Genomic DNA, 144,179 nt, shown 5'->3' on the forward strand with positions numbered 1-144,179 from the left:
GAGGTATGATCAATTTACATGTTTGTCTATTATTAGGTAAGATTACAAATAAATCTAATTGTCATTGCATTAGAAGATAAAGATAATGAGATTACTATTAGGGTTCTAGAGAAGTTAAAGATGTGAAGCCTAGCCGAAACCGGTCTGGCTCAGTGGATAGAGCGTCGGCCTGCGGACTGAAAGGTCCCGGGTTCGATTCCGGTCAAGGGCATGTACATTGGTTGCAGGCACATCCCCGGTGGGGGGTGTGCAGGAGGCAGCTTGTCGATGTTTCTCTCTCATCGATGTTTCTGGCTCTCTGTCCCTCGCCCTTCCTCTCTGTAAGAAATCAATAAAATATATTTAAAAAAAAGAAAAAAAAAGATGTGAAGCCTGAGAAACCAGTGCGTTAAAAAAAAAAAATCCGTCCTCTTCAGGGAATTATTTTTTGTGTATTCCTTCCTCTTGAAAGCATGGGAGTAAAAGAGCATTTTAGATAGCGATTTGTAGGATAATAACATGCTTGTGTATTGCTGCTGGGATTTCATGTCCCCAAATTTATTTTTTAAAATTATCTCTAGCATAGGATTATTACAATTACTCTTGGAAGATAAACAGATATAAAAGACACTGCACAAGGGGCATTTTTGACACTAGAGGGCACTGGTATTTTTCCTAGGAGAAAATGAAGACATGGCACTATGCTTGATTTTTGAGGCAGATTAACGGGAAGTAGCTGTCACCTCCATTTATTCCTGTAGAAATGATCATAGAGGTGTCTGAGTATGTATTTCATCTCCAATATGAGACCCAAAGTCACCTGAGATTGTAGCTTTACTCCATATTATATTGGGTTCACATTTTAATTACCGTTTGGCCACTACTACAAGTATTTGCAGAGAGGATTTAGGGCTGCCTTCAAGATACATACAATATCCTATATAATAAAAGCCTAATATGCAAATTGACCAAACAGTGGACCGACCGGTGGAACAACCGGTCGCTATGATGTACACTGACCACCAGGGGGCAGATGTTCAATGCAGGAGCTGCCCCAGCCCGCAGGCCCCAGCCCAGCCAAGGCAGGTGTCAGTGGGGCCCCCCACTCTGATTTCCCTGCTGGTTGCCCCACAGATCTGCCCTGATTGCTGGCCAGGCCTAGGGACCTTACCCATGCACGAATTTTGTGCACTGGGCCTCTAGTAGCATGATAAAAGCCATTGAATATAGGTGAGGAAAATGAAGAAAAGAGAGAATACAGTAAATAACCTATGTTTGAATTTAAACACAAAAAGTATCACAAGGCAAATTTAATCACAAAATGTATTCCATCAAATTCTACACACTGCTGAAAATGGGCTGCAAATTTGGCTCTAAGCCAGTGTGGGAACAAAGGTAACACTTATGGGAGTGTGAGCATCTAAAATAGCGTTTCCTAAGCCAGTAATATAGGAACTCTGTTATCATTGAAAACATTTTTTGTAGATCCCTAGAATTGACTTATAATATTACTGTATATGCATAAAACTAGATATATGCTCCTTATGCTGTTACCTCTTATACAACTATAAAATAACAAATTTATAGACAAAATTACTAGAAACAAAACTATAAAAAATACATTACCTGGCAACAATAAATAAATGTAATAAATGATGTTTGGCTGAAATTAAAGTACTGTTTGAAATGTGAATATGAAACCATGGATAAGTGGGGGACTACTGGACAGAGTAAGAAAAAATGTCTATCTCAGCAAGAACTCCATGAAATACTTAACATATTTAAGAGCCAGGTCAAGGAAAAGGAGCCCCCAAAAGAGAATGAGGCCCGGCCAGCATGGCTCAGTGGTTGAATGTTGACCTATGAATCTGGAGGTCATGGTTCAATTTCCAGTCAGGGCACATGCCACGGTTGTGGGCTTGGCCCCCAGTAAGGGGCATGCAGGAGGCAGCCAATTAATGATTCTCTCTCATCATTGATGTTTCTATCTCTCTCTCCCTCTGCCTTCCTCTCTGAAATCAATAAAAAATATATATATTAAAAAAGAGAGAGAATGAGAAGGACTCTCTGGCAATAGTAGAAGAATCAGCAAAGTCTGATGGGAGCCAAAGCAAGAGAAAGTTTCCAAAAAGGAGGGGGGTACTACAAAGAGGGCAAGAAAGACAAAGCCTGAACATAATTTTGGCGAGTAAGAGGACCTCAGGAAAGCACTTTAAGAATAATAATCCTATCAGAATGATGCTGATAGAAGCCAAACTAAAGGGGATTGAAGTGTGAATGGGAGGTGGGGAATTTTGAAGACAAGAAAACTGTTTTCAGAAGGTTGACTGTGAAGTGAAGAATTCTATATAATTACAGGCTAATATGAAAATTGACTGCATGGTGGAACTACCGGTCGCTATGACACACTATGACCAATAGCTCAATGCAAGAGCTGCCCCTGGTGGTCAGTGCACTCCCCACAGGGGGAGCGCCGCTCAGCCAGAAGCCCGGCTCATGGCTGGCGAACACAGCAGTGGTGGTGGGAGCGCTAAGGATGTCCGACTGATAGAATAGGCCTGGGGAGCGGGCCTAAGCCATCAGTGGAACATCCCCTGAGGGCTCCCAGACTACAAGAGGGCGAATCCAGGCTAAGGGACCATCCCCTCCCTGCCCTGTGCACGAATGTTGTGCACTGGGCCTGTAGTCCTATATAAAATCTTAGCCAACATAATTTTTGATGACTGCATAATTGTTCATCATTTGATTGTATTACTTTCATATGGTTTATGTTGATTAAAAATTTGTTTCCTTTTTACTTATTTTTACAGTTTTAAATAACTGTCACAAACATATTTAGATATACTTTAATTTTACACTTGAATCAGTTTCTTTGGCTAGATGACTAGAGTTGGAATTGTTGGATCAAGGAGTGTAAACGCTTTTAAAGTGCTTAACAGATCCATCAAATCATTTTCTCAGAGGGATACACTTATTTATGTTTTCCCATGAAACACAAGAGAGTGCCAATTTCATTGCATCCTAGACAGAACTGAGTTTCATGATTTTTAAAAACATCTTTGCATTCTTTATTAAAGGGAACTAGGACTCCTTTGAGAACTGATTGATTCTAGGCCTGGGGCAAAGACAGTTCAAGAAGAGCTGGTATAGTTTACGGTCAGTAAGTAAGGAAGTGGCCTGGCCTGCATGGCTCAGTGGTTGAGCATTGACCTATGAACCAGGAGTTCATGGTTCAATTCCCATTCATTGCATATGCCGGGTTGCAGGCTGGATCCCTAATGTAGGGTGTGCAAGAGGCAGCTGATAAATGATTCTCTCTCATCATTGATGTTTCTATCTCTCTCTCCCTCTCCCTTCCCCTCTGACATAAAAAATATATTGAAAAAGAAAGGAAGTGCTCAAAAGGTGATGGAGGCATGTGAAATGGATGCAAAAAAAGTAAAATGAAGCCACACATACTTCTTTTACATTGATGGGTACAGGATAGTTAATAAGCAATATTTCCAGCATGTAGAGGGGACATGATAATGAAGGGTTCTGTGGTCTGGTGCTGCAGTTGTGTGCTGAGGAGTCTGAAAAAGGAGAATACGCTGACATTTCAAAATGTGTGTTATTTTAGATGCAGAGAGACAAGATAGGCTCACTGAAGGTAAAGATTAACTGGAATCAAGGAAGCTACAGCCCTAGGAGTGAGTACCCACCATGACTTGCTTTTAGTTAGGCATTTTTTATGGTTACTTTTGGTCTCTGAGTTTGTAAGACCCGTCCTACTGGCCTCCCCTGAGCTTGTCAGGTTTCTTATGTTGGCCCCTTTTCCCTCCCTGCGTTAGACACTGTGCCAAATGCTTTATGTGCAATTTTCAGTTAATCCTCAAAAAAAAAAAAGTCTATTAAGTGGGTACTATTATATCGGCCCTATTTTACGGATAAGAGGTCTGGGGCCTGAAGAAATGAATCATTTGTTTAAGGTCACATGGCTAGGTATTGGCAGAGTCACCCAAGCATAACAGTCCCGCTATAGACATAATGGACATAAGTGCTCTCCATTGCACGGGTCAACGTCAGTCCGGGAGAGCACCGGGCGCAGTTACATGTTACGAGCGCCCGCATCGTCGCACACTGACGACAGCCGCCGTCCAGCCCGCACCCAACTGGTGACCTGGCGCGCCTGACGCTCACGCGCGCAGTCGCCCCGGCTGCTTCCAGGAAGGCGGAGGCCGCCCGATCTTCGCCAAACTGTCCGGAACGACTCTATCTGGGCTGGACTCCCTCCGCCTGAACAGCTGATCCCAGCGCCGCGAAGACCGGGCGGAGGGGGGCGGAGCCGGCGGCCGGGGCAGCTGCGGATTGGAGGGGAGGAGAGACAGGGGGCGGGGCCTCGGGGGGAAGCGAGGAGCCGCATCAATCATGTAAGCAGCTCTGCTTCCTGCCGCAACTGCCCGCGGCCGGAGTCCAGCGGCCCTGCGCCCCTGCGCCCCGAAGCCGGCTTCCTGCGCTCGAACGGGGTGAAGCGGCGCTGGGGTGGAGGGCTCGGCGGCCCGGGCGGGAGGTGCAGGTAAGGGCGGGCGTCTGGGCGCGCCGCCTGCTGGGGCTGGGGATGGGGAGGAAGGCCGGTTTGGGGCGCTCCGGGGTCCGAGCGGAGGGGAAGGCGAGAGCTGGGGTTCCTCGACCGCGGCTGGAGGCCGGGCTGCGCCCGCGGCTGGGCGGGGGCGGGCAGAGGACCCGTGCCCGCTGGTAGCCGGCTCCCCCGATTCCCGGGCCGCCCCTGGTCATGTGAGGATGCCGGGGAGCCGGGTGGGGCTGTTCGGGGAGAGGTTGCCTCGGAAACATTGGAAGTTCCCCCGTCCTGCGCCCCTCAGCCTGTTGTGGAGGTGCACAGCCCAGGTTCCCCTCCCGCCGGTGCATGGGCTCCGAATTTGTGTGTGAGGGGTGCACCCGCAGACTCGGAAAGAAAGTTCCTGAGCTACAGACCGAAAGGACAGCAGCAGGGGGTTTCAGTGTGTGGACGCCCCCTCCCGTGCTTGCCTCTGCGCGTTGAGGCTGTTCCCTCCCTGCCCGCGTTTCAGTCTAAGAGGAGGAGACTTCATTTCCCAACTACTGGTTCCCATCAAGAGGGTGAGACTGGAGCGTGAGGGACATTTTTAAGGAGTGAAGGTTCTTTTGCCTAATATAGAGACTATCCTTTTTTTAAATTTAATAAATCTTTATTGTTCAGATTATTACAATTGTTTCTCCTTTTGCCCCCCCACCCCCATATCTCCCCTCTACCTGGTTCCCACCCTCCCTTCTGCCCATCCCTCCCCCTTCCCCCCCCGCTGTCCTTATCCATAGGTGTATGATTTTTGTCCAGTCTCTTCCCGAACCCCCCACACAGACACCCCTTTCCCCCCTGAGAATTATCAGTCCACTCCGATTCTATGCCCCTGATTCTATGATGTTCACCAGTTTATTCTGTTCCTCAGATTTTTAATTCACTTGACTTTTAGAGTCACTTGTTGATAGATATGTGTTTGTTGTCCATGAGACTATTCTTAAGACATTCCAGAAATATGAGAAGTGCTGGACTTCTGTGTAAAGCAAGTTATTTATCTGATGCCTGTATATGTTCAGTGATCATGAATTGATTCAGTGCGTCCTCTGTTGTAAAATTAGTACGCCATGGACAGTACAGGTAGTTGCTTGGTTTATTGCACTGTCTTATTTCTGATTTATTTGCATCTTATTTGAATCTTATTTCTGACTTACTTGAATCTCATTTTCTGCCACTCCAAAAAATTCCCCCTCCATCAGGATTCTTGGAAAAAAATATTCTTGGTTTCTTGCCCTTGGGTTTGGGTTTGTGGCAAAGGTTGAGCCGGTTAAGTCTCTTCTGTAGAGCCAGACTGCTTTCCTGAATGCTCCCCTTTTCCTTTAGGGAAGAGTAACATGGATCACGTTGTGGTTTTCCTTTGGTGTCTCTGTTGGCATGGCGATCGAAAGTTGAACAACAACAACAATCTTTGTTAACGAAGACTAACGTGTCTGATATTCATTTGTCTTACATTATTAGATATGTTTTGAAAAAAACTACTTAGAAGCCCTGGCCGGATTGCTCAGTTGGTTAGAGCAGTGGTCGGCAAACTCATTAGTCAACAGAGCCAAATATCAACAGTACAACGATTGAAATTTCTTTTGAGAGCCAAATTTTTTAAACTTAAACTTCTTCTAACGCCAATTCTTCAAAATAGACTCGCCCAGGCCGTGGTATTGTGTGGAAGAGCCGCATTCAAGGGGCCAAAGAGCCGCAGTTTGCCGACCACTGGGTTAGAGCGATGTCCTGGTACTTCAGGGTTTCGGATTCCATCCCTGGTCAGGGCACATACAAGAATCAACCAATGAAAGCATAAATAAGTGGAACAACAAATCTCTCTCTCTCTAATCAATTTTTAAAAAAATACTTAGAAATGACTTGACTGATATTTGGATCTTTTTTATCAGCAGAAATTTTGATAGTGGCTGGCAGATTGGGTTTATTTTCTACATTGTAATACCTGATTAGCTTTCAGGTTGGCTTAAGCAACAAGAGAGTGTGAAGTGAGTGGGTCTGTAAGTAATCAATAGCAGCCTTCAAATGAGACGAGGCAAAGCAAGTACTGCTGATATATGGATGAATAGGTTAATATTTTTAATTTCCTATCAGTCAGGAAAGAGTCCCAGTGTATTTCAGAGACAGTTGTTAAGCTACCAGAGAATAAGAGTTGTAAGGTAGGTGTTTTTGTTTTTTGTGTGTGTGTGTTTTTTTTTTGTTTTTTTTTTTTTAGAATCCTTATGCCATTATGTGGTTTTTAAATTAACTCTATATGGTTGTATTTATATTTCAGATACTACGTTTGATGAATGCTTTCATGGTAATTTTTATCCTCACACTTCTATAGCCTATTAAAGAGTGGGTGACTCTTTTTAAAAAAAATATTTTTATTGATTTCATAGAGGAAGGGAGAGGGAGAGAGAGAGATAGAAACATCAATGATGAGAGAGAATCATTGATTAGCTGCCTCCTGGAGGCCCCCTACTGGGGATGGAGCCTACAACCCGGGCATGTGCCCCTGACTGGAATCGAACCTGGGACCTTTTCAGTCAGGCCGACACTCTATCTACTGAGCCAAACTAGCTAGGGCAAGAGTGGGTGATTCTTAAAAGTAATGCTAGGATTCTGGGCAGATTGCTAACTCTGCTTCTGATGTTACTTTTGTCAAAGTAGAATGAATGCAGGCTGATTTCAGAGGCCTGAGTCTTATTGCCATTACATTATTCTTTTTTTCAAGTACTTCCACCTCCCTGTTTTTTGAAATTTACATTTGATCAGTCTCCAGCTTATTTACTAACCCTTTATGGGAAAATATGGATTGTCACGACACTTTAGAAGGATTGCTGACTGGGCTCCCCAATAGAAGATGATGATAGAGAGGTTCCTTCCCTCTCTCCTTCCCCCTCTTCTCTCCCTCCTCTTCTTCCTCTGCTCCTTCCTCTTCCTCCTTTCCTTTTCCGCTCCCTCCATTCCAATAAACATTTACTGCCAAAATTCCGTTCAAGTCAGTGGTTTCAGTTCTGTTTTGTTTAATTTATTAAGTAAATTATTAATCAGGCAACATTTTGAGTAATTAGAATTCAGATAGGCTAGATTTGGAAGTCTGTGTGGAGCTACACAAGTCATTTTGCTCTAAAGAAGTACTCTGGGCTGAAACCTGGGCTTTAGTTACAGCTCTTCCACTGACTAGTTGTGTGACTCTCAAGAAAGTTGTTTTAGGCTCAGTGTACATCAGTTCCCTCAAAGGTAAAATACAGTAATAAGGCCAGTTCTGTGCAACTTTCAGGATTTTTGTAACAATTAAATGAGATTGTAAATATGATTTTGAAAGTGAAAACATTTTATCCTATCCTATATAATAAAGAGGTAATATGCAAATTGACTGTCATGCCCTCACACAAGATGGCCACCCCTCTTGTGGTCACAAGATGGCTACCCCCATGTGATCACAAGATGGCTGCCACAAGATGGCTGGCAGGGGAGGGCAGTTGTGGGTGATCAGGCCAGCAGGGGAGGGCAGTTGTGGGCGATCAGGCCAGCAGAGGAGGGCAGTTAGGGGCGACCAGACCAGCAGGGAAGGGCAGTTGGGGACAATCGGGCTGGCAGGGGAGGGCAGTTAGGGGTGACCAGGCTGGCAGGGGAGGGCAGTTAGGGGCGACCAGGCCAGCAGGGAAGGGCAGTTGGGGGCAATCGGGCTGGCAGGGGAGGGCAGTTAGGGGTGACCAGGCTGGCAGGGGAGGGCAGTTAGGGGTGACCAGGCCTGCAGGGGAGGGCAGTTGGGGGCACTCGGGCTGGCGGGGGAGCAGTTAGGCGTTGATCAGGCTGGCAGGGGATTGGTTAGGGGGTGATCAGGCTGGCAGGCAGAAGCAGTTAGGGGCAATCAGGCAGGCAGGCAGGCGAGCGGTTGGGAGCCAGCAGTCCTGGATTGTGAGAGATGTTTGACTGCCGGTTTAGGTCCGACTGCCCGGGCCTAAACGGGCAGTTGGACATCCCCCGAGGGATCCCAGATTGGAGAGGGTGCAGGCTGGGCTGAGGAACACCCCCCAACCCCCCGCCCAGTGTACGAATCTTGTGCACCAGGCCTCTAGTAAGCGTATAATGTCCTCTTTGTAAAGTTTAAATTAGATGACAAAACTACAGCACTTTATGACTAGAGTTATGCATAGTTCATGGTTCTCTTTTATGTGAAGTATTAATCATATGGCAGAAGATAGACACCAGTGCTTTTCTGTAACTTCCATCTGGTGATGTGGTCACCTTTACTGCTTTGGTTTAACTAGGAATTTTGGTTAGTGCCTGGGAGGAAGATGATGGGGAACAGTTTGTTGATTTGGTTAGTTCCAAGGTGTGGAGGCATAGCTTGAGGTAATTTTTGAGTTGTTTTCTTTTAAAAAATATTTTTATTGACTTCAGAGAGGAAGGGAGAGGGAGAAACATCAATGATGAAAGAGAATCATTGATTGGCTGCCTCCTGCATGCCCCCTACTGGGGATCGAGCCCGCAACCTGGGCATGTGCCCTTGATGGGACCCTGTAGTCCGCAGGCCGACACTCTCCACTGAGCCAAACCTAGGGCTGAGGTTTTTTGAAGTGTCATTATGGGATGATTATTTCATTTTCTTGGAAATATTTACCCTTTATAGTTTTTATTTATTTACTTTAAATATAATTCTTTATTGATTTCAGAGAGGAAGGGAGAAGGGAGAGAGAGAGAGAAACATCAATGATGAGAGAGAATCACCAATCGGCTGCCTCCTGCATGCCCCCTACTGGGGATCGAGCCCGCAACCCAGGCATGTGCCCTTGGCCAGAATCAAACCTGGGACCCTGCAGTCCGCAGGCTGACGCTCTATCCACTGAGCCAAGCCGGCTAGGGCTACCCTTTATAGTTCTTAAAAGAAAAAAATTGAAGTGAGTCAAATAAAGCTTTGAGGAATTTATATGCTTGTGTAAAACGGTTTCCCCCCCATAACTTAAAAAAGCTATCAAATATCTCTCTTTCCAAAAAATTTAAAAATGAAAAAGATAAACTATATAAAAATGCATTTTATTTCTTTTTACCTGTTCACATTTATGTCCTACTTCTAATTTTTAAGTACTTTTGATAATTTCTGTAATTTGAATAGCAATGTTGAAATTAGATTGGCTATATAATCATGATTTTAGGTGATTGAGACTTATTTATTATCCAGATCATAGAGTTTTCAAGCTTTAACTTGTAGTTTGTGCTAAGCTATGTGATTTATTTATTCTTTGGTTTTTATAGTATGAATTTTCAAATATTTAGGGATGCTGTCTGTAATTAATGCTTGGGCTTCCTGAGGAACCTTATATCTTGGTGTTTCTTTCTTTCATTTTTTAGACTCATGAAATGGCCACAGATGATAAGACTTCCCCAACATTGGACTCTGCCAATGACCTGCCTCGATCTCCGACTAGTCCCTCGCATCTCACACACTTTAAACCTTTGACTCCTGATCAGGACGAACCTCCTTTTAAATCAGCGTATAGTTCTTTTGTAAATCTCTTTCGATTTAACAAAGGTAAGACTTATTCTTAAAGATTAGAGAACCTACAGTTTTGGTTCTCTGAAATTCTCTTGTTCAGGTTTCATCTTGTGTCTTTGCAAGAGGGTAAATTATTAACAAGGAGAGAGCTTTAATCATAGGTCACAGATTTACTGCCTAAGAGAAAGCTAGAATTTTCACTGTAATATTATTATTTACTAGGGGCCCAGTGCACGAATTCATGCACCTTGAAAAGAACTGTGGGCCTCGAGGCTGGGGTGGGCACAGGGGTGGGTCTCGGCCCATCCTCCACGCCCCCACCAGGCCCCTCCCGCCACGACCCCCAGTCCCCTGTCTGCTGGCAGCCTCACTCCTGCCACCATTGCTCCCATGCGCTGATCGTGCTTCTCCTGCTTACACTCACTGACGGCGCAGAGCGATTGGGGCTGGCGCCAGCAGCTAATGTGAGCGGGGCCAGCGCTGTCAGCAGGTGCGAGCAGCGACTGCTGTACTGATCGCCCCTCAGGAGCTGGGGGAGGTGGAGAAGCCCTCGGGCGATTGGGGCCGGCAACTGCAGCTCACACCCACTGACAGCGCCAAGCAATTGGGGCCAGTGCCGGGTGCCAGCAGCGGGTGCAAGCGGGGCCATCACCAGCAGCGGGTGTGAGTGGTGGCTGCTGGCCCCGATCGCCCCTCAGGAGCAGGGGGAGGTAGAGAAGCCCTGAGGGGTGATCGGGGCTGGCAGCTGCCACTTGCACCTGCTGACGGCACCAAATGATTGGGGCTGGCACTGGGTGCCGGCAGTGGTGCAAGAGGAGCTGGCACTGGCAGCAGGTACAAGCACCAGGCAGGACCGCAGCTTGTGGAGCAAAGAATTTTCAGTAACCACCAGAGGCTCGCCCAGATCTACCTGCTCTACCATCCTGCCACAGCCGATACCTGCTATGTTCCGTGCTTTGCTGCATGCTGCTGATGCCCGCCATGTTCCGCGCCTGGCCCCTTGTGGTCAGCGCATGTCATAGCGACTGGTTGTTCGGTTGTTCCACTGTTCTATTTGCATATTAGGGTTTTATACACTGAGTGGCCAGATTATTATGATCTCTGAATGCATAATAATCTGGCCACTCAGTGTGTGTGTGTGTGTGTGTGTGTGTGTGTATGTGTGTGTGTGTGTGTGTATTAGAGGCCCGGGTGCATGAATTCGTGCATTGGTGGGGTCCGGCCAGCCTGGCCAGGGGGAGGGGACATGGGTGGTTGGCCGGCCGGCCTGCTGGTCGAACTCCTGGTCGAGGGGACAATTTGCATATTAGCTTTTATTATATAGGATATACACTCAGTGGCCAGATTATTATGCGTTCAGAGATCATAATAATCTGGCCACTCAGTGTATATATAGATTGGTAAGTGAATATCTGAATAAATGTTAAAAGAAGGTCCCTTTTTAAAGTGTTCCCTCCCCCCCCCTTTTTTAAAATTATGTTTCAACTTCTTAAGTTCACAGAATGGACTTCGTTCTTTTAGGGATTAATAGCCAAAATATTTTTAATTAAAGCAATGAAACTAAAAGAATCAGCACTTGGGAAAAAAGGTTTTTTTTTTTTCCAAAAATGGAAACCATCTTGCCCTAACTGGTTTGGCTCAGTGGATAGAGCATCAGCCTGTGGACTCAAGGGTCCCAGGTTCGATTCCGGTCAAAGCATGTACCTTGGTTGCGGGCACATACCCAGTGGGGAGTGTGCAGGAGGCAGCTGATCGATATTTCTGTCTCATCGATGTTTCTAACTCTCTATCCCTAGCCCTTCCTCTCTGTAAAAAATCAATAAAATATATTAAAAAAAAAAAAAAAAAAGGAAACCATCTTCAGGCCCGTTGTTGACTTAAACCCATTAGGTAAGGTGAAAATGTAATGCTATCAAACTAAAAGATACTTTTAAAGCAAACTCTTTTTATATATTATTTACCTGAAAGAAAAGTTAAGAAAACATGACCTACATTTTTTGCTTTATATTTGGCTATATTATTTAAAGTGGATTAGGAAATAAACCCTTTTATTGTAAGGAATTTGGGGGGTTAATAGTTTAAGTAGAAATGTTAATAGTATTAACTGACTTTTATTAGTAGTCATGTTTAAAGCTCTGTAAAACATGCTAGCCCATTTTTAATTTTTATTTTTTTAAAACCTACAGATTTATTTATTTATTGTTAATCTTCTCTAACAGATAAATGGATACTTTTCCATTTATCTGTTAGAGAGAGTGGAAGAGAGTGAAAGACAGAGAAACATTGATGTGAAAGAAACTCATCAGTTGGTTGCCTCCTGCACGTGCCCTGACCGGGCCGGGCTGGGGAGGAGCCTGCAACCAAGGTACATGCCCTTGACCAGAATCGAACCAGGGACCCTTCGGTCTGCAGGCCGACACTCTATCCACAGCCAAATTGGCTAGGGCCTAGCCCATTTTTTAGACAGTTTAGAAAAATAAACTATTGTTTAGAATAGTTTTAGATTTACAGAAAAATTGGGAAAATAGTATAGAGAGTTCTCATATACCTCACTCCCAGTTTCTCTTATTATTAACATCTTACGTTAGTGATACATTATTAAAATTAGTAAATGAACAATTATTGATACATTATTAATTAAAGTATGTATTTTACTCATATTTCTTCAGTTTTTGCCTAATGTCCTTTTTTTGTTCCCAGATTCCTTTCAGGAGATCACATTATATTTAGTCATAATAAGACAACAATTTTTTTAGTTAGCAAATGTTTATTGATCACCTACTATCCACTGGGTACTGTTTTAATAGCACAAGGGATCTGCTCTATCCCATAAACAAAACAGACCCCCTCAAAAATCTATGCCTTTGTGTGAAGCTTGCATTCCATTTTCTTTAATACTAGAGGCCCAGTGCATGATTGAATCATGCACGTGTAGGGTCCCCTACATGCTTTCGCTTTCAATCACGGGGGAGCTGGGTGCCTGTCCGCTGGTGCACCAGGCCTTTCAGAAGCCTCTGGCGCGGCGGAGGCCTCTGAAAGGCCTGGTGCCTGAGCGGACAGGCACCCAGCTCCCACACTTTTGCTTTCGATTGCGGGGGAGCTGGGTGCCTGTCCGCTGGTGCACCAGGCCTTTCAGAAGCCTCCGGCGCGGCGGAGGCCTCTGAAAGGCCTGGTGCCTGAGCGGACAGGCACCCAGCTCCCATGCTTTTGCTTTTGATCGCTGGTGCACCAGGCCTTTCAGAAGCCTCCAGCGCGGTGGAGGCTTCTGAAAGGCCTGGTGCCTGAACGGACAGGCACCCAGCTCCCTCACTTTTGATGGTCCGCGGTGGGATGTGAGCTCGCTGCCCCAGAGGCCCCTTCTGTGCCGCAGCACAGCCATGGCGCAGACGCTGAGCTCGAGCCGCCGCTGGAGACGCGAGCTCAGGGTCCCGCCGGCCCAATCGGCCCCCCCGCCCCCTCGAGTCCCGCCCCCCACGCCTCCTGGCCAATCACGGGCATAGCGAAGGTACGGTCAATTTGCATATTTGTCTATTATTAGGTAGGATGTTCAAGATATTTCTAATGAAAAGTGAAATAAACTGAAGATCACATATACCCGGGATGTGAATATTACCCTGTAATTTTGCCACTTCTTTGGATTTTTTTAAAATCCTACTTTTTAATTATGCATGTAATACATATATACATTCCTTCCTGAAAGATTTCACCTATTTCCTTCTCTTTGCTGAACTCTGACGTTAGTTTTTCAAAATAACGCCAAGCTTTCCTTTGCTACAGAGAGAGCCGAAGGGGGCCAGAGCGAGCAGCAGTCTCTAAGTGGAAGTTGGACCAGCCCTCAGCTCCCTTCAAGAGCACAGTCTGTGAGGTCACCTACACCTTATAAAAAACAGCTTAATGAGGAACTCCAGCGGCGATCTTCAACAGTATTAGGTAAGACAGCGTTCTTACTTCCTCTCTGTGCATTAGATTTTTCCAGTCATTGTTTCCCAGGTTGTTTTTGACTTAACTTCTCTGCTGTTTGCAATAGTCTGGTACACTTCAGAATTAATGAAACTGTTGCCTAGATAGTGAAAGAATTTGTAGATACCTAAAATAATTTCTTAAACATTTTATTAAACTTTAACTTAGACTGGGCAGAAACCTCATGACTGTTTTTTGATTAATTACTTGCTTGGGTTTCAGCAGAGAACAGTTTGCCACATCCCCAGGAGAACACAGGTTAGTTTCAGCTTTGTGAATGAGCACTGCATCTGTTCGTGGGATGGCTAGTGTCATGTGATGTGCATGCCTCGGCTGCAGAACTCTGCAACTCCATTAATGGGCTGCCATGGGCTCTTGGCCTTCTGTCTTTGGGGTGCAAACTGTCAGTGTGGCTGGATAAGCTGAGCTCCTCTTGCCTGTATGTTGTCCATCCTGGTCTACTCCATAGTCATCTCATTCATTTTCATGCTTTTCTGATGAGTATAGGCTGGGAATCAGTGCCTGAATTGAGAGGCTATAGATAAAGTGAGTTGTTTTATGCTTTATTTTTGTTGGATTATTAAACTCAAGGTGACAGAAGAAAGGCAGTGAGAAGTGGCATAATAGAGGAGAAGGGGTGCAGCATTGGAAATCAAGTGTCTTTGAATGTCAGATCCTCGTCTTGTCTGCCAGCCTCCTCCATGAGATCCTCGAGTGAAATATAGGCAGGTGCAGATAACGGTGGTTGTCAGGAGGATGTTTTATTGCTAATTGGGACTTGGTTTAGAATCTTCAGGTGGGACAGGAGGAGGAGGAGAAACCAAGCAGAAGAGTTTCTCTCCAAGGACTGGAACAGAGCTGGCTGCATCACCCCGAATATTTTCCAGGCCAGAGAGCCTCAGCCTGGGTTACGGCAGCCATTTGGAAGGAAGAATCAAGGTGGGAAGGGGGAGAGGGAGAATGGAGCTCTCCTTTTACCTCAAGGAATGGAAGGGAAGTGACTATCCCCACTTTAACCTCTAACTCAGTAGACTCCCCTTAGCTCTTGAAGCTGACCACGGCAACACTCCTGTTCTAGTTGAGGTAGCACTTTTGACTAAAGCCTATGCTGAATCAAGCATAGGATATCTTCATTTGTAAAATTGAGGAGTCGGACTAGAATCTAATCTTTTAGGGGTTACAAACTGACAGCCTACCAAATCTTGCTTTGGTGTTTTGATAAACTTGAATTTAAATACCAGTAGGTAGAGCCTGTAATGTCTGGTTTGCTGCAGTCCCCACCATTGTTTATTGTTTTGTACCAGGTGCACTTGATTCTTTTATTCTACCTTACCTGCTAGAGCAGCGGTCGCCAACCTTTCGGACCTCACGGACCACCTGTTGGCGACCGCTGTGCTAGAGGCTCAGAAACCTGGGACTGTCTGACCAACCAAGTTCCTTTTCCTGTTAAAAGGCTGTCGTTCCACAATATACCAGCTCTATGACCAAGGAAAACCATTTATTTTCTAATACTGGCTTTACAAAGGTGCAGCTAAGATTGTTTACCTAATGGCAGAGTGCTGGACCAGGTTTTCCCTCAGGGCTCTTTCGTCTTCATCTGAGATCTCTGATTCTCTTGGTTTCAGGAACAGACCCGCTGTTCCTTTTCTAGTGGCCGATGCCTTTAGTACTCTCTTACATGCCTAACTGGCTAAATGCAAGGGACTTCACAATTGTTCGTTGCTTGTGCATGAGAGCATAACTGTTACGATTCTAACAACTTCATCCGTCTCTTTTTCAACTAATACATCATGGAGAGTTGCTTTATATTGTGATACTCAAAAAAAGTGATCATTCTAATACTCATACTTTTTTCTCCCCAAGAATCTTTTTTTAAAAAAATTATTTATTGATTTAAAGAAAGAGGAAGAGAGAGAAACATTGGTTTGCTATTCCATTTCTGCATTCATTGGTTGATTCTTGTATGTGCCCTGACTGAGAATTGAACCCGCAACCTTAGCATATCGGGATAGCACTCTAATCAACTGAGCACCCAGGCCGGGTTCAGACTCATACATTTTTATTGTAGTAACAACACAGGTATCTGCTGAAATTAGGACATTATTATTTATAGAAAGAACAAGTTTTCTAACATAGGTGCTGTTTAGCTAATTATTTCTGTATTTAAATTACCTAGGAAAATTCTTTGTCAATTTGGATTTATATATGGACCTTTCATTTATTGTAATCCTTTTTTTCCTACTAACTCAAAGCACACTTAAAACAAATCAAGCAAATAAGTGAGTTAAAGAAAAATGTAGCATGGGTATTTTCCATCTTACTTTGTCAAGATTATTAGGTTAATAAGTTTAAATTAATAGGCATGCTCATTCTTTTTGTCAAGCCACCTCCATTTCATCCTTAGGTTTTATAGCTGCCAGAGCCAGGACTAGTGATCTTGCTCTAAAATAAAAAGGAATAATATGACAGCTTTAGCGAGCACACCCATCCTGGCCACAGAACTGGAATTTGGACTTTGGTCATTGATAGGCCTGGCTCTAGTAGTGCTATTTTAAGTGTAAGTGGTGCCCTCCAGTTTGGAGCTGTAGAGGCAGGGAGGTAGCAGAAAGGTTGGCATCAGCATTCCAGTAATCCTTTGGCAGTTTTAATCTGCTTGGACACTGGTGAAGGAAAGTCTATGTGTAAGTGACCATCCTGGATGTTCTGAAGTCTGTCAGGCTCTTTGGGATTGGGCTATTCGAGTCCTTTCTGAGCATCTGCTGTGAGACTTTGGATACGTGGTCTGCAGACTGAACTGAACTGTACAACCCTGTTGCTGTGTTGTTGTTTTAAATAATTAAAAAAATATTTTTATTGATTTCAGAGAGGAAGGGAGAGGGAAAAGAGAGATAGAAACATCAATGATGAGAAAGAATCATTGATCGGCTGCCTCTTGCACACACCTCACTGGGGATTCAGCCCGCAACCTGGGCATGTGCCCTGACCAGGAATCGAACCCTGACCTCCAGGTTCATAGGTCAACATTCAACCACTGAGCCGTGCTGGCTGGGCTGTTGCTGTTTAACTGTAGAGACTAAGCTAAGTTAACTCACTGGGATTGCTTTTTCTTCTGCTAAATTTCTAGCTGGTGTTTACTATGGCTTGGGACCAAAGGGCCCAAGAAATCACTAATGAATTTTGGGCCATGTAAGCAAGTTTCCCATCCCAGGCCTCAAAACCACCAGTGGTCTCAGACAGTGCTTATCTTAGGTAGCCTTACTTGCTTGTGAAGTGGTGTTTTATATAGCAATATAAAAACACCCTTGAAAGAAACACTTTGAATGCCTCTTACCTTTCTTTATAAAGACTAGTTTTAACTCAATCCATATCACTGGCTGTGAGAACATAAGTATATACTAACTAGAGGCCTGATGCATGAAATTCATGCAAGAGTAGTCCTTCCTTCCCCTGGCTGTGGCAACAGCTTCCCTCTGGCACCCGGGACCTGGGCTTCCCTCCAGCTGCCAGCAGGCACCAGGGACCCGGGCTTCCCTCGCAGCCCCGGCTTCATCTGGAAGGTCATCCGGAAGGATGTCCAGTCTAATTAGCATATTACGCTTTTATTATTATAGATAATATGAGGCACTGCGCATCACATATATACCTTGTTTTGCATAGATACTGAAGACTATTTACAAGGTTCTTTTTATTTTTTTGGTTAATCTGACTCAGAAACAAGAAGGAAAGCAGAACCTACCTTTGGAGGTCATGACCCTCGTACAGCCGTTCAGCTTCGAAGCCTCAGCACAGTATTAAAACGCCTCAAGGAAATCATGGAGGGGAAAAGCCAGGTACAGTCTAAGGGCTTGAGAAGATTACTTATTAAGCCCCTAGATGGGTTCATGCCATACTCACTGAAAATGACACAATGTCCTTGAAATCAAGTTCAGTTAGTACTTAATTTTAATTGATCACTTTCCCCTCTTTATAGTTAGATGTTCTTTTGTGTTCTGTTCAAAACACAAAAACAGCTTTATTATTTGTGTGAAGTTTAGGGGTCAAGTTCCTTTTATTTCCTCATTGCTGTCCAGTGGGACCCAGCATCATGTTTGAAAAGACCATCCTTCACTGAATGCATTATAAATCTTGTCAAGTCCATGTATATATATGTGTGAGGATGTGCTAGGCTCTCTTTTCTGCTCCATAGTTTCATTTTTTTCTATTCTTGAACTAATACTCTAAAATCATGTAGCTTTAGAAAAAGTCTTGCTGGCTGGTCATGTAAGTCCCCCAGTTTTGTTCAGAGTGTCATGGTCAGTTTGGCTCTTTCCATTCCCATATGAATTCTAGGAATAGCTTTTCAATTTCTGCAAAAGAAGCTGTATAAAATTTTGATTAGCATTGCATTTGCTATTGAGTCTTCATCAGTATTTTCAAGAAGCCTTCACCTATTTGGTTACAGGATAGTGACCTGAAGCAATACTGGATGCCGGATAGCCAGTGTAAGGAGTGCTATGACTGCAGTGAGAAGTTTACAACCTTTAGGCGCAGACACCATTGCCGGCTGTGTGGGCAGATATTCTGCAGTCGTTGCTGTAATCAAGAAATCCCGGGAAAATTTATGGGCTATACAGGTAAATGCATTTTATTGACAGTTTTACAACTTTTAAACATTCATTAGTATAAAATAGTTATAATACAGTCTGATATTAAGCTAATTTTTACTTTAATGTTTGAGCCATGGAGAACACAGAGGTCAGAGACACAGCTTTGCTTTTAAAGGCTTCACAGTTGAACAACAAAGTTAGATGGTGATGTTTATAAATAAGTAGAGTAACAGACGGTATCATAGATGCTATCAAAAAACCCTAGGGGCATTAACATTTATTACACAAGCTGGTTAGAGAAGGTTACTTACGAGTTTATATTACTATGAGAGTTTTCATTTTACAAAATACAGATTTTCTTTGAGTATATGACTGTGCTTCAGTAAATTGCATCTCTCATTCTTTCATAGTTTTAGCAATGTAGAAGTTTTAATTATTTGTTGAAGCAGAAAAAACTAAACAATGGTGTGTGGATTTATACAGTGGTTTTTGAAAGTGGAAAGTGGGCAGATGGTACCCAAATGAAAACACTCTAAGCATCTCATGTTATTTTTATTATCATGCAGATTTTCCTTTTGGCTTTATTTACTTCTTTGTTCACCTAAACTGCTACAGAGTTTTAGACCTGAATTATCTTTCATCCAGATTATGCCTATAGCCTTTAAAAAGATTTTTTTACCATTAGTTTTTTTCTACCTGTAATTCACTTTCCATACTCTAGCTGGTATTCTTAATTAAATTAAGTTAAATGCTAATTTGAGCATGTCAGGGTATTCCCCTGCCTAAAACCCTGTCAGAAATCCCATTACCCTTAGGATAAAATCCTGTCATCTTAATATGGTTTGTGTGTTAATTTTCTAGGACTGTCATAACAAAATATTACAAACTAAGCAAAATGTTTTTTTGCTTAAAATACATGCATAATTCAATAAAACTGAGTATTATATTAGTAGCCTTAAAATGAAAAAAATAAAATGAAACAAATTATACTTGGTAGTAATTATGGTAAAAGTTGACTGTAAGAAATCTTTTTGTTCTATCGTAGCACTTTTTTAATGTTAATGCTAAAAAATTTAAGGTTGAATTATTAAATGACATGTTACTTGTAAAGTTTAATTATCTCACCTCCTTTTTTAGTGTACTAAAATGTAGAATAACACAAATAATTGAAAAACTGTAGAAATGAAAACTTACATTTGGGCAGAACTGTACCCTAAATGAAATTACAACATTTAAAAGTATTAAATACCCTAGTTGTTTGTCCTCCCAAGAATATTTTATTTCCATTCTAACTTTCACTATAAGAATTTTCTTAACAGTTCCCCTTCCCTATATTTCCTTTTATTTGTTTTAAAACAATGCCCCCTTGTGGAGGCTGCTCTTCAGGGCTTCACAATAGAGACCCAAGTAGCATTTGTTTCTTCCTTACTTTTTGCCTATGGAAAATACGTTGTTTCCATTTGTGTTGGTTTATTTACTTTATTGACATTTTCTTTTCTTGAACCTTCTGTCCCTCATTTTACTTTTTGAACCTTGAAAAGTACTTTTAATCAGAGTTTTCTATCCACTATTATTGAGTGATATTTTCTTAACTTGTTACAAATACTTGAGGTAATTTGTATACTTGAATGAATTTATCATGGTGATGGTTTTTAAAGTATATAACTGAGCTAACAGAATTATTTTACTTTGTTAAAAATATTTTTTGGTCCTTACTTGAAGACATTTCCCTTTTATTAGATTAACTATTGACCCCAAGATTTAATACATCTGTTAAGTAATACATTGTTGTTACGTTTTACTTGATTTTTTCTTTTTCCTTTCTAGGGGACCTCCGAGCTTGCACATACTGTAGAAAAATAGCCTTAAGTTATGCGCACTCCACGGACAGTAATTCCATTGGGGAAGACCTGAGTGCTCTTTCAGATTCTGCTTCCTCATTGTCTGTACTTGATCCTGGTGAGCCCCGAACACCTGTTGGGAGTAGAAAAGCCAGTCGCAACATATTTTTAGAGGATGATTTTGCCTGGCAAAGGTACTGTCACTTAAATATAATTTTATATTTGAGAAATACTGATAGTCTTGTGCCCTGTGGTGCTTTTAGTTAACATTCACCTTCTCTGAATTGTTAACTAAAAGCACTTTGGATTGTTTCCTGCATATTACCCATTTCATCCTTTTTGTTTGGCTTGTCTCCAGAAGGATCACAGAGGCTGTTTATGGTCAGTGATTATAATGACTAATTAAAATGTCAAGAGGAGAGATTTTATATTTTACTCATTCACTGTTATGTTCCTGACACCAGGAACAGTATGAGACCTATGTATGATCTAGATAATATTTGTTGAATAGACAATCGAAGTTTAGATAAATAATTTCTATTGTAGTCTTCTAATGAGAATGTTCATAAGATTAATAGTCATAATATTTCAAATGAAATTAGATTATTTTCTTTCCTAGGGAACAGTTCATGTTTTTCCATCTGTCTAAATATGCTATACTGCCTGGTAGTGGAGGAAGTTACCAACTCTTTTTTGGAAGTTATCTGGAATTGTTTGAATTAGAATGCTAGATTCATCAGTTTCTGATTGTTTTCTTTAGTTAAATTGTTTTCTTGTGCATAATACCAATGTGGCCATGTTAAAGAGCTTAGAGTTTTAACTAATATCTTTCTGATTAGTGATTATTATGTTGATTGCCCCTTAACGCAATGAGGAATTAGTATGTAACCAATGAATTTAAACAGTGGTCAAAATGAGTAAATTATAGCTACATTCCACATATATGTACCTCAGGGACATAATGTAGAGTAGAAAAGAAAGTCACATTTATATCCAGTAATTATTCTATTTACATAATGTTAAAAAATATACAGAATAAGCACACTGTCTAGGGATACCAACATGGGTTAACTTAAAGAAAAGGAAGAGACTGATAAATAGAAAATTTACAGTGGTAGTTTCATTGAAGGCAGGGAGGGGGGCGGCATTGGGTAGGAAAACACAAGCACTTGAAAGTCAGTGGTAACGTTCTCTTAAATTGCTCCATGGTGCATTGGTGTTTGTGGCATCGTGATTTTTTTTTAATACATATATAATATTTGTTGATTTCAGAGAGGAAGGGAGAGGGAGAGAGAAATAGAAACATCAATAATGAGAGAGAATCATTGATTGGCTGCCTCCTGCACACCCCACCCTGGGGATCTAGCCTGCAACCCAGGCATGTGCCCTGACCGGGAATCGAACTGTGACCTCCGGGTTCATAGGTTAATGCCCAGCCACTGAGTCACGCTAGCTGGGCCATCATGATTCTTTATATGTTTCATGTACTTTATAAATTTTAAAGATCGATTCTACATTTAATAAAACAAAGCATAGGAATTCTTTAGTTCTTGCTTACTTCAATTATAATGTCTTTTAGTTGTACCTGGCCCTGTTGTGTGAACCCAGAATTAGCAATGCAATTTAATAAACCAGGTTTGAAAGCATCCTGAGAGATGTAGGATAGATGTTAAAGGTGGGATGATTTTAGGTTTTGTGCTCATTGTTAATGTTCACTCTTTTTTAGTCATCATATCTCTGCAGTAGACACTACTTTCTCCTCTTGACAGATGTAGATGCTGAGGTTCAGAGAGATGACGCAGTGTGCCCAAGGTCACACAGCTAGTAAGAGGTAGAGCCTGCACTTGGACCTAAGTTTGTCTGGCTCTGGAGTGCTATTCCAGTGGGTAGTGGCGACTGAGAATAAAATATTTGAGCTCAGGATTTCCCCGTAAGTCACTTCAGTATTGTATTATTCATGTGAGAAGGAGTTTTCTAAGTAGCTATCCAACCAATTTATTATTTTAATGGCATTCCATATACTTAATACATTCTATTATCAGTCTTTTGGCATTTGATATACTTATTATAAAAACCATTCTCTTCCCACTTTAATTAAAGGAAGGAAACAAAAAATGGCCCATAATCTCATTATTGCAGTGGAAAACAATCTGTTTTTCAGTGCTGAAGCATTTCATAGAAATTGGGTTAGTTTGTTACTGTCCCAAATCATCTCAAGTTTTTCCTTTTTTATTTATAGTTTGATTCATCCAGACTCCTCAAATACTTCTCTTTCAACAAGACTTGTATCTGTGCAAGAGGATGCTGGGAAATCTCCTGCTCGAAATAGGTAAGCTGCCAAGTGAAAACGCTGTGTTCTGTGTCTGGTTTTCCTTCTTTTCATAGGAATGAGAAGAACAAACAAAAAAATGGGCAGAGTTGATTGCTGCACACTTTCTTAGCTCTAAAATCTGAATTAAACTATCATTTCCTTTTTGCTAGTTTTCTCTCACTGTCTGAGTGGTTATTTCTACCGTTTTCCACTGGCTTCAGATCTTGGAACCAGGACCCTCCTCTTCTAGCTGATGCAGTAATCCAGATAAGAGAACAGGAGTAGTAGGTGTGGCTGGTCATAGTCTAGATATACTTTGATTGTAGTGCTAACAGGACTTACTAAACAATTGGAGGTAAAAGATGACTCGGGTTTTTGGCCTGAGTGGTTGGGATGATGGGATTGTCATTTATTGAGACGGGGAAGACTTGGAGGAACAGTTTGGTTTTAGACATGCCGAATTTGAGATACCTTCTAGACATCCATGTGATGTCAAGTAGTTCAGAAGAGAGCTGCAAGCTGGAGATATAAACTTGGTATTTAAAGCAATGAACCAGGATGGAGATCATCGAAAGAGTGAGTGTGGAAAGGGAGGAAATACGGGCCAAAGACTGAGGTTGGGGAAGTAAAGAGGAACCAGAAAAGGAGCCTGAGAAGGAGAGAGCAGCGACGATGTGAGGAAACCCTGGAAGTGTGTTGTCTTAGTAGCGAAGTGAAGACAGTTTTTCAAGGTGGGGGTTATCCTGCTATTATGTCTGGTGAGACGAGGAGTGAAATATGCCCATTGGATTTAACAATAATGTGCTGACCTTGATTGGCAATTTCAGTGGGTCCTCTGGGCTTCAAGAGAGATTGGAAGGAGGATTGGAGATAGGAGTTTTGATATAGCGAAGGAGGAAAATGCAGAGAGATTTGGAGTAGAGACAGTTTTATAAAAGATGGGACAAATTAGTGTTCCTGTTGGCATGTGCACAAATAGTGGTAGCTGTGCTAATTTACATTATGTCTCCATGTGTTTTGAATTAATACTAAGATTGATGTAAGTCTTTAGGAAAGATGTAATTTAGTCAGTGAGTACTACGTCTAAGTAAAATTTTAGTCAGCATTCTTACTATTAGGCTACTTATTAGAATATTTGACAACAAAATTGACTGATTTTCAAAGTTATTTTTGTTGTCACTATATCAGAATATGTGTAGGGATGGTTAGAATGTTAGAGAAGCAGAATGCATGGGTAATGCACACATTGGAAAAGAGATTTTAATTAGTTGAATAAGGCAGTGGCCAATTTTCACTTAAAAAATATTAGAAATGAATAACTGATTATTTTTAAAATCTTGCTTATAGCCCTAGCCAGTTTGGCTCAGTGGATAAAGTGTCAGCCTGAGGACTGAAGGGTCCCTGGTTTGATTCCAGTCAAGGGCCCATACCTCAGTTGCAGGCTCAATCCCCAAGCCCTGGTCCATGTGGGAGGCAACCAATCAATGTTTTCTCTCTCTGTCTCCCCCCTCCCCCCCAACGATTCCACTATCTCTAAAAATCTGGAAAAATATCCTCAGGTGAGGATTTAAAAAAAAAATCTTGCTTATATTTTCTTATTTGACATCAGTGGTTTCTTTTCTTTTTGTTTTTTTCAAAATATATTTTGATTGATTTCAGAGAAAAAGGGAGAGGAAGAAAGATAGAAACATCAATGATGAGAAAGAACCATTGATCGGCTGCCTCAAGCCTGCAGCCCAGGCATGTGCCCTGACCAGGAATTGAACAGTGACCTTCTGGTTCATAGTTTGATGCTCAGCCAGGCTCAGTGGTTTCTTTTCTTATTAACCATTAAGAATGACTTTTTACTAAAGCTGTTACAAACCTGTGCATAATTTTAAAAATTATTTTAAAAGTATCTTTATCTTCATGCTGGTTCAAGTGAGACCTAGTTTTGAATGGTAGCCCTGTTATTTATTAGCTGAGTTACCCTAGATAAATGACTTACTGTCTGATTCTTCAATTTTTAAATCTGTAGAGTGAATCTAGTAGTATTTACTCCAGAGAGTGCTGTGAGGATTAACCCTTTGCACTCGCTTGCTTTTTTCTCAAGCTGCTACCGATGCTAACCGTGTCGAGTCACACTCGACATCCGAGTGCAAAAGGTTAAATGAGAGAAGATACATATTCAGTAGACACTGCTGAATGAGTATATAATGTCTACTATACCATAGAAGCTTCTGCTTTTTATTCTTTATATGGAAGCTAAAATTGGGTTTCATTTTTTTCTAGGTAAAAGCTAACTAAATTTCTAGCTAAAATTTTTTTATAAAAACTTGCTTAGTGCTATTGATACTCCACTTACAAGTCATTTATTTGGTAACTTTGCCAAAAAGCAAAATTAAGGATATTATGTAAGTAGTCATACAAAAAGAGAGGAAACAAATTTTCACTATTTTTTTAATTGATTAAATTAAAAATGTAATAATTGAGGACAATATTTTTAATATAGGTCTACTAATGAGAAGGAAGGAATTCTTTCTGGGGGGATAACATTTTGCTTAGTTATGGTTCAAAGTTAGTGTTCCCTGTCATCATAACATTAGAGATGGTTAACTAAAAACATTCTTATTTCACTTAAAAAGTTTTTATGCAAAAACTATTTGGCCTGTGGACATGTTTTCCTGTCCTTGATCTGCAAGATTACTTCTGCATTTAGACTGTGATTCTTTATATTTCTCAGTTAAATAAAAATACTAATTTTCAGTATTTTAACAAGAAGAGTTTATATCTATTTCCTTTCAAATGTTACTGATGTATGAACTACATCTATAATTATTTTCCTGTAATCTTTCCATAATGGCTCTCTTTTAAATTTATCTTGTAGTAATGTTAGACTAACATAGAAGTTGGAAATATAGTATAGAGAATTTCTGGATGCTCTTCTCCCAGCTTTCTCCAATGATAACAGCATACATAGCCATCAGAACTACTTTTACAAGTACTCTTAACATTGGCAAATAAGCATTTATCTAAAAATGAATGTATTGATGACAAATTTATAACTGTGTTTTCACTTTGTGTTTTTATTTCCAGATCAGCCAGCATTACTAACCTGTCACTGGATCGATCTGGTTCTCCCATGGTACCTTCATATGAGACATCTGTCAGTCCCCAGGCTAACCGACCATATGCGAGGACAGAGACCAATGAGGACGAACGCAAAATTCTTCTGGTACTGGTTCAGTATCTTTGGCCCATAGCTAGTTTTGATCATAAAGAATGTTTATCTCTCTGATTTTTCTTTTTTCAAAAAACATACAACGACATAGCCAGTTAGCATATAAATTACATAGGGTAAATAATTAGCTAAAGTTTTTATTAGTATCACCTGAGAAATTGGTCAAGCATTCCATGCTCATATATTGCATTAATATTTTCTTGACCCCTTTCATCTGGTAAGATCAGAATTCAGGCGCCTACACAATGAGAGAGCTTAACTTTTTGTTAGGTCCTAGATTGCTATTTAAACTTTAAAACATGTTTCTCACGCACATGGAATGCCTTCATACATTTAATACTGTATGTTTATATGAGATAATAATCAGTTGTTTATTGAATTTATCTGTGTGTAAAATACTATGTTCAATCATAAGAATGACTCAAAGAAATGGAAGATATGGCTTCTGTCCTCAAGCTTGCAATTCACAAGGTAGATAGGAGATCGATGGGTGGGTCCTTAATAGTAAAGGAAGTAATACTTTAATTATAAAAAGAAGAAAGATCATTAGTAGTGAGGGAGTCAGGAAAGAACTTAAACTGAAAGGCTTGGACTGGACTTGGAAGGATGGAATGGACGGGGAAAGCAAACCTGATTTAAAAGAGTGAGGAAGGTATAGAGGTGAGAATAAGCATGGCATTTTTCATGGATTGAAGTAGGATTTATTACTTGGGAGAGGGATTAAGTTGGAGTCTGTGGACAATGAGAATGGAAAGTTATTTGGGGCTAATAAGTAACTTATTTATTAACTGGTGGAAGGTGGTGAATTCAGTCTTTACAAGTTTAGATTTGAACCTGCAGGCACTGAGCAACATTGGAAGGTTTTCTGAGATAGGAGTAATCCATTGAAGGCCTTTCTTTAGGAAAAGTCACCTGGCAGTTGGGCGTAGGTAAGAATGGTGGGAATCTGGTGAAGGCTGCTAGAAACATTTACTCCAGATTAGTGTTGCTGGCTGGTCACTCCCCTCCTTTGCCTCTCTCCTCAGAGGAGTATGAAAATGTCTACTTAGCTGACTAGGAAACTGATCATATATGCCATTGACTGAAAACACTCATTTGGGATAGTTGTTTTTTGGGGTGGAGAGGGATGGGCGATAGTAGGTTTTCAAGAGAAAAAGTTTTATTTGGAATTAGATGAGCTGAGTTTAAGCTTGCCCCATGCAGGTGGCATTTCTATTAAATAGTGTAAATTAGCTATACAAAGACACCTAAATTGAGTTTTTTCTTCTTAATCTAAAAATCACAAGAAAGAATCTGAAAAGGTATACAACATCCTACTCAGGAGTAATTACTTGCTTACAATGTGACTTCAGGACAGCGTTCAGTTGAAGGACTTGTGGAAAAAGATCTGCCATCACAGCAGTGGAATGGAGTTTCAGGATCACCGCTACTGGCTGCGAACGCATCCGAACTGCATCGTGGGGAAGGAACTAGTCAACTGGCTAATCCGAAATGGACACATCACTACAAGGTAATGCTATCTTAAGAAAGAAAGCCCTTTTGATACTATGTATTAACTAGAGGCCCTGTGCACACACTTGTGCATGGGTGGGGTCCAGCCCACCCACCCCGATGGGGGGCCGATCAGGCCAGGCTGGTGGGGGAGGGGGGGTGTTGTGGGTGGTTGGCCAGCCGGCCTCACCCCCAATTGGGGTGGAGGGGGCTGATTAGGGGCAGGGCGGCTGGGGGGAGGGGCCGCAGGAGGTTGGGTGTGGCCATTGGGTGCCCCGATTGGGCTGGTTGGCCTCTGCAGTGCACGTCATAGCAACTAGTCATTCAGGTTATTCCGTTGTTCCGGTCACTTGGCTTTTATATATATAGACTAGAGGCCTGGTGCACGAAATTCGTGCACGGGGGGAGGTGTCCCTCAGCCCAGCCTGCACCCTCTCCAATCTGGGACCCCTCGAGGGATGTCCGACTGCCCGTTTAGGCCCAGTAGGATCGGGCCTAAACGGGCAGTCGGACATCCCTCTCAAAATCCAGGACTGCTGGCTCTCAACTGCTCACCTGTCTGCTTTCCTGATTGCCCCTAACCGCTTCTGCCTGCCAGCCTGATCACCCCTAACCACTCCCCTGCCAACCTGATTGATGCCTAACTGCTCCCCTGCCAGCCCGATTGCCCCTAACTGCCCTCCCCTGCAGGCCTGGTCACGCCCAACTGCCCTCCCCTGCCAGCCTCATCGCCCCTAACTGTTTTCCCCTGCTGGTCTGGTCCCCGCCCCCAACTGCCCTCCCCTGCAGGCCTGGGTCCCCTCCAAACTGCCCTTCCCTGCAGGCCTGGTCACCCCTAACTGCCCTGTCCTGCAGGCCTGGTCCCCCCCAACTGCCCTCCCCTGCAGGCCTGGTCCCCCCCAACTGCCCTTCCCTGCAGGCCTGGGTCCCTCCCAACTGCCCTTCCCTGCGGGCTTGATTGCCCCCAACTGCACTCCCTTGCAGGCCTGGTCCCTCTCAACTGCCCTCCCCTGCTGGCCTGATTGCCCACAACTGCCCTCCCCTGCAGGCCTGGTCACCCCTAACTGCCCTCCCCTGCAGGCCTGGGTCCCCCCCACTGCCCTTCCCTGCAGGCCCGGTCGCCCACAACTGCCCTCCCTTGCAGACCTGGTCCCTCCCAACTGCCCTCCCCTGCTGGCCTGATCACCCCCAACTGCCCTCCTTTGCAGGCCTGGTTCCTCCCAAGTGCCCTCCCCTGCTGGCCATCTTGTGGTGGCCATCTTGTGTTCACATGGGGGCAGCCATCTTGTGTATTGGAATGATGGTCAATTTGCATATTACTCTTATATTAGATAGGATTTTCTTTAATGAGGATACATGGTTGTAGATATAAGGGGAGCAATGCTCTTTTTGAGTAGGGTTTGTTTTCTGCATTTGGTGTGTGGAGTGCCAATGAGTCAACCCTCCTCCCTTCTGGGTTTTCACGGGTAGAGGACAGATGCAAGGTACCAATTGGGGTCACCACTCACCTAATTTATTAAAAGCAGAAGTGTGCAGTAATCCCCAAACACAGAGCTCTTTAGCTAAGCAGGATTGGGAATGTAACCACGACCACAGTGGCTTCTCTTGCTGCTGTTCCCTAATCTGGACGTTGCAGTCTGTCCTGAGAATTGGGTCCATACGCTACTCCTGGAGTGCCCCAGAGAGATTTGTGAAAATCACACAAATCATTTGTAAAAGAGAGACAGACAGGACCTGTTTCCTTTCAGGGTAACATGTTCCCTAGCTTTTCTCCTTGCTTGGATTGGCCACTTTTCTTCTCATGGGAAGAAACAAGAATGTAGGAAGAGAGAGAAATAGCTTTAACCAGTGAAGCTCTGGGTTCCAGTTTTGGTTATCTCTCTTTTTAGCTGTATGCTTTTAGTCAAGTTATTCAATCTTGTTGAGCCTGGACCTCTCAGTTCTAATAGGAGGAAAATGTGCAGTTCTGTGAAGAAGCCATAAGGTTGAAATGAAATGATATGGCTAAAGTGTCTTATAAATTGTGAAATGCCATATAAATGCAATGTGTTAATAAGTGTCTGTGTAGGTACAAAGCACATATACATAATATTGTAATATTTGGTATTATCTTCTCATCAAGACTGTAAACTCCTTGAGGGCAGGAGTCATACTATTCTCAACATTTTTTTTACTCCTCTTGTAAGTACAGGAGTATGCATGCATTGAGTACTTAAAAAATGCTGGAATTAAATGGAGTTTTGTTAGGACTGCCTTGCCGGTAGGTTCTCATATACCAGTGGTCGGCAAACTGCGGCTCGTGAGCCACATGCGGCTCGCGAGCTGCAGTTTGCCGTGCTGTTGACTAATGAGTTTGCCGACCACTGTCCTATACTGTGGTACCTGGGAAAATCTTTCAATTTAGCTTTAAGCCTCCCTTGTTTTATCCCTTACCTATCCAAGGACCATTTAAAATTGCAACTCTGATGGGGATGGAAAATAATTCAGTTTATGTCTCAGTTTGTACCTGTAAAGTTATTCTGACTGACTTTTAAAAGTTTTCATTGTTGTTGTTGTTGATGCAGGGCACAAGCTATAGCAATTGGTCAAGCCATGGTGGACGGACGCTGGCTGGACTGTGTCAGTCACCACGATCAGATCTTCAGGGACGAGTATGCACTGTACAGACCACTGCAGGTAGTTTCCGTGTTAGCGCCAGTGGGAATAGTGCTGGCTTTTGGTGAGGTCTTTCTTCATCAGCAGGAATAAAAAGTAGTTGAATTACCCAATGATTCATTTCTCTAACATGTTTTTTCCTTGCTGTTTGAGGAAAGTGGAAATGTTATTTTTACTTGGTAGGTAGTGGTGATAAAAAATAAACTATTAGAATCAAATAGTATTCAGTTGCTGTGGCTTTTCTCAAGCTTGGCCTTGTGATGCTATTGCTTGTCATTTATCTTCAGTGGTTTTCAGTTTTACTATGTCTGTGTTTTTAGGGCTAAGAGGGAGTATATATAACAAAGTGATTGAAAAATTTAATGTAATCATTGCAGTAGATATTGATGCATTAGCAGTATTAAATTGTATAGCAGTGATAAAACCATGAATTTTTTTTATTTTTTTTTTTACTTAAGAAAGTGAGAATTCTTTAAAGATAGAAATTTTAAAAAAGAGATTTTCACCCTGGCTGGGTAGGTCACTTGGTTAGAGCATTGTCTTTATATGCCGGGGTTGTGGGTTCGATTCCCGGTCAGGGCACATAGGAGACTCAACCAATGAATGCATAAATGGGTGGAACAGCAAATTGATGTTTCTCTCTCTCCCCTTCATCTCGCTCTAAAATCAATAAATAAAAAATGTAAGTGTGGAATTGTCAGCATAATATTGGTTTATAACTTAGTTGCTTTTAACTTATTTTTATATAAATTTATTTAGTGCTTAACGTAGTAGAAATATTGGGCTGGGATTCATTTGCAGTGTGACAGCCTCGATGTTGCTATTGAAGGTGCATTGCTCAGATCCTGTGTTGATCCTTACAGAGCACAGAATTTTCCGAGACCCCTTCTCCGGACAGTGACTCAGTGAACTCAGTGGAAGGACACTCTGAGCCATCCTGGTTTAAGGACATCAAGTTTGATGACAGTGACACAGAACAGATAGCTGAAGAAGGTGACGATAATTTAACTAGTGAGTTTGACTTTCTAATATTTTAGTTTTTATGACTCATTACTGTATATGTGTGATAAAATGAATGTTTTGTTTGTTTACTTGAAACGATACTACTGTAAGATTTATGGCTCCAACTAAATGTAAACATCTGATAGCAATCTTTGTCCTAGATACAGTATTTTCTAAAGAAACCTACTTGTTAAGCTACTGGCGTGTTTAGATTTTGCCATAGTCTCTAGTTTGCAGCAGCTTAAAAATAACTCTGAGCTAATATCACAGCAGACAACTTTCTCACCTCTTCACTATGATATCAGACTTTCTGCAGAACCTCCAATATACTTCTTCCTTTAAAAATTCATTTCACATTTAATTTGATCAAATTGTATTAAGTCTACACAGAAGTACATGAAAATACTGTATCCATTTTGGTATTGCACATTGGGCTTGTATATTAAAAAAACATCTTTCTCCTTTCCTCCAATACCCTGATGAAACCCATTTTTTGCTCCCCTCCTCTCCCTATATTTCTTTCCCCTCCCCAACACTAAAAGATTCTGCCAGTCCTAGCAAGCGCACCTCAGTCAGCAGTTTCCAGTCCACAGTGGACAGTGACTCAGCCGCTTCTATCAGCCTGAACGTGGAGCTGGACAACGTGAACTTCCATATCAAGAAGCCCTCCAAGTACCCACATGTGCCCCCTCACCCTGCTGACCAAAAAGGTAGGAGGTATAGTCACCATCTGGAATCCAAACGCAGGCTGGAGAGCCGGGCCATAGGATCTCGTGCCAGCTGGTCCCTCTGGCTTCCTCTGTCCCTTATGGCTGAGGGGATTTGGTGTGGGTTTTATTCCACCCTCTCTCATTTTCCCCACCTCCTCCCCACACCTTTTTTGGTTGGTTCCTTTTATTTCTTGTCTTCGCCCTCTGTACCACTCCCTCCACCCCCTCCCCCCGCCCCCCAGTTGAAAGGAACTACATCTGACTGCTCTTCCCTTAATGTGCAACTTCCAAGGTGGTATTTCTTTGCATTTATAACATGGATGTTCTGCTCTATTCATTTCTCTTCATTTAACATTTTAAAGCCTATTTGCTTATGCTATTACCCAATAGCTTATTTCCCTAAACCTTTTCAGATGCTTGAACTAGATTGTGGGAAAGTCATTAACATATTCCAAAACATCTTTCTACTATAACTTAAAATGCTTTTTATGTATTTACTATATTTATTAAAAAGTTTTCTTCTTTACAAAACGAATTCATTCTTCATTTTTAGTTATCTTATTTGAGACTTTACTAACTCAAAAATAATAATGGCCATATTAAAAGAAATTTTGTGTAAAAAGGAAAATAAGGTAAACTCTAAAACCTAACATAGCAATTCATGAGAAATGAAATGCTTTTAAAAAATGGGTGAAGAGGTTTACACTTTTGGATGTAATTAAAAACCAATTTAAGATTTAGTCCTAAGGTGGCATTATATAAAAGTAAATACATTAGTAAATAAATAATTGTGGGATTTCATTATGTTATAGTAACTGAAAAATCATTATAAAGATGAAGCAGCATACTCCATGATGTTTTCTGGAGTGTGAATTTTAACAATTAGCTCACTTCTCAGATGAGAAGCGCCTGCCGAATTCTTTACTACTTCCTATTTTAATCAGGAAAGAGAAGCTTTTGAACTTTAACAGCTATGCTAAAATAATTGGAAACATTCACATTTCTACAACAAATTTCTCATAATTGTCAGTATTATCCATTATCTACAAGATATATCTTACTTAACAATAGAAATTTGACAATAGACATTTAGAGTGGGTGTGGGCAAAGAGGAGACTTGAGCGGCACTGACATGAGTAAGATACCCATCTTTATGGGCGTCCTCAGAACGGAAATTAGGGAAATGGTGAACATTTGGGTGAGTATAATAGGGCAGTGAAGCAGATGTGACATTATGTGAGAACTAACTGTGGACTGTGGTCCATGGAGGATATTGGATAATGCCTTTGTGATACAAATTACAGATGTGCGGCAGAGGTGGGATCTGTCATGACCACTGATGTCCGTTCTCTGGACATGTCAGCAATTTCAGCTTGCTGAAAGTAGACTGCGAAACCCATTTTGCGGATGATTTCACCTCTTGGAAAGTTAAGGTTTTGAAAATCATGAAGGAAGTGACCTGTCATGGAAGTCGTCATTGCAAAAGGTGGATGCTGAGCAGTCAGTCACTTTAGGAAGCTTACCTTCCTGGTGTTGGGAGAGGACTGGAGCAGGAGGCCCCAACAATGACATGTTTACAGTCAAACCTCACATATGTCTCTAAGGAAAATTAAAGGAAGCACCTGCAGTTAAAAACCATCACAACTCTTTTGGAACCTCTCTGATTTCAACCTTTTATTTAATTTTTAAATATATTTTTATTGATTTCAGAGAGGAAGGGAGAGGGAGAGAGAAATAGAAACATCAATGATGAGAGAGAGAGCCTTCTGCAGTCCCCACACTGGGGATCGAGCCCACAACCTGGGCATGTGCCCTTGACCAGAATTGAACCCAGGACCCTTCTATCTGCAGGCCGACGCTCTATCCACTGAATCAAACCAGGTAGGACTGATCTCAGCCCTTTAAAAGGATTGTCTACAAAAGTTGTAAGAGGTGGCCTTCATAGAAGGATGAATCCGAAAGAAGAGTCAGCTCTTTAAAAAATGGCAGGCTAGCAAAAGTCCAGATTTACTGAAGGAGGGAGTAAATGTCAAGGATATCTTAGAAAAGATATCTTAGAAAAGGTTTTAAAAATTGTGTTTAAAAAAAAAAATTAGGCCGGTTATTTGGAGAAGTTGATATAATTAATATTAATTGGGGCTCCGTCCCTCCTCATAAGGATAACCTTACCGGGAAAGACCACACATGGTTAAGAAGAAAGTGAAGTTCAAGATTATGGAGAAATAGAGAATGCCTGGTTATTTTAAATAAGTCTGTTGCCAGGTTCAGGTACACTGTGTACCAGATGATTGAAAGAATTTGGACCTGTGATCATGGGACCATAGTTTATTTTTGAAGAATTGTGGAGAATAGGGGGGAGTTCAGATGACTGTGTTGGTAGATGAATTGAAATTTTTTAAAAGATGGGTTTTTTTGATGTGACATGGGAAATTTGCCAAAGTAGAAAAATTTAATGAACAGAATGTACTGTAGTACAGTCACCTCATTTTTCAAACATCTCCCATTTCCAACAATTTGGTTCTCGACTAAGTTGCTCACAGAAAAAATGTCTTGGTTGTTTAACCAAACTTCGGTTTTCTATCTGACAACCCTTTCATGCTGATACCTCAGCATGACAGAAAGTGTCTTCAGGCAATAAAGGAGAGAATGCTTTTTTGCTGGTGAAATCAATGATTAGCACTATTTTAAAACATAAAGAGACCATCAAGAGTGCTAATATTGCTAAGGGAGTGAAAGAAGCAATGATCACAGACAATTGAAAAGGTAGAGAAACTTGTTGATTTGGATAAACGAAAGCAGTTAGCCAGTGACAGCATTTCGGAGGCGAGATATATGAACAAGCAAAGATTCTGCATGCTAACCTGAAAGACACCCCGGGAAAGAGTGCTGAAAGTGATTCCTTTAAGGCTAGCGGGGGTGGTTTGATAAATTTAAGAAAAGAAGTGTTTATATATTAAACAGTACATTAGACATGTGCTGTATATAAGAGAGGTTAAAACAATCATTTGGGGATCTGAAATGGATTAATTCAATTTATATTATTTCTAATGGGAAAAAATAATTGGTTTTTCTAACAAATTGCTTCTTGAATAGCCTTCCTGAATGAATTAAGTTTGAGAACCGAGATTCCACTGTATTTAAAAAAGGGGGTTGGTAGTGACTGGGCACCAGCATTGGTTAACTAAAGTAAGTAATTCATTCTAGCCCTGGCTGGGTGGCTCCGTTGATTAGAGCATCATCCTGTACACCAAAAAGATTGTGGGTTTGATTTTGGGTCAGGACACAAGACCAGGTTTTGGATTTGATTTCCTATTGAGGTGCATGAAAGAGGCAATTGATTGATGTTTCTCTCTGACATCAATGTTGCTCTCTCCTCTCCCCTTCCTCTCTCTCTAAAAATTTTTAAAAATTCACACAAAAAAATAAAAAATAAAATGAAAACAAAAAGTAAAAAATTCTCAGGTGAGAATAAAAAAGAAATACAAAATAAAATAAGCCAGGTGGTCATATTATCTTGTTAAAGTACAGGCTCTAGGGTCTCTGTGAGCCTCTTTATATAAAAAACACATAAAGAACTTAGTGTGCTTGGCATATGTCAGAACTACTGTTAATGTAACACATGGGTTTGTAGTTTGTTTAATGGTTGTACCAAATATTGAAAGAGTAATTAATACCGGTAATTTGATGTCAGCAGAAAGGGGGTGCTTCTAGGTTAAGCTGTAGGGCTTTTCTGTCCATATTCAGTGTTCAACTTTTTTGGTCAGTATTTTGTTTTTCAGAGTTAAAAATCACTAAAACGGCTTAAAAAGTTTACTATTAATACTCTGGAGGGAGCTATTCTTAATAGTTCACTCGATGTTGCTTGAAGTACCTGAAGAGTATCTGAAAGACGTATTTATTTTGTATATGGCTGGAGGGAACGCTACATTTGGTAGTTAGGAGGAGTGAGCCTTTGCTGCTCTGCCCCGGAGGTCCAGGTGGTGTCTGAATTTCCCCCTTTCAGGGTTATTGAGGATCTGTGGTTATATTGGGTGAGAGCTTAGGTGACTTCCAAGTTTGCTTTTAATTCTGACTCTGTGAAATGAAAAATCGAGATCTAGAATTTTAAAAGGATTATAGGGGGTGTAAGGAATCCTTTAGCCTACTCAGTAAGAATATAATAAAGGCCAAAACCGGTTTGGCTCAGTGGATGGAGCGTCGGCCTGCGAACTGAAAGGTCCCAGGTTCGATTCCGGTCAAGGGCATGTATCTTGGTTGCGGGCACATCCCCCGTGGGGGTTGTGCAGGAGGCAGCTGATCGATGTTTCTTTCTCATCGATGTTTCTAGCTCTCTATCCCTTTCCCTTCCTCTCTGTAAAAAATAAATAAAATATATATTTTTTTAAAAAAAGAATGTAATAAAGGAGGTCCTAGCATCAGAAAGAAGGTAATTATAAGATTGATCTCTTGGGTCATTTGCAACCTTGAGAGTCTATAACTTAAGGACTTTATAAATCCCTTAATAAAAGTTTCTGGCTTTCACAGTTCTCTCATTAGATTTTAGCATACTGACAAGAATTATTCTTTTACTATTTTTCTTGTGAAGTTGAAATTCAGTAATTGACATTTTTCTGTGTTGTAGTTAAGATAAACACTGATTACCGAAAGTAAAGATCATCAGAGCGACCTAGTAGTGATGGTCTTCTCCTGCCTGTTTTTCATTCCTGTTAAAATGCAAGTGGAATGGGTGGTTTTAATCTTATAATTGAAGTTAAAGGTAATACTTATTAAATCTTTTCTTTAGGATTAAATCGTATCTTCTAAGGCTGAGGAAATTTGGATTTATAAAATTTGTTGAAATATCTGCACTTTGAAAGTCTCTTTTTAATCTTATATAAGCAAGCCCCTCATTTTCAGAAACTTTTAAAGCTGATCAGTGTGATCTGGCTTAGTTAATTTTTCACTGTTGGTCTTGGCGAGTTATAGAGTTAAAATGTGTTTTATTCTGTGTTGCAAGCAGGATTCTGAAGCATTCTTGGAAAGTTAATGAGTAGAACCCGGAAAAGAGAGTGAAAAAAAGTATGGCTTCCACAAGTCTATAGAGCTAACTTCCCAGGAAAACATGGGGTACAGAAGCAAGTTAAATATCACCGTGAGGAAGCAGTTGATCAAGCCCAGAATGTGGGACCTTCCATAGGACATTTGGCCTGGGTACTTTCAAAATTCAGTATCACGAAAAAGAAAAAAGGCAGGGGGTCTGCTTTAGATGAAAAGAAAATGATGAGAATGCAATGTATGAGCCTTATTGGATTCAGGTTTGAGGGGGGAAATTATTACATTTTAGGGACAGTTAGAAAAATGGGAATATGGACTAATTCAGTGATATTAATGTTGTAGCACCTGGTGTCTGACCAGTGGGGTCAGACCAAACCTGGGTTCAGCAACCTCAGTACTTGGGTTCTCTCTAGGAAAGAATTCAGAGCATGACCCAGACTGTAAGAGAACATGTACTTGGTAAATGGCAGAGGTAGACGAAGTAATTCCTAGAAGAGATGGGAGTAGGGAACAAGCTAAGAAGGTAAAGGAAGGGCCCTTGGAGCTTGGGAGTGAGGGAGCTAATGGTAACGAGTGTGTGTGGGGGGGGGGGGGGGCGGGGGGGGCAGGGAAAGGCATGGGAGTGCCCCTGGGAGGGAGATCCCTTGGCTCTCCTAAGAGTTTTGAGGGTGGAGATTTTTGGGGGGGACCCAGGGACAGATCTTAATAGAATATTCAGTAGCCTTCCAGGTGTGTCCATTCAGGGTTGTGGTCGTCACTGATGGATTGGCTGGCACCTGGGCAGAGGGCAGTATTCAATGCAGCTGGTCCTGATATCAGCTGTGGCTGGTTTTGTTGCTTATCTGGGCCTGAAATGCAACTGAGGCCTAGATGTTATCTCCAGGGAGGAAAGGTCAGGGGGTCCAAACTGATATGCTAGGGGAGGAAAAGTTACCCTGGGGCAAGGTCCCACCTACAGTTGACAGTTCATTGCTAGGCACCTGGGGCTTTCCACCCTGGTGACCTGTACCTGGCCCATTGACCTTGCTCTGCTTATGTCTAACTGCCTATAGCTTCAAGACATTGAAAATAAATGTGTAAACAGTATTGTTGCTATAGAGAAGAATGAATGCCCTTATTTTTTAAGAGATACATGCTGGAGTATTAGTGGTAAAATGTATGATGTGAAATGTAACTTCAAATGGTGTGTGTGTGGGAAGACTCTATATAATATGTAGCGAGAAATCAGATTTTGGCAAGTTAACAGTTACTGAATCTAGGTGAAGGGAATACAGGATTTTCTGAATGTTTGCAATTTTTCATTTAATGGGGAAAAGTCATCACTCCTAGAATTTTCATACATATATAAGCTTTAGTATGAAGAGTAAAGCTTTGAAAGCCAATACGTTACTTGAATGAACAGGGGTTGGCATTACTCATTTCTGTGAGTGAGGTGTAGGAATAAAGTGTAACATCTGTTTTTACTTGTCTATGTACTTCATTTTATTGTAGACTAGTGGCCCGGTGCATGAAATTCGTGCACATTAAAAAGGATTAATTAGAGGAAATAATTTAATATTGCTATTTGCCCTTTCTCTATAATAGAAGTGTCAGAGATGAAAGAAAATTAGTAAAATGTATATGAAAATCTTCCTCCTCTCAGAGTCTGGGGCACACCACGGGACCCAGAGTCAAGTCCCCGCCCACCCACATGTGCCTCAAAATCGTGTGAGATCCAGACCCGGCTGGCCCCCCCGCCATTGAGCTAGATCCAGACCTGGCCAGTCCCACCCTTGTCAAGCCCCACTGGGCAGGGGACGTAGCCTCAGGTCTCCTGGCCTGGCGCCAGGACGGGGGGCGTGGCCTGAAGTTCCCCAGCCCAGACCGGGGCGGGGGGTGTGCCTTGAGGTCCCCCGTCAAGCCCCGCCAGGCAGGGGGGCACAGCCTCAGGTCCTCTGGCCCGGCACTGGGAGGGGGGCACAGCCTCAGGTCCCCTGTCAAGCCCAACCGGCAGGGGGGGTGCAGCCTCAGGTCCCCCATCAAGCCCCACTGAGCGGGGGGCGCAGCCTCAGGTCCCCTGTCAAGCCCAACCGGCAGGGGGGGTGCAGCCTCAGGTCCCCCGTCAAGCCCCACTGGGCGGGGGGCGCAGCCTGCATTCCCCCGACCCAGCATTGGGGGTGCACCTTGAGGTTCCCCATCAAGCCCCGCTGGGTGGGGAGCACGGCCTGAGGTCCCCTGTCAAGCCCCGCTGGGTGGGGAGCACGGCCTGAGGTCCCCTGTCAAGCCCCGCTGGGTGGGGAGCACGGCCTGAGGTCCCCTGTCAAGCCCCGCTGGGTGGGGAGCACGGCCTGAGGTCCCCTGTCAAGCCCCGCCAGGCAGGGGGGCGCAGCCTCAGGTCCCCTGGCCCAGTGCTGGGGTGGGGGGTGCGGCCTGAGGTCCCTTGGCCTGGTGCCGGGGTGGGGGGGCGCGGCCTGAAGTCCCCTGTCAAGCCCCACCTGGTGGGGGGCACGGCCTGAGGTCCCCCAGCCTGGCGCTGGGGCGGGGGGAGCAGCCTGAGGTCCCCTAGCCCAGCACCAGGATGGGAAGCACATCTTGAGGTCCCCTGTCAAGCCCTGCCGGGTGGGGTACATGGGTTGAGGTCCCCTGTCAAGTCCCACGGGGGCGGGGAAGGGCATAGCCTCAGGTCCCTGCTGATTGCTCCTTAAGGCTCCTTATGGGAACTTGGCCTCATTTGTGAGTGCAGCCATCTTTGTGATGGAGTGATGGTCAATTAGCATATCCCCTCTTTATTAGATAGGATGGTATGGCACACTTGAATTTTCTAAATAAAATAATTCCTTAAAGGCTTTTAAGTAGAATTTAAAATATTTTCTCTGCTTTCTTGTTTGAAGGATGAGCATATTGGCTTATAAACATTGACTTTTGAAGTCTATTTGTTTATAAATGAAATCTACTTGGAAAGAAGTTTTTGGACAACCTATACCTTAAAGCCATGGTCGGCAAACTGCGGCTCGCGAGCCACATGCGGCTCTTTGGCCCCTTGAGTGTGGCTCTTCCACAAAATACCACGGCCTGGGCGAGTCTATTTTGAAGAAGGGGCGTTAGAAGAAGTTTAAGATTAAAAATTTGGCTCTCAAAAGAAATTTCAATCGCTGTACTGTTGATATTTGGCTCTGTTGACTAATGAGTTTCCTGACCACTGTCTTAAAGCATTGATATTCAACTGGTGTGCTGCAAGAATTTTTAAAACATACAATACCTGACTGTTTAGGGCACTGACCTTTTTTTCCTTAGATTATCAAATAAAACAATGACAACAGTCAGTACAATAGCCCTTTGGTGTGAATGAATCAAAATTATATCTTTTTTTGGTCAGATCAGCAAAAAATATTATATATTTTCTGGTGTGCTGCAGAATTTTAGTAATTAGTTTGTGTGCCATGAGATGAAAAAGGTTGAAAATCGCTGCCTTTAAAGGACTTAAAATGCATTGTGGTTTAATTTGCATGGTAGAAAGAACCCCACTTGAACTATGCTTGGCCACAGACCTACAGAAAAGTTCATGGGGAAGTAAATATTAAGTTTCACTTGTAAGAAAAAGATTTAATATTCTAAAAATCTAAAAGCACATTCATAGTGTGTTCAACAGTTATTGCAAACAACTATTTGATAGTGTTTGATTAGCATTTTTGTAAAACTAAACTTCTAATTAAAAAACTAAAAAATATCCTGAAGAATTATATCTTTATTTCCTGCCAGTATTACTTTTGTATTATTTTATAGCTATTTTGTGAAATACAAAAACACCATGTATTATTTTATCAAGTAAGTTCTCTCTCTGTGAACTACCGTGTGTGTAGACAGTCAATATTTGTTAAATAATGCAGTTCTACATGAGAAAAATTATGTAACTTTTAGGCTTGTTATGCAAATTACTGAAGATTTCAATTTTCATAAACCGGTTCAGTTTTGATAAGGGAAAAAAATCTGTTACAGATTATATCTAACATTACTGTTTCAGGGCTCTGGTGAGTGTTAATTCAAATTTATTAAGTTTAGTATGCAGTGGGTGAAACAAGTTAAAAGATCCATTTTAGCCTAAAGCTTTCTTCAATTGGCCGGGCGATGATGGGTTTAAGTATGAGTAATCCTTCGTGTGGGTGTGTTCTCTATATAATTGTGCTGGCATGTCCTAAGTCCCTCCTTTCCTTGCTCCTCTCTCCTCTCTCCTGGTATGCAGAGTGTCTGATTTCTGACGGTGGAGGACAACAGCTCTCAATAAGTGACGCCTTCATCAAAGGTAATTTTATCCAAAGCTGTACTTGCAGTGTTGTCTGTTTTGTTCACGAGGATATACTTAGGTCTAGCACACTGATTGGCGCAAAGTAGGGACTGAAAATATGGTTATTTTAGTGTCATTGAAACAATTTTTATTGGACTTGGTTTGAGAGAAGGCCTCTTGATCTGAAAAGTAATTCCTTAAGAGGCTTTTAAGTAGAATTTGAATTGTATTCTTTTATAGGCATAAGTAATTTATGCTCTCCTATAGCATGAATATAATATTAATTTTTGACCTATATATTGTCAAACTTGTCAAAAAGCCCACAGGCAGACCTCATCCGGTTGAGGATGCTGCTTGCCCTGTGAAGTTGGGAAGGGAAGTAGGCAGAAGGGGGGAATAAGAACTAACTCTGCTGACCAATTTTTGGGAGACAAAAGGAAGTATTGAAGAATGCAAGCCTTTTCCTACACCTTTCCTACTTAGCTTACTGTGGAGTAAAGACATCCTTAACTTTCTTTTACATTTCACAGTTTAGGCCTCAGGTAATGGGAGGGTTTCAAATCAAAGAGAAACTAGGACAAGCTGATACAAGGGAGGCCCCTTGCAGCTGATCTTGTAACTTAGCAGTGTTTCTAAAATTCACCTCCAAGCATCTGGTTCAACTAGAAGTTTATTGACCAGCCGTTTACATAATTGAAATGTGCAGTTCTTGTACCTTACGTGTCATGGATGCATGCTTTACTGTGTAGTCTGTGGGACTGTTTGGTTAAAAGTTTTTTTGTTTGTTTGGTTTGCTTTAAGAGGGAAAGGATTAGAGAATTTTTGTAAGCATTTCCCACCTCTATTTATTTAATCACATTTCAACATTAACTTAGCATATTTTTTGTAAAACATTTAATATTATCTATTATTTTTTTCATCTGGATCCATTTCTATTCTTTTAAAAAATGGAAGGATTGTACAGCATTTTAGATAAATTGTTAGTTACTCTGTTTCAGTATGTATTTATAGCTAATTTTGGGGTCTGACTTGTAAAAGTTTTGCTAAAGAGAAAGCCTTTGTCCCCACATTGAAAAAGAAGCACTCTCCGGGATGGTCCAAATAGACTTCCTGCACTGTCCCTGCTGGTTCAGCCCCCACACTCACATGCTGTTCTGTCACCATTCAGATTTCTGCTGATTGTAGCTTTCCGTTTGTAGTTTTCTAGGGAAGATTAATCCCCTCCCTTTTTCATGTCCCAAAACAAAAGTACTATAAAAATCTCATTTTATTTGCTTTTCAGAAGCTGTATTTATAATTATTGGCTTGAGAGTCCTACTTGCTTATGTAAATTTCCTTTTCATAGTTCTGTTTCTGATTTTAGCTGTTGCAAATATTGATGATCTCACAGACTTAATTCTTTTATTTATGTATTTGTATATGTCTGCCTTTTTACACCAACAATTTGAATTGCTTAACTTAAAAAAATTTTTTAAAATAAATTATGTGTAGAATCTCAGAGGGAAGAAGGCAAGGGAGGGTGGATGGGTGGGAAGAGATCAACCAAAGAACTTGTGTGCATATATGCATAACCCATGGTCACAGACAATAGGGTGGTGAAGGCCTGGGGCAGGGGCGGAGGAGGGCTAGAAAAAGATTTAGAAAAAATAAGAAAATTATGGCAGCCTCTAAATCATAGGTTGATGATATAAAACATGATAATAAGTATAATTTCTTACTGTACACTTTACTTAGAGTCCTTATTTAATCGCCGAGTGGAGGAAAAATCCAAAGAGCTGCCTTTCACGCCTTTGGGCTGGCACCATAACAACCTGGAGCTACTGAGGGAGGAGAATGGAGAGAAGCAAGCTATGGAGAGGTTGCTGTAAGCAGTGAGCTTTTTTATTTTAATTTTCTACTTCAATCTTCAGGAACTTGATAGGCATATGTGTAGTTCTTTTTCTTTATAAAAACCGAAATATTTTAATAAAACAAGAATCCTAAACTGTGCTTGTCTGTCCCTTCTGTAATCTATGTGTTAAAATTTTTATTAGATTAAAGGGGTTATCTTAATTGAAGATATTCACAATTTTATTTATGTGTAGATCATTAAGGTGCAGGTATAATGAAAGAATAAAATTGACCAGGAAGACTTTATCTGTGAGCCTTCCTTTATATGCTTACTAGAGGCCCAGTGCACGAAATTCGTCTAAGAGTAGGCCTTCCTTCCCCCTGCTGCCTGCACCGGCTTGCCTCTGGCACCCGGGACCAGGCTTCCCTCGCAGTCCCGGCTTCATCTAGTCTAATTAGCATGGTACACTTTTATTATCATAGATTTCCCTGTAGACTGCCTATTGCATCTTCAGAATTATTGCCTCCGTCAGTATTAACCATGCAAACTTCTTTTTTTTTAACATTTTTGTAGTTCAGCTAATCATAACCACATGATGGCACTACTCCAACAGCTGCTCCATAGTGAGTCATTGTCACCATCTTGGAGGGACATCATTGTATCGCTGGTCTGCCAGGTCGTTCAGACAGTCCGACCTGATGTGAAGAACCGTGATGATGACATGGATATCCGTCAGTTTGTCCACATCAAAAAAGTGAGTGGGGTCCCAGATTGGAGAGGGTGCAGGCTGGGCTGAGGGACACCCCCCCCCCCCCGTGCATGAATTTCGTGCACCGGGCCTCTAGTAATACTATAAGTATGCTAGTACCTCCATTACAATTTGTGGTATGCATCACATATAATATTTTTCCTGAGTTGGTTATAAAGCACATTTGGAAACCAAATTAGCCAGATGACGATTATGCAGTTAGAATGATGTAATGTAAGGTTTAATTACATAATATTTCACACATGGCTGTGACAAGTTACATGTGCACTTCCAAGATTTATCAACTAAGCTGAAATGGAGATCTTTTGAGAAGGTAATCAAAGTGGGTTGTAAGCAAGAACATTTTCCAAAGCTGGCCCTTCTCTGGGTAACATTGTTGTAGTTTTTGAGAGTTTATATGTCCCAAGGCTTCTTTCTTAAATACTCAAATGCCACCAAGTACCTTTGAGAGAACAGATAAGCTCTAGGAATATTTTTACAACAAAGCAGAATGAGTAATACAAAACAAAACAGTCCATCTGAATCCCCCTGAAAAGCATCATGAGTAGTTGGTGAGCATTCCCTACTTTAATCCTCCTGTGTTTACAGAAGCTTTCGATTTTTGGTATCTAATTGGTAGCAAACAGCAGATAATAAAATGCACTCATCAAACCTAAATAAAAGAAAGAAAATTAATTAATTCATTAAATAAAAGGGTCATTACCATGAGGTTGCTAGACGAGTAGGGGGAGGTTTTTCTGTCTGCTGTATTTGTTAGCAATGCACTTAAAGGGCATGGAAGCCACTCAGGAAGTGAGAGGTGAATGGGCTAGTGAGTTGGGTGTGGGATGAGTTGGGAACCAAACAAATATAGTTTCTTCCTTTCTTGTTTCCTCTTCTGTGGTGTGTCATCTATGAGAAGGCTTGCTCTCAGATTACTGTCACTGTTCTGAGGAAAAGCAGTGGGTAATTGCTTTATTTAGATGGTAATGGAGTCCTTTATGTATTTATTACCAGTGGTAATAATTGGGAACCAGATGTATAATAGTGGTTTTAATTGCCAGGTTGCACCAATTTGTTCACTCAAATGGGTATTTTAAAGTACCAGATAGTTCTTTGGAGAGTGGGAGGTGTGAAAATAGACAATTGTGTTAGATACCATTAATTTTTGGTTGAAAGGAAGAACTATATCCTGAAACTTTCTGTGATTTTATTATGTAATAGATAAAATAAAAAATGGAAATAAATAACAGCATCTATCTGACTGGACTCTAAGGATGTATAATTGAATTTTATTGTTTTCTTGTTTCATCAGATCCCAGGTGGAAAGAAGTTTGATTCTGTGGTTGTCAATGGATTTGTTTGTACCAAGAATATTGCACATAAAAAGGTAATATGATTTTGTTCAACAGTGAAGTTCAGCCTGCTATGACTTTTGCCAAGCTAATAAGTTGGAATACCCTCATCATGGACATAAAGGAGAAGGGGCATTGAGGAGCAACTTGGCAGTGTCTGCCAGAGGGGTCAAAATTTTGGAGGTTCAGGGCAGGTCCTCCAGAAATGATGATGATTGGGATTTGGAGATGGAGTTCATCAGAAGAAAGAAGGGAGGGAGGTTTAGGCTTCCAGACCAGCACAATGATAGGATACTGCTGTCATTTCTCTCCTGACCCTGCCTCAGTCTCAGGGAGGAGGTTTCTCTGTCGCCCTGGAGTCTTTTCAGAGGACTAGGGCTGAGCTGCAGAGCTGTCACTGGTATTTTGTTATCTTTCTCACCTATCTCACCTTCAGGCCTGAGGCCACTTTCTGGCACTACACTGAGGAGTGGGGTGAAATAACCTGGTGTGTTAAGGAAACTCAGACATCCCTAGGTGCAAGATGGGAACGGGAGGGGGCTGAAGGAAGCAGGCCAAGGGCTTTGTAGCCCATTAAGTGTCTTACACTTTATTCTGAAGGTCACTGATTCTCAAAGTGTAGTGTACATCAAGATCATGGGTGGACCTTGTTAAAAATGTAGGTTCCTAAGCCCCTCCACTAAAGATTCTCACTCAGTAAGTTTAGGGGAGTGAGAGTGTGGGAAATAGGGGAAGGGCGGGCTGCTGTTAAAGTAGGCATTGGTGGGGTGGTTCCCTTGTCATTTGTTGATACTTACCTTTTGAGAATCCAGTGATCTACAGTAGAGTCCTCAAACCTTGCTGTGCTTCAGAACCACTAAGGAAGCTTACTGAAAATCTCTGTACCCTGACCCCACCTCTGGGAATACTGATTTGGTTACAGTGAGAACTCAGGCAGATATCTAGCCTGAGGGTCTAGATGGATGAGCTATAGCCCTGTCTTCACTTTTCTAAGCAGAGACTAATACTTTATTTTTTGTAAGGCATTAAGTCTCCTGAAAATTGTTAGTCATAGTAATAAATAAAAGTATTCCTGGATTTGGTATTTCATAGCAGTGATCCAAAGTCAGTATTTCTACATAGTCTTTCTAAAATAGTACATTACCCATTAAAGTAGTCCTTTAAACCAGATTAAATGATCTCTGTTGAACAAAGTGGTAAATTTGTTGCGTTCTTCCCCAGAACTGAAAATTGTATGAGGGTGTGGTAGAAGCATGCCTGGATGACTGTCTTGCCCCACTGCCCATATTTAGCTAGTCTTTACTTTGCAGTTTCTGAAAGAGCCCTGACTGTAGTTCCCTCGCTGGTGAGTCACTGTTTTCAGGACCGTTTGTCAGTTGGGAGTCTATACACTTGGTCAGTCTGAAACTCCACTCCATTGGAGCATTCAGGCTTTCTGCCCGTCTTCAGTTGCATGGTTAGGGTATATTGGCTGACTTTCTGCTTCTGGGGATGCTTTAAGGTGTTTTTTAAACTTCTTGTTACTCAATTGGCTTGCCAATATATGATGCTTTGAAATTTATTCTTTTAGAAATATATTCAGGAGTCATTTTAACTAACTCATTTCTCCCTCCTCTACACTTCTTGAGTCTTTACAACGTTAACTTATGGTCTTTAAGCCCCAGACTTGGTATCTCTTATTGCAGTGTTAGAAATAAGATAATATTAAGATTATAGTGGACTAGATTAAAATAGCATTAGTGAAACAAAGCCTAATTTTGTATTGCTTTGAACTAACTTATTTGCTTTGAAAAATAAAAAAGTACCACAAAAGAACTAAATGAGAGTATTTTAATACAAATATAAGAGGAATTAAGAACGAAATAAATTTAAAGTTATGATTAAAGAACGTCTATAAAGTACAAACTTTAAAACTTTAACAGACTGGTATGTTTTTTTTTTGTTTTTGTTTTTTGTAGATGAATTCTTGTATTAAAAATCCCAAAATTCTTCTATTGAAGTGTTCCATTGAGTATCTCTACAGAGAAGAAACTAAGTTTACTTGCATTGACCCTATTGTGCTGCAGGTAAGAACGTCTAACTGGAACAAGAACCTAGAAGGGTATTTGTGCACTGTGATGCCTGTCAACTCTTAAAACTCATTTCAGCTGATGAAATCTGACAGGCAAAGACACTTGATTGCTCTTGTTTTATTTTAAACATTTATTAGAAAAGACATTTTCTTGTATTACACTTCAGAAGGTTACCAAGAACCTGTCTCTTCTTTAAGAGTTCAAAGTGTAAAAGGGAACACATGACTTTCAGGGAATATATGAGGAAAAAGAGTGAAAATCCAATTCCTGGTTTTCCTTCTCACTTGGGTCATTGATTTACTTTAAGGATTTCTCTATCTTACCAGGTTTCCAATAGCAATACCTGGTTTTAACACAGCCTTTCCATTCATACACATGTTCTTAGAACATCAGTTAGTTTTATGTGCAGTTAGTAAATGGGCATATGTCAGATGGAAGTTGTGTTGGTTTCCATGTGGTTTTTCATAAGTAAGGGGGCCCAGAAAGCTGTAGTCGGGTTATAACCCTCAGCTCTGTGGCTACATAGGCACAACCCTTTTGACTCTGCACTAGGAAATGAAAAGTGAGCTGCTGCTCCAAGGGCTACCTCCCAGGGAGGCGCACCCCAGCCCTGGGGGGCTGTTCCTCCTCTGCTGCTCAGAGCTCCATTGGCAGCTGTGCCGCTGCAGTTGCTTTCATACATTGTGAATTTCCCTGAAGGCAGCCTCCAGCTATGCTGAGCAGCCTGCCTAGGCTGTCCAAGTTCTCTCTCAAGGTACCAATTATTATTTTTGTTAGTGCCCTGCATATGAAGTTGCATAGGTTTTAAAATTTTCTGCTCCAACCCTTTTTATCCCATAAATGGTATTAGTTTTAATTTGTGATTGTTCAAAATGGGATGCTTTCAGAAATGTGTATATCTTATTATAGCAGAAACACTTATATTCCATTCCGGAAACAATTAGGAAGAACATTACTTGAAAATTCATAGGTGATAGGCACATTTTTCAGAAAGTGGAAGGAACAACCACTTTTGAACTGAATCCATAGACACCACCAGAAGGCACTGCCTTGTGGTGAAAGGCACCAGGGTTATGAAACTTTGAATCTCTGCTCTATTGCTTAATGAACTCTGTTACCTGGGCTGTTTCCTGTTTGGAATTTAGGCATGTATCAGTAAAAATAAGAGGCTTTGACCAGATATATACCAGTTTTCTAGCTCTGACTCTGTGGCTTTTCAGTGGAGAACTGAAATAAGGAATAATGGGAAACACAATTATCATTCATGGTACTTTGAGGCTGGTTTTCTGGATCTCACCAACGGTGTTAGCAAAGGAGGATTTGATCACAACCACATTGATCGTAATACACATCCTGGTTGCAGAAATGGTACAATGTGTAAAATTGTGCATCTTGAAATTGATGAACTAGGTAATTGAAATCCACAATATAATTTTCAAAAAAGTTATACTTAAATTTATCTACTTTATTTTAACCCCATTCTTGCAGTCAGGTTAACAGACTAAAGTCTTTACATGCTAGAGAAGCATGCTCTGAGCAAATATGTACTTAAGCAACATGGCTTGATTTGTATAGCCTAAAGCATCCTGTTCGTAGGTGCTTTAAGACATAGTTTATAATAGCTTTAACTCCTGCCCTATTACAGTTTTTAGTTGAAGTTGATAGAAAATATCAGCTGATTTGAGTTTTTCCTTCCTCCCTACTCAGTTGTGGAATAACCAAATTATCAAAGAAGCTGAAAAGTAGATAGAAGGAGGAGGATGAGAAACCAAGGACAAGGAGGAAATTAGCCTATATCTTTACACTGTTTTCACCAGGCCCACCCTGTAGGTCTCTTGCCACTGCTCTCTTCCATGCTCATGACCTACCTCCTGATACTCTCTCATTGTGGACTCGGGCCCAGGCCTCCTTTTTTTTTTTTTTTTTTTTTTTAATGGTGTCTAATGTACAATCATTATAGACTTAGAGGCTTGGTGCACAAAATTCATGCTCTGGTGGGGTGGGGGTGATGGGTCCCTCAGTCAGGCCTGAGCCCTCTCGCAGTCTGGGGCCCCTTGGGAAAATTCCGCCTGCCGGTTTTCTTCTGACTACTTTTAAGATGTTCTCTGCCTTTGTTTTTGTGGGTTTTTTTTTTTGTAGTTTTCCTCTAATGTACCCAGGTATTAATTTTCTTTCTCCTCACAGTCCTCGCAGTCTGGGACCCCTCCGGGGATGTCCAACTGCTGGCTTAGGATTGGGCTGAAGCTGGCAGTCGGACATCCCTCTCGTAATCCAGGTTCCCTCGCTTTTTACCATTTGGCTTGCTGCTCCTTAGTGGCAGGCTCTTTACCACTCAGCTTGCTGCTCCTTAGCACTGCCACGGAGGCCGGAGAGTCTCCTGCCACCGCTGCTGTGCTCGCCAGTTGTGAGCCCAGCTTTCTGGCTGAGCAGTGCTCCCCCTGTGGGAGTGCACTGACCACCAGGGGGCAGCTCCTGCGTTGAGCGTCTGCCTCTGGTAGTCAGTGTGCATCATAGCGACTGGTTATTCTGGTCGTTCCACCCTAATGGTTGCTTAGGCTTTTATTATATAGACTAGTGGCCCGGTGCACGAAATTCGTGCACATTAAAAGGGGATTAGAGGAAATAATTTAATATTGCTATTTGCCCTTTCTCTATAATAGAAGTGTCAGAGATGAAAGAAAATTAGTAAAATGTATATGAAAACCTTCCTCCTGTCAGAGTCTGGGGCACACCACGGGACCCAGAGTCAAGTCCCCGCCCACCCACATGCACCTCAAAATCACGTGAGACCCAGATCTGGCCGGCCCCTCCCCATGGGCTAGATCCAAACCTGGCCAGTCCCACCCTTGTCAAGCCCCGCCAGGCAGGGAACATAGCCTCAGGTCCCCTAGCCTGGCGCCAGGACGAGGGGCCTGGCCTGAGATCCCGCAGCCCAGACCAGGGCGGGGGGCGTGCTTTGAGGTCCCCCGTCAAGTCCCGCCAGGTGGGGGACACCGCCTGAGATCCCCTGTCAAGCCCCACTGGGTGGGGGGCATGGCCTGAGGTCCCCCGTCAAGCCCCACCAGGCAGGGGCACACAGCCTCAGGTCCCCCATCAAGCCCCGCTGGGCGGGGGGCGCGGCCTGAGTTCCCCCGACCCAGCACTGGGGGTGCACCTTGAGGTCCTCCGTCAAGCCCTGCTGGGTGGGGAGCACGGCCTGAGGTCCCCTGTCAAGCCCCGCCAGGCAGGGGGGCGCAGCCTCAGGTCCTCTGACCCGGTGCTGGGGTGGGGGGTGCGGCCTGAGGTCCCTTGGCCTGGTGCCGGGGTGGGGGGCGTGGCCTGAAATCCCCTGTCAAGCCCCACCTGGTGGGGGGCACGGCCTGAGGTCCCCCAGCCTGGCGCTGGGGCGGGGGGAGCACCCTGAGGTCCCCTAGCCCAGCACCAGGACGGGAAGCGCACCTTGAGGTCCCTTGTCAAGCCTTGCTGGGTGGGGGACACGGCCTGACATCCCTGTCAAGCCCCACAGGGGCGAGGGAGGGTGTAGCCTCAGGTCCCTGCTGATTGCTCGTTAAGGCTCCTTATGGGAACTTGGCCTCAGCTGTGGGTGCAGCAATCTTTGTGATGGAGTGATGGTCAATTCGCATATTCCCTCTTTATTAGATAGGACTAGGAGCCCAGTGCACAAATTCGTGCACCTTGAAAGGAACTGTGGGCCATGAGGCTGCAGTGGGCACAGGGGAGGGGTCTTGGCCAATCCTCTGCGCCCCCGCCCGGCCCCTCCTGCCATGCCCCCGGTCCACTGTCTGCCAGCAGCCCCGCCCGCCACTGCCGCTCCCACGCGCTGACAGCTCCGGCCCCACTCACACCCACTGACAGCGCGGAGCGATTGGGGCCAGCGCCAGCAGTGGGGGCCAGCGGCGGCTGCTGCCCTGATCACCCCTCAGGAGCAGGGGCAGGTGGAGAAGCCCTCAGGGGAGATCAGGGCCTGCAGCCACCCCTTGCACTCGCTGATGACACTGAGTGATCTGGACCGGCACCAGGCACTGGCAGTGGGTGCGAGTGGTGGCTCCAGTGCCAGCAGCGGGTGCGAGCGCTGGGTGGGACCATGGCACGTGGGAGCAAAGAATTTTCAGTAACCACTAGAGGCTCGCCCCGATGACAGCGACAGGCATCCTGCCTTGGTCTGGCGCCCCCGCTCACCTGCACCAACATCCTGCTGCAGCTGACACCCACCATGTTCCAAGCTCTGCCGCTTGCTGCTGATGCCCGCCATGTTCTGCATGCGCCCCCTGGTGGTCAGCACATGTCATAGTGACTGGTTGTTTGGTTGTTCCGCCGTTCGGTCTATTTGCATATTAGGGTTTTCTTTATATAGATGATTGGAGTTGGAGTGGGAGGAAATGTATTTGCCATTCCTGTACCAGAGGGCAGAACCTTGAATAAAGTCACCTTATACTTTATTGGAGCTCCACAAATAAATTAAATTACAGTTTTGTTAAGAATGGGAAATTAGGAAATAATTTCTATCAGTGAAACAGGGAGGTGAGAAGAAATATAATAGGGCAGGTTCATTGTAGTGACTAGTCTCTTCCATTGTTGGTGGCACTGACCAACCATGAATACAATCTTGCTCAGCAAACACTTTGGGCAGAAGTGACAAACATGCTCACAGGTTGTTATTTCCTGTCTGGGCCTAGAAGTTTTAAGAAACAAATAATGAATTGTATTGTTTTAATTCTGGTATTTATAATATTCATTTGCTTTGAAAATAAGCCTTTGTCATGAAAATTGTATTAAGAATTACATTTTAATTTTTAACTATAACTGTTCTAGGTAGAGTATGATCTGTTGAAAGACTGAAATTAGGAAGTAGCTGAAAGTATGCTAGAGAGTTATTTATACAGATACTAAAAAAAATAGATGCTCTGGTTACTTTCAGAATGCAAAAAGGGGGAATATTAAAAACACTAGAAATTGCTTTCATTTTAGGGGTCATGAGATTAGGGTTTTTTGTTTTGTTTTAACCTCTGAGAACTAGCTAATTGGATTCTTGGTTTTTATAGTACAGGTTATTAAGAATTAAAAATCTTTCAAAGTAGTACTAGTGAGTTGAAGAATGGAATTTCTCCTGAACTCTTTTAAGCATAATCAGCAGTTTGGAAAGATGAATAATATTCTTGGTTGTTTTTGAATGGACTTGCTTATAGACTTATTTATGGATGAAGAAAACTTCAACTAAGATTGATATTAATAGGCAAACCATGCTGATATTTTAATGTGTAGATCTTGAATTGTACCAGGTATAATATTTCTGATTTTTGTTCTTTAGGAAAGGGAATTCTTGAAGAATTATGTTCAGCGAATAGTTGATGTTCGACCCACCCTGGTTCTAGTAGAGAAAACGGTATCTCGGATTGCCCAGGACATGTTACTGGAACATGGCATTACTTTGGTCATTAATGTAAAATCAGTGAGTTTTCTTATTTTTCTGTTACTTAAATCACAGCTTTTGATTGTATTTGCATGTGTGGTAGGGATGCAGGGACCACTGATTATTCGTTTCTTTGCTGACCATGTGCATTGAAAGGAGGACAGGAGGCACGGCAGCTGTTTCATGATTTCAGGCTGGAGCTCTCGGGCTGGAAGAAAGTATGACTGATTTTGTAACACTCATCATTGGTGTCTGCAGTCGCCATTCATTAAGTGGTATTTGTTGGTTCCTCAGATTGTTTGGGGAATTGTACAAGCAGAAAATGTTGTTTTCCTTGACAAGTTACTCTCTTCAGAATAGAGGCCAGTTCCAGAAGTCCCCGCCCCCAACGCCTGTGCCAGTGAATGATGCTTAAATGCCTTTTGATAGTGTTTTCAGTATAAGTATGGTTTATTTTATTGTTTTTCCTAAGCAACTACGTGTAGACTCATCTAGGATCAGAAAGGGTCATATAAGTATTAAAATTAAAGAAATTCATTGTAAAGGTTATTTTAAAATGTTTCTATTTTCCAGATTAAATTTACTAAGAATTTTTTTTCTCTGATTTTGTAATATAATGTTTTTCTGTGTTCTAGCAAGTTTTAGAACGAATCAGCCGGATGACCCAAGGTGATTTAGTGATGTCGATGGACCAGCTGCTTACAAAACCTCACCTGGGCACCTGTCACAAATTTTATATGCAAATATTTCAGTTGCCTAATGGTGAGTGATCCTTTTTTTTTTTTAATCTTTATTGTTGAAAGCATTACATATGTCCCCTTCCCCTCCCCCCCCCCCCCCAACATTGACCCCTTCTAGCCCGCTGGTGAGTGATCTTTAGCATAGATTCACCTGAGATTGGGGCCTGAGGCTATTAGTAACCTCATCAGTACTACAGTGCTCACCTGCTAGGAAACACCTATTAGCATTGGTTAAATGAGGACAGGCAACTGTGACCTTTTCCTTGTAGATGTTGTGAATTCATTCTGTCTGAACTTCTGGATTTCCACCTACTCTTAATTTTTTGTTTGTTTATTTGTAGAACAAACCAAAACACTGATGTTTTTTGAAGGCTGTGCACAGCACCTGGGCTGCACAATCAAGCTTAGAGGAGGCTCTGATTATGAGTTGGCTCGAGTTAAGGAGATCCTAATATTTATGACCTGTGTAGCTTATCATTCTCAACTCGAAATCTCCTTCCTCATGGATGAATTTGCTATGCCTCCTACGTTGACACAAAACCCTTCCTTTCATTCTCTGATTGAGGGACAGGAGGATGAAGGGGCTGCGCAAGAGTCATTCAGCGGAAGTCCCCTCCCCCGGGAGCCCGACTTCGCCTCGGAGTTCCTGCCCTGTGATGGTAGCAGTCTGCTAGAGTCCGGGCTTGTGTTCGAGAAGGGCGACCAGGAAAGTGACAGTGTCCCACAGGATGTTGCCCCCGTGAAGCACCAGGAGTACGCCACGGCAGCTTGCCCGGCAGGCGTCCCCTGTGCGCTCTTCCCATCCGTACCCGAATCTCTGTTGCTGCTCCATGTGGACGAGCAGCAGGCTGCCCCAGGCACTGAGCAGCCAGAGACTTTGCAGCAAACAGATGAGCTGGAGGATCCCAAAAGCCAGATGAAAGCCTTCAGAGACCCGCTGCAGGACGACACCGGACTCTATGTTACAGAGGAAGTCACCTCTTCGGAAGATAAACTAAAGACCTATTCTTTGGCCTTTAAACAGGAATTGAAAGATGTGATCCTCTGTATCTCCCCAGTCGTCACATTCCGGGAGCCCTTCCTTCTCACTGAAAAGGGGATGAGATGCTCTACCCGAGATTATTTTGCAGAGCAGGTTTACTGGTCTCCTCTTCTCAATAAAGAGCTCAAAGAAATGGAGAGCAGGCGGAAGAAGCAGCTGCTCAGGGACCTCTCCGGCCTCCAGGGGATGAACGGCAGCGTTCAGGCCAAGTCCATTCAGGTCTTGCCCTCGCATGAGCTCGTGAGCACTAGGATCGCCGAGCATCTGGGTGGCAGCCAGAGTCTGGGCAGAATGCTGGCCGACTATCGGGCCAGAGGAGGCAGGATTCAGAAAAGTTCAGACCCTTTTGCTTATGCAAAGGATGCATCAGGTACTCCAAGTGTCAAATCAGGAAGCAGAACTGAGGGTGATGAAGAGAAAGGCTTGATTCCAAGTGACACAGTGTGGTCGTCAAAGGTAAGCAAGCATACTTTGGCTGCTTGTGTAAATTTAGAATGTGCTGAAAACTGTTACGTTTGGGTGAAAAAAAAATCGAGTGTGACAAATTGCATGCGGATTTATTTATTTCTTTTACACCTTTTGTGGTGTCAGGTCTGTTGACATATGTTGCTTTAAAATGTCTGAAGTAGGGGTATAATGCAATGAAGCTATGTTTTGAGGATTTCAAGCTGAGCTCATGATAAACTAGGGAGAGCTGTGAAGGAGGGGGAGTGTGGAGCTGCTTAAAAATTTTGGCAGGAGGACTTGGGTATGGTGTGGGTTGGTAGCGATGGAAGGTTGTAGGAAATGAATGTGTTTTTTAAAAAATAATACATTTGTTCATTTATAAACATGAAACACCTTACATTGTTATTTAATTATGGCAGCACCCTTTATCTTTTCATTTAAAAAAAAATTGAGGGCAAATTAAGGAAGATCCATTCGTGAGCACATTATTAATAATGGTGGCAATAAAACTTATGAACAAATCCATCTCTAGATGAGGAAATGCAGTTGTTTAATAAAATGCATGGAAGTGCCAGATAATAATGCTATACCATGTTTTGTGAGGTTGGCTGAAAGGAAAGTGGTAAGAGCCATGGTTAATGAGGTACAGAAAGTACTTATAATAAACATTTTATATAAAACTGGAGGCCCAATGCACGAAATTCACGCAAGAGTAGGCTTTCCTTCCCCCAGCTGCTGGCACCAGCTTCCCTCCGGCACCCGGGACCCGGGCTTACCTCCAGCTGCCAACAGGCACCCGGGACCCGGACTTCCCTTGCAGCCCCAGCTTTGTCTGGAAGGATGTCCGGTCTAATTAGCATATTATACTTTTATTATTATAGATTATGTTTATATACATTTATGTAATATATACAAAGATAGGGAGGTCTCTGTTAATTTACATGAGCATCCATATACCTTGGATTCAGGATTCCTATCTTTTATAACTTGATTCCTATACTAATAAGTAAGCGTTTTGTATAAGGATGCTTACATTTTATTAGACTATATGTACAAGGATATTTTTACATAATTTCTGAGGCATAATTTTTAGTTGTTTGCTATAAAAAGAATGAATTGTATCTTATTTAATGGCCCAGATAGAACCTGTGGTATGCTTTCAAGTGTTAAAAGGCAAGTTGTATTTTAATAGATGTAGCATCATCCCATTTTTATAAAAACAATCCCCAGTGTATACTTATGTGGGGGTTTCTGTGTGTATATGTGTGTGAGCTAGTAGCAAGAATGCATGGTCTTTAACCATACGGTCAGATTTGCCCATTTGTGGGGATCAGGTGGCCTCAAAGGAGGAGAGGCTTTATGTATTCCATGGACTTTTCCATCTACCTCTGTATTATCTGAGTTCAACAGAGAGTGGGCATTACCTTTGAAATGATCAAAAACAGGTGTAAAGTACAAATAAGTAAATACCTTGGAATTTAGATATCTATATGTCTCAAATTGTTATATACAGCCATTAGTTCATACTGTTTCATATATAATTAACTATGTATTTCCAAAACAATTTAATGCAATTTTGTAAAAATAAATAGTATTTAAGATTAAACAAGCTATTTAGACAACCATTTGTATTTTTAGCTCGAACTTTTTGGATTGTTTTATCACGAAAACTAATGGCTCTTCTTTATATTTAGTTTCTTTTAAATCTTCAGCAGAACCCTACAGATAGGAGGCTTTCAGAATGGAGTGGGATGTGTTAGGTTTTAGAAGCGAGCACTGGGCTGGAGTGTATTATGACTTGTGGGCGCTCATCCTCTCCTCCTGCAGGTGGACTGCCTGAACCCCGTCAACCACCAGAGACTGTGCGTGCTCTTCAGCAGCTCCTCCGCCCAGTCCAGCAACGCCCCCAGTGCCTGCGTCAGTCCTTGGTAGGACCCCTGTCCCCCTGCACCACTGCACTTTACCTGAGAACAGAATTCAGTAACTTTAAGTAAAACTTCAGCCCTAGGGTCTGTTTTTAGGAATATGGCATGCTGATGGTCATATATGAGTTGATAGAACTTCTAAAACTTGTGAGTAAAATATGAAATTTCCGTTTGTTCATGGCTAGAAGTGAATGAGAATATCTTAAGTCAGAGTGAACAGAATGCAAGGCTAAAAGAGAAGTTTGTTATTATGAAAGTGAGGAAATTGATACAAAAGCTAGTTTTCAGCATTTTGACAATAATGTAATTTAGGCCGGTTGTCCTTTAGGCATTATTTTTATAAAAACAGTCAGTCTTTGCCTTGATTTTTATTCTAAAACTTAATTCTAAGTAGATTGATAGAAACATGTTTTATAATGTTATACACACACGCACCCTATCTAATAAAAGCCTGATATGCTAAGTGTCCGGTCGACCGGTCGGCTGTTCAACCAATCAAAGTGTAATATGCTAATATGCTAAGGCTGCTCAACCGCTCGCTATGACATGCACTGACCACCAGGGGGCAGACACTCCGACCAGTAGGTTAGCTTGCTGCTGTGGTCCCGCTGATTGGGACGGAGCGAGGTGGACCGGACACACCCTGGAGCCCTCCATCGGTCCCTCCCTAGCTGGCCAACCTCCCGTGTCTCTCCCCGGCCCCGATCGTGCACCAGTGGGGTCCCTTGGCCTGGCCTGTGCCCTCTTGCAATCTGGGACCTCTCAGGGGATGTCAGAGAGCTGGTTTCGGCCTGATCCCACAGGGAGCACTGCTCAGCCAGAAGCCAGGCTCACGGCTGGCGAGTGCAGTGGCAGTGGCAGGAGCCTCTCCCGCCTTTGCAGCAGTCGGACATCCCCTGAGGGCTCCTGGACTGCAAGAGGGCACGGTCCGGGCTGAGGGGACCCCCCTCCCCCCGCCAGTGCAGGCATTTCTTGCACCGGGCCTCTAGTATATTTATATTTATATCTAAATGATTTGTTTGAAATGGTAGTCCCAAAGCCTAGTTATTACATAGTTATCTTAGTTTTAAAAGTACTGTGGGACATAACTGCTTGTTTTTGGAGCACTGTTTCCCTGACGAAGTGTGTCCCCTATTTTCACTTTGGACGTCTGCCAGTGAGACCAGGGATTCTTCTAGTGTCAGCAGGTGACAGGCTGAGGGAGCCCAGGGAATGTTCTCTCCAGGTGTCTGGACTGACTCCTTGGGTCAAGACTGGAATGAGATGGGGGCTTCAACACTGGTCAGTAAACTCTGGTTTGTGGGCATTTGTAAGTTAGAATTGAAGTGAGGAATTGGCTCTCCTGGAAGAATGTGAGCTGCGGTTCACCAAGCTCAGTAAGGTGTGGACTAGAGAGCAGGAGACAGGAGTCCCATTTTGTGTTGACAGGGCTTAAGGCTTTGTAAAAGAGAGGTGTACTCATTTAATATTATAATCATCCTGATTAAATAGTTTCATAAGATACTAATGGACTGGGCGTGGATAAGATGCTGAAGTGTAGCTAGTCCAGACTCGTTTTATCAGCTGAAGCAAAACCTGTTCTGTAACAAGAGAATCTTACCTGCATTAGTACTATATCATAAGCACATCTAGTAGACAGTCAGTCTGTGTCTCACGAAATCTTTGCTGTGTGGTAAGTCTCATGAAACATTACTAAGAAGTAATCTCTTCCTTCAGGATTGTAACAATGGAGTTTTATGGAAAGAATGATCTTACATTAGGAATATTTTTAGAGAGATACTGTTTCAGGTAAGAATATATTTTCTCTTTATGTTCCACTTGTGCTTTTTTGATGCCCGGAATTTCAACCTAAAACATAAACATGAGTTTGTTGTTGTGTGGCCTTCACTTTCATGCCACACGCAAAGAAGTAGTCTATTTCATACACTATCCGGGGTGTCTTATCCAGTTCATTCCTCAAATCTTTGCCCATCTAATTATCCTGCCAACCCTACGGCTTTTTTTTTTTCTCCAGGATTTGTGTTTTTATAGTAATTTCCAGTGAGAAGCAAAAGAAGCATAGGATCTCAATTTTAAGCCTTAGTGCTATCACCTGCATCACCTGCTATTTATATTTCAAAGAGCGAGTAATTTGATCTTTACCAGCCCCCTTTATAGGGAATAACAAGCTCCAGAAATGGAAGGAGTTTTAGAAATGCTCAGCAAATAAAAGGTGCTTACCCGGTGGATTGTAGTTGAAGGTGGATGTTCGGCTGTCGGCCCCAAGCAGTGCTTTTAAGTGGAGCCCCGCAGACGGTCCACCAGTCATTCTTACTCTAGAGAGGACGCTGCACTTTCTCGACAGCGGATTAGACTGTATTTATTCATTACACATTGCCTTTCGGTTTTATGGTTAATGTGAGGATTTTCTTTTTTGTTAAAGGCCTTCTTACCAGTGTCCTAGCATGTTCTGTGATACCCCCATGGTGCATCACATCCGGCGCTTTGTGCATGGCCAGGGCTGTGTGCAGATCATCCTGAAGGAGTTGGATTCTCCAGTACCTGGATATCAACATACAATTCTCACCTATTCCTGGTGCAGGATCTGCAAACAGGTAAATGTACCCTGTGGCTATATTTCATAGGATATTTATTTCTTTATTGTATAGTTCTTTTTTGTGAGGGAAGGTGGTCTGTTATTTTGAATGTGTTATTTGTCATTGGGCTCGTATTTATTTACCTTCTAGTGCTGTATGTTCCATTTCATGTTTGTTTCTTGAAGATTTTATTTTAGAATTTATCGGTCATTATGAAAAATATAGGTACCTTGTCTAGTAAAATATATGGAGATTATGTCTTGACAGTTCTCAGTTATGTTTGTTTATTCATTCAGCAAACACTTATTTGGCACTATCTCTGTTCCCGATACTATGATAGGCCCTAGGAATGAAAAAGAGCAGTGTACAGGACTCCTTGTTCTCTAGGGGAGGAGACAGACTGGTAACTGTTTGTATGCTGGGATGTTTATATTGAACTTATAGCCACATTTCTACTACAGATGAGGCTGTGTTTAAATTCATCTCTACTGGTTTTTCATGTACATTCTTAAGAACAACATGTCTTTTTCCTTCGGGGTGTGTGTGTGTGTATTTTATAACTCCAGAGGAAGTATTTGGTGTCAGTATTGGTTTTAATATATACTTTTAATCCAAATTGTTTGCATGTGCCAAATTTAACTTCATTGGTATCTTTATTGGCTTATTTTGAAGTGTGCTTTGGAAGGCACATGTGGGAATTCCAGGTAAATTGACAGTGTGATCTACACTGATGTCAGTGGTTGAGGAGGGCAGAATTGGTTAGTTCCTTCCGCAGTAGCAAGCAGACAGCCATGATATAATTCCTTGCAATATTCAGTCTTACCTTAAAAATTTTTTTTTTCTTTTATTAATTTCAGAGAGGAAGGGAGAGGGAGAGGGAGATAGAAACATCAGTGATGAGAGAGAATCATTGATCAACTGCCTCCCGCATGCCCTCTACTGGGAATCGAGCCCACAACCCCGGCAATTGCTCTGATGGGGAATTGGAACTATGACCTCCTGGTTCATAGGTCCAAGCTCAATCCCTGAGCCACACCATCCAGCCACAGTCTTACTTAAAAATGGGCAAAAGGCATGACAAAGCAACTTAATACAAATGGCCAGTAGTTTGTGAAAATAAATTTTGTGTATTAGTAGTCAAAAAAATATAAGTAAAAACCAGTGAAGTGTGTTTCTATTTTTGTTCTTAAGAAATCACATTTCAAAGGTTTGTAATTCCTGGGATTGGTAAGAGAGTGGGGAATTGGTACTCGGATTCTGTTCGAGGTTGTATAAACTAGTAGTCCTGTTTTGGAAAACAGTCTGGCAAAATGTGGCAAAGACTGTGTAAATGTCCATGTTCTTTGAACTACCAATTACTACTTTCTTTTATATATATATATACATATATATATATATGTGTGTGTGTGTGTGTGTGTGTGTGTGTGTGTATGTGTGTGTGTGTGTGTGTGTATATATATATATATATATATATATATATATATATATATATATCTCTCAGAGAGGAAGGGAGAGGGACAGAGAGAAAGAAACATCAATGACGAGAGAGAATCATTGATTGGCTGCCTCCTGCATGCCCCCTGCTGGGGATCGAGTCCACAAGCCGGGCATGTGCCTTTGCCTGGAATCGAACCTGGGACCCTTCAGTGTGCAGGCTGATGTTCTATCCACTGAGCCAAACCAGCTAGGGCCCTATTACTACTTTCATTCATTTATTCCAAGGAGATAATTATGGATATGTATAAGTATTTATATACAAGGAAGTTTATTAGAGCCTCATCAAAATAAAGAACAACTTGTAAATGACTTAAATGCCCATCAGTAAGGATTGGTTAATATATCCATATAATGGGATATTCTGCAGCCATTAAAAATCAAGTTGTAAAAGAGTATTTGATGTGGGAACATATTTATGATCCATTGCTAAGTAAAAAAATAAATAAATAAAAGATTATGAAACTACAGGAAATAATTTTTATATTGATGTTGGTGGTTGGGTTACTGGTGATGCTGCTCTTCCCAGCCATCCCTAACTCCACCCACCTTTTAACACTTCTTTTTCCAAGTTTCTGTAGTCAGAATATGCTAGATTTGTATTAAGAAAAGAAAATACATATGTTTAAAAAAGAGAGATTCTTAATATGTGATTAGATAACAAATGATTTATGCTAAATTTCAGGTAACACCAGTTGTTGCTCTTTCCAATGAGTCCTGGTCCATGTCATTTGCAAAATACCTTGAGCTTAGGTTTTATGGGCACCAGTACACTCGTAGAGCCAATGCTGAACCATGCGGTCACTCCATCCACCATGATTATCACCAGTATTTCTCCTATAACCAGATGGTGGCATCTTTCAGGTAAGAAGTCCGAGCACCTTCTTCGCACTCACGTATTCCCTGGAAGGCTTTGTAACATTTCCACTGGTCCTAGATTGAATTAATTGGTGGTATGTGTTCCCCCACCTTTGCAAATACAGAGGGTCATACTCTTGTGCTAAGCTGCGCTATTATTCTGTTTACTCCTTAACCTAAGAGATAGGTATTATTACCCTCACTTGTGTTCGCTCACTTAAAAAGCTAGCACACGGTGGAGTCATGATATGAACTTGTCAGAATGATCCTATTAAATGAAAATCAGCTCAGGCCACACCCTCTAATGGGTGTCTTCCACCCTGAGTGAAAACCAGCCTCCGTTATGGACCTGTAAGCTCCTACATGCGCTGGCTGCCCAGTGCCTCTCTGTTCTGACCTCCTCCTGCTCTCCCCTTGCTCACCTTGCTGTAGCCGCACCTGCCTGGGAACCTTGCACTTGCTCTTCTCTCTTTGTACCTCCTGCTCCCTAGCTATCTGCCTGCTTTCCCTTTCTCCGGCATGTCTTCGTTCAGATTTCACCTGCCCTGACCCCTTCTCGCCTTGGGCATTTCCTGCTTTATTTTTTACATAGCACTTACCATCTGATGTATACATATTTTAAGTATTTATTTGTCTCATTTATTACTCAAATCTAAATCCTGAGGGCTGGAATTTTGGCCCTTGTTTAGTGCTTTATCTTCAGCACCTAAAACAACACTTGACACATAGTAGGAAATATTTGTAATTGGACCTTATTTCCTTTTTTAAGCAAGTCCTTCTGGCCATGAACCTAGGGCCTAGGTGGGATATAGCGTTTACTAGTGGAAAGATTCCTGAGAATCCTCAGAAGCCAGGAAGGTGGTGAATACCTGTGTCTGAGCCTCCTGTAGGGAGGATATCTCCTCCCAGTCATTTTGTTTTTAAAGCACAGGAGGGTGGCCTCGGGGAATAAAAGATGGCATCACGGTGCAGTGGGGAGAATATTTATAATGGCTGAAAATGGTCTTCAATATTTTATGATTGTTTTAAAACACCTTTTTATTGAAACTTTGTTATCTCTTATGCCTCATAGGATTTGACCATCATGATATGCCTTTACTCAAAATATTAACGTATTATTCACTTATCTACTATTACTTGTGTTTTCTTCTCTCAGTTATTCTCCCATTAGGCTTCTTGAAGTGTGCGTTCCACTCCCCAAAGTATTCATTAAACGCCAGGCCCCATTAAAAGTGTCCCTTCTTCAGGATTTGAAGGACTTTTTTCAAAAGTAAGTTTTAGTTTCTTTGATCTTCTTTTTTGTTCAGAACTGCCTATAATCTACAGATATTTTAAAGATCAAGTTTATTCATTTAGCTTTCTTTGAAAACAAATAATGGCATTTTTCTAATTGTATGTTAAATATGCTTGGTATAAAAACTTAAAATGTAGACAATATGTAAAAGTATTTAAAAAGAAGACAAGCCCTTTTAGACATAACTGTTAAAATTTTGATGTACATCTTTTCAGGTCTTTTTTGTTCTGCAAAATGGTATATGATTCTTACTTAGATAAAACATTAAAAGTTTTGTGTGTGACATCTTTTTTCTATTTTTGTGAGATTAGAAAAGTTGATTCCACTTTTCTAAAGTGTTTATCATTCTTTCTATTGTTAGAGTTTCACAGGTATATCTTGCCATCGATGAAAGACTTGCATCTTTGAAAACTGACACATTTAGCAAAACAAGAGAGGAAAAAATGGAAGATATATTTGCACAGAAGGAGGTAATTCATTTCTTGGACAGAAACCCAAAAGTTAACTATTAACCCAATGGAAGATGCGTTTGGGGGTGTGTTTCAGATGGCTGGGCTGGCATTGTTTCTGTTTCTCGTAGATGGAAGAAGGCGAGTTCAAGAACTGGATTGAGAAGGTGCAGGCGAGGCTCATGTCTTCCTCTGTGGATGCCCCTCAGCAGCTGCAGTCGGTCTTCGAGTCCCTCATTGCCAAGAAGCAGAGCCTCTGTGAGGTGCTCCAGGCCTGGAATAGCAGGTGGGACTGGGCATCCAGTGCGTCTTCACTGTTACTGCAAAACGGGCTCTGCCGTGATGTCTTCAATTTAAGTGTCTTGGTTAATTATGGATGTTTTATTTTACTCTCAGTTTGTTGAAGCTTTTATTTTCTGTCACCACTATGACCTCCACATTTTTTCATATTGTGAAAAATATATATGCTAATCTTTAGGTAGTTTATAAAAATTAAAAAAGAAAACAAAAATGAGAGCAGCCTTTAATGTTGTTTCAAATACTTATAGTGTGTGGGCTTATTGAATCTCATCTCAATCATTGTATATTGTATTCCTGTATTAAAATACTTATTTTGGGAAATATTTCCCTTTAGTACTTATTTATATGTCCAGTTAGATGAGTATAACATTCATTTATTGAGCACTTGGGTTATGCTAGGCACTAAATAAACACTAGATGGACATTCACTCTTTATTTGGTCTTGTGAGTCCTACAATGTATATACCATTTCCATTTTACAGAGGAGCAAACTATGGCTCTCAGAGACTAAAGGGTGTGCTCAAGTTATATAGGTGCTAATTGTCAGATGTATTGGTCTCTAAAGCCCATGTTTTTAATACTATATTATGCTGTCTCTTATAATAATTTGCTGTTCCTTTATATCTATAGTCAAATCAGTAACAGCTCTTGATTAGTTGACTAGAAATAAAACAAAAACTTCGTCTTAGTTATGTACAATCTTAAAACTCTTGCAGTCGAAACAGGAAAATCTAATTATTGTGTTTTCGAAGCTGTAAGGAGAAAATTTGTAAACGTTATTGAGAATATCAGAAACAAAACCATTTTCTTTGTTTTCTTCTTTTCCTTTAACTGTAGGTTGCAAGATCTTTTCCAGCAGGAAAAGGGTAGAAAGCGGCCTTCAGTTCCTCCAAGTCCTGGAAGACTGAGACAGGGGGAAGAAAGCAAGGTAAGAAAGTGTCGTTTTGGAGCACACTTTCCCTATCCACTGAAGACTGCATCTCCCTGGTTGAGCCGAAACACCGAAGATGTCTCACCAGACAGAAAAGAGCAGAGTTGTCTAGCTGGAGAGGGGCCAGGCCCCAGGGCTGCCTCGCCCCAGCGCTGTTCTACAGCCATGCTGTTTTCAGCTGTGCTGTATCACAGTTGAGCTGTGTTGCACTGAATAAAGTTTCCTTCTTCACCAAACCCCAAATGAGGGATTCCTTTTGGCATTGAATTGGTGCCAACAACCATTGGTTGACAGAATGAACATGAAGCTTTTAAAGAATGAGCTATGGAAGAGGAAGGATGACCTCGTAGCTGGAGAGAAACCAAGGGTTATGGACAGATTTTGTTTTATGATATAATAGCATATTTACATGCAGTGGAGAAGGTGAGAACACAGGGAGAGAAGATATTCCATGAGCAAAGAAAGACTCAGATGAGGCAGACAGAGGGAAGTGCTGACCTAAAATAGGTTGGAAGAAAAGAAGGAGTGCAGATGTGGGTAAATATGCAAGTGAGAAGGGAAAAGTTTCTGGTCAGACAGAAGACAAGAGCGGTATTCATCTCTGGCTTCTGCATTTAACCTGTTGAGCTATTAAGCTAGATATTCAAGTATTTGTGAAAGTGAAAAACAATGCCTCTATTACCAGTTTTTTGAAAAGAGCTATTTTTAATTAAAATATGTTATTTATGTTAATATATAATGGGTTTATTTTTAAATGAATTAATAAATGCATATCCTAAAACTTTCAGTTTTAATTTCTAATAAGGTAAAATTAGAAGATATAACTTACATAAAAGCTGAGTGTCTTAATAATTCTTAAGAGTTGAAGGGGTCATGAGACCAGAAAGTTTAAGATTCACTTGGTTAAACATTTTTAAAATGTGATTTTAGTGTTCCCTTAAGAACAAAGTGTTTTCTTCTCTACAGATAAGTACGGTGGATGCACCTCCACGGAATGTTTCTCCAGGGCTTCCGAATGGAGAAAAAGGTTGGTCCTTGAGCCTAGTGATCACCTGCCATTAGATTTAAAGACATTATTATTATTAGTCTAGTGGTTGTTTTTTACTGCTAATTTTGATAATTACTTTGATTTAATTGTTCATAGATTTTTTTTTCCTTACTGTAGAGCATTTGTAGCTTTTATCAGTTTAAGATTATTATAAAGTATATTTCAAGGAGAGAAATTAGGAGATCAAAATAAACATTAAATAGAGAAAGCAGCTGTTAGGGGAAGAACAGGAGGAAAAAGGAGTCTGAATGTCTGCTTTGCTAGTTCCAAAGTCAGGCCCCAGGTTTCAGTGCAGAAGTCTTACAAAGTTTAATTAGGTTTTTATGTCACTAAATTTTTTTCTAGATTTTAGCTGTCTTTCACAATATTCATTGAATAACTTGGTGACATCTTAGCAAATGTGTAGGTTCTTACTTAGACCATCTTTGGAGAATAAGAGCTCAGCTCACATAGTTCTTGGCATTTTTCTATTATAATTAAGTGAATTTTCCCCCCTGAGAATGTGGTATATAATTTTTTCCAATAGTGTCATAATTTCATTCCCTATTAAACTGAACTAATAAACATAACTTTGCATTATTGTCTATTGCAGAGAATATTGGTAGGAGTCTGACTTTGTTAAGATCTGATCATAGTCAAGTCATATAGCCTGTCTGAATTTTTGTACCCATATCTAAAGTATGCACAAAAATGGCCTAAATAATTTTTAGGAAGCTAAAATACTTTGGTTTCTGAAGTAAAACTGTGAGTTGGCTTTTTAAAAGCATTGCTATCAGGTAGAAATGGACTTCATGCTTTTACATGACTCATCTGAGCTGTGCTTTCTCTAGAGGACCGATTCCTAAGCAACCTGTCCAGTCAGAGCTCCACCAGCTCTGCCCACCTGCAGCTGCCTACTCCCCCCGAAGTGCTGCCTGAGCCGGCGGGGGGCGGACCGGCGGAACCGGACTCAGCCAGCGTTTCCGAAGGTACAGCTCCAGTCACTTTCCCTGCACTTCATCCCAAAGAGAAAGGCACTCTGAATGCTTTGACACAATGCTCTCTTATCCCTTAGAATTTACGCATTTTATACTATTGAATGTGCTCTTTTCGATATAGCTTTTTACCATGTCACCTCTTCAGTTCTCCATTTGACGTGTAAATATCTCAATAACAAAATATTATTCAGCTTTATCTACCTTCTGGGGATATTACTTTTTTAAGTCCCATAAAGCATGTGATTGTTGCCTTGTAAGAAAATAAGAAAAATTGCAGCCATCTCTCCAACAAAAAATAGGTGTTTCACTAATAGCAAATTTATGCATTGCTTCTCTCTTTCCTTGCTTTCTACTTAAGCAGCAACTACTTACTTGTAGTGCATACTTTAAAAATAATTTTTTTAGTTGCAATTAAACTCATGTGTAATAGCCACAGTGCACAGAATTGAGTTGAAGTGGCAACATGAAGAGCTGAGTTGATGCTCAGGCAGTAATTCCATTGTGACTCCTGTCTGGCCTCTGCCATCGCTTGTAGGTGGATCTCAATTTCAGAAATGTTAAAGGGTAAAAAAGTGAACCCCTTGGAGTCAGTGCTGTGTATGTTTCATTGTTGCTTTCTGATTCATTCTATAATAATTGTTATTCCAGATCAGAAATTTACACCATAATTGGTAATTATTGTGTGCATATGTCTGAGTTCCAAAAAGGAAATGAAATTGATGCTTTATACTTTTTTAAAAACTCTTTTAAATATTAACATATAAGTAGAACATTTTTCATCCTAGATGTGTTTGATGGACATTTGCTGGGATCCACAGACAGTCAGGTGAAGGAAAAATCAACCATGAAAGCCATCTTTGCAAATTTGCTTCCAGGAAACAGCTATAACCCCATTCCGTTTCCTTTGTGAGTATTATAAAGGCCGGTGGCTGTTGAGTGGTTTTGTTTTTACTTCATTAAAAAATCTACCTAGATTTACTTTCTCTATATTTAAATGTGCTTACTTAACTGTATATCTGTGTTTCTCAATCCTAAAATACAATTCGTCATAGTAAAAGAGATGTCTTTTGGTATAATGTAATTTGTACAACCTCTCCTATATAATAATCCTATACAATAAAAGGGTAATGTGCAAATAAACCGATGGCAGAATGACCGGTCGCTCTGACACGCACTGACCACCAGGGGGCAGATGTCGACGCAGGAGCTGCCCCCTGGTGGTCAGTGCACTCCCACAGGGGTAGCGCCGCTCAGCCAGAAGCGAAGCGGGGCTGATGGCTGGCGAGTACAGTGGCTGTGGCGACAGCACTAAGGAAGTCCGACTGCCCGGCCTAAGCCATCAGTTGGACATCCCCCAAGGGCTCCCGGACTGCGAAAGGGCACAGGACAGGCTGAGGAACCCACCTCCCGAGTGCACGAATGTGCACTGGGCCTCTAGTTGTTATATAATAGATGAGTAGATGAAAAAGGATTAACTAATGTTGCTTAATGCTTAAGATTACTGGTTCTGAAAATAATTGTTTATATATTTTAAGATATATTGCTACATCTCATAATTCTAAAAACATATTGCTGATTATATACAAGGATGATATTATTGATCCAATAAGTTACTGGGACACAGTTCTTTTCTAACAGGTGATGAATTATAATGGCCCATGAAGTGTTCATGTGACCTTGTTTGTACTGGGCTTGCTCACTGGGAAAATATATAGACTGGCTGTGAGAGTTTGTTTTTCTTCTGCTCATTGACCTGTTTGGTTGTCAAATGCTGCTTAATAAGGACTTTTCCTTAACGGAATTATGTATTTATTAAACTTCTCTCAGGAGCGCTCACAGTCTTGGGGGAGAGACAAGCAGAGACTCAAAATATAGTAATCTTTCTACAGGGAGGGGCAAAAGTAGGTTTACAGTTGTTCATGTGGAAAATAATACAATAAATAATACAAGAATAAGCTCTGCATTTCACGTACAACTCTACTGTAAACCCACTTTTGCCCCACCCTGTATACTAGTAGTGTGTAAAGGTGCGTTTTCTCTGCTTTAGACTCAGATATCTTAGTTTCTTGACAGGGTTATGGTCCCTCTCATTTTATGGCTGTTGCACATGCCCTCACTTTCTTCTTAGTCATTAACTCCTCTGCATTGTTTCTCATGAAAACCTTAGTAGACCCTCCTCCCAGCTCCCTGCCCCAACCAGATTAGGTCTCTTTGTTGTACACACTTATGATTCCCTCATGGCACTTATCACAGACGGTAATTATATTTTTTATAGACTTACTTGTTTCTTTACCTTGCTATACTATAAACTCTACCATCCCTATTTTTTTCACTGCTGTACTGTTAACATCTTGCACAAGTTAGATGCTTAGTAATAGTTTTTCTAAATATTGTGTATCTGGCACATTAGTGCTCAGACAAATGAATGAATGTTTCTGTAGGGGGTTTAGGGTAGAAGTTGGGGAAGCAAGATTAGGGTTAAAACACCATTGAGTTCCCACATGCTGATAGGAGAGCAACGCTGTTATTTATTTCTTGTTGGACTAGTATTACGTTTCCATAATTCCTAGCAGACTTTTCTTTCAAGCTTATAGTAGAACAAAATCTTTTACACTTCTGCTGTTCATTGTAGACCCTATTTGAGATAAATATGGTCTAAAGTCTTGGCAGTGTGGAAAAGCTTATTTTGGAGTGACTATTCCGAGACCTCTGATTTGAAAACTTAATTCTGATAATTTTTAATTGCCTTCAAAACTTTTCTGTTGATATATTTTCTTTCGCTCTTTTTAGTTTTTGTTCCCCCCCTCCCCCCCTCCTTTGGCTCTTTGATACAAGTTTTGTATACATTTTGGCTTTACTTAATTATATTCTTATAATCATGCAGTGTGTAGTTAAGACTGTCTTGAGATTTACTTGCAATGTGTTAATTGTATATTTGATTTTTTGCTAATTTTATTCTTACTTATGTATTCGAAAATCTTGAACAGTGATCCAGATAAACACTACCTAATGTATGAACACGAGCGGGTGCCCATTGCGGTGTGTGAGAAGGAGCCCAGCTCCATCATTGCTTTTGCTCTCAGGTATTATTCATAAGGCTTTTTCACCTATGGTTATATTTTATGTATATTTGTTCATTGCTTTACTGTTGATATCTGTCACATAGACTAGAGCAAAAGATGAAATATAAGTAAAAGCACATACTCTTTGGGTGAGATAGCTTATTTTCATTGTATCTGAAAATGTACTCTACCCAGCTAATTACAGGATGATTCTTTTAAAAAAATCTTTTTGTTGATTTTAGAGGAAAGGTGGGAGAGGGATAGAGAAGAGGGGAGAGAAGGAGAAAGAAAGAGAGAAACATTGATTTGTTCCACTTATTTATGCATTCATTGGTCTAATCTTGTATGTGCCCTGACTGGGGATCTAACCTGCAACCTTGGCTTATTGGGACAATGTTCTAACCAACTGAACTACCCAGCCAGGGTATTACTGGATACTAGGCAAGTTATTTACTAATCCTTCTATCCTCTAACCATTTTCTGTCTTATAGTATGTAACTGTTGTATCCCTTCCTTCAATATACTTATTGACATAATACTTAGAACTTATCTGCCGTTTATCATCTGAGTATCTTTTTTATACTCTTCATTCGTTTCCTTCCTGCTTCCCACACTTAGCAGGTAATGTTTTTTAAAATAATACTTTTCCTATGCCTTAACCCATTTATGTGCCCACGGTTATCATGGGTCTTAAAGAAGCTCTTCTTCCCTGACATTTGCTTTCATCTAAATCAGGGGTCCCAGACTTCTAGTCCAAGAGTTGGATTTCTTTTTGGCCAATGCAACGTAAGAATTTTTCTGGGTAAAGTTCAGTACCTTTAACTAGAAAAGCGCTCTCAAGTTTCTTTCCTCTCTGTTAACTAAACCCTGGAGCTTCATACTTTTAAGTCAGCTTTGAGCCCCTACAAGTGTTTGATAAGTGTTAGTATGCAGGCTTTCACAGTCTTTTTTTTTAGGATATTGATACTGGTTTGTGTGTTGGGTTGTATTTTGTATTCTCTCTGAAGACATTGACCTTCATGAAGTTTCTACTTGATAACTTTGGTTAGTTAAGTGTGTTTGTTTCATTAGGGATACTTATAATGGTTGTGTTTTCATAATGCAAAGCTTATGTGAAAGTATATGATTTATTTTAAAAGGAGGGCTTAATGTTTAACATTTCTCAATCTGTTTCTACCCTAAGCTGTAAAGAATACCGGAACGCCTTAGAGGAGTTGTCCAAAGTGAGCCCGCGGAGCAGTGCTGAAGAAGGGCCTCCCACCACCAGGTGACCTGTGACGTAGTGGAGTCTGTTTTAATGTGGCTGTGCCATCACTTTCTAAACTCTCATGCTTCAGTTTTATCAATATGAACGTTTCTAGGATACACACTTACATTTTAGTTAATAATTGATAAGACAAAATTCAAATGTGGCAAAAGATCTTAAACTGTTTCTTTGGATACTGTTTTCAGATGATTGCCATAGAAGTTCAATGTATACTGCAGTTTTAAACTTTTAACATTTTTAATTCTCTGTTTTCATTTAAAATATTTACTTGTGAAATTAGTAACCAACTGTTTGTCTTTATAACTTAAAAATATTTGTGAACTTTCCATAATAATTAAAGATCCTAATAGTTAAAACAATATCCCCCAAACCAATTCTGACATTTGGACAGAAATTGTCATAGGTTCATTATTTTTATTCTTATTGGAATAGGTTTTCCAACTTTACTAATGTGACAGAGTTTTACTTGAATTATATATTATGATGACTAGCATGAGAAATGGAAAATTGGTATTTTCTGTAATTGTTTGACTTATAGATGCTAATATAACTCTGATGGACTTGGGCAAAATATTACTAAAACTTATGCTCTTGTATTTTTCCACGCATACTTATAGTTACAATATTTTGCTTTCTTTTTCTGAAGTCCAATAGACATTTCAAGACTTCTTTTTCCATATTCTACCAAGTGTGTATATAAGTCATGAATCAGATTTATGCTATTGTGAGTGAGGTAGGTGGGGAATAGATTAATGCAGGAATCAGAGTACCTGCTATTTTTTGTCTGAATAGTGTAAAACCAACTTTTCTTCTGTTTTTTCATTTTTAGTACTTTAGACAGCAGACCAAAGAGCAGCAGCCCCATTAGGTTACCCGAGAGCGGTGGAGGACAGACAAACCGCACAGCAGAAGCAGAACCACAGCCAAGTAAGATTGCAAATGGAGAAGGAGTTGTTATTAGCTTTGTTTGTAATCATGGGCAAGGATTTATTACTTCTGGTCTTTGAAATACAATATGGGCTGGGAATTTTTTGTATATCCTCCTTTATCCCTGTTTTGCTATTCTTTGATTCTTGTTTATTGACTTTGGAACTCCTAGAAACTCTTAAGTCTATGTGAAAGCTAGCAGGAATCCCTTCTCACCTAGGCTTTCAGTTTAAAGTGTACAACCTAAGAAATTTAACAGCAACATATTTGTCGTTTTATAGTGTTGTTGGCATTGTGCAAAGAACTTCTTATGTATTATCTCCTTTAATCCACACAATAACCAAATAAGAGTTATTTACCATATCCCTATTTTCCCGAAATAAAGTTTAAATTAAATTAAGCAATTTGTTCAAGATTACTATACAGCTAGTGGAGAACTGGAGTTTGAACTTGGGTCTTTGTCAGTTAGGAATGTATCCACTACAAGTAACAGAAAACTCATGGCGATTGGGGTTTAAACAAATGACAGTTTATTTTGCTAAAATAACGTCTGCAGGTAGGCAGTTGCTGGCAGTGGTTCAGCTAGTCAGCATTGTCATGACAACATGGGGTAGTTAGTTTTTCTGTGGTTCTCTCAAGTTTTACTCATGGCTGGAAATGTTCCACTTAACGTCTATATTTGAGGCAGAAAGAAGGGAGGTATAAGCTGCAGCCGTTCCCTTTTACCGGGAAAGCAGAGCCCTCCCTTTCAGGTTCATTAGCTAGGACTGCTTCACATGGCCACCCCTCCCTGCAAAGGACACTGAGAGAGTGATGCGCATTGTCCTAGTCGGCTTATACAAATCACTCCTCTCCTGGGGCTGTTCTCCTGGCTGCCCCAACTCCCCTCCTTGAATTGAAGTTCAGTTAGCAAGGAGCAAGGTCGGATTAGATATAAAGGAGGCCATTCTGATTTCTAACATCCTAAGCACTTTATGATTAACATTGGATAAGGATTTTGTAGATTGTAAATGTCCAAGATTAAAATCATATATACTAAGCTCACAGATCATATGTATTAAGCTCAAAACTAAGAATAAAATTATAGAGCAAACTTTAGTAATATTTTTGGCCATCCTATACTACCTACTTTCTGAAAAATGTTAAAAACAAACTCTTATATTTTGTTGTGTTAAAATGTAAGAACACAAGTGATATAATGATGTTAACTTTAACTTTGAATTCTCATATTTCATAATGTTGTGTTGAATTAGTTTTAATTGTAGTGCTATAAGAATTCAGCCCTAACTTAATCTTGTTGCTTAAGATGTTATGACTGCCTTGGAAATACATTTTTTCAAAGGTTTTATTAGAATTTCTCACGTTTTGATACATAGCTATCTGACCATTGTTCTTTTTCTGTTTCTGTTAATAAGAGTGCTTGACTGCCCCCTGCCCCCCGCCAAACCCATAAAAACTGTGGAATAATAATCTATACAAATGAAAGTATTGGTATTACTAATATTTATTATCCTTAGAAAATGGTTACTGCAAATAAAGAAATGAGTTAAAAATTTTAATTTTTCCACCTGTAGTGACCAGTACTTAATATATTGCCTCTTATTTTTAGCCAAAAAGGCTTCTGGAATGTTGTCCTTCTTCCGAGGGACGGCAGGGAAAAGCCCTGATCTCTCCTCCCAGAAGAGAGAGACCTTACGTGGGGCAGATAGCGCTTACTACCAGGTCGGGCAGACGGGCAAGGAGGGGACAGAGAATCAAGGCATCGAGCCTCCAGGTGTGTTAAAGGGAGACCGAGCATGCTTACTCTAGGCTTTGATTTACTTAGTTTAGTTGCTTATGTTCCTTAGAGCCATAAGTAGATGATTCTTACTGCTGAAACCAGGGCCCCTCATTCCTCACCCTCAGTGTCGTAGAGTGGAAGAGCATGGTGCTTGGAGAGTCCGCTGGTTTCAGATGTCATTGCAATCACTTACTGCGAGGCAGAGTCAGAAATCCTTCCTTCCCTACCTGTAAAGTGGCAAAAAAGCAATCAATGTCTCCCAAGGTTTACATGACATTACACATGTAAGACATGTGTCTCACATGCAACTCACAGTATATATTCAAATGGTTTTCTTCCGCTAATCCCTCAGGTGTCTCCTTTCTTTTCCAGTCCCTGCACGGTTGAGGCTATTGCTGTCCACCTTCGTTTTGATAGTTAGAACATATGTCTACCTGGTTACCTGTTTTTGTAACTGAAGTTGTATTGGAACATAAGCACACCCATTCAGTTACTTACTGTCTGGCTGTTCCTATGTATGTGTTGGCAAATTGAATAATTGTGACTGAGTAAAATACTTAACATCTGGCTCAAATAGATTGGCAATAGATTAGATCATGAATTAGTAGTTTATTTAAAAAATAGCAACTGCATGATATATCTTCATTATTATTTTAAGATGCCTGTTTAGTATTTTATAGGCTGCTATTGAGCTATGATCCTTGGAGGGTTTTGGTGCTTTCAAAAAAATAATTTTGTAATATGAAACTTCAAGGATGACTTATTCTAGGTGTTAAAAATATTCCAAATCTACAGTAATTAAAGTGGATCTGGCAGTAGGTTTGCCACACAGATCAGTCAAATATAAAACAAAAGTAGCTCTGAAGAAGACACTAGTATATTTTATGTATTATATAAATATCTTAGTATTTGATATAGAAAGAATCACAAACTATTGGGGAAGTATTATTCCACACATGGGGGAAACTGGTCATAAACTCTGAATAGAAAATCTTGATGTAAGAGCTGAGTTAGTATATTGCTATTATAGGAATCACTTAAGTATAAGCAAATTATTCTTTACCCTAAAGTCTCTATTTTTTTAATTTGAAAATTGATCTTGCAAAAGGTACACACATTTTTATTGTAAACTATTATTGTAATACCTTACAATAAAAATTGTATACAGTGCTTGCATGAGAGCGACTTGGCTAGGATAAAGAGGGTCAGTTTTTATTGTTATGTCAGGGGAGAAAGAAGAGGCAAAATGAAGTGATAACTAAAATTTTGACTTGACTAATGATATTAAACCTTTCAGATGAAGTAGATGGAGGAGACGCACAAAAGAAACAACTCACAAATCCTCATGTGGAGCTCCGTAAGTATGAGATAAAACGCTATCGTGGAGAAAATTAAATGGCTGTGTTTGGTGGGAGGTGTGGAATTGGGCAAGAGGGAAAAGAGATTTTTGATTCATAAAAGCTTTTTTTACCACTTCTGTTTATAGAATTTTCCGATGCTAATGCCAAGTTTTATTGTCGGCTCTACTATGCGGGAGAATTTCATAAGATGCGGGAAGTGATTTTGGGCAGCAGTGAGGAAGATTTCATTCGATCCCTTTCGCACTCGTCGCCCTGGCAGGCCCGTGGAGGCAAATCGGGGGCTGCCTTCTATGCGACTGAAGGTGAGTCTTTTAGTTGTTTCCTGATTCAGTGGTATCCCTCCTTCCCTCAGGTAATTCATGAATGGCTTGAACTGAGATAGTATGATAATGTCAGTTGGCAAACAGAGTTTTCTGTTTATACTTTATGCTGTGTCAGAAAATATTTAAAAGAATATACATATATAGGGTGTGTAATTAAAAACAGACATTGATCAAGTTCTTATTAAATTCTCTCTAGTCCTGAGTTTTCCAAATGCAAATACAGAGCACTTCCAGAAAATTCAAAAGAGTACCTCAACCCTGGCCTGTTTTGCTCAGTTGGCTGGGCATTGTCCTGTGCACTGAAAAGTCACTGGTTTGATTCCCGGTCAGGCCACATGCCCAGGTTTTGGGCTGGATCTCTGTTATGGGGCATGCAGGAGGCAGCCGATTGATGTTTTGCTCACATCGGTGTTTCTCTCTCTCTCCCTTTCTCTATCCAAGGGCATAGAGGGGATAAATGGTAATGGAAAATATTAATTTATTTTAAAAATAAAAATAAATAAAAATTCCTTAAAATAAAAAAGGATTTTTATCTCTCAGCACTGATGAGAGAAAGATAAAAATAGAAACATTTAACCTGAGAGGGGGAAGGCCAATGTCCTCACTCACCAAGGCTTACAGAAGGCCGGGACCATTTGTACTTCACATTCCCTTCTCCACACCCACTGGGCAAAATCACTGGAGATAATTCAGTCAGATTGCTTGATAAGAGCTTTTATAACTACTACTTATGGATTGCTAGCAAGGGAAAACATTTATAAAATTTTATTAAAATTTTATTAAAAAGTAGATCACCTATGAATTACGGGTGGTGCTTTCAAAAGAGGCTTCTTGACTACATAAGAAGCCCTTCCCACCCTTCAGTTACTTGAGAACTGTGTTCTGATGAGGATTTTCTCTGTGACATCAGAAAGCATCTCTTAAAAACAGGAAGCAAGTAAGTCATTTGGAATGATTTATTGTAGATCATCTCAGTGAATAATGGTGATTGACTAACCATGAGATTTCTGCCTTTTAGATGATAGATTCATTTTGAAGCAAATGCCTCGTCTGGAAGTGCAGTCTTTCCTCGACTTCGCACCACACTACTTCAGTTACATTACAAACGCTGTTCAACAAAAGGTAGACATCCCAAACCTCGGTCCGTCACTAGAGTCTGCTGGGCCTTTTACATCCTCAGAGCTAGTCCTGATGAGAGTTTCTCTGTGGTAAGATGTGGACAGGACATGCTGGCTCTCTGGTGTGCTGCAGAGATGGGATAGCAGTGATTTCAGACTCCTCCTACCTTGCCACTGAGGAACCAAGAGATCTCAAGCAAGTTGCATTTAATTAGTATATATGTTAATTAAAAACATCAAGACTGGATGAAAATAGCTGAACATTTAGTAATTTGTAATTTTGCTGAGACAGAAATTTGAAGCGTGTTGAAAAATGAGGCCATGGGTTCCTCAGGCAGAAAGAGAGGAGCCTGCGGCCAGGTTTGTCCGATGTCGTTGAGGAGTGACCCTGCTGGGAAAAGTGTGGGGGAGTCACGTGAACCTTTTTCCCTTTTATGGTTTATTGCAGTCACCGGGGAAATTCAGTGTCGTAATAAAACTTGTGGATTTGAACATTTGTGGAGGATTATCCCTTGGGAAGATGTGGAGGATCTAATATTTTCATTGGCATTGCTGCTTTACTTGATTCTGAGATTCAAGTTTTTTTCAAGGCCCTCAGACTGTTCATATTAAGAAAAGATCGTATTTGGATATAACATGAAAAATCCAGATATTGGTATTAAATTTACAAATAATCCTTTTTGATAAGAATTTACTCTCATTTTTTCTTGATTAGAGGCCCACTGCATTAGCCAAAATTCTTGGAGTTTACAGAATTGGTTATAAGAATTCTCAGAACAACACTGAGAAGAAGTTAGATCTCCTTGTCATGGAAAATCTTTTCTATGGGAGAAAGATGGCACAGGTAAGGATGTTGGACTATGCAAAGCATTTAGCTACTGGAACCCTTTGTTTTTCTGGTTTGTGAATATAATGAATCAGAGAAGAACATCTTGTTGGATAGTACATGTTAGATTTGGTTGCTAGGTCAAATTTAACTTTGGGTTTGTTGAACCCTATAAGGGAAGAATAAAGAGGAATATTGTAGACTAGTCCTAAAATTTAGCATCTCCAGTGTCCTAGAATTATAGAATTAGAAGGCAGATGTACTTCTGCCATTTCAGTTTTAAACATGAAGAAACGGAGGCCCACAGAAATGAAGTGCCTTATGGCAGTCACAGATATTTCTAGAACCAGGTTGGTCTACATTCCAGAACAGTAAGTACTCTTCAAAGTGCTGGTCTTTGAACTGTTTCCAGTCTGTGATGAGATATGGAGCTTGTACTGGAATGCAGTTCGACGCACTGCTTTCTTCATTGAGGATGTCTTGCTATGACACGAGAAAAACAGCTGCTGAACTAAACTATGCTTCCTGATGTCATTGATGTGCATTACATCACCTCTGGCCAGGAACAACCTACCAGCAGTGGTCTGTCCAGTACACTTCAGGCCGCACTGGTCTAGTCCCCAAGTCCCTGAGCTTTGCCACCACCCCAAAATTCCTCAAGGTGGGCTGTTGCTTCTCTATTGCCATAAGCAATCACATAAAGTTTTGGAATCAAAACTTTTAAGTTTCCTTAGACTATTTGCATCTGGTTTCTAAACTGCCTTTCAATCCAGTGATGTGTTTTTGGAGTTACTTATTGATGTTAAAGTTGATTAATTGAGTCAGTTATTTTTGAAATGTAACTGAGTACTTGGTATTAATTTCATATGATGTAATTATATCACATGTATTTTATGTATTATGCAATTATAATGCATGCATTTCATGACATAGGTTAAGTTTTTAAATTAAATGTAAAAGTGTATATAATGGCAGTGGCTATAGGGAAGCCTTTCTGGCTTTTTACTTTAATAACATTAATCATTTGTAGCAACTCTTGTGTGACTGAATTTTCTTTCTGCAGGTTTTTGATTTAAAGGGTTCACTTAGGAATAGAAATGTGAAAACTGATACGGGGAAGGAGAGTTGTGATGTAGTGCTGCTGGATGAGAATCTTTTGAAGATGGTCCGAGACAACCCTCTGTATATCCGCTCTCATTCCAAAGCTGTGCTGAGAGCCTCGATCCGCAGCGACTCCCACTTCCTTTCTAGCCACCTCATTATAGATTATTCTTTGCTGGTTGGGCGAGATGACACCAGCAATGAGCTGGTTGTTGGAATTATAGGTAAGTCAATAAGCGTACCTCACTTACGGTTCATGATTGAAACCAGAGTCAAATATGAAGATTATGCTGAACCTGGTCTACTAATAGCTTATTGAGTATTTTTATCAAGTTTCATTTAAAAATTTCAGAATAATAGATTTTAAATTCTGGGATATAAATAGTACCTCATTTCCATTTTTATTATCTTTACCCAAAATATCTGTATTCAAAAAGTCATTTATTTTTATTTTTTGTTAATCCTCACCCAAAGATATTTATTCAATTGATTGTTAGAGAGAGTGAAAGAGAGGGAGTGAGGGGAGGTGGAGAGAGATAGATCAATGTGAGAGAGACATCGATTGGTTGCCTTCCGCCTGCACCTCGACTGGATTGAACCTGCAATTCAGGTATGCAACCTTGACCGGGAATCGAACACACAACCCTTTGGTGCATGGACCTACTCTCTAACCACTGTGCAACGTGGGCCAAGGCCAAAAAGTCACTTATAAATGAAGGCCTTGTGGTTGTGACGATAAAATGGGGGAAAATATGGGGGAAAATCCTTAGGAGAGTACCTGGCATATTGTGGGCACATCACATACTGTCAGCACTCGGTAAACGTTAACTATTAGAGAAGTAATAGTAATTACTAGTGTCCTTTGCTTATATTTATTGATATAACTTTATTGCTGATTTGCTTTCTGCAACAGATTATATTCGAACATTTACATGGGACAAAAAGCTTGAGATGGTTGTGAAATCAACAGGAATTTTAGGAGGACAAGGTGAGCAGTTTTTGTTTTATTTTCTCTTTAAACTATTCTCATGCTTTCCTTATCAGTTAACATTTTAAAAAATGGATACTTTTTTAATTCCAAAAAAATTAGTGCTTATCTCTTTCTCATAATTTCCAAGATGATTAAATAATAGAAGGAGTTGTAGGTTAGTAAATATTGAGTTTTAATTTGTGTTAAATTGCTAGAGGTTCTTAAAATAGAAAGTTAAAAAATGGGGGTGGGGGGGAGAGCAGAGGTTCTGAGTAAGGTTTTTTGAATTAACACTTGAAATAGTCTAAGATCTATGAGCACTGCTGGCCCCTTTGTGCTTTATACATCTGTCTAGGCAAGAGCTCATCTTTTAAAATAGAAACTCCTACCAAGAAGGACCTGTCCTATGTTGTGGCTCAGATTGCTGGGGGTATGCGTCTTACGGCAGTTTACATGAAAGGACCGTTTTTGAAGTGAGTTGCCTGATCACTTATGTGACAGTTTTCTTTTCCCTTTTCTCTTTCATAATTTTAGGTAAAATGCCAACTGTGGTCTCTCCAGAGCTGTACAGGACTAGATTTTGTGAAGCAATGGACAAGTATTTCCTGATGGTACCGGACCACTGGACAGGTTTAGGTCTGAACTGCTGAAATGAAACACTTATTTTGAAGTGGACCATGAAGGAACGGGGGCTGGAGCTAAGGACCACAAATAAGCTACATTTTACTTCTTTGTCACATTCACCACTATTTGCCAAGGCCTTTCAGTTCTGCGTCTTTGCAGGCCATCTGTAACTGAGGGTTAAAATTCCGTGGATTTGCATTTTGGTTTTTGATGTCTACAAATTGGCTATCCCTGGACTGAAAAGTTGCATGGACATTTTTTTCACTTAAGCAAAAGTATAGACACATTTCAAAGGGCTAAGGACAATACATGGTTAGAGATGAGGAGCTAGGGTGAAAAATAGGTTATCGAATTTGCTAAACAGTCCTGCTAAGAAAACAATGTCTCATAGACTGTGACTCTCTGGGCATCACATTTGATATATTCTTCACTTAAAAAGCATTTGTAGAGCTGGTGAGATTTTTTTTTTTTTTTTTTTTTGGTTTGTTTCTTATGTAATTTAATGTTGCCTAGTATCAGAATTTTTGAGACTTAAAAAATAATGAATTAATTCTATGAATGGCCAGTTAAACAGCTGGACCCAGCCTGTTCTTGTTTTACAGAAGAATGTGACTTAAATCAGGAATCCTGCCCTGCTCTGTATCTTTCCAGTATGTTTGATGTTTCTCAGGTTCTGTCTTTACTTCTCTGTGGATGGCAAGAGGCCGCTGCTATTAACTTTAAGCCTTTTTTTCTGGAGCTGTTTTTCAACTTTTGTGCAGTTAATATGTTAAACAGCACTTACTTGCACATGCTCTTATTCTAGGTTTTTTCTCTTAACTTTCAAGGACAACATTAGTAAATGAGTCTATAATGACTAAACCCCCAAAGGGCGAATGGTTAATGAAGGAGTTTTTTAAATGTAAAAAATATTTTAGGCCCAATCCAAGAAATTGGGTGAAAGGGAAGCACTTGATCATTTTTTTGTAGAGGTAAAGTGTCTATTTCAATATAACCAGCAATTTAAGTGACATCTATCTAAGAAATAGCCAGGGTGGCCCTAGCCGGTTTGGCTCAGTGGATAGAGTGTCGGCCTGCGTACTGAAGGGTACCTGGTTCAGTTTTGGTCAAGAACACATGCCCGAGTTGAGGGCTCCATCCCCAGTTGGGGGTGTGCAGGAGGCAGCTGATCAATGATTCTCTCTCATCATTGATGTTTCTCTCTCTCCCTCTCCCTTCCCCTCTGACATCAATAAAGATGTATTTAAAAAAAAAGAAAGAAAGAAAAAAAAGAAATATCCAGGGTGGACGTGCCTGTTTCCTAGCTTTTTCTATACTGGTTTCTAGGATAGTTCTGACTATCAAGAAATGTTAAAAGAAAGTATTCTTAGGAATTTCTTGTTTAATAGGTTGTTTAAAAAGTGATCCGAAGTACTAAACATAATAATAATAACAACGTAACCTGAATATTTCCTCTTGGCTTCTTTGCATAATAAGGATAATTTGGGGCATTTATAAAGTTGTGAGAGTTCTACTCTTTTCAGGCTTCCTGTAATAGCACACTTCTCTTGTACTTTCACATAGGAAGACAAAGAAAGCTAGACACATTGCAGCTACAGAGACTATAGACAGGAAATGGGAACATTTTGGAAAAGTTGCTTTAGAGAATGAAAGTATTAGTTTGGTGTATGGTGCTTATTAAAAACATGGTTTGTTTTGAACTAGAAACAAATTGACCAAGGACTTATGACTGATCTGATGATAAGCATTTAAAAAAACAACACGTGGTGTGCCTTGCCTTTTGAAAACATACAAACACTGGTAATTTTAGTTTCCATATCAAAGACTAGTACAGTAGGTACAGGAGTGACACCTAGGGGAACTTCAACGTACCTGTCCAGGAGCAATGGATTTTACATCCCATTTTGAATGGAATCACTTGTTTTGACTCTCTGATCATTTTTTCTGTCAGGATGCCTTGGGTTATTTGTCCTGTCCATTTCCTGCACCCCCAGTCATGAACACCTGGGATGGTGGTGTTTCTTTGTTTTGGTCTCAATACCACATGTGTATCTTGGATGCTCCACTGGAACAGCTCCTTACAGTAATTATGTGTCTTGCTGATTATGTTTTCCTCATCCATGACTTTAAGAACTATTTTTTAAAAAGTACTGCTGCCTCTTAGATAATTCTTTGACTAAAAAAAGTTCCAATATAATCTGAAGCAATACTTGCTGTCCTTGTAAAACTGTCTTAATGAAGGGCAAATATAAATTTGTTGCTGCTCCTGTGTAGGCCACCCAATATTTAAGGTGTTTGAAATATTGTGCTGCTCAGTGTTAAGCACTGGATGACTTGACCTCCCTTGAATTCACTTTCGAGGCCTGGAGAATATTAAGGCTGAAAAGTTAAGAATAAAAGAAATCTTAATACTTTCTTCCTTAGAATTAAATATGAATCCTGGAAATAATTGATAGTAGCACAAGAAAATGAAACATGTTGCATTATATAAAAATCTTATTTATACATTTGAAGCCTTTTGATGCCATCAAAACTTTATTAAAAATGAAAAAGGATTTACTTTTTTCTTACCCAAGCCTAAGAAAAATAGCTGTTACAAGCCCTTTTACAATTTATTGAGTACTTTAAACTTATAGATATTAAAAATTTCCTATAAAATGTCCTGCTTATAATTTTTTTCCTTGGTCGAGCAGAGAGTGGCTTTCTAACTTTAGCTTTCATTGGAGAGTGTAAATAATAGGGTTGTGTTGGTTTTTGTGGCATCAGTTTCTCCTGGGTATTTTACCCACTAGCAGTGGGCTTGTTATAACTGCCAAGGAAAGGAATCTATCTGTAGAAAGTCTGCTTAGTTAATAGAGTGGAAGCTATTGTGAATGGGCCTGATAGTGAAACAGATCGGCCATTCATTACTCCTCAAGTGTTAACATACTGACTTACGCAGTATTCAAAGCATCTAGTGCAATGCCTTTTTTTTGTTTGTTTTTGTAACACGGGTGCAGTGTATTATAGAAAAATTAAAATTACAATCATGAGCATTTTTTATTAATGCTTCTGTGCTGGTTTTATAAAAAATGTACATTCTGTCTTTGACAGGTTTAATTTTAACTAGAGAAATTATATTGTAAATCATAATAGCCTCTTTTAACTTAGTATGAAAATTCAATGAACAATACTGAAAATACCTAATGTATTATATTGTATATATTTCGCTACTTTGGTTCCAGTTGTTTTATATGATTGACATGTTATTTAAGAGATAAAACTGCCTTGACCTTTTAAAGACTTATACTGTAAATAAAGAAGACTCACAATAAACTGAGAATTGACTTCACTTAATTTTGAATCTGCTGGAGGAAATTAAGAAGGGAAGCTGGGATTTGGCCATGCAGGCCTGGCCCCTCGCCCCTCGCCCCTCTGTTCGTTCTCTCCCCCTTTGCTTTCTGAGAATTTAAATCTCTCACTAATAAATGACCCTTCTTACATCTCAGAAAGGGGGTCTTGAGTGTGTGGGTCCCTTCCACCAGTAAGAAGCTGCCCAGCCTTTTCTGCCAGGAACCCTGAGTTTGCCTTAATTTGTTCCACATGTTCAGAGTTCACCTAAAGTGTATCCAAGTATGGTGCAACCTGCAGCTGTGGGCGCCGCTGCCCATCTTAGGGTGCCTGGACTCATGGCGAAGTGAGAGCCACTGGGCTGGTTGCAGTGAAGGAAAAGGCACAGGCGTAGGTACCGAGCACCCAGTTAGTTTTCTGTCCTTACTCCCCTCGCAGCCTCTTGGGTTATGAAATTTCAGGAGTAATGCTTAATGAAACTAAGTTTTAAACCTAATTTTTAAAAAACTATGGTTAAAAAAATAAAATTATTCATCTTAACCATTTTTAAGGGTACAGTTCAGTAGTGTTAAATATATTCACATCTCCAGTACTCTCATCTTGCAACACTAACTGTTCCCATTAAACAACTCCTCTTTTCACCCCTCGCCCCTGCCCCTGGTAACCACCGTCCCACTTTCTGCTTCCATGAATGCGACTACGGTAGAATCTTCATTATAGGTATTTGTCTTTTTGTGATGAGCTTATGGCACTCAAGGTAATTTCCTCAAGGTTCATTCATGTTGTGACATTTCCTTCCTTTTTTAAGGTTGAACGACACTTTGATGTATGTATGTACAACATTTTAAAATTCGTCATCCGTGGACATTTGGATTGCTTCTACCTCTTGGTTGTTAGGAACAACGCTGATATGAATATGAGAGTGGAAATATGTCTTTAAGATCAGTTTTGAAATTTGTTAAATAAAGTGGGATTGCTGGAAGATTCCAATTTCTCTACATCCTCTCCAACATGGACTATTTATTTACTTATTTAATGGTAGCCATTCTCATGGGTGTGAGGTAATACCTCATGGTTTTGATTTGAACTTCTCTGTTGACTGATGATGTGGAGGATATTTTCATATGTTTGTTGGTCCAAGTAAAAGGTAGTTCTCTGTTCCATGACTTTTAAAAATCCAATTTCTTCTTCTACTTGAAGTCCTGTTAATTGCAACAAAATAGAACAGACAGTAGCATAGCCAGGGAGAAAAATTTTAATTCAATTTGCAAAAATATGCCTCAAGGTACCACCAGAGAGTTGTGACCCTGTACACAGATGCACATTGCCCCTGGCCAGAGCACGCTCGGGGAGCGCAGCAGCCTGAGCCGGACTCTGGAGTGGCCATCATTGCCTCTTAGCTTCTCGTCCACCACTCCCTTCGTAGGACAGAAATAGAAGTCTTGTGCTTTAACCTTTTGCACTCGGATGTCGAGTGTGACTCGACACGGTTAGCATTAGAATAAAGGAATCGAGAAAAAAGCAAGCGAGTGCAAAGGATTGAAATATGGAATAGAGAAATTTGTGATTCTCCAAGTTAAATCACTACCTGATAGTGTTAACATTTTTGTTTAGTACCTTCTTTAAAAAAATACAGGGAAACAATCTGTTCCAAGAAATGGCCTTTCATTTAATTGTACTTAAGCTATGATTATTTTTAAAAATGGCCTATTGAGTAAAAGGAGATGAACAGGCCATTTAAAAAACAAGCAGTAAAATGGTTAATAAATACATAAGAAGTTTCCTTACTAACATTTAAAGACATGCAAATTAAAATAATGAGATATAATTTGCCTCTCAATACTTTAAAAATTGTTACATCAATTTTATGGATAGATTGCAAATCAAACACACCTGTTTTGGCAATTGATGCACATAAATAGAAACTCGAAAAATGTTCTTAAGCTTTGACCCAGCATTTCCACTCGCAGGCGTTGCCCCATAAAGCTCTGGCCATCTGGAGGGAAGCACGAGAGGGTCTGAGCGATGTAAGTCAAGGAAATGTTGCAATTCTCTCCTTGGCTGAAGTCTTCCTGCCAGTGGCTCATTCTCTTAATTTCAACCACAATATACCAAGCAGTCTCCTAAGTCAAATTTATCGGCGGGGATCTGGATTTGAAATGGAATCCTTGATGTGGCTTCTCCCAACTTGGTATTAAAAGACCTATGAAGACCTAGACAAAAATGAAACAACAAACAAGTTTGACAGATAACTTACTGCCCTAATTAATAACTACTAGGTCAACAGAGCTAAGCTGAGGAAAAACTTTAAACAAAGTAGCTCTGCCCACCTTAAACTCATATGAAGAAACTACCCACCTTACCCTGACCCAGATAAATACCTCTGGGCATTCATCTTCACCGTATTCTGTGAGTAATTTTAAGCAGCTAGATTATGGTTCCCCACTCTCGATTTTCCCAAGTCTCTTCAGATACAGCAAGTCTGAGAAAACATTGGAATCATCTAATCTTCAATTTGTTCCATATATCTGGCACAAGAAGGTGTCCGATTACCTTATGCCAGGGAAGGTCAGATATAGACTATGTTGGCCATCTTCATCTTATGAACATCATAGTTTAAGCTCTGATGAGTCATGCTCCCATAACTCGCACTGCTATGTGTAGATATATCTCACATTGTGTTGTGATCAAGAGATACAAATGGCTGCAGATAATAGTATAGACAGATACATTACAGCTAGATAATTGCATCTATATTTCATATACATCTGGACTCTGCATTATTGAATTGTGAGGCATAAATAAGTTAATACAGATGAAGAGATACAGAGAGAGACAGACACAAAGACAGAGAACCTGCTAAACATAATGTATTTGGGTATTGTCTTAGTTCAGGCCACTATAACAAAATATGGAAGGGATGGCTTACAGGAAAGACATTAATTTCGCACAGTTCTGGAGGCTGGGAAGTCTAAGACCAAGGTATCAGCTTCTGGGTCTTGGTGAAGGTCCTCTTCCTGGTTTGCAGATGGCACCTTGCTGTATTGTCATGAGAGAGAGAGAGAGAGAAAGCTCTTGTATCTCTCCTAAGGACTAATTCCATCATCATTCGGGGGCTGGCGGGGGGGAGGGGGGGCACGGCTCCATCCTCATGACCTAATCATCTATCAAAGGCTTTACCTCTAAATAACATTACACTGGGGTTAGGGCTTTAACATGTGAATTTTTTTTTTAGGGGGGGGGTTGGTGGGAGTGGGGGTCACAAGCTTTCATCCCATAACAGGTAAGGTATAAAATCTCAGGAATTGATATTCTCCATATAAGAATCCTATCTAGTAAAAGAGTAATATACAAATTGACGATCAATCCAACACACAAAATGGCCACCCCCATGTGGTCAAAGATGGATGCCCCCATGTGGACATAAGGTGGCCGCCACAAGATGACCTGCAGGGGAGGACAGTTGGGAGGGACCAGGCCTGCAAGGGAGGGCAGTTGTGGGCAATCAGGCCTTCAGGGGAGGGCAGTTGTGGGAAATCAGGCCTGCAGGGGAGGGCAGTTGGGGGGAACCAGGCCAGCAGGGGAGGGCAGATGGGAGGGACCAGGCCAGCAGGGGAGGGCAGTTGGGGGGACCAGGCCTGCAGGGGAGGGCAGTTGGGGGGGACCAGGCCTGCAGGGGAGAGCAGTTAGGGACAACCAGGCCAGCAGGGGAGGGCAGTTAGGGGTGACCGGGCCGGCAGGGGAGTGCAGTTTGGGGGAACCTGGCCTGCAGGGGAGGGCAGTTTGGGGGGACCAGGCCTGCAGGGGAGGGCAGTTGGGGACAACCAGGCCAGCAGGGGAGGGCAGTTAGGGGTGACCAGGCTGGCAAGGGAGGGCAGTTAGGGGTTTCCGGGCCAGCAGGGGAGGGCAGTTAGGGGAAATCGGGCCGGCAGGGGAGCAGTTAGGCATTGATCAGGCTGGCAGGCAGAAGTGGTTAGAGGCAATCAGGCAGGCTGGTAGGCAAGTGGTTGGGAGCCAGCAGTCCTGGATTGTGAGAGGGATGTCCGACTGCTCGTTTAGGCCCGATCCCTACCGGGCCTAAACAGGCAGTCGGACATCCCTTGAGGAGTTCCCAATTGGAGAGGGTGCAGGCTAGGCTGAGAGACACTCCCCCTCCCATGCACGAATTTCATGCACCAGGCCTCTAGTGTATTAATAATTGGCAGAATTTTATTTTTAAATGGCAATCTGTAGTCTTATGTTCTCTTTTAAAAGTTTCTTTTTTTTACCAGGTAACTCGTCAATTCTTGAACTTCCATATACAGAGAAACAGCAATTTAACTAAATGCTCTCTGTTTTTGAGGTCTGGATTGTTATTTGCACTGTTATCATCATGAACATCATATAAACTTGTGTTTGCAATGATAGCACTTTACATGATTACATTACAGTTTTATATGCAGTATCAAATTTTATTTTCCAAAACACATTCTCTGAGATAGCAAGAATATATATTTTTATTTTTCAGGTAAGTTCCAGGGAGATTCTGGGGTATTTAGATTATACAGCTAGAACATGGTAGTGCTAAATCCTAAGTAAACAGTCCTGTTTTATCAACTTCATATTTCAGTATCCATATCACATCACATCACATCACATCACATCACATCTTATCACAACACTCCAACAGGTAGTTCCTGCCATAACTCTGTACTCACAAATGGCACACCCTCCTCAAAATCTCCACCTTCCCAATTGCTGAAGCTCCTCATTTGCTGCTTTGACTCCTTTAAAAAAAAAATTCCTGGGGCTTCAGAAATGAAGAGCCACTTAGTTAAACTAGAATTTACCCTTTCCTCTTTGAAAGTGTGGCTCTGTTCTTTGCAATTATCACTTGCAAAGTGATGATCACTTTTCATAATGTGAATGACCAAGGCAAAATAACTTGAGGGTGATTTTGCTTCTTTATTCTATTATTCTGCTACTAGAGGCCTGTTGCATGAAGATTTGTGCAATACGCCTTCCTTCCCCTGGCTGCTGGCACCAGTTTTCCTCTGGCACCTGGGACCCAGGCCTTCACTCCGGCCACAGCGGAGAAGCCAAGCCTCTTCAGTCTTCAGTCTTCAGTCTTCAGTCTTCGCTTGGGCCGGAGCCTGCAGTCTTCGCTCCGTGCCTGAGTATGCAAATTAACCCACCATCTTTGCTGGATTAATTTGCATACTCACACTTGATTGGCTGGTGGGTGTCGCAGAGGTATGGTCAATTTGCATATTTCTCTTTTATTAGTGTAGATTAGAGGCCCAATGCATGAAATTTGTGCAAGGGGCTCGGCCCTCAAAGCCCCGGCTTTGTCTGAAAGGTCGTCTGGCTGTCCAGTCTAATTAGCATATTACGCTTTTATTATTATAGATACCTACAGGACATCTCAATATTATAATCTTTTTATTGGTTATTCTCTGAAGGTCAATGACCACACATGTCCCAACCACTGATTACATCATTGCAACAATCCTCCGATATAGGTACCCTCTTCATGATTTTGTTTTACAAAGAGCAGGAAACTGGTGCTCCAGGGTTAAATAACATTTCAGGATCACAGATAATCCTGGCAGGTGGCAGAACCTGGCTTTTTGGGTGCAGGGCTCTCTCAAAGTCAATCCAAATGGAGTCATGAATGAATTTGCAACAGCTTAAGATCATCCTCTAATTACATTGGTCCCAACACAATTAAAGCGATAATTCCACCCATTATTTCGGGAAGATCCTGCCTTGGGTGACATTACATGCTCTCCTTCAATACTGCCATGAGATCTCTTTCCTCTGTTGTGCCACCTGTGAGTCCCATTGCATTAAGACTTGGAATAACTTGTATTTATCTCCCTACTAGAGGCCTGGTGCAGAAATTTGTGCATGGGTGGGGGCTGATTGGGACCAGGCCAGTATGGAGGAGGGGCCACAGTAGGTTGCAGGGTGGGGGTGGTAGGGGGACAATCAGGGCCCCGATTGGGCTGATTGGCCACCGCAGTGCGCGTCATAGCTACCAGTTGTTCTGGTTGCTTGGCTTTTATATATATATATATATAGATTCTTTCTACGTATTTATTTACCACCTCTGTGTTGGAACATAGATATTGTGACTTCTGAAATTCTCTATCTTTGCATAAAATGCATCTTTAAAAATTGTGTAATTTGAGCAGTGCTCACTCCTCCTCTAGAGCATGCCTGCTTGGATCTTCTCGTCTCTCCTAAGCTCCAAGGGCCCTTCTTTTACCTCTCTAAATTGTCTCCTGAGCCCATGAAGCCCAGCTGGCTCACTTCTTTTACCACTCACTTCTTCTACCTCTGTAACTTTCTAAATAAACTTTCACTACAAAAAAAGTTTGTGTCATTTGAAATACCAAGTAATAGGAATTGCTTTGGAATACACATTGCGATAAGAATAATATTATAAGGCAAAGTAGAGGTGGTGAAATAAACACAACTTTAGAAAGAAAACTGTTAAAGATCATGTCCAAACTATTAGGATATGAGACATAACAGAGCATGGCCCATAACCCTGAATTCTGTTTTCCTGATGTTTGGTTATAATTCTACCCCTAGGATCTTTAAGCACAGCTTTTAGCTGGCACCTACACCATGCGAGAAAATATCAACCTAGGGTCTGGTACCCATTAAGCACTCATGGATGAAAGTAGCAAATATCCTATAGACCAAGACTCATAGGACATACATAAGAAAGCAATGAAAAATTATTTAAACACTAGAGGCCCAGTGCACGAATTTGTGCACAGGGAGGGAGGGTCCCTCAGCCCAGCCTGCACCCTCTTGCAATCCGGGACCCCTTAGGGGATGTCCGACTGCCGATCCTGCAGGGATCCCTGCGGGATTGAACCTAAACTGGCAGTCAGACATACCTCTCACAATCTGGGACCACTGGCTCCTAACTGCTCACCTGCCTGCCTGCCTGATCGCCCCTAACCACTCTGCCTGCCTGCCTCATCACCTCTAACCACTAGCCTGCCTGCCTGATCACCCCTAACCACTCTACCTGCCTGGCTGATGCCCCTAACTGCCTCTGCCTCAGCCCCTGCTGCAGCAGCTTCTTCTGGAAGGACGTCCGGAAGGTTGTTCAGCTGTCTGGTCTAATTAGCATATTACACTTTTATTACTATAGATTGCATGAATATGTTGAATTTCAAGTAACTTTAGCATAACATCTTTTCCTCCTTCTAACAATCAAGATACTCTGATTAATAATCATAGGGTGTTTAGAATGTGAAGATGCTGTCATTATCTCTGAATTTAAGCATTAAATAGTATTACACATTCAAGGTATTGGAAAAGACTAAATTTCTAATAATTTATTTTCCATTACTTTGAACATTAGGTATATGCCACACTTTACAGAATAATACATTAAACCCAAGTGTGTTTGAGTACACACGCACACACACACATACTTTATTAGGGGGAAAATCTTCAAATCGATTGCTTGCACTCCTTGGCACAGCTCTACAGCATTATGCACTGTTTCCTTAAAATTCTTTCTTATTATTTTTAGCTCTTGACAATTGTTTTACTTAATTAATTCAATCAATTGTAGATTACTGCCAGTTATGTATGCAGAAACCTGGGAAGTTTATTAACTCTCATAAATGCCAAAGTAGAACAGAAGCACTGGAGGACTGATAATTAAATGCATCTTTTAATTTCTAACCTATTAAAGGAATTTAGCTCATGTTAGCTTGCAAGATTTTGTCATTGTGTGGACTCTGGATTAGCACCTTCCCTTCAAGTCTAAGCTGTATGTGACTCAGGAGGGGAAGTCATGACCCTTTCATTCCCTCTAATATAGTGTGCCAGACATTGATATTTCATTGCAAACCAGCAATGAGCAAAATATTAAGATCCTTGAAGGGAGATTTATATTTACTACTATATCGCTGCAACCTAGAAAGGTATCTGGCACATAGTAAGTGTTCAATAAATATTTGTCTAAAAGATGAACAAATTGTTTTTAGCTCTGTCTTTGAGAGGATACTTATATATTTGTTCTCCAAATACCACATAGCAGAAGATATTTATTGAAAGTAAATGTTTATTATCCAATAATTAATAATAATACATGTGATTCATCAGACTAAAAATAAAATCTAACAATAAAAAATTACTTTTTTGGCTTTTTGATTCTTAATATTCCTCAAGCCACAGAAATCATGGAAAAAAACTGAAATTACTACCTTAGACATTTAGTAAAAAAAAAAATTTAGTTTCTTTTTCTCTCAGAATGAAGTATTCTAAGTCCTAGAACAGATACATTTTCATTATCCTAAATGAAACAGTGATATTTCTTACTTTTCAATATAGAGTCACACTTAGCCCTCCTTGGTTTTCTCTTCAAGGTTCTGATGCCAGAATGTCCTTATCAGTCAAACACAAGTCTCATGCAAAAATTAGACCAACAAGCTCACTGTGGGTTTATAGTAATTGCTGGTTGGATGTGTTTATTGTTTGTAGAAGCCATGATCAGTACTCCACCCATTTCCAATTACCATTATGCTTTACTGAATGAGTTAAATGGGTGTTCTTAGATGAGAACCTGTAAAAGGGGAGAAGAAAGACAATCACACACTTGTGTTCAGAATGAAAAAAATCCTTAGGGACATTCTATCATTATTTAGAGAGTCATTTTAGAGTTTATATATGGGGTGTATGGATATGGTTGGAAAATGTAATCAGACTGTCTCGTTAAACATATTTAAAGGGACTTCTTTCTTCCCCAAAGTTGTTATATTACCAATTAACTTATTGCTATTTTGATTTTGGGCCATTTGATACATACCTAGAACAATTTGAGTCTGAAGGCAAAGTAGAGTTGTCTGATAGACCTATGTCCTTTAATTAACAAACTAAACTCTCTTGAATTCTAGCTCTTGACTAGCACTAAATTTGACTGATGATTCAAAGATCAGGCAAACACCAGGCACAGATAAAGCCATCTTTTCTTTTAAAATATGTTTTTATTGATTTTTCTCTTATTTTAGAGAGAGAGGATGAGAGAGGGATAGAGAAAGAAACATTGATGAGAGAAAAACATTATCAATTGGCTGCCTCCTGTACGCCCCCCTCTGGGGATTGAGCCCACAACTTGGGCATGTGCCCTGACCAGGAATTGAACTGGTGGCCTCTTGGTTTCTGAGTCCATGCTCAACCGCTGAGCCATACTGGCTAGGCAAGCCATCTTTTCTTGAGGAAGAAAAGAGGCCTGAGCAGCTTCCTAACATGGCCCTATTCTCATGCAGTAGGACGAGCTTTGGTTTTAGGTTTAATAGACAAGTTTCTTTCTAAGCAATGCCTGCAGATACATTGTTCAGACTAAGGGAGTGATTTTGGTTATGGAACAATGCTTCCTCATACCCCACTGATGGACTGTTTGCATGACCAGCCCTCATTTTGTAGCAAACCATAACCCATAAATCTGAAAATTCTGCTTATTTACAATGGACAATGGACATAGTCAAGATACATCCTCATAACAACACTTTACAGATATGGACTCTCCATTCTCTTTCCAACCCTAGTAAATACCATTAGCGAGTTTACCGGCAAGTCTGGTCATTAGCATGCATGCAGGAAAGGGTCAATCCAGCAGGCCTGGGGTGCTCAAACCCTGCACATTCCCAAGAAAGCCAGTCTTCTGGATTGGCCTTGGCTGGCTGGGAGAGGACCTACAGAGAGCTCTGTTTTGAAGAAGAGCACACACACACACACACACACACACACACACACACCCCACAAAACCTTAAATCTTTGATAGAATCAGTGGAAAGTGAACTTTACTTACTAATTTTGCAGGTGTGTGCCTATGAGTGTATGCTGTATAATTTAGATCTTGCTGCTTTCAAAAAGCACATGACATAATGCAAAGAATGCTGTTAAAATAGAGATAGGCCTGGGCATTTTCAGACATGCAGAAATAGAAGCAAAAGCCACCTCTTTCTAGTGTCCTAGAGCTAGCCAGCCGTTAATAATAGAGACGTTTTAAAAGCAAACCCTGTTTGCACTTTGACACCCCAATGAAAGCCCGCCGTGACAGATCTCATCCTCATTGTCAAGAGGAGATTAGGGAACCGCTGTGCTTCACCTATGGGAATGGTCCCTTCCTAATTGTACCAGGTCCTGGGAGACCCAGTGTTCTTCAACTCAAATGTCTGTAAAGCAAGGTCTCTGGCATCCTGGTGATTATGCCTCCAAGAAACAGAGGAACAGACATTGCCCCAAACGGAGGTGTTTACACAAAAAAAAACTGTTAAAGAATATTGGTTGTCTTTAATGCCTGGATCCAAAACTCACAAAACAATACTTAGAATTTTGACTCAGATTTCTAGTGGAGTAGAATCTATCTATATCTCTATCACACACACACACACACACACACACACACACACACACACACACACGCTCACACACACAGTATTATTAGTTAGGAGAAAAGCAATCAGAGAACTTCAGAGGGCTGTATTGACTGTTGAACACAGAGCGGCCTCGGAAACCTTGAACCAGCCTCCGGTGGCTGGTGATCAGCGCACGTCTAGACAGTAGGGAACTTGGGGACCACTCCCCAGGGAGGGCCTAGGGCGCCCCTAGGGACCGGGCGTTGGGACCAGGACAGCGTGGAGGGTAACAGAGAGTGGCGGGTGGCAGCTGCGCTCTGCATCCCTCGCCCTCGGGTGCGCTGGGCCGCGGGCCGCAGGGACTGGGAGGAGCGCGGACGCCTCCCCGCCGCTCCAGCAGGGGGCGCGGCGGCCGCCCCTGCCCACCTGGGCCGCCCCGCGCCACCTGGGGCGGGAGTGGAGGCGGGGGCGCGAGCCGCTCTCCCGGGAAGACCAGACCGAGCCGCGAGCCGCCGCGCCGCAGGACCCGGACCCGAGACGCGGGCGTCGCAGCCCGGCCCGGGCGGCCCCGGCAGGTGGCCCCGGGCCGCCCCCCCAGCCGCGCTGCGCTCCCGGCCACGAGTTGGACCCGCGCCCGCCAAGTTGCGAGCGCGGAGCTTTCCCCGGGCTCCGGGCAGAGCGGCCCGCGTCCGGCTCGGCTGGTCCGGGCATGGCCGGACCCGGGGCGTCGCGCCACCTCTTGGGGTGCCTGCTGCTCGGCGGTGGTCTCCTCGCTGGAGCCCAGGTAAGAGCCAGGGACCCTTGGCACCTGCTGCCCCGAGCCTCCGGCTGGACTCGGGGAGACCCCGAGCGAGACCCAGGGCTCACGCTGACACACACACACACACACACACACACACACACACACACACACATACATCCACACACACACACACACACACACACACACGCATTTGGGGGAGCTGCGAAGATGCATGCTTTAGGTGAGTGATGTCCCGGGGCGGGCACAGTCAGACCTGCATCACCTTGGCATCTGCGACGGAGCGGGGTGTAAGGAGCAGTGGGGTTCTGGGCCAGGAGGGCGAGGCCGGGAGGGAAGGAACTTTTCTTACGCGTAGTCTCTCCTCCGTCCCCATGGGATGAATCCAAATTATTATTATTTTTTTTTTGTCTGCTGGCCATTTGCCGTCCCTTTGGAGAACTTAAACTTCTATGATCGGTTGTGACCGCTGTCTGAAAAGATGAGTGCTCTCCACGAGACAGAACCACGTTATTGCCGAAGCAAAGAGACGAGATAGGAAAACATTTCGTGTGAAGTCGAGCTCAGTGGTTACTGAAGAAGCAGTGGTGTTGTCACCTCGCACTGCACACATCGTTTGGGGATCCTCTGGGTTGTCTTTCAGAACAGCGGGGCCTCTCCAATGTGGAGCGCACGTTGCATCCGCACTCTCTTCTTGTGCCAAATACGACCTAGAGTTGACGCTCAGCTCTTCAGAGGAGCTAGAAAGAAATGTACAGGTGAACACGGGGAGAAAGAAATGAGCCAGAAAGAAATGCGCGTGTAAAAAGCAGTCTGAGAGTCCTGTGAATTTAAACGGAATCAACGTTATTTCTCCCTTCTGTTCGGTAGGGGGCGCATCTTGACCATCAAATGAAACCCCAAGTTTTTTGGTTCCCCCGCCCCCCCCTTTAAATTCTTTCACTGTGAGAAAATTAGGCATTGATTTATTATTGATTAACACATAAACGTAACACTAGGTTATTGGCTTTCAGATGACCAAATGTAAACTTCAATTATTCTAAAAGTGCAATTGTTTTTTAAATACATAACCACATAAATGAAAGGACTCGGTGCCTGCTAAATACTGGGCCTTACCTAACATGACCAGGATGTTCCCTTAAGCTTGTTCTCTTAAAAAAAAAAAAAAAAATCAAACAATATGTGGGTTACATATTTGCTAATAAGATTAGCAATGTATGCTTAAGAGTGAGGTTTGCTTAAACTTGTAAATTTTCGCCAACAGTAGTAATATGACTGAGAGGGGAAAAAAACCCTACGAATTTGGTGACACAGAACTCTGGTGATCTGTAATGTATTTCCTGCATTTCTGTCTCATACGCTATTTGAATAATATGCTTAAAAATACTGTTTCTCCATTTAAGGGGCGAGTGAACTCTAACCATTGATTTTACCTAGTGTTCTAGATTACTTTTTCTGAGGAAATGGGAAGATACTGATTAGTACAACAACAAAATATCACTAAGGAATTATGGACAGAATATTTCCTTTACTTTCAGATTTCAAGAAAACAACCAGGACATTAAACATTCTTTTCTATAACTTAAACCAAGGTTTCTCAACCTTGGCACTATTGACATTTGGGGCCTTATAATCCTTTGTTGCCGGGTTGTCTTATACATTGTGGGTTAACGAGCAGCATCCCTTTCCACTAGATTCCAGTAGCATCCCCTGTCCCTGCCCCCTTATGACACCAAAAGAGTCTCTGGATATTGCCAAATGTTCCTTTTAGGCAAAATTGCCCCTGGTTGAGACTCATTGCTTTAAACTGACTTCCACTTATATTTATAGATTAGGAATTCTAGGAAATGACAGTTTGTGATAATGTATTGCATTTTTAGCACTTTAAACAAAATCTGAAAGTTAAAGTGATTTACATCGACACCTTTTCTGATCTTCAGTTTCTTCTTCATTCCCAACTAATACATATATTTTACAAAATGTTAACAGATAGAAAAATAAAGAGGACTCATCTAAGCAGAATTAGCTTGTGTAGAATAATTCTTTAATATTCAATAGACATTGGATCACATCACAAAATAGATAACATAGACTAAAAAAAATCTCTGTGGTTTTTGTTGGCAAAGATGCTGCCTTTGCCCGGCCGGCATGGTTCAGTGGTTGAGCATTGACTTATGAACCAGGAGGTCATGGTTCTAATCCTGGTCAGGGCACATGCCCAGGCTTTGGGCTCAATCCTCAGTGGGGGGCATGCAGGAGGCAGCTGATAAATGATTCTCCCTCATCATTGATGTTTCTATCTCTCTCCGTCTCCCTTCCTCTCTTAAATCAATAAAAAATACATATTTTTTACAAAAGATGCTGCCTTTGACTCAGTGCACAGTTCAAAACTAATTCATTCATGCATTAGGTGTCATTGCAGAGCCCAGCAATATATTTCTTAAAGTCAGATTATCATATGGTGATGAGGACCACTGTATGAATATGTGAGGTATTTTCTTTACTGTGTCAGTGGGTCCTCCTGGAAAGAGACTGAGATGGTAGTAGGCTTGTTGGGAGAGGTTAATGCCTTTGAAAGATAAAAGGCTGAGGAGGCAGGATTGGATAGGGGCAGCCTCAGACCAGGATGCGAATCTGACAAAGTCTTGGCCAGTCCCATGGGGAGCTTGGGACAAAGGGTGCCCATCAGAGGCGTCCCATGTGCGGATCAGGTGGCCGGGGCCCAGCACTCCCATTGTGCTGTCATTGGCTGGGGTTGCGGAGAAGATCATAGGCTTGGCTGTAGGACTGAGACAGATGCTTGAAAGCAGTGCAGCTGGAGGCTGGCAGCCAACTGCCCTCCTTACAGGTCAACGGCTGGGTCTTTATTGAAGGACTGTCTCAGTGGCCACCTCCATGGCTGCCTCCCTTACAGAGCTGTCGGGGAACAACATGGGCTTTGCTGGCCTGAGCCCACATGATTTAGTCACCTTCTCCAGGCCCCATGTGGCTCTCAGACAGTGTGTGTGTGTGTGTGTGTGTGTGTGTGTGCGCGCGCGCGGAGGGGGGGGGGGGGGAGGTGGGGGGCGGGGGAAGTGAGTACAAATCCATCAGCACAACTAGAAAAAATTCCCAGATGCTAATGACATACTGAGTGGAAGTACATAAGTTCTGTAGAATCCCAGGTGTGAACAGATGCCAGTGGGTGTGTGTGTGTGTGTTTTTTTTTTTTCGAGTTACCGCTTGGTTTTGCCTGAGTGGAATCCCAACAGTGCCATGGACATTGTTGTGCAGGGGGAGGAGCCCTAGCCTGGGAACCCAGAAAGCTGATTTCAAATTCTTCTTCTGCTAGCATGCAACCTTCCTGGGCGTTAAACTTGATCTCTCTACTGTGCACTGAGGAGGAGAAGCTCTAGTTCCTCAATTCATTGTGAAGAAGAATAGAGCATTTTCAACTCACATGCTTACATTCCATTTAATTTCCTGTTTTGAGCTTCAATTGGTTTTGTCGTCTACTAGAAACCACCTCCTTTCTTTCCTTTCTGTTTAGTTTTTGTTCTTTCTCCGAGTTATTCTTTAAACCTTTCAATGGCAGTGTGACTTTAGGCAGTTCATTTCACCTCTTTGAGTCTCCATTTCCTCCATTCTAAACTAGGGACAATAATGCCATTTATCTCATAGGATGTGAGAGAGCATTGAATTTAAAAACACTATAAAAACAAACGGTAGCCCAGGTGGTGTGGCTCAGTGGTTGAGTGTCAACCCATGAAGCAATAAAAATATATTGGCCAGATACTTTTGTGACAAAACTGGAACAGACTTATATGGATAATGAAAGTTCCTGAAGGCAGACTTCTGCCTCTTCTTCATGAAACCGTTGACATCAGGTTGCAAACTGGCTGAAGTTTCCTAAATGAGAATAATTTATACTCCTTGTCACTTTCCCACTTATGTAATCAGGCCAGCTTCTGTGTTCTATGAGGAAACGTTTTTCCGTTATTTTGTAAAGACATTTTTGAGAGTCAGTCTGTGTTTAACAATGCATTGGAACCAAGACTGTGGGCATGAGGCGTCGAAGCGTGCGCATTCTGCCCACACCCCAGGAGACTCTGCCTTCGGAAAGGCACTCATGCCTGTAATGAGTACCGAGCCTCAGCTTCTCCTCTCAGCGTGGAATGTGGCATCTTGCCTTCTAGATGACTGACATCTGGAAGACACAACAGCCAGAAGCTTCTGGTAGTCTTGTCAGCAACACTTCTGAGATCAGACGAGACTGGGCGCGTTCCGAGTGGTGTGGCCGTAGACACGTTGGAGCAAAACTTAAGCACAGCCCTGGCCAGTGTGGCTCAGTTGGTTGTGGGTTTGATTCCTGGTCAGGGCACATGCCTAGGTTGGGGGTTCGATGCCCAGTCGGGGCACATATGGAAGGCAACCAATAAAAGTTCTCTCTCACGTTGATGTTTTAAAAGCAAACAAATAAACAAAAAAACCCTCACAAAAAACTTAAGCACAATTTTCATGTTGATTAATTGAACTTAGAGATATAGCTTAGAGATATCTAAGAACTAGATGAAACCTGGAGTAAATCCATGTGCCTTTCTTGGAGCCTCAAAAATGCCTTTTGAAATCAATCCGAAAGATATAGCCGACTTCTAGTTCCACCAGATTGGTAACTTATTAGTAATGGCATTTTGTTTGTGAGTCTATTGCATTTTTTTTCTATCACTCAATGTGAATGTGTACTAAGTGCCTGAGAGCCATATTGTTCCTCCTGACCTCCTGACCTCCCGACCTCCCGACCTCCCCCAGAGTCAGATCCATGACTTGGATTTTTTTTTTGTATCTATCTTCTGCCATTGTGTCTGTGCATAGTATCTTCCCCATGGCTGGTCTCCAAATACTTGTAGAATAAATATGCTCAACAGTCCTTGTTGCTAAACCGGCACAAACAGTGTAGAATAAGTCGAAAGAAGCCTTTTCTGTGAACATAAGGAGGTATCCCTCAATTAAAATCCTCCCTCCCCAGGTCTCTTCATTTTCAGTTCAGTAAAACTGCATGATGCTCATTGTGTGGCTCTCAAAGTGATTAAGACATGGCCCCACCTTCCAAGAAGCTTTCACTCGGGAGACAGATTGCCAATAATGCCTCTGATCTTGACTTTCATCTCCCCCCCCCCCCCCCCCCCCCCGGCAGTATCTATTCATTTTCCTTGTTTCTGTATCCAGTCTGCCTTGGCTTCCCTATAATGTACAGTGTAGATGGTAGATCCTCACTTGGGTTGGGAAAGGCCTGCCGGATCTCTGCCCTAGGTTTCTCATGTTCAGCATTTTCTTTCTTTTTGCTTCAGTAAATTTATTCTGGTCAAAGATATTTAGAAAGTGGTAGAAGTATAGACTTGGTGATACCAGCAGTGGCAATAGTTACCGTTTATACAGTGTTCACTATAAAGGCACTTAATTAGGTACTCTATGTGGGTTATTTTCTTTAATCCTCACAACCACCTTAGGAAGAAGGCAATGAGCATATTTATGCCTCTCCAACATCCTATTCTGTTCATCACTAATTGTGTGGCAAAGACAAGTACTGGTAGGTGGTAGAATAAGGATACACTGAAAAAAATGGAAAACTGCAAATCTCTGCTCTCATGAATTTTACATTCTCTCGTTCTCCCAAAGCCCACTTGGCCTGGGGGTTCACATACATGTGCCAAGAAATTTGACCTTGTTACTTCTCAGTGGAGGTAGAAGTTGAGGTGCCCCAGCCAGCTACTGTTCACACCCCAGGGGCAGAGCTCCTTATTACTGATGGGTGGGGGTGTGAGTTCTGCTTGCACGTGGTCTCACCCCCACCACAATGGGGGGGGGGGACTCATTGCTGCTGGATTGACTCCCCTCTAGGTCTTCTCCGACACTGCTCCAGAGGGGAGGTGGAGGGACACCTTGAGACTGCCAGGTTGGGGTGGAAGTCCAGGAGCCCAGCCTGGTCTCCACTGACACCTGAGGTTGGGGGGACCGTGAGTAGCCTTGTTACAGACCCGTGTAGGTGGAAGTCCCAGCTCTCTACTTTGCTGTGAAACCACCGTGGGGAGGATGTAGGGGCACCTCCTTAGAGCATCTCCTTAAACCTTTGTCTAGTTAGCCTTTGCTGGTGTGGATTGGGGTTGGACTGTGGCTTTTTCTGTGGTGTTTGGTTTGAGTTATTATTCTCTAAAAGTTTTCTGTCTTGTCAGGCTGCCTCTTTCTTTGCTATAGAGAGCAGAGTTTTTATGAGACTTTTTTTTTTTTTTTTTTTGGGTCAGTGCCTGTTGGTGTTTTAGAATTGCCAGTTTCTACAAATCCAAGTCAGGAACACATGAGACAAAAAGAAAACTCAAAGAATTTTCCACTGTATTGTTCTTCAGGATCTGAGGTTCTTACTTGGTCTGTTTTCTGCTCTCCACTTTTGGAATCATCTTATGTTCATTTTATATATAACTAGAGGCCTGGTGCACGAAACTTGTGCATGGGGGGTGGGGTGGGGGAGTGGGTCCCTCAGCCCGGCCTGCACCCTCTCACAGTCCAGGAGCCCTCAGGGGATGTCTGACTGATGGCTTAGGCCTGTGGGGAGTGTCAGTTGGACATCCTTAGTGCTGCTGTGGTGGAGGGAGAGGCTCCCGCCACTGCTGCTGGGCTCACCAGCCATGAGCCTGGCTCAGGGCTTCTGGCTGAGCGGTGCTCCCCTGTGGGAGCACACTGACCACCAGGGGGCAGCTCCTGCATTGAGCGTCTGCCCCCTGATGGGTCAGTGTGTGTCATAGCAACCGGTCGTTCTACCGTTCGGTTGATTTACATATTAGCCTTTTATTATATAGGCTGTCCAGAGTTTTCAGTTGTTCTTACTGGGAGGAACAGAGGAAATATGCCTACTCCATCACAACAGAAGTCGAAGTTCCAGAATGCTTCTTTTTAAATATATCTAATTTATGAAGTAATGTTGACTTTAAAACAGAATAAATGTGATTATTGTAATTATGAGGATTCATATACTCTGACATTAACAATTAATATCTATAATGACAACTTTAGGTACTTTCAGTAGGATACACATGATCAAATTAGGGCTTCTTTTAGCTATCAAGTATGTGGTAAAATTCAACATTTTATTTCAAATTGTAAATGATTGCTTGTCCAGGAAAAATTATTAACATCTATTTTTCTAAAAGTGCCATTTTGTTTTGAATGCAATTATTGCTTTTAGTAACATTGAATATAAAACATTGAGTATGAAAAATGCTCTTCTGTTTTAAATTATGATTTTAATGCCTATGATGATGAGCACTTGTATCTGTAACAAAGGAGGAAGAAAAAGCATTATAAAAGATGTTAAACATTTTCTTACTCTCACTTGAAATGACTAAAGATCAATTTAACAGACTGTGAATTAGTACACCCTGTCCTGGACGGTGTGGTTCAGTTGGCGGAGCATCAGACTATGCACCAAAAGGTCTCGGGTTCCGTTTGCAGTCAGGGCACATGCCCAGGTTGCAGTCCTGATCCCCAGTAGTGGTGCATGTGGGAGGCAACGGATTGATGTTTTTCTCTCACAATGATGTTTCTCTCTCTCTCTCTCTCAAAAAAAAAAAAAAATATATATATATATATGTATGTATATATATTCACTAGAGGACCAGTGCACGAATTTGTGCACCAGTGGAGTCTCTCGGCCTGGCTTGTGGGATTGGGCCGAAACCGGCTCTCTGACATCCCCTGAGGGGTCTCGGATAGTGAGAGGGTGCAGGCCAGGCCGAGGAACCCTACCGGTGCACGATCGGGACTGGGGAGGGACGTGGAGGTTGGCCAGCCTGGGAGGGATTGTGGGAGGGCTCCAGGGTGTGTCTAGCCTATCTCGCTCAGTCCCAATTGGCTGGACCCCAGCAGCAAGCTAACCTACCAGTCGGAGTGTCTGCCCTCTGGTGGTCAGTGCCCGTCATAGCAAGCAGTTGAGTGGCCTTAGCATATCATTAGCATATTATGCTTCAGTTGGTTGAACGGTCGACTGGATGAACGGACACTTAGCATATTAGGCTTTTATTATATAGGATACTAATAAAATTTGTGACTAGATTAAACTGGCCATATTTTTAGAATAAAATATCTTCAGAAGCTGTAGTTTACATAATGCGTATGTTCTTGAAAAGGCTATCTCAGTAAAAGGGCCACATATGCATAGAAAAAAACAAAAATGTATTTGTTCAAGTAAAAATGGTAAAAGGAGTGATTTGAAATGTTCCTGTTTGATATTTAAATCAAATTTCTCTGAATCAAATTTATAGTTCTGAAATGTGCTTACAGCTTGCCCCATATTTTCTAAGATTTAAGTCAAAGAAAGTAACTATTCGACTGAAAACACAGCCAGAAAGAAACAACACCCAAACAACTTGAATGTTGCCTGACTTTCTGGAGAATGAATGGAGAAGTCAGTTTTCCATCTCACTCAGATGACTCATCTGTTTTCATTTCATTCTCCTTTGATGATATGTGAGACTTTATGGCTCACTTTTAGTTTGGCTATTTGTAACTCCAAATCTGCACTGTGTTAACCTTATAGTTAAATTCTGTTGTGTATGCCACCCCCACAATTAGTTTTTTTGTTATTCTCTTTTTTCATGAAAACAAATTATTAAAATAAATGTGGGCATTGAGCTATGAATAATATCCAACAACCTCCAAAACTATATTCATCTAATTATTGAGATACCCTTTATATTATAAATATATTAGAAAATAATAAACTCATAATTTTCAGGATTAATACACATTTTTTCACTAAAATTAGTTCTTATGATAGATAGCCTTCATTTCAGTTTAACCTGCCAGTCTGTCATTTTTGTGTCATTTAAAACCATAATTATTAATAATCTCTAATTGTACTTCCTATGGATAATAATATAAACATCTTTCAATTTTTAATGTTCAGTGCATAATGTAAATAAAATATGAAAAGGCTTGTTTTTCCATTTTCCTTAAATAAGCATTCTAGAGAATTTTCAGACGGAAATGAAAGATTTTACATTTACAAAGGGTTGTGTTATAGGGAGTTTGCCACTTAGATAAACTGATAAGTTTCATCATCTCATTTGATTTAAGAATATCTAAGTCTCTAACTGAAAACTGAACTGCAAAGCTCTGGACCACATTATTGTTAATAAACCTACAGAACACATAGTGCTCAGTATTCTTTTTCTAGAAAATAGGTGATCACTTGCAGAAAATTGTGGTTGCTTAAAATATACTTAGAAATTTTTGATACCTCCCTTAAAGAGGTAGAGATTAACTTGTCTCTCCTTGAGTGAGAGTTGGTGACTTGCTTTTAACAAACAGAATATGCTGGGACTGATCATGAGTGACACCTGAGACTAGATCATAGAAGGCATTGTGGTTTCCCCCTGGCTTTCTTCCTGGAATCACTCACTCTTTGGGAAGCCAGTAGACATGCTGTGAAGACACTCAAGCACCCGTATGGAGAGAGCCCTCTGGTGAGGAGCTGAGGAGTCCTCCCATCAGCCATTGAGAAACTGAGGCCCCTGCCAATACCATGTGAGTGGGCCATCTTGGAAGTGGATCCTCTAGTCCCAGTGACATCTTCAGGTGACAACATCTATGGCTGATGTCTTCACTGCAGTCTCCTAAGAGGCTCTGTTCTGAGCCAGTGATTTCCCAGTAATTTTTCAGTAGACTAAATTTAGTCATCTAGTCCATTGTCTTTCCTATTTTTTTTTTATTGATTTCAGAGAGGAAGGGAGAGGGAGAGAGAGATAGAAACATCAATGATGAGAGAGAATCATTGATCGGCTGCCTCCCACACTGGGGATCTAGCCCGCAACCCAGGCATGTGCCCTGACTGGGAATCAAACCCTGACCTCCTGGTTCATAGGTCGATGCTCAACCATGAGCCATGCCAGTTGAACCCATTGTCTTTCTGTGCGCCATTACTGACACATTGCAGGAGAATTAATAAAATACTCTAGGAAATTTACCATCTGTTTGTTATTTTTTCTAATTATATTATACATATTACCTAGTTATATTAAAATGTTCTATTATGGGATTTTTTTCTTTAGGCAAATCAGGTAAAAGTAAGATTATCCTAAAATCTTATACATTGGTGGATATTGGATTTTTATTCAGATAAAGGACTATTTCAAATAGCTTGATATCAAACCTTTCATTTTCAATTATATTAGAAGGTAAAATAGTGCAAGTTTGTACCATGGCTTCAAAAAAGATTATGGGAATGTTTTTCACTGTTTATGTTTTGCTCATTTCTGCAGCTGGATTCTGGTGGCACCGTTACTATGGAAGAGCAGATTGTCCTTGTGCTGAAAGCTAAAGTAGAGTGTGAACTCAACATCACAGCTCAGCTCCAGGAAGGAGGTAACGATGCTAAGAAAACTGTGTCCTCCTCGTGCCCCTACCCCAGTCCTCACCAAGATTGCAAATTTCCCTTACTTAATATTAGGAGACCCTCCTTAGCCATTCTGTTCCCATGTGGAGGATTGTGTGGCAGGATAAGGCTCTTTTCACCTCTTTAACCCACCAGCCTTTCCCTCCCTATGGGAGGAGTAACTGATAGGTGAGTTTGGGAATATCAACTGCACATCAGCCTGTTCCTCTGGCCTCTCTGGGATCTGTCTGCCTAGAGAGCATGCGTGCTGGTTTATCCGTGATCATGCAGTAAGCTTCAAGGAGTAGGCTCTGTCCTTGTGGGTATTACCTGCAGTTTTTGGTAGTCTGTAAAATTCAGAGGAGCCAGTGAGCAAGCCCATTTATATGTACCTAGGTTATGTTCTCCAAAAAGCTTTTTGCATAATAAAGTGATTGTGTGAGCTCCATCTGCCTGACTCCTTATGTAGTTTCTCAAATACTGGTAGTTCCGAATTCAACTGGGAAGGGAACTACTATTTACTGAGCTCCCTGAATTTCCCAACAATCTGAACACAGCAGATAATGTCCTTAAAGCTGTGCCCCCTAATAAAACATGTAGTTTGATATCTGCTTCATTCTAGTCTCCAAATATTAAAGAAGTTTTGTGATTGATTTTTCAGTTGGTTATTATCAAAGAACGTGGTCTGCACGATAACTGATTTTTAGAAACGTGTTGCAACTTGATGGCTGATAATGTGGTCAATTTTGATAAATGTTCCGTGTGGTCTTCAGAGGCATGGGGTTCTCCATATGAGCACATTGTTTCACAGTGTCCAGGAGGTTAAGTTATCGGTTGTATTGTTCATGGATTCTGTGTCCATGATTTTTCATCTGCTTGACCTATTCTTGTCTGAGGTTTATATATTAAAATCTCTTACTATGATGGGGAATTTTTTGCTTCATATGTTTTGAAAATGTTATTCGGTGTATACAAGTTAAGAAATGTTATATTTCCTGGTAAGGAAAACCTTTTATCAGTATGAAGCAGCCCTCTTTACCTCTAGTGTACTTTTGCTTTAAATATCAAATAATATATAATATAGCCCTGGCCAGCGTGGCTCAGTTAGTTGGAGTGTCCTCCCGTAAACCAAAGGGTTGTGGGTTCAATTCCTGGTCAGGGCACATACCCAGGTTGCGGGTTCTATCTTGGTTGGGGCGCATACAGGAGGCAACCGGTCAATGTTTCTCACATCAGTGCTTTTCTCTCTGTCTCTCAAATCAATAAATATATCCTTGTTGAGGATTAAAAAATGTATAATATGAAATCATTATATTAAAAGTAACAATATTTAATAAAGAACATTTGTTTCTTTCTCTCTTGGTAGGTATTTGCCTGGCATATCTTTTTCCATCCTTTATAAATGTCTTTGATTATAAAATACACATAACATTAAATTTACCATCTTAAACATTTTTAAGTACACAGTTCAGTAGTATTAAGCACATTCACACAGTTGTGAAACCAATCATCTTGCAAAAATATGTCCATTAAACAACTCCCTCTCTTTTCCCATTCTTTTGTTAAATTCTCTGTGTACTTATGTTTGGTGTATCTTTTAAAAACCAGACACATGTGGGCTTTTTGTTATCTATTCTGGTGATCTTTGCCTATTAACTGAAGTATTTAGTCCAATTACATTAATTGTGATTATTAATATATAATACTTGAATTTAATTATACTTCTTTTTTAAAAATCTTTATTTTTGAGATTATTACAGATGTCCCCCCTATTACTCCCCTCCACCTGGTTCCCAACCCACCCCAGACCTTCACCATGCTATTGTCTATGTCCATAGGTAATGCAGATCCTATATAATAAAAGCCTAATATGCAAATTGCCCCCTTGACTGGGAGTTCAGCTGAGAGTTCGACCAGAGGGTGTGGTCAGCCAGCCAATCACCTGCAGCCCCTCCCCCCAGCCGGACCAGCCCATTGGCCCCAATTGGGGTGGGCTGGCCGGACCCCACATGCATGAATTCATGCACCGGGCCTCTAATATGCATATAAGATCTTTGTTTAATCTCTTCACGCCCCCTACTCCCCTTTCCTCTGAGAATCATCAGTCTGTTCCATTTCCATGCCTCTGATTCTATTTTATTCACCAATTTATTCTGTTCATTAGATTTTTATTAGTTTATTTTGATTTTTAGATTCAATTGTTGATAGGTATGTATTTGTTGCCATTTTGTTGTTCATATTTTTGATCTTTTTTTTTTCTTCTTCTTCCTCTTAAAGAATATTCTTCAACATTTCATATAACACTGGTTTGGTGGTGATGAACTCCTTTAGCTTTTTCTTGCCTGTGACGCTCTTTATCTGACCTTTAATACTAAATGGTAGCTTTGCTGGGTAGTGTAATCTTGGTTGTAGGTCCTTGCTATTCATCACTTTGAATATTTCTTGCCACTCCCTTCTGGCCTGCAAAATTTCTGTTGAGAAATCAGCTGACAATCATATGGGCATTCCCTTGTAGGTAACTAATTGCTTTTTCTCTTGCTGCTTTTAAGATTCTCTCTTTGTCTTTAGCTTTTGGCATTTTAATTATGATGTGTCTTGGTGTGGTCCTTTTGGGATTCCTCTTGTTTGGGACTCTCTGTGCTTCCTGGACTTGTAAGTCTATTTCTTTCACCAGGTAGGGGAAGTTTTCTGTCATTATTTCTTCTAATAGGTTTTCAATATCTTGCTCTCTCTCTTCTTCTGGCATCCTCATAATTCAGATGTTGATACTCTTGAAGTTTCTCAGAGGCTCCTTACACTATCTTCATATTTTTGGATCCTTTTTTCTTTTTGCTCTTCTGGTTGGGTGTTTTTTGCTTCCTCATATTTTAAATTGTTGATTTGATTCTCAGAATCCTTTACTGTTGAATCCCTGTATATTATTATTTATTTCAGTCAGTGTATGCTTAATTTCTGATGGATCCTTTTCAATTTTTTTGGAGGTTTCTAGCAGATTCTTGAGTAACCTTTTAACTGTGGTTTTGAATTCTATATCCAGTAGTTTACTTTCTTCCATTTCTTTCATTTGTGACATGTTTCTTTGTCTCAGCATTTTGGCTGCTTCCCTATGTTTGTTTCCATGTCTTGGGTAGAGCAGCTGTGTCTCCTTGAGTTGGTAGAGTGGCCTTGTGTAGTAGGTGTTCTAGAGGGCCCAGTGACTCAGCCTCCTCACTCACCTGAGCTGGGCAATCTAGGTGCACCCCTTTGTGGGCTGTGAGCACAGTCTTGTTGTAGTTGAGACTTGATAGCTGTTGGTGTCACTGGGAGGAATTGACTTGCAGACCAATTGTCTGTGAGGACCAGCTGTGACACCAGTGGGAGAGCTGCTGTGCAGGAGACACCCCTATGGAGCAGGACTTGCTTCAGTGGGGCTTTGGTGCTCACTGAGTCTGCCCCTTGAGTGTTTTGCTTATGGATGTGTAGAGTTTTAATCTGGTATGGTCTGACACTGACCACTGAGTACACTGGCTCTTGGGTTTCCAGGGAGGTGCAAAGTCAGCCACTGACTGGGGCCACTCAGCAGGAGCTACAGAGAGATCTGCAGATTCCTCCTCTTTGTATGGGGTTTGGGAGTGCCCGGATGAGGCCCAGTTGTGAAGTAAGGCAGGCTGGTGCTGGTGCTGGGTTTTGGGCTTTTTATTGATAGGTTTTGACTTCCCTGACCCAGCTGCAGCTTGTTTGAGAGGTTTTATCCTGAGCAAGGACAGGCCATTTATATGCAAAAGATGCTGCACTCAGCTTGGGTGGGGCTGTAAATTGGATGAGGTGGGGTCTTAGGGAATCACTGGGGCAGAGCAAACAGAAATGGCTGCCAGTCAGCCCTGCGACTGGGGAGGTCCCAGCATAGGAACAATGATCCCTGCGAGCACCTCCATCTGGGAGAAAGCTGGCCCCGAGTTCCTGCCCTGATGCCGGACAATCCAGTTCCTCCTCGTATGTGTCTGTGTTCCCCAGAACCTTGCCGTGGCACTGGAGCTCAGAGGAAGCAGGACCTTGTAAGTTCAGTTTGTGGTGTCAGACTTTTAAGAGGAACAGCTGGGTCTCCAGCAGCCTATGTGTCACTGAGCCCCAGTCCGCACTGGTTTTTACAGCCCATAGTTACGGGGACTTCTCTTCCCAGCTCTGGGACCCTGGGCTGAGGGTCTGGTGTGGGGCTGGGACCCCTTGCTTCTCCAGGTGGCCTCCACAGAGACGATCTCCCTCCCAATTAAAAAAGCGGCCCACGTGGGTGCTGGACTAGCCCGTTCTGTGCCTCCGCACCTCCTACCAGTCTCAGTGTGCTTTCTTCTTTACTTCTCTAGTTGTTGGACTTCCATTCAGCCAGCTTTCCAGTGGTTCTGGATGATGGTTGTCCTGTATTTTAGTTGTAATTTTGATGTGGTTGTGGGAGGCGGTGAGTACAGGCGTTTACCTACGCCACCATCTTCCTTTTCCCCCTATTTATACTTATTTAATTCACCTTATTTGAGCTTTTCATTTCACCAGCCTTTCCTCCCTTCCACTCCTCACCCCCACCTTCTTTTGAATTGATTGGGACTTTTTTTCCTTATTTCATCCATCCTTCCTCTACTAGTTTGGAAGATATATATTATATTTAATTATTTTAGTGATTAACCTAGCAAAGCTTCACATGCAGTGCTTGCTGACCCTATGGAATACTTTCTGGCCTCAGATTTATTCTTTTAATGTACAGCCAGCTGAGCTAAGCCATGTTTTAAGAAAGAAGGTGTTTATATTAATTCAGCCTTTGTAGGGGTGTTGCACTAGGAAGCAGTTGTCTGAAGGGCCAGACCGATAATGCCAAAAAGGAGAATCACTCATCCTTCCTCTGAAGAACACTGAAGCAGCAACACACCAGGAAGGAATGTATAAGGAACCTTTGAGGGCTGAAGGAACTATTTGCTCTGAAGTCTCGTGAAATTTTGAGCCGGAAGATATCTCAGTCCAACTTTATCATCTTCAGTGTCCCTTTAACAGTTCGACAAATACATTATGTGTCCACAGTTTGTTGCTTCTATACTAAGCACTAAAAAAGTGAATCAGATTCAGTCCCTACCCCTGGAGACAGTGATACTGTTCAGTATGGTGTTATTAACCACAGAGGCAATAAAACTTGGAATCCCTGGAAAGGCAGCTTAATGCATTGGGGAGGGATTGAAGGAATAGTCATCTTATCTTAAAATGAAAGGAACAGGAATTAGATGTGTAGAGGAGGAAGTAAAAGACATTCCTGGCCGAGGGAAGAGGACAGTTAAAGGCAAGCAAGTATGAATCAGTCACACACTACAGGAGTGACACATAAAAAGAGTAAATACTCTGGATTTAAACTTAGACAACATCTAAAATTGGTGAAGATGTGAAACATATGACATTGCTGCATACATTTTAGAGGGACCACTAGTTACAAGAACACAAGAGTGTATTTTCAGCTTCAATTTTCGTAGATTGCAGGATAGGTACCTTCCTGGTAAAGGGTTGGACAGTGCAGATGAATAAGGATGCATGGTTTGTTAAACACAGTGAAGGGATGGGAAGCCATGTGGATGCTATCAAGATAACGAAGAGCGTTTAGGGCGGAGCTGATGGGTGTAAATGGGAAAACAAACAAACAGCAGGCAGTGGTGGGAAGAGGCAGGTAAGCGGTGCCTCAGAAGCCGGAGCCAGCATGCTGAGCTCCCGGGTGGCGTGTGATATTGAAAGCCCAGGCTTTTTATCATGTGGACAAAGGGAGGCTGTTTCCAGGAAAAGCCTCTCTTCTATGAGAACCGTGGGGGCGAGGGAGGACGTTTTATTTTTTTCATTGCTTCAGCAATTCACAAAGCAAGTCAAATATTTGTTCCCGTGTGATGTGGTCGGCACTAGACGTTAATTTCAGGTTTATGCTGGAATCCTTCATGTAGAGATCAGACGTTTGTGTGAGGTTCTCTAATGCTGACCATTCAAAACTGAACAAACGACTTGATGTCATGAACGTTAGTGAGAACAAACATCCTCAGCTAGAGTTAGTGTAATTGATAACTAAAACATGGAGAGCTGTCATGGATAGCCCCTGTGGTAACAGAATAACGGCCCCCCAAAGATGGCCACTCCCCAGTATCTGGTGTTAGGCCTGTATCTGTCATGGTATATGATAAAGGGGCATCGCAGGTGGAATTAAGATTTTGGGCCTGAAAATAGGCAGATTATCCTGGATTGTTTGGATGGGCCCACTGTCATCACAGGAGACCTTAAAAGTGGCCAAGGAAGGCAGGAGAGTCACAGAAGAGGAGAGTGGAGGAGAGACCTGAACTGTGATGAGGACCCAGCCTGCTTTGCTCACTTTGAAGATGGAGGAAGGGGATCATGAGCTAAGAAATGCAAGTGGCTGCTCGAAACTGGGAACAGCCCTCCGCTGACAGCCAGCAAGGAAACGGGGACCTCAGTCCTCCAACGGCAAGGAACTGAATTCTGCCGACAGTGGAAGTGAGCAAGGAGACAGCTTCTCCCACAGAGCCCCCAGAAAGGAATGCGGCCCTGCCCAGACCTTGATTTTGGCCTTGTGAATATAAAGCAGAGATCCAGCCAAGCTTGCTGGACGCCTGAGGTATAGAAACAGTGAGATAACAAACCTAGGTTATTTGAAAACACTAAAGATGTGGTAATTTGTGAAGGTGGTGACAGAAAATGAAAACAGCACTCGTTAAAATGGTCTGTTTTGGGGAAGTCGGGCTCTGACATGGCTGATAGGCTCTCTTCTTAGCAGCTCAACGCACAGCGAGGAAAGGCCCCGCAGAACAGTGTTGACCCTGACTGAATGTTTGCTCAGCCCCTGTCAAATGCTGGGTGGTTAATGCATGAAACAACACAGACAAAATCATCTACCCTGCGGTTCAAGAAAACAATAATCAAATAACAACACTGGAAGGTGAAAAATACACCAGGAAAGGCGACAAGGAGTGTGTTGGGAAGTAATTTCAAATGGGAACGTTTATTCTGAAGTTGAAGTTTGGGTAAAAGGCTGTAGGTGAGGGAATGAGCCTTGTGGCCCTTTGGGGGAATTGGGTTGAGTTCCTGGAAGAGAAAGGAGGCCTTTAGCGGGAATTGAGGTCGGGGAGATAATCTAGAGGAGAGGGCAGATCCTGCCGGGGCCTTCAGACATTGTAAAGACTTGGCTTTTGCTCAGAGTGAGAAGGGAAGCCTTTGGAGGACTTGGGGCTATTGTGTTAAGAATAAATGAAAGGGCTTATTATTTCACTTAGCATAATGCCCCCTAGGTCCATCCATGCTGTTGCAAACAGTAAGATTTCATTCTGTTTTATGGCCAAGTAATATTCCATTGTATATATGTACCACATCTTCTTTATTTCTCTAATCGTTGATGGGCACTTAGGTTGCTTCCATATCTTGGTTACTGTAAATAATGTTGCAGTGAACATAGGGTTGCATGTATCTTTTCAAAATAACTCAGACAGAAAGACAAATACCATATGATTTCACTTATATGTGGAATCTAAAAAACAAACTAAACAAACTAAACAGAACCGACTCAGAAACAGAGAACAGACTGATGGTGGCCAGATATGGGGGGTTGGAGGACTGGGGGAAAAAGGTGAAGGGATTAAGAAGTAGAAATTAGCAGTTACAAAATAGTCACGGGGTGTAATAGTCAATAATATTGTGATAACTATGTATGGTGCCAGGTAGGTACTAGACTTATGGATCACTTTGTAAGTTATATAAATGTCAAACCACCATGCTGCACACCTGAAACTAATAGAGTATTGAATGTCAACTGTAATTAAAGAATAAACGGAGGGGAGCAAGAACAGAGTCAGGAAGGCCAGCTGGAGGTTATTGCAGTAATTCAGGCTGGAGACGAAGGGCTTGGCCATGCTGGTGGCCATGGAGGTTTGAGAAGTGAGAGGGTCCTGGATGCATCTCGGGAAGAGTAGAGCTTATGAGGATTTTGTTTGAGATGAGTGTAAAGGCACTCATTGGTAAAGGCAAACCCAAATCTTGGAGCTTACCTCTGAAGCTCAATCTATTTCATGTTATACTTTTAAAAGCAATAAAAAAAAAAATCTAGGGTAAAAAATATAGCTACAACTATGCTAGTTGGAAGAATTTTACTACCGAAGTTCACAATGAATTCTAATGTTCCTCATATATTATACTAGAAGCCCGATGCACGAAGATTTGTGCAAGAATGGGCCTTCCTTTCCCTGGCTGCTGGCACCGCCTTTCCGCTCCGCCCCGGAGCTGCCTCTTTCTGCTCCGGCCCCACCTTCCCACGCTGCCCAGAGGCCCTGAGCAGCTGAGGCGGAGTGGAACACCTGTGTCGTCACCCTGCCCCACCCTCGGCTGCTTGGCGCCTGCGTATGCAAATTAACCCACCATCTTTGTTGGGTTAATTTGCATACTCACTCCTGATTGGCTGGTGGGCATCATGAAGATACGGTCAATTTGCATCTTTCTCTTTTAGTGTAGATGCTATAACTCATTAATATTGGCATAACTAAAATATCTTTAATATATGCAAATTAAATGTTCCTATCAATGGCCCCTCGATGAGGCTAAGTGGATGAATTTTGGGATATTTGCACCCTATCTACCTCATTCTAGTTTCCAAAATTACCAGTTTGTTTTACATTTTGCTCAGGCAGTGGCTTGAAATTTTGTGTTTTGAATGCATTTACTCTCTGGTTCTCACTGCATTTTTGTATATGTGATTTTTAATTTCTTTTTTCATCAGAGGGAAATTGTTTTCCAGAATGGGATGGACTCATTTGTTGGCCCAGAGGAACAGTGGGGAAAATATTGGCTGTCCCCTGCCCTCCTTATATTTATGACTTCAATCATAAAGGTATTGGGTTTTTCTGAAATGGGTAGTTTGGAACAAAATTTACCATTTTTTTTTTTTAATGGACTCAAAGAGACCTGAGCACTTACACTGTTTTTCTTCGTGTCTTTACAGGAGTGGCTTTGCGACGCTGTAACCCCAATGGAACATGGGATTTTATACACAGTTTAAATAAAACCTGGGCTAATTATTCAGATTGCCTTCGCTTTCTTCAGCCAGATGTCAGCCTAGGGAAGGTAGGGGTAATTTTGTTTTTTGTGAACCCATAAGGGAAAACAGAATAATGATTTTTATGCAGTTTTTGATTGTCAGCCATTATATGGAAAAACCCTTTTATTCCTAAGACAACAAAGATCATAAGAGATAAAAATGAGGTTGTCATCTTTTCAGATACCTGGTTAAGGAAAAGTATTTTCTTTAGGTTAGAGCTACTTGGCTGAGACATATACAGATATACTTATAAATATGTGTCTCGGTGTGTATTGTTGCATTACATTATGTTTACATTACATTATATTATATTATATATAAAGATTTAAAGAGGTAATCAGTGACACGATGCATGATTTCTCTTGATTACCTGTAAATGGCTGCATCTCATCTCACTCTGTATTCCAGGAGGAGCTTTGTATTTTAGAGATGTATTGTCCATTTCCTAAGATTTGCCAGTGTTTGATTCATTAGTATGTGAAAGATTAGAGTTGTAGAATTAAAGAGGCCTGGGGCATCCTATAAGTCTTCCAGCATAATACCAAATTTTACACAGAACCAGACATGAAGTGTTGGTCAGAGTGACACAGCTCACTGATAGCAGGCCTAAAGCAGAGCCCTGATCTACAAATCCCTCATCAGTGCTGTTTCTAGGATAGTAATTGTATGTAAACTTTGAAACTTCTAGGTCATTACTTTTAAGTAATACATGGTGCTTTACAAGTCATGCTCAGCCCAACCGGGGTGGCTCAGTGGTTGAGCATGGACCCATGAACCAGGAGGTCATGGTTTGATTTCTGGTCAGGGCGCACATGCCTGGGTTTCGGACTCAATCCCCATTAGAGGGCATGCAGGAGGCAGCAAATTGATGTTCTCTCTAATCGATGTTTCTATCTTTCTATCCCTCTCCCTTCCCCTCTCTCTAAAATAAATGAAAAAATATTTTTAAAAAAGTCATGCTTAAACTCCTATTATTCAGACCTCATGTGTAAAATGCGTGATGACAAAATTATAGAGCTAGAAAATAGATTAATGGTTGCCAGGTGTTTGGGATGGTGAGGAGGAGGAGGTAGGTCTGACTGTAAAGGGACAGCACAAGGGAGATCTTTGTGGTGATGGAATAGTTTCCTGTCGTGATTGCACTGATGGTTATTAAAATTTACATATGTGTTAAAATGACATAGAACTATATACACACAAGTTGTACCAACGTCAAATTCCTGGTGTTGATATTTTGGTCTAATTATGTTAGATGTAATCCCTGGAGGATCCTGGGTGAAAGGTATATTTGACCTTTCTTACTATTGTTTCCACTTCTTTTGAATTTATAATTTTTTTAAAATAAAAAATTAAAAAGGAATGAATCATTGATTCATGCAATATCACTGGGTATCTAAACAGTATGTTGACGAAAAGGGTATATACTATATAATTCTAAGAACTCCATAAGCAGTCAAAAAGTATGTGAAATACATGAATAGATAAGCAATTTATGGTGCCAGAAATTGGAACAGGAGTTAGCTGGGGGTTGATGGTGGGTGGTTTTTGACTTGCAAGGGTCACAATGAACTTGGTTTGTCAAAACCCATCATGCTTTTTTAAGGGCTTGTACATTTTAGTTTATGTAAATTACAGCTCAATAAGAGTGTTAAAGCTAGAAATAATATTCCAAAAAATTACGTATTCTTTTTACCAGTTTCCTCTTAAAATAGTCTTGTAACATGTGTTCTGTTTACTTCCTATATCATGTCAGATATATAATTTCAGTTAGTGAAAATGAACAGTACAAAAATATAAGAAGTAAATATTGCAACATTCAGTTTGACCTCACTTAAGCAATAAGAAATGCCAAATATTGTTCTCACATCTTTAACCCTGACTTGAATTTAGGAAATAAGAGGGGACCAGAAGGATAATCTATAGTATTTTATGAATTTGATAACACATTGGCTCTCTCTAAACTGGTGAAAGCATGGTTTTTTTAGGTTATCTATGTCGACCAATTTGTTCCAACCTACTTTTCTAATTAAATCTCTTCCTCTGCAGCAAGAATTCTTTGAACGCCTGTATGTCATGTACACTGTTGGATATTCCATCTCCTTTGGCTCCCTGGTTGTGGCTATTCTCATTATTGGTTACTTCAGGTGAGTGATTCCCATTCTCATTATTGCCCATCGCAGACACAGAGGTCTCACAATTTGTGTCCCCAAATATTTTTCCTAACACAAGTTTCTGAATTCAGCCTAGTGTTATTATATGACTTGACTCTGACAATTTATTTATTTTTTATGAGAAATTCAGGGTTTTGTTTAACAGCGGATTCTTTCTATATAATTACTTTATATATAACCAGAGGCCCGATGGACGAAATTTGTGCAAGAGTAGGCCTTCCTTCCTCCGGCTACCGGCTTCCCTCTGGCACCTAGGACCTGGGTTTCCCTCTAGCCACTGGCAGGCAGCTAGGACCCAGGCTTCCCTCGCAGCCTCAGCTTCATCCGGAAGGTCATCTGGAAGGACGTCTGGTCTAATTAGCATATTATGCTCTTATTATTTTAGATTGCTATACTATACAGAAAATGTTGTATACAAATTTCAGAAACTCTTCTGTTTCACAAAACAAAATACTCCTTTATTAGGAGACCAAATAGTGTTGAGTCTCTCAATAATCAAAACCTACTTATATACTGGGATGGAAATGGTTGCCATGTACCCTTGGCCAAATACTGCTCACCTGTGAAGACACTCCCAAGGAAGAGTCAATCTGAGAGGACCATGTGGGCACAATGGACATAAATAGCACATTAACATTGTAATATCTAAATTTAGCTTATTCCTTTTTCTTTAAATACATTTTTATTGGTTTCAGAGAGGAAGGGAGAGAGAGAGAGAGAAACATCAATGATGAAAGAGAATCATTATCGGCTGCCTCCTGCATGCCCCCTACTGGGGATCGAGCCCAAAACCCAGGCATGTGCCCTGACTGGGAATTGAACTCTGACCTCCTGGTTCATAGGTCGACGCTCAGCCACTGAGTCGTGCTGGCTGGGCTAAATTTAGCTTGTTCTTATTTGACCTTCCCATCCTATGTTAAAAAACAGAAAAAGAGATCATTGGATTAAAAATATTCTTACCCCCTTACACTTGGGTATTTTGTCTCTGGAAGAAAAGTAGTATTATATTACATAGGAAAGCTGTGTTTTCTTACCGTCAAGCAATGGAGAGCTGAGCCTTTTTGACCAGATCATACCACAGTTTTCCTGAGGTTTTTTTTTTCATCAAACTTGAAGAAAAACTCTTTTTGGAGTTAGCTTTCTGCACTGGAAATTAGTGTGATAATATCTAACATACTAAGCATGCTACTGACTAATTTGTGTCTGTGATCCTTTTATAATTCCAAAGCTTTTTATGTTAAAATGAGCTTGTTTCCTCTCCAACATGCCTAGAAAATAAAATTGTGGATCGCTATCACAATCTTACATTTTCTTACGGAGAAGGTATTGGAAATGTGAAAGTTCCAGTTTTGATAATGTTTATCTCTGTTCAGTGGTTCTCCATTAATCATTTATTACTTCAATATACAGTATGATAGAATTCTCTAGTATAATTTAGTATGATATTTAACACTGCAAAATCTGGATGAGCATGGTAGCAGATAAGGATAAATTTGAAATTAATTCCCAAAAAGTTACATTTTAGTTTTTGATCCCAGTTGTTTCTATTGGAAATATATGAGAATGGGTTTCTGTCTTTGTTCAGGTTTATTATATTTTCCTCTGTTTTGGGGAGGAGTTTGGGCGCACTTACGTATTTTCTTTGCCCTTTTCTGTTCTTATCCAAATCTATAACTGATTATTTTCTCTCCATAGACGATTGCATTGCACTAGGAACTATATCCACCTGCACTTATTTGCATCTTTCATGCTGAGAGCTGCAAGCATCTTCATCAAGGACAGAGTGGTCCATGCTCACATAGGGGTCGAGAAGCTGCAGTCCCTGATGATGCAGGATGACCTACAGAATTTCATAGATGCGCCTTCTATGGACAAATCACAATATGTAAGTGTTTTCACCATTTTCTCTCATTACGTAAGTAAAATACTACAGTTCATTAAATATGTGTTATATTGTTTTGGCTTGTCTTATCTGTGGACTTCCTGTAATAGATGACCAGTTTGTATACTGATGCTTCCTGTCTCAATTCTGTCCTCTACTCTCATGCCTAATTATTCATTCAAGAGTGTTTCGGAACAGAAAGTGCAAAAAGCACATGATCGGAATGGCATTTAATGTGTGACCCATAGCAGCTGTTACCACTTGCAAAAATAAAAAACCCACTTGCAAACCCAGAAGCTTGGCACTTAAAAGCCCATGACATTCAGTTCCTTAATTGTAGACTCAAACAGACTTCCATGGCACTTGATTCTGCTGTTAAATATCCTGGTGTTACTTATTAAATATAATCACCCAATATTTCAGTTAATTAGATCCTTAAAGCAACATATTTGGAAATGAAGTATAGTTAATTGATGCGAATTAATGCCCTATCTGTGTCTTTGCTCTTTGCCTTGTAGCTTTGTATTCCATGCTGATTCTGATTCTAGACTGGCTTTGTGACTTGTTTTACACAATAGAAGGAAGTAGAAGTGATAGTGTGCCATCTGAGGGCAGACCTGTATGCACAAGCCTAGCCAACCAAGATCAGCTGAGCATGGCACAGATCAGCAGAATCACCTAGATTCATAAGATGTTTTAAATGTTTACTGTTTTAAGTCATTAACTTTTGGGGCATTAAAAAAAAAAAAGACCAATAAATTTATGGTAGAATAATAGATAATATTTTTTTCTTTATGCTTTTCTATACTTGCCTAATTTTCTCTAGTGATCATGGATGTTTTTAACAAACAGGAAAAATTAAGGAAAAGTGATTTTTTTCTAGTTTCTAAAGAAAATCATTTTTAAAAAATAGAATCAAACCTATAGTCATAAAAATGCTATGTTAAAATAATTTTTTTCCAGTCTCTTTCAAAAGCCTTGGCCTTCCTATGTAGAAGAGACATCCTACATAATAAAAGGCTAATATGCAAATCAACCCAACAGTGGACCGACCGGTCGCTATGACAAGCACTGACCACCAGGGGGCAGACACTCAATGCAGAAGCTGCCCCTGGTGGTCAGTGCGCTCCCATAGGGGGAGCGCCGCTCAGCCAGAAGCCGGGCTCATGGCAAGCGCAGTGGAGGTGGTGGGAGCCTCTCCTGCCTCAGGGGCAGTGCTAAGGATGTCCGATTGCCAGCTTGGGGTGCAGGCCGGGCTGAGGGACGCCCTCCCCCCACCCCAGTTCATGAATCTCATACACCAGGCCTCTAGTAGATTATAAAAAGAAAAATGAATAATTGCTTTTCAGTCGTCTAATACTGGCATTCAGTACAATTAGGAGTTCTAATATGATGCAATTCTGGTTTATTTGTGACAGATTGGGTGCAAGATTGCTGTTGTGATGTTTATTTACTTCTTGGCTACAAACTACTATTGGATCTTGGTGGAAGGTCTCTACCTGCATAGTCTAATCTTTGTGGCTTTCTTTTCCGACACCAAATACCTGTGGGGCTTCACCTTGATAGGCTGGGGTAAGGAAATTACTCTTTTTCTTTTAAACTGCATGATGGATTTTAGGACTTTCTGTCATGCCTATCATTAACATTCTTTCAGCGATTTTCCTGAAATAAAGTCTCCTCATCTTATCTCTCTCCCTCCTTTTTTCTCTTTCATTGTTCATCGAGGAAAAGTGTAAGAGCAGGTCTGTAATCCTCCCAGTGGTAACAACCTTAGCGGATAGCTGGTGTTCTTAGGCCACATTCTTGAGAGGATTTTTTGGTGGAAACATAAGAGAACCACATTGTTAGCCATACACATTGAGAACTGCTCCGTTCGTAGCTTATTCAGTGTCCTGAGTTAGCAATGGTTTCATCCTAAAATTTTTAATTTTTGAATTTTAAGCTATTAGGGCTCATCATTGACTTGTGTTTCTAAGTTGTATGATGAAAATGCCAGAAAGGAATTTATAAGATTATCTTGACTGCATGTAACAATACAAACTACAAACTAATTATGTGGACTGACCATATCTTTTAGATGGAAATAATTCAAATTACTTATGGGATAAGTAATCTAAAAAAAAAAAGATATTCAGTTCACATCTCAAAACTGCCTCATCAGGACTAGAGGGATTATTGGACGAGGGACTAACGCAACACGACTGGAGAAAAGGATGTTGTTTGTTAAAATTAAAGAGAACTTAAAACTCATCTGTGGTTAAAATTAAGTTTCAAGATTAACAATTGTATATTGCAATTGCTATTTTAACATTTAAATTATGAAGTGCTCAGCATAGGAAAAAAATGAACTAGGTGGCTCAAAATCAAATTTGAAGGTTTTTTTTCCCCTTCCAAAATTAGAATATTTCTTGGCCCATTTTGCCTTAAAATTGTTTTAACATTAGAAAATGCGAAGTGAGGAATATTGAATTTCCTTGTAGTTAATTAATAACCTTTAAGAAGACAAAGGGTCACCTGGCCAGTGTGGTTCAGTGGTTGAGCATAGACCTATGAACCAGTAGGTCACAGTTCTATTCCCGGTCAGGGCACATGCCAGGGTTTTGGGCTCAATCCCTAGTGTGGGGTGTGCAGGAGGCAGCAAATCATCTCTATCTCTTCCTTTCTATCTCTCCCTCTCCCTTTCTCTCTGAAATCAATAAAAATATATTAAAAAAAAGAAGACAAAGGGTCAACTTACTATAACACTTCATTTATTCTGAAATAATGATTGTCGTGAATAAAGTTTTATTTCGGAAGGGAGCTTGTCAGCTTTAAGGCTCTCCCATCTCTTTAACTAGCAGTTACTGGGGGGAAAAAAAAAGATACATTGCATTTTTCAGGGTACTTTGAAATTTTTTTGGACAGCTTTTGGTAGTTTGACTTCAAGTCAAAATTATATCTGTGTACCAACATAATTACTAGACGTTGGCAAAAGTGTTAATAGAAAATTTAACAATAAATGTAGACATTTGTCTGAATTAGTTTCTTTTTCTTTTTGGATTTCTACAGCACCGGTCACACTTGTAATAAATTCTTTTTCCTCTATTTACTTATTGGTTTGATAGCTAACTTCCCCATCAAGTCTTATTTGGGCTATATCAGTCAAGTCTGTCCTTCCTTATAGTCAGGACTTTGTCTCACTGAAACCCAGGAAACAAGTTAAATCTTTCTATGAAAAAGAGAATTTTCAGTGAGCTTCTATGTGAGTATGAGTTTCTTACCTTTTTTTTTTTTTTACAACTTTAATTAATTTGCCCACAAAAATTTTGGCATAGGAATGATAACTACAGTAGATAAGCATCATTCCTTGAACTTGTTTTATCAATTCGTTTAAAAACTTACATGACAGCAAGCAGGATTTATATGAAAAGCCACTGTGAAAAAGCATTTTTATGTGAAATATGTGCTCACTCAATTAACCATAATCTAAAACACTAATAACCAATCTTTATAGCATTATTATTCTAGAGTTGGTCTACCTTCTGACTCCCTCTCTTTTAAACTCTACTTTTTAAACAAGTAAATGCTCTAGCTTAGGACATATACAGTTAAAAGAACAGTGGTATTCTTTGAAAAATATCTCTCTACTACTCAAACATAGTTACTATTTATCGAAGTAAATAGCTATTTGGTTAGTAGACTATTTTCCCCTCATTTCAACACCGAGAATCTGATTTTAAAACATTTTTATTTCCTATTCCTTTTTCCAAATTCCTATGAGGAAAATAATGGTCAAAAACATTGCAGCTGCCTTGCCAGGATCATTTGCTAGACTAATTCACAGTGAATCCAGCTTCCTACTTCCTTTCAATGAGGTGATTTGTTGGCTTCACTGGGGAAGAGAGCTTGCTTGGATTCCTTTGTTATTCATTTGGAACCAATCATTATAGCTTTCAGCTCTCCTCAGCTGGGTGTGGAGTTACATTACTTAGATCCATTTTGCTGATTTTTAACAATCATTTGGGAGGGAAGGAAGTGACGATCTAAAGAGGAGCAGATGCCACATCTGACCTTTCGTAAATTGAAGACAAATATTTAGAATGACTGTTTTTACACATCTTTATTACAAACAAGGCATATAGAGGAGTAAAGGCAAATACTGATGATGACTATGTTTTGTTTTTTTCCTTTCAGCCAACCTCATTCTTCATTTCCCCCCCTCTGACTCAGTTTCCTCATAAATGTGGCACTTTATTCTTGGTTCCATTTTGTTCTTTCAACCACATATTAAAAAAATATAGTTAGTTCTACACTTAAAAGGTGTTAGTCTTGTTTCTTTATCCTTATTAAATGTAATTTACCTCTATATCAGCAGCCATTCTTAATTTTCAACTGCCAAGATGAAATGTCAGAATGCACATGTTATCATGTAAAAGCACCTTTTCAGGTTATACTATGTAGACATGTTCCCATTGCCAAGCTTGTAGGTAGAATATTTTCATGTTCTGTATTCTCTGAAAACAATCAGGAGAAGGCACTACATCTCCAGTTTTATTATTTGTGTGTAAAGTGACTTCAATCCAGTAAACGTTATTTGATCATCCATTTGGCAGTAAATACAATTGAAATACGGAGATATGTGTAGAGATACCACACATAAGAAGCATGCAGTGTGACCCTTTAGGTTATTTTGTTTTTTGTTTGCCTGTTCAGATAATATGTGTTATATTCAAAATGCACCAACCACGGCCTGCTTCTGGCCCCAGGAACTTCAGTCCACTCCCAGGAGAGCTTGACCTCACATCTCTCAAATGAAAATCGGGCCAACCTTCATCCTCAGACTTTTGGGACCAAGTAACATCCCTGTGTTGGCTCACTTCTCAAATGGACAACATGAAAATGAGAACTTACCTTGTTCACATAGGAACCTGTTTCCATGTCTGGTTTTCCTCTCTCCACTTTAATGGTATATTTTTATGTGTGGTGAATATAAGAAAAAAAATCCCTTAATCTTAAAACAACAACAACAACATGGTCTCTGAGTTCTTTTCTGATTGCAGGGTTCCCCGCAGTATTTGTTGCAGGCTGGGCCGTGGCACGAGCAACCGCGGCTGATGCAAGGTGAGTGGAAAAGAAGAGGTAAATGTAGAAAATCCAGGTGCCTGCTGTCTGTTCTCACGGTCAAGCTTATTGTTATTGACGGAACTGTGTCTCCCCCAAATTTATTTGTGGAAGCTCTAACCCCGGGTGTGACTGTATTTGGAGATGGGGTCCAAAGGATGTAATTCAGACTGAATGAGGTCATAAGGATAGGGTCTGAGATGAGAGGATTGGTGCCCTTATAGGAAGGGGTACCAGAGAGCTTCCTGCCTCTCCGGGTGCATATAGAGTGTAGGCCTTATGAGCGCAGCAACAGGACAGGAGAGAGGCCTCCACAGAAACAGATCCTGCTGGCACCCGGATCTGGGACTTCCAGCCTTTAGACGGGAAGGAAATAAATGTCTGTTGTTGAAACCACCCAGTGTGTAAGATGTAATGGCAGCTCGAGCCGACTCATGCACTTCTATTACATGAAAAGATGATTAAATGACACTTCTGATAGAGTTTTAGAACTGAAAAAGTCTTCCTTTGTATATTCAATAGAGTATAGAGTATCTTCTAAAACGAAGCCTGATCAGTTTTTCTCCAGATGGCCAAGATGCAGAGAAATTCAAAGTTCTGGCTTTGAAAGGCCAGATCAGGACACTAATCAATTATATTTCACTGAACATAGCTAAAATTTTCATTTCTGTGGACAAAAAAGTATTTGTATTCAGTTTTTTATTACATTCCTATCAATAAGAATCATGCGTATTATTGTAGATTTTCTACTGCATTCCTATGGATAAGGATGATTTTCATTATTATCAGTATTCTACAAGTTGTGAAGTTATAAAATTGAATTGCTTGCAAAATAAAAGTATCAGTTCCAATAACAATAATAAAAATAAAGTACCAGTTGCACCACATTTAGAAGACTAATTTTTGTGTAGCTCTGGAAACATGGTTTTGACTCTTGTTACTATAATTTTTAAATATTATTAACAAATTCATCAATATTTATAATACTCTATAGCTAATGGTGTGGAAACCAGGACACATTACGCTTTTTTTTTTCCCACTGGTTTGGGTGTTTTATGAGATTTTTTTCTTTTTGTCTTCAATGCTTGGGACTGGAGTTCTTTGTAAAACTTAAAATACTACTTAATTCTCAATGCCTGTTTGTTTGCAAATTTGTTTACGAAAGCTTTTTTTTCCTGTCTCAGGTGCTGGGAACTTAGTGCTGGAGACATGAAATGGATTTATCAAGCCCCTATCTTAGCAGCTATCGGAGTAAGTTTAAAAGCCTGGGTAGATTAAAAAAAAAAAAAAAAAAAAAAAAAAAAAAAAAAAAGGATGCAGAATTAAGCTGCTGCTAAAACCCAGAGAAAGTTTGTCGCGGTTCTAGGAAGATTAAGGAAACTGTCACAGTACAGCGGTCGCTGTTGGGAGAGTCTGGGCTGGGGCTCAGACCCTTATTCGTGGCTGACACTGAGAAATTCATCTGCTGAGATTTCTAACTTGCAAAGTGAAACAGTAAGGTGATGCTAGAGGGTCTAAAAGATTCTCCATTAGTGAAGAACAAGTACAGACGATGGTACACTCGAGAATTCTGGAAGGAGATTTAGGTAGAAAATGCCATTTGCATCTTCTTGAACTATAATTATGACAGTTCTAATGCAAGAATTCTTAAGTCTCTTTCCAATATTACAAAATCCATTTAATATCAAAAAGCAGAGAAGAGATTTCAGAGCACCTTTCTGCTCACGGAGGGTTACCTTTCTGTTGCATTATTACAGGTCAGGGTTATCACAGTTTCCTTTGGTTCCTTCATTTTACTGTAGAACCAGCCTGTAACGAGGGAGACGAGCCCAGGACCCCATCTCAGCACTCTGATGGCGGTGCGCCTCCCTCGGAGCTGCTCTTGTCCCGAAGCCAGGAAGGATGATGCTGATGCTAAAAAACACTGCATAGTGCTTACCACTGCTGGGCACTGTTTTCAGTGCTTTGCTGTGCCAATTTTTCTAATCCTTCCCATCACTCCAAATGAGGAAACTGCCCAAGGTCATGCAGCTAGTAAGTGGTGGAGCTGGGATTCTGACTTCAGGGTCACTGTCTCTACCCAGTGAGCTCCTGTACTTATTTTTCTTTAATATATATTTTATTGATTTTTTACAGAGAGGAAGGGAGAGGGATAGAGAGTTAGAAACATCAATGAGAGAGAAACACTGATCAGCTGCCTCCTGCACACCCCCTATTGGGGATGTGCCTGCAAGCAAGGTACATGCCCTTGACCGGAATCGAACCTGTGACCTTTCAGTCCGCAGGCCGACACTCTATCCACTGGGCCAAACTGGTTAGGGCTCCTGTACTTATAATACAATCTAAATCCCTAAGACTCTAGGAATGGATATCCTGTCACTCCTGCCTGCAGCCCTCTGCAGCTGTGCCTTAGCGACCCTGTCTTCCTCTCAGTTCCTTGGACTTGTCCACTCTGTCCATTTCATTCTACACTGTACCCCTACAAGGCTGAGATGAGCTTCCTTCTCTACTTCTTTACTTATTTATTTTTAATATTTTTATTGATTTCAGAGAGGAAGGGAGAGGGAGAGATAGAAACATCAACCATGAGAGAGAATAACTGATCAGCTGCTTCCTGCACGCCCCACACTGGGGATCAAGCCCACAACCCAGGCACGTGGCCTGACTGGGAATTGAACCGTGACCTCCTGGTTCATAGGTCAATGCTCAACCACTGAGCCACCTAGCATAACCTGCAGAGTGCAATCAGGTTTTCCCTTCTCAAGATTATCACAGTGTATAATGCTTCTGGTTGTTTGTTGCACGCCCATCACATTGCAAGGTTAAGTGAACAAAAACCATAATTTTTCTAAACTGTATTCCTAGTGCCTAGCAAGTTTCCTGGCAAACAGTGGTCACTCAGTAAATGCTTGTCGAAAAAATAAAACAGGCATGCAAGTTAGATATCCTGGGGAATGTAAGAGGGAAGGCGGGAAAAAACTGCAGAAAGCAAGTATAATTACAGAACTTCTGAGTCCATTTCATGCAACCTTTTCATTTTCCTGGAGAAGGGAACTGAAGTCCACACAGATACTGGTCACCTGGCTAGTGTGACAAAACAAAGACTATAATATATATATACAGTATGTAATTTTAAAAAATCCTCACCCAAGTATATTTTTCCATTGATCTTTTAGAGAGAGTGGAAGAGAGAGGGAAAGACAGAGAGAAACATCAGTGTGAAAGAAACACATCAATTGGTTGCCTCCTGCACGCCCAGACCAGGGCCTGGGCCGGGGAGGAGCCTGCAACCAAGGTATGTGCCCTTGACTGGAATCGAACCCGGGACCCTTTGGTCTGCAGGCTGACACTCTATCCACTGAGCCAAACCGGGCTATAATATATATTATTGACCGTGTTCTTTTCACTTGCATTCCAAAACATGTCAAGATTGTTTCTTGCCCAATAGATTCAATGTCAATAAATAAACAAATAAATAAAGATTGTTTATTGAATTTATGGAAAATTATCTTTCAGTCTTTATAGCAATATTTATAGTGTTTTTATATGTTAACTTTAGAATCAATGGTTTGTTTTTCAGTGTTACATACTTATAGCATGGTTTTATGTAAATATATAGCCTCCAGATATGCCAGGGATTTTAAATGTAAGTTGGATTCCCTCACTTAATTCTGGCTTTGGAAATTATAATAGCATATTAATTAATTGGATTCTTGTATATATGAGAGTAAAATCTGATAAAATGTGGTCAGAATTTCTGAGCAATATATGAAGCAAAATGAATTTAAGAATCAAGGAGTTTGTAAAGGATGAATATTTATAGGTTCTAATTGGAATAAGTCCTAATAATTGAATTTTAGAGATAATCACAGACGTTAGTACAAATATGGAAGGAACCACTTGATTTTGGAATCCTAGAATCTAAACTTACAGCACTGTTGTTTTCTGTGTTTTGCTCACATTATGTTAAAATTATGTTAATGAGAATTAGTCATTAGAAAACAATTTTTTTTTTGTTCTGAAAATAAATCTCTCAAATATAACTATTATTCACCTGCAACATCTTGATGTTGATTTGAGGATGATTTTAAAATTCTTTTATATAACATCAAAACATGAGAGGAATCTTTGCTAATTGACAACAGAACACGAAGCTGTGTTTTGGTCCTGGGCCTTCCAGGGCATTGTTCGAGGGAGCAGGAAGAGCAGGAGGAGCAGCAGGCAGGGCAGCATGGTCTAGAAGCGGTAACGGTGAAATTGACAGATGTGGTGAATCCTGGCCAAGCAGGGCACTGCCCCCTGAGACGTGAGGACCTGCATTTACACTGGTGTCAGCTAAGAGAGACTGAAACAACGGAATAAAAATGAAATCGCAGAAACTGATCAGACGTGCTCATGAGTACTTAGGAGATGGCCTCGAAGATGCCAATAATAAGGGGTGGAGAAAGGTTTTGGGACTTGCAGAAATATGAGACCTTGAATTCATCAGTTAAGGAAAAGAGAAAGAAGAACTCTGAATTAATTGTTTCCTTCATCCCGTGCTCGTTGGCTCCATCCTTTCATCCATTGTAATTTTCAGTCTTTGAACACAAAGAAGTTCAATTTATGTAAGTTTTATAAACAGCTTGAAGACAAACGTAATAATTCTTTGTAATCTTGCCTTCTCTTTCAGCTGAATTTTATTCTGTTTCTGAATACGGTTAGAGTTCTGGCTACCAAAATTCGGGAGACCAATGCAGTTGTGCATGACACAGGAAAGCAATACAGGTAATTCTGGGATGCATCCATCAGAAGAAATATTTTGGTTACAATTTAGTATAAAGAAAAGATAACAATTGATCTGAAATGTCTCTAAAGATAAATTTATAAATGTGTATTTTTGTTTGGTTCAATTTGTGGTTTTTCAGAAAAAAAATATAAATAACCTAAAACTTGCCCAATATGTTTAATTCAGAGTATATATATATATTTTATTATTGGCATATTGGGATTTTCCTATAAATTAAGTGACCCACCCCCTCTCCTGCTCCTCCCCTGCAAATATATTTGTTTCTTTTTTTCTTTTTCCTTGCGCAGGGGCCATGCTAATCTTTTCTGTTTTGTTCCAATTTTAGTATATGTGCTGCCGAAGCGAGCACAGCACCTCCCCCCCGCCCCCCCCCCCCCCGAAAATTTCTTGTTGATGATCTTGGCAGACAATTTTATTTGCATTCTTTTGTTTTGTTTTTGCAGCCAAAAAAGTAAGGATTAATTAAGGAGATGGCGCTATGCCCAGAGTCACAGGTAGCTCATGCTCAGAGACCTGGCTCTTATTTCATTCTTAAAATACTGTGTCTAACTGAAAAAAAGAAAAAGAAAGAGGATTGCTGTAGTGTTTTTAGTCTTTCCATCAAATTTGCACCTACCAAATATAAATTTTTAACTTTCATATGGACTGTTTGAGCATGTCCATTATTCCATCTTTCATGAAGAAATGGGCAAATTGAGTGTTTATGATCATTATCAAACTCTGTTTAAGGGTGTGTCCATTTCTCCCAATGATAGAACAATGGAAACTATAAGTAGCCTTTCATTCTTCTTCAGAAATCGAAACAGTGCAATGGTGTTGGGAAGCTGCTTATTTCTCTAGTTCTGAATAAAAGCAACTTATTTCTGTAGTTCTGAATGATGTGAACTTGTATTTTTAGTGAAAAGCTGCCTAAGAGATTTGAGCAATTCTGGAGAGGACAAAGGGTGGATTATCTTAAAAATAGGGCAAACAATATTTTGAGTTTATTCATGGAGATTATTTCTCAGAATAATTGAAGAGAATAATGTATCAAGGACTGAAATCGTCTACTATTAAGAATGCAGAATTGATTTAAAGTAATCTGGTGCCCAGAAGTTTCTTGTTTGAAGTCATTAATTAGAACATGGTCTAGACTAACAGTTGTCAGAGAAAGTATTTTTCAGCCAAAATACATGTTACTCATAGACGAAACATATTTATTTTTAATAATGTTCAAAGTTGAGCTACAGATAAAAATGTAGTGGGAAATGACTTTCTTTTTTGGAGAGAAAAATGTGGGGACCTACTTGGCATGGATTTGGGAATTCAGTTTCTGAGGCCTTAGACTATCAGGTTTAAATAGCTTCTCACTTTTAAACAGAGACACTGAGGAAAATGTAACCTGTGTCTGTCCCAATGATATTCCTCCCAGGAGGCTTAATTGAGTCTTTACGTTTATACCCATTCATTTTTGTGCCTTTAAACTTATATCTCTTTTGGTTATTACTTTTGTCAAACATACATTCAAATATTCGTGTTAAAATAAAGCAATGAAAAAATATACTTCCAAATCGTGGTGTCTAAAACAGCTTTAAACATTTTTAAACGTATGTCAGAGCTGTGAGTCTCCAGGTGAGCTTGCACACACAAGGAAAGACTTCTGAAAAGTATATGATATCACTTTGTCGCTATAGTGGCTTGAAATTGAAAGGAGTTAATATGTTAATACAATCAGCTTTAAAAAACTTTTTTACTTTGAGATAATTGTGGAATTACATGCAGTTATAAAAATAATGCAGAGAGATCTCATATACCCTTTACTCAGTTTTTCCTGAATATGACATCTTGCATAACAGCAATTTACAATAACTTATTTTAAAACAAGATTGATGTGAAGAAAATCAATCAGATTTAACAACAGAGCTAATACATTTTTTCTTTTTTAAATTATAACTCAATTCTTTTGCAAAGTAAGCAAAGATTGCCAGGATTGGAAGAACAGGAGAGATAAGAAAAATGCAAGATTCAGTGGAAAGGAATAGTTGAATGTTTTGGCTAATTTGACTTTCCATGCAATATTACACAAACATCATATTTAATATTTGTTATTTTTGGAATACATTCAACCAGTATTTATTACGTAGCATGATAGAAAAAAGGGACAGATTTTAAGGCTGAATCTACTACTAACTGTGTAACTTTGGGTGAATACGTTCCTTTTCTGAGCCTCTTTCTTCACTTGAACAAGGGATCATAAATGCTCTCTCATATATATTTTTTCTTTTTTTGTTTTATTAATCCTCACCTGAGGATATTTTTCCATTGATCTTTTAGAGAGAGTGGAAGAGAGAGGGAAAGACAGAGAGAAACATCAATGTGAGAGAAACACATCTATTGGTTGTATCCTGACCAGGTCCCGGGCCTGGGAGGAGCCTGCAACCAAGGTATGCAACCTTCGGTCCACAGGCTGACACTCTATCCACTGAGCAAACCAGATAGGGCTTTCATACGGCTTTTATCAGGAGAGAGGGAGAGGGAGATTTAGAGAGAGAGATAGAGGAGAGAGAGAGAGAGAGAGAGAGAGAGAGAGAGAGAGAGAGAGAGAGAGAGAGATAGTTAGTTATATGTGTAGAAAAGAAAGAAAGATTAATTCAAGGCCAAGAAGGGTTCAAAATGGAAGAAATAGTTAAGTTCACTCTTAACACATTGAGGACAGATTATGAGAATTCTCGTGTTTTCTGTTATTACACTGTTTTACAAAGTATCATACTTTAAAAAGATATTAGCTTGTAAGAACATATAATAAATAACTTCAAAATGCAATGGGTATTTAATTTTAAAGCGTGCCTTTAACATTTATGTAGTTTTTTGTACTTGTTCAATAGAAACTTATCTGGCCACTGGGTAAAGCTAGCAATAAAACTACTGGTGCACAATGTGTTAAAAGACAAGTAGAGATTTTTCACCTGGGGAGGGATCAACTTGGAAGAGATATTGTAAGAATTGGGTATTTGTTTTCTACATAGGACACCGAACCCAACAAACCATTACACTTTTTTGCCTTGCCCTTTGGACCTAGAGTCACCACCATGTTTCTGGCAAGCCAGAGGCCACTTTCAGTTTTTCATCTGTGAGTCACCTCATTAGACAACTGTGCCTTTTCAGAGCTGGGCTGCAAAGATGTACAGTGTGAATCGGTGACCAGATGGACCCTGAAACAAATCAGTGCCCAGGACTGCTGAGTGATTTGATGTGTGGAAAAGTCCATCTTTATAAGTGAACTAGAGGCCAGTGCACAAAATTTGTGCACTGGTAGGGTCCCTAGTGGCTGCCGTCTGGGTACTCCCTCCCTTTCCCCGGCAACCTGCCACTGCTGGGGCCTCCCTCCCTTCCCCCAGTCGCCTGCCACTGCCGGCGCCTCCCTCTCCCCCCCAGTCACCTACTGCTGCTGCCACCTCTGGCCAGGGCCTCCCTCCATTTCCTTGGATGGCCCCACTTCCTGGTCGAACTCCTGGTTGAGGGGACAATTTGCATACTATGCTTTTATTATATAGGATAGGCAGATGGATGACCCATGCATGCACTGGCCTGGGACACACCACTGCTCTAACTCAGAGGATGTAATCATAACTCTTATACAAATATAAGTGAATACATTTCAAAGATTTTATTTAACTTATTAATGAAGAAATGGTAAGATAGCACATATGTTTTAAAGAGAATAATGAATGCCGAAATGAATTTACAAATGGATGCAAATTAGCAAAACTTGTGCACATCCGTAGAGCTATCATTAGTGGCATTCCATTGGACACAATTTGCATTTCTCTGGGTAGGAATTATTTGAACTGCTATGATAAGAAGATTTCTTAGATAGCCCTCAAGACTCCTGCCTCCCCTGGTTTACATGCCCTGTATAATCCCCTCTCCCATGCTCTTCCTTGAGTGTGGGTAAGACCTGTGATTGGATGGTTTCTCCCTTGATTAGATTACATTGTATGGCAAAGGTGATGGGTCCTGTGATTAGGACACTTTATATAAGACTCCATCCTGGCATCCTGGAGAGAGATTCTCTCAATCTGACATGTTGTGAGGACCCATGGCTAGCACCTGAGGACAGCCTGAGGGAAGTCTGTAGGAACCAAGTAACCCCACCAGCATTCCTCCAGCTGCAAGGAACTGAGCTCTGCTCGCAATCTGAATGAACTTGGGAGAGAACCCTGAGGTCCAGGTGGGAATGCAGTCCTGGCCAACACCTTACCTCCAGCTTCGTCACACCCTGAGCAGAGGACCCAACTCCATTGTGCCTGGCCCGTGGCAGAGAGAAACTGAGAGAGAATAAATGGATTAAGCTACTAAATTTATGGTAATTTGTTCCATAGCAGTAGAAAATGAATTTCAATCCTATCGTTTTTCTACAAATTGGCTTTTATCTCTAGAGAGATGTAGATGAGCCTGGTCATAGAAAAGAGAGAAAACCCAGATGGCTGAGCTAGCAGGATAGCCACTAAATTTAGTCTTGGACAACGTTTTCTCCTCTGCAAGAACCAAACTGTTCCTAAACTCTTTCATTTGTGATCGTTTCACAGCTCCTCTTTATTTTTTGTTTGAACCTAGCTTTTGGCTCTTAGGCATACAGAGGAGGAACAAAGTGAGCATGATTGGAAAATAGTTTCCAGGGGGATTTACCCATTCGTGTGAAAGGAGGAAACACAGTTTTCCTTTCAGATTGATTTTAGACCGGACTCTCAAGGTTCTGCAAATGTAGAACCTGAGGTTCCCCTTTATCTGATTAGACCACATTAGAATGCCATGAAGGTATTCGGTGTCTCCTGCCCGTATATGCAGCGATGGAAAGGGGGCACTCGCTTGTCAGGATTCAGGAGGACAAGCACATCCCAAGGAGCCTCTGAACGTTGAAAGGATTAGTTAGGTCAGAGAAACCCATCGTCTTATGAGGAATGCCGCCTTGAATAAAATGGACTTAGGACAGAATTTCCTGAGTCAGCGGACTGTAGGTGACTCAGGTACGAGATACGAGGACGTGGAGAAGACATTTCAACTGGTTTCTGAAGATAGTGTCCTTTAAGCAAGAAGAATGAGATTAGAGAGACTTAGGGGATAATAATCATGGGAGGTGAGAACAAACTATCTGATTTAGTATAAAAGTGACAGGATGAGGAGCGAGGGGGAAAGCTAGCAGAAGCCGTGGGCTCCAATGAGATGGGAAAAGTCAACCCCTGCGAGCTCTCTAAGCTTGACATTTTCCAAGCGAGCCGCCTCCACGGAAAGGCACTCTAAATTGAATAATCCAAAGGCTTCGCCCTCTCTTTCAGGAAACTCGCCAAATCCACGCTGGTCCTGGTGCTGGTCTTCGGGGTGCATTACATCGTGTTCGTGTGCCTGCCCCACTCCTTCTCGGGGCTCGGGTGGGAGATCCGGATGCACTGTGAGCTCTTCTTCAACTCCTTTCAGGTAGAGGGCCTTCCAGCAACTTGGTTCTTAATATTTTGCTCCCCTATCCCCCATCCCCCACCCCCCCACCACTCGCAACCTCTTTCTCTGCCCCTCTGGCTTTCTGGCCCCTGTCTCCCGAGGGCCGTGAGAGGGCGCTATTCTCTGGCGCCTGTGCTTTTCCACCCTGCGGAGGTCAGGTTACCCTGGGGCCAGACGAGGAGCTGTTCCTCACAGACCGGCCTGGGGGCCAGTGTAGAAAGGGGGTGGTTGTAAACTGTGCACCACCTGCAGAACAGGGACCTCCGCATGTGTAGGGACAAGGAATGAAAGCACAAGAGGGAGAAGGAGGGAAGAGGGGAAAAAGACAAAAACAAGAAAGAGGTGGCTTCCGCACATTTTCTCCATCTTGTTTGAAAATGATACCATCATCCGTCACATGGATTACTGCAGACGCCCCCTGACCCTTCTTCCTGCGTGTGCACCTGCTGCCGCCGCCTGCCGCCTTCGTCGTGTCTCCGTAGTCTGAAGAACCTTAAGAATAAATTGATCATGTCGCTTCTCTGGCGGGTGTATCCAGAGGCTTCCTATTGCACTCAGAATAAAATCCAAATGCCATTGCCTGGGGTGCACAGCCCTACGGGGCAGGGTTCCTCCAGCCCATTCCTGCCCCAGGGGTTCGTACTTGCTGTCGCCTTTGCCTGGAATGTTCTTCCCCTTACTATTCATAAGGCCTGGCTTCTTCTTGTCACTCCAGGCAGCTTCAATGTCACCTCCTCAGAGAGGAGCTCCTTGTCTGATTCATCTTCATTCTCCTCTGTCAGCACCACTTATTATGCATGCACAGCCCTTATCACCTTCCATTTTTCTCGCGTGGCTATTTGTTTATGTTTCACCCCTCTGCATTTCCTTCTAGAATGCAAGGCCTCAGAGAACAGGGACCTTGTCTGTCTTGATTAAACTGTTTATCCTTGGCACGCCGAGCACTTCGCATTGTATAAGCTCCATGAATATTTTTGAAGGAATGAAAAAAAGTTTGTCTTTTTACCATATCATACCCTTTGTTTGCAGTTCCCAGCATTCACAGTGTATAAATATCTCCTACCAACCAGGGATATTCGGGCATCTTGAGTGGCGACATAAATGAAACTAATGTAATAGAAATCAGTTCTTTGTGTATCTTTGCATGTTCTCTTCAGTTACTTGCTTGGTTCAGCTGACCCCAAGGGAAGATCTCAGACAAATTTAATGTAAATATAAGGATTTGGAAGCATCAAGAGGGAATAATGTATAGGATTTTCTGAAGGAATCACTTGACGGCACTAGTGCCCTGATCTTCACGAACGCTCAGCACCTAACGTGCATTTTTTTCTCCAGGGTTTCTTCGTGTCCATCATCTACTGCTACTGCAATGGAGAGGTAGGTGCGAAGGGAGCCGAGTCCCACAGGTCTCTGTCGCAAGGGGACCCAAAGCGCTTCAGGATCCCCGGGAGTTACAGGACAAAGTGGGCCAAGAGAGGAGAGGTGTTTTAATCATAAATTATTTTGAGAAAGCAAGAATTCACTTCAGTAAACTAAGGTCAATTCAGTTATAAACCCTGATATCAAAAACCAACTCCCTGGAATGCATATTGAGACCTGGAAGGACGGCGAGCTTTGTATTCCAGTTAATGCTTAAACTTATTAATCAATTTCAAGGTCTATCAGAAACTCAAATATGTATTCTTGGGACAAACCGATTAGAACATTTTGACATTTTTTTAAACTACAAGGTGGTGGTGGGACAGTTTCTGTTCGTCCAGGAGTTGAGCTGTTCTTTTAGGGGACATTGGCCCCCCAGGTTTCCATTCTCCCCGGGAATTCCCAATAAGCTTCCCCCGGAAAGGGGCGCTAGCAGGGGCATTGACTCTCCAGCTGAAGGAACAGAAACGAGCCCCACCCTATTGAGAAGGCATTAGCAGGGCCTGCGTTTCAGTGTGCAACCCTCTTTCCTTTTCCTCCTTCAGTCTGCCTGCCTCCGTAAGGTGATGGGTGGAGGGCACGTTTCAGGTTGAGTCCCTTTCATGCCATTCCTCAGCCACAGCTGCCACTATTTATCTCTCTTTCTCCTCCAACCCCCTCTTTTCCTCTCCCACAACTCAGATATTTCTATCGGCTGTATTTCAGTCTCCATTAAAATACTAACCTTGGCCCTAGCCGGTTTGGCTCAATGGATAGAGCGTTGGCCTGTAGACTGAAGGGTCCTGGGTTCAATTCCAGTCAAGGGCACATGCCCAGGTTGCAGGCTCACTTCCCAGGAGGGGGTGTGCAGGAGGCAGCCAATCAATGATTCTCTCTCATCATGCATGTTTCTCTCTCTCTCTCCCTCTCCCTCTCCCTTCCTCTCTGAAATCAATAAAAATATACTAAAAAAATACTAAACTTGGACAAGTCCTTTTACCTCTCTGTAAGCCTCAATTGGCTCATCTCCAGGAGTAACACCTGCCTTCTAGGTATTTTGAGACCCGGAGGGAATATATATGCCAATCCCTGGCACACAGTGGAACCTTAATGGATGATTATTACTGTCATTGAAATCAGCGCAAACATTCGTCTAAGCAAGCTGCAGGGTCTCCCTGATGCTCTCTGATGCACAATATGGTTCTTGTGGTTTAGGTTCAGTCTGAGGTGAAGAAGATGTGGAGTCGGTGGAATCTCTCCATCGACTGGAAAAGGACGCCCCCATGCGGCGGCCACAGGTACGGCTCTGTGCTCACCACCATGACGCCCAGCACCAGCAGCCACTCGCAGATGGCGGCCAGCACTCGCATGGTCCTCCTCTCCGGCAAAGCGACCAAGACGGCCGGCCAACAGCCCGACAGCCACGTGACTTTACCCGGCTATGTCCGGAGTAACTCAGAGCAGGACTGCCAGCAACACTTGATCCATGAGGAGACCAAGGAAGGTAATGGGAGGCTGGGAGAGGAAACTCCAATGGAGGTGTCTTCCAGGCCAGTGGAAGGTACCCCAGACCCTGAAGGAATCAAAGGAGAAATAGAGGATGTTCTCTGAATCAACATCTATGGCTTGAAAGAGCTGGTCCATCTGGTTGCCCAAGAGCTGATGCTCCAAGAGCTTGGCCATCATCCCTCTGCTTGAGCCTCAGAGCTGAAAATTCAGGCTTAGAGTGTTACTCGACAAAAATGGTCAGGCGCCATGAATTGGCTCCTATACATACTAAAGACACAAAAAGGAGAAGTGTAATTGATGTGGTTTATGACCTTGTTTTGACATCAGATTCTCTTCTAAATTGATGTGTGATACTTGCTCTGTGATTGTTCCTCTATCTGCTACTTTTGGGTAGAAAACGTTTTAATTGCTTGCCTTTAGTTTTCTCTTACAAATACCACTCTAAGAATGATAGAGATCATTTAGTATGTGTCATTTCCGTTTAGGAAATTAACACTCTCTTTTTCTCTTTCTCCCCTGAATGTATTTCTATCACTGCCTTCTTTTTGTCTCTGTGTTAGGAGCAATTAGGATCTGAAAATGTATGTTGAAAGATTAACGATCTAAGAACAAGTACACACTGGAAAGTAAGTTAGCTGCACTTTGATAAGATTATACGTTGATGACAGTTAAACTTTCTGGGAAGAAAGGAAATTACTTAAAAAAGAAAAGAATATTGCACATATTCCTCCGTTTGAATGCCCCCCTCTGTGACCAGCCACTTCTCAGGTCTTCACTCCTTTGTAAACCTTGACCTGCCACAAGGTTTTCTGTTGGTGAGCTTGTGTCTGAAAACTACTTTTGTTTGTAATCATTTCTATTGATCGAGAGTCACACTGCTCCTATGCTTTTTTCCTCTTTGTTCTATTCCTATATTCTAAATGGCATGTGGGATAAATTAAAAGTTTGTTGTAAAAATACATGTTGGGTCACTTTCTAAAGTTTTCTCTCAGAGTCTCAGTTTGTTTTGGGAAACCAAGCAAATTCCCCTTCTCTGCCTCTGTGGACACAGGCATGTGGCTCCAGGACTCGGCTGAAGTTGACATTTCAGTATGTTGCAGCAGCAAATGAGTGCATGTCAGGTACCCAGCGTCCTTCGGGGTGTTTACAAGCATTAACTTATTTAATCCTCAACAAACTTAGGGAGTAAGCCTTATCACCATCACCCTTTTTCACAAGTGATACTGTGACTCACGGAAGCGGCATAGCTTGCCCAAAGTCACACAGCTAGTCACTGACAGCATGGTTTCAGAACACCGACTTCAAGTCCTTTGTTCTTAGCCCTGTCATACTGTCACCAATATAATGTCACCCATTAACCACCCAAGAAACTTGAATGAATTCTGCGTAGAGGGTGCTTCAGGAGCTCTTCTTGCAAAATGTTTTAGTCTCTGACCCTCACGAAGTTTTCACTCTCGTGAGGGAGACAGACACACGTGGGGAATGAAAATTTCACAGAGCAGCGCATTCTCCAGTGAAATGACACAGGTCCAGCTGCTCTGTCTCACTTTGCTGACTGATTCAACCAGCATGCTAATGGTGTCATGATGAGTAAACTGGTACTCGTCTGCACACCCTCTTGACAAACATTACACTCTCCATGCTCTTACTTTCCTTCCTTCTCTGTGCCAGTGTTGGCCTTCTCTACCCTTCCTATTTATGAAGGTGCCATTGTGCCTATTTAATTAATTCGATTCACTTCTGTATTGTCACACCTCCACGTTGCTTCCCTGTTAGGAGAGAGCCATCCTGGTCTGAGCCAGAGATGAAGTGCAGCTCCATTGCTAATTTTGTGCAAGGCTTTGTAAAATCAGTTAACTTCCCTTTTAGTTCAAGTTCTTTAAAGTGGAATTATATCTGTCTGCCTTAGAGAGATGATCTGATGATAAGAGAAATCACATATTGAAAGGACTTTGTAACATGAAAATTATTGCACACAAATATTTGGTTTGGGTTGTTACAGTATTGTTTTCAGTTAAATTCCTTTTGCCTCAATATATTATAAAAGGCCTCATTGGTAATTGCAACAAAAAAATTGTTAGAATCCTATCTAATAAAAGAGTAATATGCAAATTGACCATCACTCCAACACACAAGATGGCCGCCCCATGTGGTCAAAGATGGCTGCCCCCATGTGGACACAAGATGGCTGCCACAAGATGGCCAACAGGGGAGGGCAGTTGTGGGCAATCAGGCCAGCAGGGGAGGGCAGTTAGGAGGGACCAGGCCTGCAAGGGAGAGAAGTTAGGGGTGACCAGGCCAGCAGAGGAAGGCAGTTGGGGGTGACCAGGCCTACAGGGGAGGGCAGTTGGGGGCGAGCAGGCTGGCAGGCGAGGGCAGTTAGGGACAATCGGGCTGGCAGGGGAGCAGTTAGGCGTCGGTCAGGCTGGCAGGGGAGTGGTTAGGGGGTGATCAGGCTGGCAGGCAGAAGCGGTTAGGGGCAATCAGGCAGGCAGGCAAGCAGTTGGTAGCCAGCAGTCCTGGATTGTGAGAAGGATGTCGGACTGCCCGTCGGACTGGGACCGGGATCGAGCCTAAACGGGGGTGCCAGATTGGAGAGGGTGCAGGCTGGGCTGAGGGACACACATGCACACCCTCTCCCCCGTGCATGAATTTTGTGCACTGGGCCTCTAGTTTATAATAATTGTTAGAATAAATATATGTATATTGGATAATATGGAAAATCTGAAGGGTTTTAACTTTTTTCTTTAATAATTTTATTGATTTTTTTTTAAAGAGAGAGAGAATCATTGATATGAGAGTAGAACATTAATTGGCTACCTCCTGCATGCCCTCTACATGCCCCTCACTGGGAATCGAGCCCACAACCTGGGCATGTGCCCTGACTGAGAATCGAACCAGCAATCTTTCGGTGTATGGGACAATGCCCAACCAACTGAGTTACACTGGCCAGGGCAAAGGGTTTTTACTTTTTAAGCCAACACCAAATTCTAAGACTAGACCACTACTTCTCTACATTAACAAGTACAAATAAACCCCTCAGAGTTACCAAGATTTCTCTTAAAGTTTAGTCATTCATTAATTCAACAAACATTTACTTTGAGCCCACTATGTGACAGACATTATGCTACGTGCTGGGGCCACAACAAAAAATAAGACATAATCTGTTCCCTCAAGAAACAAAGAACCCCTCAGTTGCTAAGACTCTTGATCTCATCCGTGTATACACATTTTTTTTTCCTTCTAGGCTTTGATAATGTTTGCATCCAATTAGACAGTTTAGGATAATAAGTTACACTAGTCTATTGATTTGTCAAGTAAAATATCAGGCAGTTATCAAGGATTGGCTGATCTAGATCTGAAGGTGCAAACTGTTGGCTGATAAGCTAAGTTTGGTCCTTTACTGTGTTTCATTGGTCTGTCTTTGGGTTGCAGTATATTATTTAGTTGCCAACATGGAAAATTTAAACGATTCCACAGAAAAATGTTATTTTCTTAATTATGGAAATATCAGAGGACCTTATGTGACAACAATCAGTGGTGGCTGGTGGCTGGCCTCTTCATATGGGACCAACGGGCTCTAGTATGCTCAGCGCCTTCCTAGCCACATCCAATTATTTCTGTTACCTTTCTGGCTCCATCCCCTGATCTAGACAATGCACTTACATAGAACTGGAACAAATTTTTCTTTAAAATATTCTTGGGGTGTGTGGCATCCCATATAATTTTTTCTAATAAGTTAAGCAACCAAGTATTTTTATATGTAGTAGAATTTAACTTAAGTGTGATATAATAACAAATATGCTGTGTAGATGAGCCTATTCAGAGAAAAAGTCATTCCACAATGTCTGTGCTTTCAGATCCCACCCACACTATTCCAAGCTTCACTTTATAAGTCATCACTCTGAGGTACTTATTGCTAATACAACAGATATTTTTTTTCTCCCTTTGGAAATACAGCAATTTTCAGATGCAAAAGGATGAAATGGTATGCTAGGTTCCAGGGGTGTGTGAAGACAGCCTTATGTTGCTTGTTGACATGGGTATTCCATTTTGATACCTATTTTTCCTGGAAGCGAAAGAAAGCCTGACATCAGTGGTAATCAATTTTCACCACCTAGTGTAAACAGGTCCCATAGCTCTTACTGTCATAGCGTTGTCTCTTTCTGCTCTTGTTCAATAACATGGAACACCTTTGCTTTGCAGGTTCTAAAGTTGTCAAAAAACCCTCAAACACCTCCTCTATTTTTGAATCGTTGGAAGAAAATGAATAAGGTATGTATGAGTTGCAGTGTATTATTTACACCCAGAAGTTAATGTTATATAATTCAGAGGTGATCTCCCTTAGAGATTATGGTAGGAAGAATAACGCACCCCACCTCACTCCCCCAGAACCTGTGACTATATTAGGTAATTGGCAAAGAGGAGAGTTTAATTGGAATTAAAGATTACTAATCAGGGAGATTATTCTGGGTTATCTGGGTGGGCCCAGTGTAGTAGTAACAAAGGTCCTGAGAAGGAGAAGAGGGAGGCAGAAGAGGAATTCAGAAGGATGTGTATCAGGGCTGCCACTGTTGCTGGCTTTGAAGGTAGAGGAAAGGGCCATAAGCCAAGGAATGTAGGCAGGCTCCCGAAGCTAGGAAAAGACATTCCTAGAGCTCCGAGAAAGGAATACAGCCCTATGAACTGAGACCCTTGTTGGACTTCTAACACACAGAAATGTACAATAATACATTAGTGTTTTTTTAAGCCACTGAGTTTGTGATAATTTGTTATGACATCCATAGAAACCTATCAGATTTATATTGATTGCCTATATGGAAAGAATTGTAACGGTTGATTAGTCTATGTAATTGTTTTTGTCTGATTGCTGCATGGAGATCAATTCTTGTGCCAGTGTTTATGGTATTTTATATGCTGCATTTACAGGAAGGAGTGTTGTCTAGCTTGCCATTGAACTATAATTCATACTCTTACCTGAAGTTGTTTCCTTTTAAAAATGCTAATATTTACATGGTTGAGTTTATTCAAAATCTGTGAAGGGCATTCTCATGTTTTCTAAAGTGTTATTAAATATCTTGTTTTATGAGTTGGATTTTAATCTTTTTCTCTCATTAAGTCTGCTCTGCCTATGTCCTCCATTCTCAGACCCTCTCCCTAAGATACACACGTGATCAGTTGCTCAGGAAAGCTTGTACCTGCTCATTCTGGGACATTCTAGGCTGAAAAGGTGGCCTCCTTGTGGGTTGTTTAGGAATAACATAGGTAATTAACTGATGTACACCCATTTTGTTTTAGGAATTGAGCTCAGTATTTTCAGTATCTTATCATATAAAAAATCTTTATAGCACACTATGACAAAGTAAAAAGGGCCATAATCAGGGGCCTTGGAGTCAAATTGAATGGGGTTCAAATCATGGCTTAGCCACTTTGATCTGGGACAAATCATCTAATTTCTGATTACCTAATAGTTTGCTAAGTCAATGAGAGAAAAAAAAAAGAATTAGTTTCCACAATTTTTTTTAATCCTCACCCAAGGATATGTTGTTATTGATTTTGAGAGAGAGAGAGAGAGAGAGAGAGAGAGAGAGAGAGAGAGAGAGATAAAGAGAGAGAGAGAGAGAGAGAGAGAGAGAGAGAGATCAATTTGACTGACAAACGTGGATTGGTTGCCTCCCATATACACCCCAACAAGGGATCAACTATTTTGATAGTAGAATTAGCAGTAGTTATGGGAATGTAAAGTATAATAATATGATTATAATTTTGGATTAAAGCATTTTTGATCTCTCAGTATTTCATGACTGTCACAATAAAAAATAACTTTTGAATCTAAACTCTTCTTTTTAATACTACCCCAAATATCTATATAAAGATCTAAAGAGATATAAAGATCTAAATCCTGTTCTTAAGCTGCCTCTCATTGAAAATTTGCCCACATATTGTAGCAAAAATGACTTCGAACAACTTTATTTTTAGATTACTCATCTTTATGGCATTTGAAGATAGCTTTTATGTATGTTTCCACTTATCCACTATTACAAAAACCACTCAGAGCAATGGAAGTATCTATAAATGGTACAGAACCAGGCAAAATGGTAAACATTCTTATCTGTCCTGTCTCTTAATTTAGTGCTGTTAGTGTTTAAATTCAGCTCCTACTTAGATCCCTAATCTCTTTCAAAACCACATTTCATTTGGGGAGCTTATGTGGCTCATTTGCTTAATGAGCTAAATGGCTAAATAGGAAAACAAATTTAGTACATGAAGCTGTGTGTTTGTGTAATATTTAAAATTTTTTTATTTTTAAATTAAATTTATTGGGGTGATATAGGTTAATAAGATCATATAGATTCCAAGTGTACATTTCTATGATACATAATCATATATTGGATTATATGCCCACCATCCAAAGTCAAATAATCTTTGGTCACCATATATTGGGCCCCCTTTACCCTTTGCTAGCCCCAACCCCTTCCCTCTGGTAACCACCATACTGTTGCCTGTGGCTATGAGTTTCAGTTTTATATCCTACATATGAGAGAAATCATATGGTTCTTAGCTTTTTTGTGACTGACTTACTTTGCTTAGCATAATATTCTTGAGGCCCATCGTTATCATCTTAAATGGAAGTATTTCTTTTATTTATTTATTGTTATTATTACTTTTCAAACTTTATTGTTGAGATTATTACAGATGTCCCTTTTTTTCCCCATTGCCCCCCTCCACCCAGATCCCGCCCCACCCCCTCCCTTCGACACTCTATTATCTGGGTCCATAGGTGATGCATATATGCATATAAGATCTTTGTTTAATCTCTTCCCACCCCCCGGCCCCTAATCGTCAGTCTGTTCCATTTCCATGCCTCTGATTCTGTTTTATTCACCAGTTTATTCTGTTCATTACGTTTCTTATTCCTTTATTTTGATTTTTAGATTCAATTGTTGATAGGTACGTATTTGTTGCCGTTTTGTTGTTCATATTTTTTATCTTTATCTTTTTCTTCTTCTTAAAGAATATCCTCCAATATTTCACATAATATTGGTTTGGTGATGATGAACTCCTTTAGCTTTTTTATTTTTTGTCTGTGAAGCTCTTTATCTGACCTTCAGTTCTAAATGGTAGCTTTGCTGGGTAGAGTAATCTTGGTTGTAGGTCCTTGCTATTCATCACTTTGAATATTTCTTGCCACTGCCTTCTGGCCTGCAAAGTTTCTGTTGAGAAACCAGCTGACAGTCGTATGGGCATTCCCTTGTAGGTAACTACTGCTTTTCTCTTGCTGCTTTTAAGATTCTCTCTTTGCCTTTACCCTTGGCATTTTAATTATGATGTGTCTTGGTGTGGTCCTCCTTGGGTTCCTCTTGTTTGAGACTCTCTGTGCTTCCTGGACTTGTAAGTCTATTTCTTTTACCAGGTAGGGGAAGTTTTCTGTCATTATTTCTTCAAATAGGTTTTCAATATCTTGCTCTCTGTCTTCTTCTGGAACCCCTGTAATGCTTGAAGTTGTCCCAGAGGCTCCTTACACTATCTTCATATTTTTGGGTTCTTTTTTATTTTTGCTCTTCTGGTTGGGTGTTTTATGCTTCCTCATATTTCAAATCGTTGATTTGATTCTCAGAATCCTTTACTATTGACTCCCTGTATATTATTCAGTCAGTGTATGCTTAATTTCTGACTAATTCTTTTTCATTTTTTTGGCATTCTCACTAAGATCATTGAAAGTCTCACTAAGTCCCTTGGAGGTTTGTAGGAGATTCTTGAGTAACCTCATAACTGTGGTTTTGAACTCTGTATCCAATAGTTTTCTTTCTTCCATTTCTTTCATTTGTGACATGTTTCTTTGTCTCAGCATTTTGGCTGCTTCCCTGTGTTTGTTTCTATGTATTGGGTAGAGCTGCTATGCCTCCTAGAGTTGGTCGAGTG

The 144,179-nt window shown here is 41.1% G+C and overlaps 2 protein-coding genes across 8 annotated transcripts; both read left to right on the forward strand.

Moving 5' to 3' along the window:
* Positions 1 to 4,401: 4,401 nt before the first annotated feature.
* Positions 4,402 to 84,343, forward strand: PIKFYVE (phosphoinositide kinase, FYVE-type zinc finger containing). 7 transcript variants are annotated; one of them, XM_079782247.1, is made up of 43 exons: positions 4,402 to 4,534; positions 9,908 to 10,088; positions 13,830 to 13,982; positions 14,235 to 14,270; positions 17,724 to 17,842; positions 18,454 to 18,625; positions 20,426 to 20,633; positions 22,679 to 22,768; positions 25,826 to 25,964; positions 27,323 to 27,480; positions 30,026 to 30,137; positions 30,980 to 31,127; positions 31,661 to 31,828; positions 41,082 to 41,141; positions 42,858 to 42,987; positions 43,528 to 43,708; positions 45,018 to 45,092; positions 47,016 to 47,123; positions 52,438 to 52,578; positions 53,175 to 53,301; positions 53,621 to 54,777; positions 56,596 to 56,696; positions 58,410 to 58,481; positions 59,116 to 59,287; positions 61,449 to 61,627; positions 62,778 to 62,891; positions 63,277 to 63,385; positions 63,496 to 63,650; positions 64,502 to 64,592; positions 65,562 to 65,622; positions 66,474 to 66,611; positions 67,406 to 67,526; positions 69,608 to 69,703; positions 70,866 to 70,949; positions 71,779 to 71,876; positions 73,486 to 73,650; positions 74,954 to 75,013; positions 75,143 to 75,319; positions 76,359 to 76,462; positions 77,174 to 77,302; positions 78,348 to 78,609; positions 79,299 to 79,373; positions 79,890 to 84,342. In XM_079782247.1, the coding sequence occupies exons 2-43, from the start codon at positions 9,917 to 9,919 to the stop codon at positions 80,003 to 80,005; spliced, it is 6,333 nt and encodes a 2,110-aa protein (XP_079638373.1). In that variant the 5' UTR covers positions 4,402 to 4,534; positions 9,908 to 9,916; the 3' UTR covers positions 80,006 to 84,342. The 7 variants fall into 7 exon arrangements, with proteins under 7 accessions (XP_079638373.1, XP_079638374.1, XP_079638377.1 ...); XM_079782248.1 differs by having other exon boundaries at positions 14,238 to 14,270; XM_079782251.1 differs by lacking the exon at positions 31,661 to 31,828 and having other exon boundaries at positions 79,890 to 84,343.
* A 10,015-nt stretch (positions 84,344 to 94,358) lies between these two features.
* On the forward strand, positions 94,359 to 136,358 carry PTH2R (parathyroid hormone 2 receptor; the record flags this gene model as incomplete). Its single annotated transcript, XM_079783265.1, has 13 exons — positions 94,359 to 94,466; positions 104,732 to 104,834; positions 113,615 to 113,725; positions 113,837 to 113,958; positions 115,979 to 116,076; positions 117,799 to 117,988; positions 119,404 to 119,557; positions 123,025 to 123,085; positions 124,270 to 124,336; positions 127,758 to 127,852; positions 133,190 to 133,328; positions 134,685 to 134,726; positions 135,963 to 136,358. The coding sequence occupies exons 1-13, from the start codon at positions 94,392 to 94,394 to the stop codon at positions 136,356 to 136,358; spliced, it is 1,653 nt and encodes a 550-aa protein (XP_079639391.1). The 5' UTR covers positions 94,359 to 94,391.
* Positions 136,359 to 144,179: the final 7,821 nt, after the last annotated feature.

The sequence above is a fragment of the Cnephaeus nilssonii genome (genome assembly GCF_951640355.1).
Source record: "Cnephaeus nilssonii genome assembly, chromosome: 10".
In the NCBI taxonomy this organism is placed as follows: Eukaryota; Metazoa; Chordata; class Mammalia; order Chiroptera; family Vespertilionidae; genus Cnephaeus; species Cnephaeus nilssonii.

Excerpts from the sequence above, each read along its gene's own strand:
- PIKFYVE (XM_079782247.1), top strand. The coding sequence starts at position 9,917 with ATGGCCACAGATGATAAGACTTCCCCAACATTGGACTCTGCCAATGAC. Across the intron at positions 17,843-18,453 it reads TCATGGAGGGGAAAAGCCAG|GATAGTGACCTGAAGCAATA; the intron begins GTACAGTCTAAG and ends ATTTGGTTACAG. Across the intron at positions 59,288-61,448 it reads GGTGCAGGATCTGCAAACAG|GTAACACCAGTTGTTGCTCT; the intron begins GTAAATGTACCC and ends GCTAAATTTCAG.